Raw genomic sequence first — 122500 nt, forward strand, 5'->3', positions numbered from 1 at the left:
CTGTAACGTGAAGATTAAAATACTAGCCACATCATTTCAACATTTAAAATTGCACAGTTTCTGAAACTGTTGTTGACGGTGGGTAATGATGGCAGTAGCAATGAATTTTGCTCTTATAATTGTTAAAAATGGGAATAAAAACATGAAATAAAAAAGTTTCTCATCACTTGTGGTATTTAGTATTCCATTTAATTAATATGTTCATAAATTTCGTTAACAGCAGATCCTCCTGTACCAGAGAAAGCGCAAAACTCCCTGACTTCAGACGCCAGACATGGAAGGGTCAAGTTTGGTAAATGTATTTTTATTGCAGTAAGGTAAAACTGTGAACATAAATCCTCTTCAGGATTTTTGACCAAAAGATTTTTTTTTTTTGGTGTCCGAGTCAGAAAGGAAAAATCCTGTTCAAGATCAGGTTCCCAGTGCCGTTAAGGACATGTTCTTCAAGCTGACGGAGAGTTATCCACAGTTTTCCAGCTGTGGTGAGACAGTTGCTGCATTCGTTATAAAATATCGTAAGTTCCCATGATTGTGAAGTGTTTTTCTATTTATTTTTTAAGTAATGTAATTATTTTCAATTTGTCATTGGATAGAAACAAGTTAGTAATTATAAGGAAGTTAAACAAGTGAAAAGGTAAAATAATGCATAATGCAAAGGTTTTTAGTAGTAGTTTAGTATGTTTTCAGCTGTTTTGTGTTGAACCTTGCAGTTTGGTCAACAAACTAGCCCAACATGCTTCCTGTTTCAGTTCTATATGATAAGCTTGTATAACAAGCAGCTTTTTGCTCTCAAAGATTATGCTAGTCTAGAAGCAATTAGAATATGCCCATGTGTGTATGTGTGTGTATATATGTATGTATATGTGTGAAATCTCGCTACTAAATATTCAACATTCAACTGTTAGTGGTATTATAACAAAGTGGAAGCGATTAGTAATGAAGCAACTCAGCCACGAAGTGTTAGGCCACGTAAAATCACAGAGCGGGTCAGCGGATGCTGAGGCGCACAGTGTGCAGAGGTCGCCAAACTTTCTGCTGAGTTAATAGCTAAAGACCTCCAAACTTTCTGTGGGCTTCAGATTAGCTCAAGAACAGGGCGTAGAGAGCTTCATGGAATAGGTTTCCATGGTCAAGCAGCTGCATCCAAGCCTGCATACATCACCAAGTGCAATGCAAAGCACCTGATGCCACTGGGCTGTAGAGCAGTGGAGACGTGTTCTCTGGAGTGACCAATCAAGCTTCACTTGTATGACAGAATTGTGGCAAGTGTAAAGTTTGATGGAGGGAGATTATGATGTGGGGTTGTTTTTCAGGAGTTGGGCTCGGCACCTTAGTTCCAGTGAAAGGACCTCTTAATGCCTCAGCATACCAAGACCTTTGAGACAATTTTATGCTCCCAACTTTGTGGGAACAGCAAGGGGACGGCCCGTTCCTGTTCCAGCATGACTGCGCACCAGTGCACAAAGCAAGGCAAGAGTTTGGTTTGGAACAATTGGACTGGCCTGCACTAAGTTCTGACCTTAATTCGATAGGACACCTTTTTGATAAATTAGAACGGAGACTGCAATCCAGGCCTTCTCGTCTCATCCAACATTAGTGCCTGACCTCACAAATGCGCTTCTGGAAGAATAGCCAAAAATTCCCATCAATACACTCCTACATCTTGTGGAAAGCCTTTCCAGAAGAGTTAAAGCTGTTATGCTGCAAAGGGTGGACAACTTCATATTAAACCCTATGGATTAAGAATAGGATGTTACTCAAGTTCATTTGCAAGTGACTGCAGACAATCGTGAATACTTTTGGCAATATTGTGTGTGTGTGACTGTTGATCAATTTGCCCATGTACTGCGGGTAGAGAAGCTTTGGTTTACCACGCTTTCTTTGCCCGTGTCTTTCGAATGGTTGATAGAGAACGTACTTGTTGATCAGCTCGAACTCTACTCTACCTAGCTCTAATTTTTTACTCTTATCCTGGTTAGTGAATTCTTCTGTTTTCTTCACGTTCACCATGAGCCCGACCTGTTCTGCTTGTTTGGCAGTTTCATTGAGTTGGGATTGAGCTCTTTCTAGGTTACCTTAAAGTACTGCGAAATCAAGGTTGAAAATTGCTGTTGCTGGTTCTCGTTGACATTGTCTTGGTTGAGTGACAAAGCCGTTGATGCCATGAGATCTCGCATGATTGAGTAAGTTCTGTATTCTTCAGGATGTAATCAATGACTATGATGAATAGAAAAGGTGCAAGAGTATCTCCTTGTAGGACTCCTTGTGTCAAATTCGTCTGTTAGTTCTCCTTCGACTAGGACTGCGCTTTTGGAGTTGTTGTATATGGTCTTGATTGTGCTGACCAACTTGATTGGGATTCCATAATGACACAGTATTTCGAACATTTTTCTTCTATTTATTGAGTCAAATGCTTCTTCCTCGACGAAAGCCCAACTGATTGGGTCTTAAGATCTTGTCTATAGGCTCTCTTATTCGATTGAGTAGAATTTTGTTGTAGACTTTCATTGCCATCGACATTAGACTGATTCCTCTGTAGTTGGTCATGAGAGTGAGATCACCTTTCTTGGCAAGAGGAACTATGATGTTGGTTGTTAGTTGCCTTGCAGTCTCTTGGTTGTATACGTCGTTGCAGATTTGGTGGAGAAGTTCAATTATCACTGGGCCTCCATATTTGAGTGCTTCAGGTGTAATTGAGAGGTCGCATCCTGGTGCTTTGCCATTTTAAAGCTGTTGTACATTGTCAAGGGTCTCTTGATATGTGATAGGACCAACGTTTATATCCAGTTCACTTGGTGCCGGGAGTATTGAATCGGCATTCGATAAATTGGAATGAACATTGAGAAGATCTCTAAAGTGGTCGCTCCACTCATCTCGTGGATCCTTTTTGTTGTTAATACTACTTCCGTCTGCTCTTTTCATTTTGTGTTGATGTTTTGACATGTTCTTCCTGCCAAGTTCGTTGACGATCTCCCATGTTGTTTTAAGGTGACCAGAGGCTGCTGCTGTTTTGAGTTGTTGTAGCTTGCCCTCAAGATGTTGAACTTGGTCGTTTGCATAGGCCGATTCCAACTCTTGATTGAGGTTTTGCCAGATTTTCTTGTCTCTCTCCAGACGACTACTTTTGAAGGCCTTTTTCGCTCGGTTTCTCTTCTCTAGTATGCTAGTTGTTGCTTTTGAGACCCAATGCTTGACCTTGGGTTTTCTTAGGACTGACAATTGATTTATAATATTTTATATTAGTAGAAAAAAAATCCTCTTTACAGTTTTTTTTTTTTTTTTTTTTTTTTTTAAATGCATATATACTTTTTGTAGACTTACTGAAATTAACATGGTTTTTACTTCTTTTTTTGTTTGAATGTAATTTTGGCATGTGCAGATCGTTCAACCGAAATATTTCCCACAATTTCAGCATGTGCATGTGACCACAGTTCAGCTTGCAGTGGCCTAGATTCTCCCTCATGGTTTGTTAATGGTCTTGACTACATAGAAGACTGCAGTAATTCAATTACTTGTCACAATTCATTACAATGAAAGACTTTATATTAAACAATATCTATTTATAGTGATTAATAAGAGATTCATGTTTAGGCTTTATTTATTTGCCTCAGGTCCCTGTTAATATATGGATTTTAATGGGGTGTTCAACATATACTTCAAGTATTTGCCAATGATTGCAATGTTTAATTTATTTATAAAAGACTCAACACACTTTAACAGTTTAAAGATTTAATGTTAAACATCTGTCTGGCTCGCTCTCTCTCTCTCTCTCTCTCTCTCTCTCTCTCTCTCTCTCTCTCTCTCTCTCTCTCTCTAATTTATGCGTTCTTGCTTTCGTTTAAAAAATACTACCGTACTTGTCATTTAATTGAAAAACATTAGAACTCAAGCAGATGCTCTTAGTTTCAACATACTGGCTATCATTTTGTTCAGAACTGTACTATTTATCGCTGCAGCAAATGGGTGTGAAGTGGTGGCTATTGGTACAGGCAACTATAACACAAAACAAAGTCTGGCACCTAATGGACGCATTCTTCATGATTCCCATGCTGTTGTGACTGCACGAAGATCACTCATGAGGTCAGTCATCTTTTTGTTTGTAGAGCAAAACAAACAATGCAAATGTGATGTTTCTAAAATATTTATTCTGCAATTTATTTTTATAACCTCTATTAATGAAGCAATGTTTATTTCTATCGATTATTTTAGTAGTGGAGTATTCCACCAATTATTACGATTAATCGAGTACTTGGATAAGACGTACATTTAATTTATTAAAGAGCAATAATAAATATAAAAGAGAATATAAGACAAGTCTCTTAAAATGAACAATTAATTTTTCCTTTTTAGAAAAGTTACTTTTTATTGCTGAAATTGCACAAGAATATCTGTGAAAACTAACCCCATTGAGTGCATTTAATTGCCATGTCACATCAAAATATAAATGTATAATTAAATAATCATAATAAAAAAATATAAAAGTAACTTTCAGATTACTGGGGAAAAAAGTAAATGTACAGTGTTTTAGTTTGAAATGATCCCAAACTTTTGGAACTTTGTTGTTTTCTTTAGCCTGAATTTTATGAAAGCCGTTTCTGCCACAAAAACGTTTGCCTATTTATTTTCTTTCTTGCCTGAAGTTTGAACGTGTGGCCTCCTCTGTTTCATGTCTGGTTCTGTTTCCTCCAGAGCTGATTGTTAGACCGAGTTCTCTCCAGGGATCGAAGGCTTGGTTTCATTCCCTGTGATTCTATTGATTGTAGCCCATTTAGTTTTCAATGTGTAAAGCTTTCTGGCACTACTGAGGGGGTGATGCTGCCCGACTGGCTAAAAAAGTCAAGGCAAACTTTTTGTGTTGGGAACGGGCTTTCATTATGCCCCCTCACTGTTTTCTCCTTCTGCAGCATCTTCTGTGCGGATCGGTCTGCGGAGAAACGCAAGTGTGTAGTTAAATGGACTAAAATAATTTAAATAGTAAAATAATTTCCCTCAAAGAATTTTTGTATTAAAATTACTTGTTACTTGAGGAATCGTTTCAGCCCTAGTTTGTGGTGTGTGTGTGTGTGTGTGTGTGTGTGTGTGTGTGTGTGTGTGTGTGTGTGTGTGTGTGTGTGTGTGTGTGTGTGTGTGTGTGTATATATATATATATATATATATATATATATATATATATATATATATTTGAAATTTGTTAATACTCCAATACTTTCATATTCACTGGATTTTAAACAAAAGGTTTTTTTTTTTTCATTTGTTCAGCAGCACACCTAATAATACAAAAACACAGGTTAATTACTATGGCCTTTGTGAAATTGAGGGAATGTTACATTAGATTGTTTATATGCAGATACCAATTTTTACCATATTACCCACTGTTACTGCCAGTACACAAAGTGTATGTTTTAAATAGGTGGCACTCTGGGAATTAGTTTGTTTAGGTCTGATGTGTAGTTTGATCTCAATTAATGTTTTTACATCTTTGTCAATTATGTTAAATGTTGATCATGTGTAAATGAGTTGAAGGTAACTTTGAATTCATGAATATATTTTAGGTATTTGTACAGGCACCTGCTACTATTCTACAGTAGGAATCACTCTCTGGAGGAAAAATCAGTTTTCCAGTTGGATGTGAACACCAAACTCTTAAGTCTGAAGAGCCACATCACCCTGCATTTGTACCTCAATAAGATGCCAAAAGGAGCTGCCCAGATGCCCTCTCACCTGTATGGAGTGACAGTGTTCACACTAGAAAGCTAAACACATGTTTCACATTTCTGTTTATCATTTTATGTGATTAATCTCTGGAATCAGTATGAATTGCAGCAGCTAATTAAACCTTATATCTAGTACTGTTATGTATTCCCCTGCTGGCAGGTGATTGGCTGACAAGATAATTGCATAAATTAGTTAGTATACAGGTGATCGTAATAAAGTGCTCGGTGAGTGTGACAAATGGCATGGCAAATTTGATTCATGTGGCATAGACAAATAAATATTGCCTCTCTTAGGGGTCTGTTTTCCTATAGCACAGACTTGGATCTTTGTTTAGATTTTGTTGTCAAGTTTATTTCTATAGCGCTTTTCACAACAGACATTGTCTCAAAGAAGCTTTACAGAAATCAACAGTCAAGGTGAATGGTGTGCATTTGTCCCTGATGCAAGCCTTGGCTACTGTGGCAAAGAAAAACTCCCTTAGATGTTATGAGGAAGAAACCTTGAGAGGAACCAGACTCAAAAGGGGAACATCCTCATTTGGGTGACATCAAGTGTTTGATCATAAATCTTTCAATAATACAGAACACTAGAGTGAGAACTAACATGAGCACTGGAGTGTGTGATTGTAGAAAGAACATTATCTATAATCTTATACAGTCTTTACTAGGAGCTACTGAGCAACTCATAAAATAGCTCAACATTTGTGATCATCACAGATCCAACACCAGCTTCTCCATGCCAGAGCCTTTAAACACTCCAGGAGGTCCAATGTCAAAACTCCACACATGTAGTGGGGATCCAATTGGCACTGGTACGTCTCTAGATGGTTCGGGATGTTTGCGAGTTTGGCATCTACTTCTTTAAAGGTCCATAATCTTCATGAGGTGGGACGGTACTGGAGCTGGCCAAACCTCAGGATTCCTCGGGATGGGTAGAGAAAGAGAAGCAGTGGAGAGAAATTAGCGTAGCTGCTGTTCATGATATTAACAGCACAAGTTCATAATGTGCATGTGATCAGATGTTCTGGAGCACAAGGTTATGATGTGAGACGTATGTTATGTGTAGGCTTCGCTAAAAAGATGTTGTGATCATTGTTCCCTCTATTGTCACTGGGATCAAATATTGGCACATTTTATCATCATCATTAGGAGCCACCTGCCAGCATTCTGTTGTTCAGCTTACTAGCCTTATGACATGCACATAGGCTATAAGATATTTGGAGTGTTTATGTTCTTAGATAAACTAAATGGCTAAAATGAGCTCTTTTAGCAAATCAACTTATTTAAGTTTTGCCCAAATTATTTATTTAAATAGATATTTATCTTTTTTTAAATATTTGTCTTTGTTTTTCTCTTCTCTCTTGCTAGTCGTCTGAACCCTCTGTCCATCTCAGCATGGGAAGTAAATAATCAGATCGGCCTACATGTGACTGTAGATGGGAAGGTCTTTTCTGTGTTCTCTTCAACACTTGACCAGAGTGGTTCTCACTTCATCAGTATGTCAGCTACTGACAAAATCACACAGTGGCAGGTTTTGGGTTTCCAGGGCGCATTACTGAGTCACTTCATTGAGCCCATCTATGTCAGTAGCATACTCATAGGTAAATGCTGTACCTAAACCAGAATAAACAATTTATATCTCTCTCTTTTCATGATAAATTAAGATGACATACTGGTTTGCTCCTATTGTTCATAACAAAATTAAGACCACATTAAATTAATGTACCCAGTGAATTGTCATACTTGTAATAGTGTACATGCATGTCCTGGTTGTATAATTGTTTATGCAGTTTGTATTGGTGTATGTGTTTTAGTAGCCTGTTATTTGCTGTGCCTCTTGACATGCAGTATGTTTTGGCTTTAGGTGATGAAAGTTACACTGAACCACACGGTATGGAGATTGCAGTAAATTGGAGAGTAGATGGCATTACCCCCAAGCTGCCCATGTATTACTGTGTGTATCGGCCGTATATAAGCCTTGTGCCCTCTGCGATCGCCACAGATGCCCACAGCACCCAGAAGACTCTTAGCCTCAACTGGAGCCAAGGAGATGTTTCCTTTGAGGTTGTAGATTGTGTGGAGGGCAAATCTGTGGCGGAGTAAGTTTTCCTGATCATCTGTCTTCCAATTGTTCTAAGAAAAAAATGCAAAGAACTACCAACTTTCCTAAATAATACTTTACTTATTATTAAACATCGATGACCTCCCTAATGCAACTAGACTTGAATGAAATTAAGAAAATTTGGTCTTACCATCACACACAGGTGTTTTGTATGCATAGTTACCTGCATATATCTGTTCATATACTCTTCATACAAAGCGTGTACATCACCCCGGGCTATTTGCTATATAGCCTCATCTATTCATATTTTGTAACATTTAGTCTTCTTCAGATTCCAGTTGGGGATGTTTGACAGTTTGATCAACTATTGTTTTTGTCTAAATGTGTAATTTCCTAGTTTTCTGATTCCTGTAGTCTTAGACTAAATATTTCAGAATATTATACTTTGGGATATAATTTTTTTTTATTAGATTTATTGTATAGAATTGCTTCTCTTGTGTATGTGTTACTGAAAATTCTTCTCTATGTTTTTCTGCATGACCTTTAGGTCTCCCTTTAAAAGCGGTCCTGCTCTTGCCAGTCGTCTGTGTAAAGCTGCCATGTTGAGCCGTTTCAACCTGGTAGCGAAAGAAGCACAGAGAGAGGAGTTACTAGCTGCAGTTTCCTACAGGGAGGCGAAGGTACTAAACATAATAAAATGTTTTTTACTTTTATTTTTAGAAACAAATGCAATTAAAGTTTTAATCAAATTTTATGACCTAATAATCAGTTTGACACAACTATGGGATATCTATTAATATAAAGAGGGTAAAAACTATTAATATAATAATAAGTGCCTTTGGGCTGAACAAGGTGTTGATCAATTGGATTGAAATTAATCTGAATGTGTAATTGTAGTTGTTTTTTCTTGAAAATGCAGATGATGGCAAAATCATACCAGGAGGCAAAGAACGTTATGAAATCTTACTTGGCCATGAGGGGCTATGGACAGTGGGTCGAAAAACCACCTATCAGTGATCAATTGACAATGTGAGAGCCAGTCCACAGATGACTGTAATAAGTCTGAAGCACCTTTGGAGGAAATGTTTGGAAATTTAGCAACCATTTAGCATTAAAAAGGAAAATTTTTGAAACTTTATACTCTGCATCTTCAGTTAAAAAAACAAACAAAAAAACAAACAAACAAACAAAAAAAAAAACACTTTAAAGGCATTTAAAAGCAGTTGCATAAGGAACACAATTTATATATTTAGACTAAAGATTCTTCCTTTTTTTTTCTTCCTCTGTGTATTTTTACTTGAAGCTTTAAAAGGTGAGAAGTTGGTCTGGGTGATATGAAAATGTAAAATAATTGTTGTAGTTTGATAACAGTAACTTTCCTGAGTAGTTTTGATTTCGAAGTTACATTTACTTGACTTGTGTGCAACTTCTAATGTTGCATTGTTGTTATATTAAAGTAATATGTTGCATGTTGAAAATTAAAAGCAAGCAAATAAACATATCTTCCATCTGAATTAAAATGTTTTTTATAATATGTATCTACATATATGGTAATGTTTCTTGTTAAATCTGTACTCACTGGTCAGACATTTCTTTACGTTTATAATAAACATTTTTGGTTACTGAAGTAATAATGCAGTTTGGAGTGTTGCAACAGGTTTACATTTCCAAGCCATTTCACAAAAGTTTTAACTCTATAAATAGTTTAATAATTGTGAAAAAAAAACAAAAACAAGTTCTTCAGTGAGACATTGCAGATTGATTTTCATAACCTTTTTTTTTAATTTTATTTGATTTCCCAGACTCCAAATATTCCAGTTAAGAATCTATTTTGTTTTTTAATCAGCAAGTTAAATAAGGTAGAGGTGAGGTAGGTGTTCCTTTATGAAGTGATGTTTCTAGTTTCGAAAGGTTACGGTCTGAGGGGAGCTCGCATCCTCTCTTGTTACTAGTAGTACACAGGAAACCTCGGCTTCCTGTCAAAAGTGATAGTGCAACTAGGTGAATTTAATATTTGTATGTGTGAAAGAGACAGGATCATTCTTATTCTTGAAGTCAATTTTTGCTTGCAAGAGGAGAAGAGTTGGGTGAGCACAGGTAGCTTTGAAGATTGTTGTATAATACTTGCATTAATGTTTTCGCTCTGTATAACCAACTTTGGCTTGTATTCCATAGGCCTTATGTGATTTTGTTTTGTGTGTTACATTGTCCTTCAGCTTAGTGTGTGTGTGTGTGTGTGTGTGTGTGTGTGTGTGTGTGTGTGTGTGTGTGCGCGCAGAGATGTGGGAAATAACCAGCTTGGCAGCTCTCGGTGTAATGGTTTACTCCTGATATGTCTTATACAAAGCGCATAAAAACTTTTTTGAAGGCTGTGCTTTGATGGATTTGAAAAATAACCAGATATATGAGAAACATTTAATAAATTTCTTCAAAATCTTTGTGATACAAATGTCTTACTATTATGTTGGCTAAAGGCCGCTTAATAGTGTCTGTTTCTGCTATATTATATCTTAGAAGCGGCATTGCAAACTTTTGTGTAGTTAAGTGGTACGGGAAGAAAAAAATAAAACCTTTTTGAGTGTATTAGTGTGCAGCTGACGTGCACCAAATATAGCATATAATTGTCAGGCCTGATAAATTCTAACAAGAATGCATATAACATCACAAATAATGAGATTAATTACTCATCTCTTCTGATTAATAATCCAGAAGTAATTTTTTTTTTTAATAATGGCCCGCTGCATGAGTCCATTTTAACAAGTGATTAAATCTAAGCATCAGTAGTTTGTGAATATTAATACTAATGTTGGACTCTGTGCTTATAGGGGTTTTTTATTTGCTGCAGAAGGTTGGAGAGGAAAATGAATCATAATGTGATAGGGATATGCACCCACTAAGTGACTTTTCTCCATGCATAAGGAAATCTGTTTTTAGTTTTAGTTTTTTTTTTACTTTGGGTAATATCCACATGACCTTGATAGATCTGATAATGACTACAATGACAAAGGGTAGGGCTTGTATTTTGAAATGAAATAGTGTAAACTATTAAACATTTTTTTACTGTCAAAAAACCTTGATAAGCCTCCAGTACAGAGAAACAATTTGTGGCTATTAATTTTTTTTTTTTTTTCTTAAACTTTCTCTCAAGTTGTATGTGGCTTAGAAAACATCCTGGATCTTATTCTTGAAAACATTTCCTGTATAGGTGGGTGTTGCTTTTGAAAAACCAAGATCAATCATCTGTAAAATTTGCACATCTTTTAATGTCAGTAAATATTAGATTTTGCTTTGCTCTTTTAAGTGGTAGAAATAGAGATACTGTTGGTTTCTTTGTTGGCGTCTCAAAAAAAAAAAAAAAAAAAAATATTATTATAAAGACAGTGGACCTCCTATTTCCCTGTAATGCTGATGCTCAGTCAAGCCCTATTGCTCTATTTTTCATTGATATATTTTTTACATTGATATAGTTATTACTTCCCTTGCATCCTGGCTGACAAATATTCACAATTAAATAATTTTTGTGAAAAGTAAAACTAAAAGGAATAAACAAATGAATAAATGTGTGTTTTGCTCTGTGCTAAGAGTGAAAGTTTGATTTAGTAGCTGTGTTGGACATTGACAGGTGACGTGTGATTTAGAATGATGAAGTATGCGTCCAGATATGGAAATGGTGGGCATGAGTATTATTAGTAAGAGTGGGTAAAGGTATCTTCATTTTCCGTGTTTGTGGTTTATAGCCACGCAACTTTTTAAGAACTAGGGACTTTCCTTATGAAGTCATGTTGATGTCCACCTCGCAGTGGAACAGCTAGCAATCTCTTGGACTATTTAAAACTACTTTTTTCCAAAAAATAAATATAAAAAGGTCAATCTTTAGGACTTCCCCTGTTGATACATGTGTGATGCTGCTTTTTAGATTCCTAAATGACCTGGTGTAAATACACTGATACAAGTAGGTCTTACATTAATTTGAAATAAATCAACAAATCAAATGCAACTTTCAGAAAAAGCATATTTTATTTTACTCTTCAGATTATAAGCATTTTTATATTATATATTAAATAAATTTTATAAATAGATAAATATATAAATATTCCCCAAATATAAAAAAAAAACAAGCTTATGATAAAACTTTAGTGCTTTTAAAAAAACATGAGAACCTTTTTCGCTAAATAGCTTCATAGAAGTTACAATTCGTATCCGTTACTACAAATCAATCTTAGAAATCCAAAATACAATGATTACTTCACAGCTGAGGTATTCTGCAGTAATCTTTTTCGGCACATACATTGATGTTTAGGCTTATTTTGAAAAACTGCTGTACAGCTTTTGGAGCAGTATCCGGAGGTTACCGAGGAATTCTTTATATGGCTTTTGTTCCAGCTTGTTCCCACAGAAGCAGCTTTCAAATTTTTCTGGCAACTAAAAAGTAATGAAGACAAGTAATTAGCAAAGTTTCTATATTATTTTCAGTAAATATTCTTGATTTCTCCTTAAAACCGCTTTAAATTATCTACAGCTATGTAAATAAATAAAGCTTACTTTGATTTTTTTCTCTTTCATCATTAATTCGATCATAGACATTGTCCTGTAGATGGCTATTGTATTATCTTCATTGTCTTCAAAGCACTCCGTTCTAATGACATTCATCTCCTTAATGGAGCAGTCCAGGGATTTGATGATGCACTGAGGAGGAGAGAGAGAGAGAAACAGGGAAGTGTTAGAACACCAACAGGAAGATGAACAACAGCAACTTTTCGAGCTTATTATTATTAATCAGTGGGTTTCAGAGCATCATTTGTTTGCTAACTTTTTCTTTCTATACAGTCATGTTTTATAAAAAAAAAAAAAGGAATGAGTTCTCTCTACTAGCTTAAGATTTGTCATTCTAGTAGTAACCTTCTTCCTGTTTGATTTTTCAGGAAACTTAAGAGAAACCAAGTAATTGCATTGAAATATCAGTTGCTTACCTCAGTGTCAGTTGAAGGAGTGTAGAATAATGAAGTGGTGTCATTCTGCATTAATATGAAAGGCAACAGCATTAAAATGTGCCACAGTAGGCAAGTGTAGAAAATAAATAAAACAAGTGCAGGCTTAATAAAATAAAGCTGTAAAAGACTTACACAGACTTGAGACTCCAGGTCTTTGATAATGAGGTTTATGTGAGCAAAATGAACATCAATTGGATTTTTAGTTGATTTTTCAATTGGTTTTCCTGTCAGGCAGTGCAGCAGAGTCACAATCAGTGCCAGAGTCCAGTATAGAGACATGGTGTCAATTTAATCCTCTTCAGTGTTCTCGTCAGTGCACTTGTCAAAGCTGATAGACAAGTGACACCCGGGCCTCTAAATTTATACCGTCTCTTTGTGGAAAATGAATGGGTGGGCTGAAACACTTACAAATATTAACAAATGCAATCAGCTGCCAATAGTTTTTTCCCCTTTGATGACTGTTGGGATTTTCTCTCTCCCTCACCCCCTCCCCTTCTTCTGCATGTGTGTGTGTGTGTGTGTACGCTCTCACACGTGTGTGTGTGTGTGTGTGTGTGTGACGAAAGGGGGTTCCCCCTTTCATGGGAAACCCAATTCTGGACTACTCTACACAGTTGCATCCCACGAGTAAAAATTAAGTAAAAGTAGATGGAAAAATGGGAGACAAGTAATCCCTACTTTTTTTTTTTTAATGGTCTCTTTTTATTTATTTTTTTTCTTTTCTTTTTTCTTTTTTTTTGCTTTGACTTATCTTTTCTCAAAACCATTTGTTTTGACTACTTCTATAAAAGCTTTGAATAGTAAGCACTTTCTCTTTACAGAGTTTGTTTTTACATAGTTGATTTTTTTTGTTTTGGTTTGTAATGAATGTTAGTAAGGACAGCTAGACATCTGCGTTGTTAATAAATCACCATTGTTGTAAATTTTAAGCTGAGAAGTGTCATTTCCAGTTTTCCTGACTTATTAGTTAGTGATATTTTATAATGGTAGAAATAAATGCGGTTAACGTGTGTATGTATATATATATATATATATATATATATATATATATATATATATATATATATATATATATATATATAAAAATAATATTTATTTATTTATTTATTTCGTTGCTACAAAATGCTTTTTTTTTTTTTTTGCCTGCATTCAGGTACCAGAAGGTAAAATGGAAAATATGGCATTAGGTACACATGGGACATCCCAGTGAGTCAGATTAAAACTTGTGATGTGATACTAAGTAGCATGCTTTATCTGGCTACTTACAACATTAATTCTTTTAAATAAATAAATATTCTTTAACCCCAAAACCCCAGCCCCTCTATTAAACAGAATTTCTGTGTGTAGTAAAAACCACAGGTAATTCACACTGACATGCAATGTTTAAAAGGTTGTACATTTATGGAGAAATAGCTCTAATGCACTCGAACGTCCATAGTGCAAGTATACATCATGGCAAAAACAGGAGTTTGTTGTTCGAGTTTCTGTATAGTGAATATTGAAAAAGAAAATAGGAATGCTATTAGGTAAATGTGGTCCAATGTGATGAGTTTGATGACTTTTTTTTATTACTGCACATTCAAAAAATGCTCAGTGTTGTAGAATATTAACACCTCTAGGTATGAGAATTTCACTGATGCTGTGATGTAATTTTAGATAAATCAGTAAAACCCTATTGTACATTAGATATGAAACAATTTCATTTAAAATTGTTGTGAAGGTCTCCACTAATTTTAGTTTTTTTTGGGGGTTATAAAAGGATATTAAGGATGATATATGTGTGTGGAAAAAAGTGAGATTAAAAGAAGGCACATTTTCTGGGAAAAGCCCTCAAGCTGTTTTAGAAGAGTAGGTGTCCTGGGCTTATCTGTGTCAGTGGACTGCTATAGTCATGGAAAGGTATTCTAACATCTACAGTGGGTTTCTTTCCACACGTTATCTATAATAATCTTACCTTCGTGTCATAAAAATGAAAGTGATAAATGGCATTACTAAATGGCTCATGCTTTAATTTAAATACTATAAATTTTATTTGTTTCAAACTGATTACCCTCAGCCATAGTAATATCACTGGTCAGATCATTTTGAATTCATTTACAAAGAAAATGATATTTAAATGATTATTTGTATTAACTCTTCCTAAAATGTAAAATCCAAATAGAATCTTTGTCTACAGTATTTTTTCATTAAATGTATTAAAATACAAAACATTTTTTCTTCTTCAATATATATTGTCAGATTATTTTCATACAACAGACATGTTTTATTTGTTGACAGTACAGCGTTTACACATCTATATTCATCGCCCATGGTGACCATTGATTTGGCCTTCCATGGTATATGAGAAGTTAGAAGTTTCACCGAACTTGAAAATATAACCGCATCAGTTAAGCAGATTAGAGTCATGTTTTCAATTTAATCATTTGTTGAAGCATTACAACATTAATTTTAATATAATACCTTGGTTTGGACAGTCCTCAATCAAGTTTGGCTTTTGGCCCTTCGTAGGAAAGAGTTTGGGCACCTCTGCTGTAGAACAACTCATACTTTTGATCCCTTTTGTGATACTTTAATGTGTATATAAGCAAATCTTTAATTGATTGCTGTTTACTATAGGAAAAAGTATCCTTTTTTTTTTTTTTTGTCATCAGACTCATTGTCACAGTTATTGGCAGCTCTGCATTTCATTCATTGTGCATTCAACCTATTCCAAGTTGCCTTAGCACTCCCCTCACTACAGATATTTTCCCAAATCCTCCAGGCTCCCAGGCCCCTATCTTTCTGTCTGTCATCTTCAGCTCACCACACAGGTTTTCAGTGTGGTTTAAGTACTTGTGCAAGGTGCCTTTTCTCTCTCAACGCTTCTTGCCAAAGTCTGCTTTTCAAATAAGCACACGTTTAAATCTAACAGGTTTCAGAGGACTTAGAAAATGTCTAGACACAATGACAATATTATTGTGTGTAAATTAGGATTTTTATCATTTTTTGCAAACTAGATTCACATTTTCTCTATTGATTTAGATGTGTATTTACAGATCACCTTATTGGATTTTTTTTTTTTACTACTGATATCTTGATATTTTAAACAATTTCATGTCAAAATGTTTGTGTCTCTGCTTATATTATTTGTTCTATTTGTTCTTATTACTATATTTTACTGCTATTTTTTTATTATCAAATAATTTTTTGTCTTGGATTACCTTGGTTTTTTTGCATAAGTAGTATGTGGAAAGAAAAGAGTGAGAGTGAAAGAGGGCAGGGAAAAGCCCTCCAATATTTTCAGAAAAGATGCATCTGAATCACAAGTGTCATTTTGGGCCAAATGGGACTACTTTTGCCATGGAAAAATATGTTAAACATCTTTGGGGTTTCTGCATGTTATCTTTTGGTAGTGGTTGTAAAGTATTTTCAAGGAACATGATTTTCCTTTTTTTTTGTGGTATAATCAAATTGTGCTAATGGTATGGTTCTTTAATTTATAAGATCCACAATATTTTTTTATTTGGGAGCTTTCTAAAACTATTTTACATGAATAGTTGATCATTCTTGTGAATGCACAACATGTGGTGGACTAAGTAAATAGTCTTAATGGTACTGAATTTAAGTAGGGTTTAAAGAAACATTGCTCACCTAATGCCCCTGGAATGTTTATACTTTGAGCAAATTGAGTGTATCCCCATCTGAGAAGGTCTCAGCAGTTGCTCAGTGACGGAAACTACTATTCATTTATTGAGTATTTGTATATATAATTTGGTGACCAAATGTATCTCAGCAGTGTCGAAAGCACAAATATTGAATGTTAGATAAACCTTCAGAGACCCAACAATTTGACATTTTTAATATGTATTTAATATATACTTAAATGTTAAGTATATGAATGATTTAAACCACTTTCAACCCTGACCGGGATAATGTATTTGAATGGTTACTATTATGGTCACTAATAAGACGAGGGAAAATCTTTTAGAAGTGTAATTTTTTACTGTTTCTAAGTAAGTAAACGACCAAGTAAAAAGAAGTACATGCCTGCCAATTATCAGAATCAGTTATGTTTGGTAATATTACAGTGTACTCCATGGGTGGACTTTATAGTCCTGATATACACCGGCCAGTCTAGACATTGTAAGCGCTAACCATTGACATGAATTTAATCTTGTTTTATTTATATATATTATATATAGGGGTGATATACCTGCAAATTGCTCAGAATGCTTATGCAGACCTTTTTACTTGGCTAAAAGCACCTTCAGAGCAGAGGCCATGTGGACATGAAACCTGAAACAAGCAGCAGTGGAAAAAGGTGATACCTAAACATTGCTACAGACCACGTACATCCCTTTATTGCAATTTTCAATGGCATTTTTCATCCAGGTAACATGAGTGCCAGACTGTGAAAAAAATTATCAATAATGCTTTAAAGAACATAAAGACTTCAAGGTTTAATTTGGTCTCCAGTTTTCCCAAATCTTAATTTGATTAAGCAACTGTGGAATGTGCTGGACAAACAAATCTGATCCACACCAGTTCCAGCTTGTACAGGACTTAAAGGACTGCTTGCTGCCAGATACCACAGCACAACTTCAGAGTTCTTGTAGAGTATATTTTGTATATTTTTTTGCTGTTTTAGCAGCAAAGAAGGATCTACAAAATATTAGACAGGTGGTTTAATCTTGTTAGAAAGCCTAATATTTTGTATTATCTAAAAAATATGCTAAAATAGACCTGATCTTTCAAAGAAAATTCAGTAGTTTACACGTTTGTTTATAGGTAGAGGGGAAATCGTTTAGAAGTGTAATTTTTGACTGTGTCAAAAGTTAATGCCCCAGTGTATGGTAGTACTGAAATAGATTAGGGGGAGTTCAAATTGATTCGAGGTTATGTTCTGAACATAACCCAATTTTTGTAAATGTACATTCCAATACTTTAAAGATGAACAGATCTGTGTCAGGTGAGGTCATAGTAACTTCCAATTTTTGCCCATGCTGACAAATTGCAGCATTCAATTTCATGTCTCAAACGTTTAACATGGACTTATCATGGGAGGGATGTGTAGCTAAAGGTTGAATTTAAGCACTTTTCAGGTCAAGGGCATTCAGAAGCTACACTGACTTTATTTTCAGGTACTCTTAAGAAAATGCACTTTGTTGGTATGCAATTAAATCTTGTCTAGATCATTAAAGCCAATGATAAAGATCAATATAACACCACATGAAACAGGCCGCTATCCGAAATATGCCCAACAGAGTAATGTGGGCAGAAATTGACACTAAGGCAACCTAGATTATTTTATTTTATTTTTTTCATATATACACTTATTTCGTATAGAATGAAAATGAGCTATACAAACTATAAAAGTAATATGTATCTATGTCTCATATATATATATATATATATATATATATATATATATATATATATATATATATATATATATATATATAGTTACTTTAACAACATTATTGCATACTTAAAGTTTTGTACGTCGCTACTACAAGTGCCCCGATCATCTGAGATTGATCACCCAGATGATTGTGGTTTTCCTGCTGTGTTCCCTGGTCATTGGCTATTGATGAATTTATTAGAGATGTGAAAGGCAGCAGATGGGCTCCAGTTAGTATCTACATACACCTCTATAGTACTAGGCATATAATAAAAGGGGCAAGTAATTGTAGCTACAGACTTTCCTTAAACATCTGTGATTCTGTCTGAATCATAAACCGAGAGTTTAGACATGTCGACATGATTGAGCATGTTGATGACATTTTACATCAGCATGGCTATAGAACAGTAATTACATTTAGACTTGTTCATTTGTGTAGTCTGTAATGATTCAGTGTCAATGCATCAACATGTCACTGTAGAGGAGGTTTATATTATTTCAGTTTTGTTATACAATAGATCCTTCGAGATGAGGTTGTGTGTGTTGTGGGGATGAAACAGGATGAGGTTGAAAGTATTGTGTAGATTGTACAGGATGAGGTTGTGAAAGTATTGTGAAGATGATGAAGGATGTGGTTGTGAGTGTTGTGTAGATGATACAGCATGAGGTTGTGAGAGTGTTTGTATAATACAGGATGAGGTTGTGAAAGTGTTGTGAAGATGATGAAGGATGTGGTTGTGAATGTTGTGTAGATGATACAGCATGATGATGTGAGAGTGTTTGTATAATATAGGATGAGGTTGTGAATGTGTTGTGTAGATAATGGAGGATATCGTTGTGTAGATGATACAGGATAAGGTTGTATAGATGATACAGGATGAGGTTGTGTAGATGGTACATGATAAGGTTGTGAGTATGCTGTGTAGATGATACTGGGTGGGGTTGTGTAGATGATAGAGGATGAGGTTGTGACAGTGTTGTGGGTATGATACAGGATGAGGTTGTGGGAATGTTGGGGTTATACAGGTTGAGGTTGAGAGTATTGTGTAGATGGTACAGGATGAGGTTGTGACAGTGTTGTGTAGATGATACAGCATGAGGTTGTGAGTGTATTGTGTAGATGGTAAAGGAAGAGGTTGTAAGTGTATCGTGTAGATGATATAGGGTTGGGTTGTGTAGATAATGAAGGATGAAGTTGTGTAGATCGTACAGGATGAGGTTGTGTGAGTGTTGTGTATATGGTACAGGATGAGGTTGTGTGAGTGTTGCATAGATGGTACAGGATGAGGTTGTGTGAGTGTTGCATAGATGGTTAAGGATGAGGTTGTGGGAAGGGTATAGGATGAGGTTGTGTGAGTGTTATGTAGATGGTAAAGGATGAGGTTGTGTAGATGGTACAGGATGAGGTTGTGTAAGTGTTGTGTAGATGGTTAAGGATGAGGTTGTGGGAAAGGTATAGGATGAGGTTGTGTAAGTGTTGTGTAGATGGTACAGGATGAGGTTATGTGAGTGTTGTGTAGATGGTACAGGATGAGGTTGTGTAAGTGTTGTGTAGATGGTACAGGATGAGGTTGTGTATGTGTTGTGTAGATGGTACAGGATGAGGTTGTGTAGATGGTACAGGATGAGGTTGTGTGAGTGTTGTGTAGATGGTACAGGATGAGGTTGTGTGAGTGTTGTGTAGATGGTACAGGATGAGGTTGTGTGAGTGTTGTGTAGATGGTACAGGATGAGGTTATGTGAGTGTTGTGTAGATGGTACAGGATGAGGTTGTGTAAGTGTTGTGTAGATGGTACAGGATGAGGTTGTGTATGTGTTGTGTAGATGGTACAGGATGAGGTTGTGTAGATGGTACAGGATGAGGTTGTGTGAGTGTTGTATAGATGGTTAAGGGTGAGGTTGTGGGAAAGGCACAGGATGAGGTTGTGTAAGTGTTGTGTAGATCGTACAGGATAAAGTTGTGGGAAAGGTATAGGATGAGGTTCTGTAGGTGTTGTGTAGATGGTACAGGATGAGGTTGTGGGATTGTCTGCTACTGATGTCATGAACATTACTGTAGTACTAGATTCAACGCTTAGACATGATAACTTAATTGGCAAACACAGATGAATTTAGTGATCCACACTGAAACATCCCAGTACCTGTAAAGGAAATATAAACACTTTTGAATGCCCTCTTGACCAATTCAATTAGTGTCCCTTTAGGCTTGTGTGTTACATGTCCCTGCTATTCATAGGCATGCTTTTTTAGTATTACGTCAGCATGTGTTTGAAATGGGGTTTACTGTGACCTCATATGACAGATTTGTTCATCTGTGTAGTCCGAGAATGACTCGGTGAGCACACAGTCAAACTGTTTGCCTAAAGCTGCACATTTAACCAGCAACCGATGCCAGGTGTAAGGGGTTATTACATTTTTGTTTTTAGGACAGTGTAAACATTGCATGTATGTTTTGCAGTCTTTTTCAAGATGGTGTGCAGCTGTTGTGGCAGTCCACTTGAAATCCCCAGTTGGAAATCACACACTTGTTACACTTTGATCACAATGCAGATGTGCACACACCTGTGCACCTGTCAGCATGTTGAGCTTTGCCACTATGGTTAACCACATTTCATGAATCTGCAAAAAAAGATAAAACAATAAAAAAAAAATTTTTTAATTACGTTTTGAAGATGTTTGTGCTTTCCCCTGCTGGTTCTGCAGACTTTGGTAAACACAAAATCCACACATTTTCTAACACAGGAAGAAAGCCTGACATTTAATTCAGCATTTACAGCATACTTTCACTCTTAGTAATGCTTGGGGACAGGCAGAAGACCTCACCATATCCAGCTTTCATTATCCACATATTGTGTGCCAAGCCACAACCATGGTCATTGTTCTTACAGTGCTTAGACCAGTGGAATTCAACAAAACCATGGTAAGGTCTAATTTCATAAAATATTTTGTTTATAATTGTCTGGCATCTAACATCAGTGAATTGAACAGACACAACAATAACCTCGTCAAAAATTAATCATTAATAGTTAAATAAACAATAAAACATTTTAATAAAACAACATTTGAAGTACATGATTCACTGACAGTTTAACCTACTGCTTTTGGATAGAACCATCATCTCTGAACTGTCGAGTAATGTTCATCTTTATACACTCAGATTTTCTTATTGTCTTTAAAAAAATAATATTAATAAGTCTATCAATATGTCCCTCTTACTGTCTCTAGCCCAGTGCACTATATGGGCAAATGTATTGGGACACCTGACTTTCAGCCATATGTGATTCCTTCCCAAACTTACCACAAGGTTTGACACGCAATTGTATAGGATGTCTTCGGATGTCATAGAATTATATTTTTTCTTCACTCAAACTAGGAGACCTGGACCTATTCAACCAATGCCCCTGCGAACAAAACAAGCTTTTTGAAGATATATAGGTTACATGAGTTGGAATGGTGATTCCTGAGTGGCCTGCCATAGAGCTCTGACTTTAACTTTAATTAGCACCTTTGGGATGAACTGGAACCCTGACTGCACCCCAGTCCTCCTCACCTGACTTTACTAATGCCCTTATGGGTGAATGAACACAAATCACCACAACCATACTATAAAGTCTAGTAAAAGATCTTCCCAGAAGATTGGAGTTTCTTATAACAGCATATGGGAACTGCATGTGCAATAGGGCATTCAAGTTAACAAATTTTATGGTCAGGTGTCTACAAACATTAGCTAGTCTCTTGTCAGTTAAATAATTTATGCAAATGCATCATGTGCTACCTATGCTGAATTATGTTTAAAGTGTCCAAACTATGGCTTTATTTACATATGTTGATCTGTACTCGTACACTGAATGGTTCTGCAGTACTGCAGTGTTGTGCTTATTTCATTGAAATGCGTTCTGGGTCTATAACTGAATTTTGATCTGGCAGTTTGATGACCCTTGGTATTTTTTTTTTAACACCAAATAGACATTTCTCTGTTGTCCATTTAAAGCTATTCAAAGGATGCCTTACAGGTTTATTAATAAATACAATACCTGTGTTGGTCATTCATCTTGCTGCATCTGGTTCAAAATTCTGCCTGTGAAACAATGAGAGATCAAATGTGTTCTTCATTGGCTCCCTTATATGTAAAGTGTTGATTTTAAAGTGCTAGTGTTTAGCAACACATTACATTCTAAATCTACACTTTCTTATGCAAGTACCAGTTCATACAGGTCATAATGGTGTATTGTATGCTCACCATACCTTCTTGAGGTTCAAAGGCTGTTATTGCCTTAAGGCTGTGAAATGCTTAACCTCTAATGGGACATCATTGACTAATGAGATGTTTAATTCCCAGATTAAATTTTAATCCTTTTCATGTCTTTGATCCTACATAAGAGATGGAGCACCCATTGAATTTAAAAGCTCAGTTTATTTACTGAGCTTGGAGAAAGGCCTTTAATATTTATTGTTCACACTAGTTATATGTAATGTCTGTACCTGTCACTCTTCCAGCCTTCCCTCGGACCACTGACTTTTTATCTTTGTGTGCGAGTTGAAAGATGAGCATTCACAACACTCTTTTAAGCAAACAAAGCTGTTGAACATTCTGGTGGAGATCTATTGGTTCAACTGCTTTCAAGTAAAGACTGATATGAATATGACTCTCTATTTTTATGATTTAATATATGTAGAAAATACACCATAAAGTCTAGGCGACTATGTAGGAAATTTATCTAGACATTCATTTAACATATTGAACTGTGGAGTGAAGTAAGAAACACCATACAAAATAATGCCCCTACTAATTACTGGCACACTTGTATTGTACAGTTAGTTGTACACTCCTTTACATTTATGGCATTTGGCAGATGCCCTTATCCAGAGTGACTTACAATTATCTCATTTATACCACTGAGCAGTGGATGGTTAAGGTCCTTGCTTAACGGCTCAACAGGGGCAGCTTGGTGGTGCTCTACACCATATGAGCGTTCTAAAAGAATGTAAACAAGAACATTGACATAACAACCTTGAGTTCAAAATGAAAATAAAACAGTTCCAGCTACATAACTGCCTATTTGACCCTGACCTGGGTTTGGTTTTCAGATTAATTTCCTCCAGATTCTGTTTTTCTTTACTATTCCAAAAGCATGTCAGTAAATATATTAGCTACACTAAATGACTCATATTTGTTAGTAAGTGGAGAAATGTGTGTGTGTGCATAGTGTCCTGTGCATGGTGCACTTTCGGGATACAGTTCTGCCTCATGCCCAATTATAGACACCAGATCCATTTATATTCAAGGCATTTTGCAGGCACCCTTATTCCAGAGGAATCTACAAAAGTGCATCATCAGTAAATACATTCTAATGCTGGTTCATTAGGGCACAGACTAAAAATAGTATCAGTCTAAAATTCTGTATGTTTGGACATCAAGTTGAAGTTTGTTCCTCTGCCTATGTGCCAGAACAAAGAAAAATCTTGAAGCATGTCCTTGCTCTACCTGGAGAGATGGTGGGATCAGTCAAGCAGTGGTTAAGGATCAGATGGAGCATGGTACAGTCCAGGTTGAGATAAGTGCGGAGAGGGAGAGGGGGTGCTGGTCCATTTTTGCCTTTGTAGATGAGTGGTTTAAATCTGATGTGGGCAGATGCAAGAAGCCAGTGGAGGGAATGTAGCAGTAGGTGGTGGTGTGGGAGAAGCTAGCATAGTTAAAATGAGACCCTGTGGCTGCATTCAGGATGAGTTCTGACCTGCTAGGAGCAAGTTGCAGTAGTCCAGTCTTGAGTTGATGAGGGACTGAACAAGCACCTGAGTGACGTGTGGACAGAAATCTGCGAAATCTGATGTAAAATAATTAAATAAATAAATAAATCCAGCATGTTGTCTTGAACACAAAAGGGATATACAGCAAAATAAATAGCGAAGAGCTGGATAGTTGATTCAGCATATGATGATGAAAATATGCAGAGTAGTGATTAAACACAGTAGTAATTCAGATTTGTACATTATTGTAGTTGAAATTGTGGCTTGGCAAAGCTAGAAGCCCAGAAAGGCAGGGTAGTTGTGGTTTCTAAACTATGAAAAAAATGACTCACCATGTTTTTACAAGAACATTACAGCAGGTATGTAAAACTAAACCCACCAAAGACTCATATCTACCGGTGTCCTAGTAGTAAGAGCAGTAAATCAAACTAAAACAAGGGTGGGGAATCTCACAAAACAGAGTACACCCCTCACATTTCAGCAACCATTTTAATTATATCTTCTCAAGGGACAAAACTATAGAAATGAAACTTTTAAATATTTTAGATTTGTTAATGTGCAGCTTGTATAGCAGTATAGATTAGAAGTGATAACAGCTGTATGTCATGTAACAATGAATTATTAATCATGTTTGTTTTTGTCTGCTTGACAGGACCATACACATTTGTGTATCTTTTATTAGAGCAGTTAAGATTTGGTGCTTTGCATTAAATTCTCTCATCTCTTATACTCATACCACTGAATGTTAAACATGGCATCTCATGGTAAAGAACTCTCTGAGGGTTTGAGAATAAGAATTGTTGCTCTCCCCAAAAATGTCCCAGGCTATAAGATCAGTAGCACCCTAATACTCAATTACAGTACTGTGGCCAGGGCCATATAGAGGTTTTCCAAGACTGGTTCCGCTCGGAACAGCCCTCGCAGGAGTCGATCAGAGAAACTGAGTCCTCGTGTTGTGCGGCAGGTACAGAAGTTGGCTTCAAAACCAGACATATAAGTGCTTTCATCATTGCTTTAAAAGCTGCAGAAGCGGAAGGTCCGCTTGTCAGTGCTCAGACCATACGCCACACACTGCAATAAGTCAGCTTGCTGGCCATCATCTCAGAAGGAAGGCTCTTCTGAAGCTGACTCACAAGCTGGAGACAACCTGTCCAAGAGCATGAATTACTGCAACCATGTCCTGTGGTCTGATAAGACTAAGACGAACTTGTTTGGCTCAGATGATGTTGAGCATGTGTGGTGACGTCCTGGTGAGGAGTACCAAGAACATGACGCCCTCCCTTCAGAAACTGGACCGAATGCCAGTTTTCCAACATGAAAACACCATCAAGATGACAACTGTCTTGCTGAAAGTGACGGTGATTGAGTGACCAAGTATGTCTCTAGACCTGAACTTTATTCACCACATTTCTTGAAGTTTGTTAGATGTGGTAAAATAGGCAAGAATAAGTGGGTTTGAAAATAGACAGATTGTGACTCCACAAAAAATAAATATTTCAAATAAAGGACATGGTCACCATTATAACCCACTGTTTGAAACATGAGATTGCTAGGACTTTCACACAAAAAAATGTATCAAGCTATTGTGAAGGCATCCACTGCAAACATTGAATAACCTCACTGCAAAGTTTTTGTTCACTTGGAGACACATTTGTTCATATAGGTTTTAGTGTCTTGCTCATGTAAAAGTATGTCAGTAAAAGTAAGTCAGTATGTTTATATTTTTGATCTAGAGTAAATCTAAAATAATTATGCATAATTATTAATACATGAATCTTGATTTTCTTTCCTGGTCCACTAGGCGGCAGTGTTTTTAGTCACTACGAATTTGTTTTAAATACAGTATTAAGTTCCCAATGTTAAGACAAGTCTCGCTGCGAATTTAAGCAGCACAGAATATGATACACATGTAACATGAGTAAAAATCACACCTTATTTAGTTTGGTCTGTATATCTGATAGTAATAATCAAGAAAGTCCCAATATTTATGGCCCCTTTACATCAAGATTAGCTCACACCTCATCCATAAAATGCAGCATTCATTTTTGGAGCAAGAGACTGAATGAGACTGGAGAGCTCTGGGAGGAATGAATGGGAGGCAGAGGACAGATTTGCACAACATCAGCTTCATTTATACACAATTTAGTTTCACTTGTTCAAAGATGCTTAAACTAGGGTGACCTTTGTTTTGGTCCACCATGCCACATCTTCTCCTGGATCACTTACAGAATTACATTGGCATTTAGGGACAGGGATTAAGCTGGTTTAAATCCTACCTGTCTGATCGTTACCATTTTGTAGACTTAAATGGAGAGGTATCCAGGTTAATGCAAGTAAATGGTGGGGTGCCACAAGGTTCAGTTCTTGAAACATGAAGAAACATTTTGTCTATATCTGATGCAGAGAAGCTCATCCATGTGTTCATGACCTCCAGAATAGATTATTGTAATGCATTACTAGGTGGTTGTCCTGCATCATTAATAAACAAGCTACAGTTTGTCCAGAATGCAGCAGCCAGAGTTCTCACAATGTCGAGAAAATATGATCACATAACCCCAATCTTATCATCCCTACACTGGCTCCCTGTTTAGTTTAAAATCAATACCACAAACTACTGCTTCTTACTTACAAAAGCCTAAATAGTTTAGCTCCCATGTATCTATCCAGTCTTCTAACACGCTACAATCCTTCATGCTCCCTGAGATCTCAAAACTCTGGACTTCTAGTAGTTCCTAGAATAGCAAAGTCCACTAAAAGCGGTAGATCATTCTCACATTTAGCTCCTAAACTTTGGAACAGTCTTCCTGACAGTGTTCGGGGCTCAGACACACATGCCCAGTTTAAGAGCAGGTCAAAAACTTATCTTTTTAGCAAAGCCTACACATAACATACTTCTCACATCATAACCTTGTGCTCCAGAACATCTGTTCACATGCACATTATCAACTTGAGCTGTTAATATCATGAACAGCAGCTACACTAATTTCTCTCCACTGCTTCTCTTTCTCTACCCATCCCGAGGCATCCTGAGGTTGGCCAGCTCCAGTCACGTCCCATCGTATGAAGATTGTAGACCTTTAAAGAAGTAGATGCTGACCACACAAACATCCCGAGCCATCTACAGATGTACCAGCGCCAATTGGATCCCACTTCATGTTTGGACACTGGACTTCTTTGAGTGTTTAAAGGCTCTGGCATGGGAAGCTGGTGTTGGATCTATGATGATCGCAAATGTTGAGCTTTTTTATGAGTTGCCCAGTCTCCAGGTTCCATAATCTCAAATGACTGTAAAGGTTGATGAGTAAGTGTAACGAAAAGCCACTAGATGGCACCCTTCTCTCGCTTCTGCATTGAATTGTCTACACATGGGAAACAGAAAGTGCGCCTTCTTTTAATTCTGTTTTTTATTTTTTTTTTATTAACGCCCCAATAACAGTCCTTCTTTTAGAAACAATTAAATACTCTAATGACAGAAAAAAATATATACATTTTTTTGTTTGTTTTTGTTGCAAAGAGTAAATCAACAATCAGAAAACTGGTGGGTGCGAAAAATTTAAACACTTTAAAATCACCCTATTTCCAAAACCATTAAGGTTGCTAAGAAAGATTGGTGATCAAAAAGGTAATTTTATTTTTATTATTTATATATTTTTTCCTCCCTTCTAGGTTTGGAAGCTCCCATGTTTGTGTATCGTTCCTGTTCATCAATCTGAAGAGTAATAAAGGCCATTTCTAACAATTGGGATGTCACTATTTTTAAGAATCAAGGATTTTATAAATGGAGAGCCTATTAGAAGAGTTACCAGTAACCCTGAGGAGTGGGTTTCCCTGCAAATTTAGTCCATGGTCAAATTGTTTTATGCACATTGATATAAAGAAAACTCCAGAGTGATTTAATGAGACCTAAAGTCTCATGTTAAAGGTTTTTATGTATCAGAGCACAGTCAAAACATCTGATCAAGCATTGCTTTCATGGAATGGAGAATAGGACACAGGCCCGACATAGGACATATAAAAAAAAAAGAAAAAAGGTATCATGACCAAAGTTTGCGAAATTGCAAACTTTCAGCTGGGGTGAAATAATGCACATTGTCTCAAATCAGCTTTACATTAATAGGATATAAAATATAAATTTATATGTAGTGTCTAGTTAGAGCCTGTGGTGACAGTGGCATGCAAAAACTCACTGAGACGGTAAGAGGAAGAAACCTTGAGAGGAACATGACAAAAGGGAACGCATCCCCATCTGCATGAAGTTAAGTCTAAATCTCAACTTTAGGAGAGCTGTGCATATGCAAATGCCCTCGACCATCAATGAAGCAACACTGCAAACAAGACTGAACCAGAATTCCTCCTACAGAAAATACTTACCGTGGCTTAAACAACGAAGTGGCTAATTTATTAATTTTTACTGGGTTTTTCCCGGTTTCACAAACTTCAAGCCAAAAAACTGAACCCCATAACATTAGACCAATGAAATTCCTGAACGGAAACGAAAAAACACACCTCACCTGTGTTCTGAGCTGCACGACATCTAGAAAAAAAAAATTTTTTTTAAATGGACGACGATGCCAAAAGATAAACTCTTGAGAGAAATAGTTGTGAAAGGAAGGAGGAAGACAGTGAACAATTACTTTCTTGGTAGGCTACTGTTTAGATACAAGCCGTTGTAGCGCGTTGAGTCTGGGTGAAGGGAGAGCTCACTAACTCCAGTTGCAAATGAAATCATATAAGCACAGACAGGTTTCCAAAACTCGTACTTTTTTATTTTTCTTGGCAATAGCGTTACAGGTTAGTCAAAGAAACTTAGAAATGAGCATCAGAAAATAAAAAGGACATAATCCTCATCTTGCACACACGCAGGAATACCGGAAAAATGAAGTGCCAGGCTATTCCCAAAATACCGCTATGCTCCTAAAGGAAGCGCAACATATTTCACCCGTTACACCGTGTGTAACATGTCTTTTGTTAAAGCCTGTGTAAAGTTCATTAGTTTCAGTGTAGACACGGCTTATTTATGCGGCTTATTTATGTTTAAAATAAAAATATTTGTAAAATTCAGTGGGTGCGGCTTATATATATATATGCGCTTTATAGTCCGGAAATTACGGTACTTATGATTGTTGTTTCTAAAGGTGGCAGTACATGTTACTTAAGTCCTGATAGATAAAAGTGCAGAATTGGAGGACAGTGTGCATCTTATTCACATGACTGTGCACATGCATGTAAACACACTTCATTCGGCTTTCGAATTGCCGTAGTAGTTAGTAGTAGTAGAAGTTTTCAGTAGTAGTTAGTAGTACACTAATATATTTAGTTGATTATTTTTTTATATAGCAGAAACAATTCAGAATCTTATTTCTTAAGCAAGCTCAACATTAACTAAAAATCTATATAACAAGCCATGTTTATATCATTTTCATAGTGCTGTAATAACTATTATCCTGTGTGATATATTACCAAAGATTGCAATTCAAAAAGCATAATTTTATCTAATTGTTACATGTATATATGCCATATCTACATGTGAACTAGACTATGAAAGATTTTGAAACTTGATGTTGAGATGGAAAAAAAACAAGCAACGTTCGTTCCATTCGTTTAGGACCGTGAACTGATTTGGCTTGCCCTTATTTTCCTTTATAAACATGCAGATCAAAAAGGGTTTGTTGTTTGTGAATTTCCCTTCTTTTTTGCCATCTTTATAATCCCAATCACAAAAAGAATCCGAATGCTGGACCTCTTTTATTCAAATTCCTAGTGGTACACTGGAAAATTCTTATTTAACATTGAAAGGAGGCTACAGCGATTTTAATTGTCTTCAAATTTTTTTCAAAGCTGGATAAATTGCTTGAATGTGTGTGTTTATTTATATTATAGGTAACTCTGTTAAACACGTAACATTTGTTCCCCAAAAGTTACTTTTATCTCCTCAGGCTGATTGTTAGATAGCAAATTCATTTCTTCTATATTTGTAGCAAAAACAACTGAACTGCTGTTTAAAGCAGAGATTTCCTGAAATGAGTAGGTGTTGTTTAAGTTCATGTTTTCAAAGATCTTTGAGATTAGTAAAGTCAATGCTATTCTTAAAAGAGCAAGTAAATTTTACCTTAAAGGGAACTTCCAGTGAATGCATAAAAGAAATTAAGCATTTTCATGTTGTCATTGTGTGAATTATGACTGAGCATTTTAGCCACTATAAAGGAATGAATAAAAAAGTGCTATCTCAGTGGGTAAGATGCTGCACTTCCAATTGGAAGGTCATAAGTTAAAATCCCAGCACCATCAAGCTGTCACTGCTCTGCCCCTGTACAAGGCTCTTAACCCTCAACTGCTTTGTTATATTAAATATCATTGTAAGTCTGATGAAATGTCAGTGTTTTTAAAAATATGTTTATAGACTCTTATCCAATGTTGAACCTTTGAAACCCATTGAGAGACAAGAATGAATTGAATGTAAAAGAACAAGCAGGACAGCATATTTGTAAAAATGTGTTGTGTGTAAAATTACACACAGTATAGATAAACAGTTTATGAAATACTAAATCCAGCCTTTCTGGTATCAATATCCATTTCTTCAATGTGATGTTTTATATAAGCATTATTGTGATTAGATAACTTTAAAGAGACTATTAGAATATAATAAATGAAGTGGAATGTGAGTGTGTCACCTCTTGGGTATGATTTATTCTACTGCCATTTTAGTCTTATGGTGCATGTATTATTTTGTGCACCTGTTAGAATGGAATAGAATAACCTAGCCTTTATTTTTCACATATAAATTACAGCACAGTGAAATTCTTTCTTCGCATATCCCAGCTTGCTTAGAAGCTGGGGTCAGAGCACAGGTCAGCCATGATGCAGCTTAAGAGGCCTTGCTCAAGTGGCCTTGCTCAAGAGTTGCAGCTTGGTGATACTGGGGCTTGAACTCCCGACCTTCCAGTCAGTAACTTTAACCACTAAGCTACCGTTCCCGGTTTTTTTTATTGTTTTTTTTTTTTTTATGATTATTATTATTTTTTTTTATAATTAATTTATTATTATTATTATTATAATTTTTTTTTTTAATCACTGTTAGCAGTGAGTGTGGCTGGCACCGATGATATCTATCAGTAGGATGGGTGTTCATGTACTTTTGGCCATACAAAGTTGGCCAGTTATAGCTGTTTATTTATTCTTTAATATGCTTTATTAAAAAATACATTTTGGGGAACTTTTTCAATGCCTCTAACTTATGTAAACTTTCAAAAGAATATCCAGTTATATCCTTTCTAATTGTGTGGCACTCTGGGTTTTGATTGACATTTAATGGTTACAGTTTCTGTCTTTCTGGACAGATCAGGTTTCAGGTATCTTTTACTCTAAATCAGGTAATTATAAAAATGTAATTATCATTTATTATTACTAAGCAGAAATTATTTCAGCACCAAGCAGACAGAGCTCAGCTGAGTGAATAGACAATGATAAGGCTTGTGAATTCTACTTCTGGTGATGACACAGAGATGCAGATAATCAAGCCAATAGCTAATTTCCTGTGGCAAATTTATAATTCTGTAGATTCATCAAAAATCAGAAAATGGTGGTTGTATTTTAGACATTTAACATGTTAGTGTCCCTCAGTGGAACTGATATATAGTTTTCAGAGCTATGTATAATGAGGAGGGTTTTCCCAGACTGCCGCATGAATGTTTAGCAAATGCTTTACAAATTTCAGAAAAACATCACAGAAAGTCTGAATGGTCTGTGTTTCCATCTACGAATGTTTTTTTTTTTTTTAAAGACTGATGAGGAGCAACTGCAATCATACAAGCACCAGTCATGGAAACACTCAGTACATCATAGTTTCCATCAATCTTTATCACATCTTCTCTTCATCAACATGAAAAACTGTCCATTCTAGTCCAGAATAGAAGCATTTTCCTCTTTACCGTTACTTATTCAGGTTTTCTGATGCGTAAGCTAAACAGTTGCATGTAAGTGGTTGGGTGGAAAACCATTGCTGGTCGGAGTGGCTGTATCCATAATGAGTCTTTGCTGTTAAAAATGTGGTGTTTTTAATTAAAAACATACTAATGCATTTTATATTTATTCTGTTAGAAAAAATCATTATCCACAGTGTGTATATATATATATATGAATACTTTTAATAGTAAATAAATACAGTAAAAAATGCATTACATGTTCAAATGGGTAACTATGTCATACATGAAGTCTCATTATGAGACATATAATTTTTTTCATTCATGAAGATACTTCAGTTGACAGTGTGAACCAAACTTTTTTGTTGTTGTTGTTGCTGTTTTGGTAATTTTGCCCAATAACTAGAACGTGCGCTATCAGCAACAGGTCTTATTTTAAGTCTCTTGTGAAAGTTTGCAGCTGTTAATACTATATAATGCAGTATATATGTACATTGTAAAACATTTCTCTGCAATGTGTACACAGTATTTATCCAAATTAGCAGTACGAAAACTGCCGAACACACTGCCAACATATCAATATAAAAAATATTAAGTCATTTCTCAGTCTACTGAAATACAAATACAAATAAATAGGCAATAAATAGGTGGGTTGATCCAGAGTGCTTTACACCAAGGTTTCATGAGGTAGTGTTGTCCACACATTCACATAGTCTTCGTCATCAGCATGCTTGTATTTTAAGGACGGCTACTGAAAGCCTGCAAAACAGATTAAAGATAAAATAAACTTTTTTGCTTCAAAGTATCTGCTTTATAATGCACAGCTTTTACATTTCCTGTTGATTAGGCTGAACAGCTACTTAATAAAAAACAGACAAATTATCTGAGGTAAGAATGGAAATGTATTATTAAGTTTTTTTGTTCAGGGTATTTGTGTGAACTAACCTTCTGCAGACGGGACTGTAAATTAACCAGGAATTGGCTGCTGTTAACCTTCGGGTAGGAGTCACAGGTCATGCACTGGACTTTCTAAAAAGCAACGTCAGTCAGACAGAAATCAGTATTCCGCGTCATGGGACAGAGTCTAAAATCATACAGTCTAATTTCAACCGTTTTTGAAATCTCACCTTTATTTCTGTCTCACTGCAGGTGTTCAGGCTGTTCATCTACAACAAAGCCAGCATAAACAAATACATTAGTGATGATTTTCTCGTTATGAAAGTAAGTTTTAAGAATGACGAATGGTTTATGTAAACGTGTACTCACGATGGATGGCTTCCCGAGATTTCTTGCCAGTTTCATCTTCAGTTTTTTTGAAGTCTTATGGGTGGTGCTGGTAAGCTCTTTCCTGAAGCACTCGAGAGCAGACTGAGAGCAGCACTCCTGAACAAACAAACAAACCAACAATTTCATAACCTGATAATTATGCATTCATTTCTGCACTTGATTGTTAAAAAGATATTCAAAACGTAATTATGATCGAGTGACTAGAAAAGTGCAAATCTGACATTTTGCAAGCTTGAAGCTTTTTGCTTCAGGACACACTGGAAAAAGTCTACTAGCACTAGAAAAACAGTACTGCCAAATTCTTTATTCTGAATTCCCCTTCCTCAGTCTAAAGCTCACTTCACAGAAATGGCAGAAAAAGATCATAATTTCCACACAATACTATGTACTTTTAGAACTTCTAACGAGAATACAGACAGACATTCAGGAATAACAGAAAACACATGATGATTATATATGTCATGTTCTCATTTTTCTCTGAATTAGTCCTCTAAACTCATCTTTAGAAAACCTACACTGACAGACTGAAACTTTCAATGCTATGATGCATGGCCATCAGAGAACTCAGAAGGTCAAAATGCAGAGAGAAGTGAAACCACTTGACCATTCAGGCAGCACAGAGGCGTGCTGCTGTTTCATTACTCATCAAATTTATTTTAAATTAAGCACACTTTCACAAAACTCTCGCCTGAGCTACTTTCTGTTTGACTCTTAGTCATAAGCGAGAGAGAAAGCAAAAGCACCTAAAAACTTTTTAACTTATTTGAAAATAAATACACCTTATTTCTCCCAGTGGGATGTAAAAAGTCTTTTGCACAAAGTAATATCATACTTTGTGTCTGATTCATTGCAGCCAGTTTGTATTAGTAAAGAGAATTTAGAAACGAATTATACACTTGCTGAAAAATAATTCTTTAGAAAAAGTCCAAATATAAACACTATGATGCAAATGCTGTTAAAATATTTATCATTGAAATTTAGAAGAGTCCTGATGAGTTTGTTTACTCTGCACCCAGATATTCCACTTTAAATGTCAACTGATTAACAATCCAAATGCCAGCATTCTTACCTCGATATCATTCGTTGGGGAGTGGAGGAATATGCCATTGTCCTGCAAAATGAAATGAATTCAAATTAAATAGGGCATGTTGTCAAGTGAGCAAACTGAAGAAAAAAAAAGTAATAATTAAATCAGCAACTAACCTTTTCTGTGCTAATAAGTGATTTGAGGTGGGAGATTGCTTGCTGGAGTAGTCTGTCAGTTTTCATATCCTTAGGAGACGACGTTTGAGCCCAGCATGCTGCTGCGAGCAAAACAAACAGAACGCAAGAGAAAGTCCTCATGTTTATCTCTGGTAGTCACTTACACCGATCCAAGCACTAATAGGCTAAAGATGCGTTTAACAGTTGTGTTGATTCTGGCTACAGGTATACACTTACCTTTATATAGGATCCTTCGGGACGCAGGAAAAACACGTCTTGGTCGATACTGGAAAATTCAGGGACAAACAGTGACTAATCAATTTTTCTTTTCCATTAACTCCGTTACGACTGTCATCGAGAGAATCGTTTGCGTGGGGGATGTACGGATGCGAGAGATTTTTTTTTGTATGTTTGTGTATGTGTGTGTGTGAGTGTGTGTGTGAACCTGACCTAGACTTTCTGCATTGTTGGCAGGAAACTACGAAGTGCTCTCGGTTCCTCTTCTCATTCTGAATCAGCAGCAGGTTTGTGTGTGTTTGTGAGCGGGCATATAGGAGATATAGGTGCGACTGAGTGGATGTCAACGTAAAAAGGTGCTTTTTCGTTGCCTTCCCACACACACATTGTGTTGATTTAAGACAACAACAGGAAGTCCGTTTAATGCTCGTTTTTTTTATATTTAAGATAAAAATAGCATATCTGTGATGAAATGTTCCTTTTAAAGAGGTAGATGTATTGTTTAAATACAGTGAAAACCTTATATGCTTATGCAAGAGTCGATTTACATTTTCTTTTTGCTTATAACGTTTATTTATTCGAATTTTATAAGTGTGCAGACACGTGAGTGTGTGTGTACATTGGAATTTAAGCATGTAATTTTCAGTTGTGGTTTTGGCAGGTCAGTTCCTTGTGACATAATCAGTATTGCCTATCAGCATAAAGGAAATGAGGTCACAGTCGAGACTAAAATTGTTGGTCTTGAGTGAACAGGAAATAGTAGGGGAGATAGGATCTTACCATATGCCCATAGTGTCATTACTGCAGGGAAAAGCCCAGGTGACCCCAGGCTGCTGGAGAGAGGCCTGCTGCGTGTGTAGTCTCACCGGGGATTCCTCACCCTATATGTGGAGTCTCTGTCTCAGCTCATGGAAGAGAGTTTGTTGAACTACAATCAAAATGACTCACAACTTCCCTTCTGTCATCACGTATGTGTGCATGAAATAGTAAGGTAGAGATCTAAGAGCAAAGACATATGCAGCTTATAAACTTCTAAATGAAAAACATAGCCTTAAAGTAACAAACATTATACATTATTATGATGCCAATGAATAAAACATTTTATTGCCTCTATCGAATGAGAGACAAGAAGAGAGACTGAGAAAGAGAGACAGACAGAGACATAGTTGTCTGTGGTTAGTCGTGTTAAACGCAAAATTGTATTAAAGGAAATGTGGTCAAGATAAAAAAAAATGTTGTTGAGAAATAATTTTGTAATATAAATATAGGGTAAAAAATAACTTTTATGTATATTTACTATTAAACAATAGGAAACTAAACAATCTCTGAGAATACAAGAGGTAGCAATTTTGTATGTAACTCAAGGAAAATAAAGAAAACTGCTAATTATTTAAATAGTAATAATAAGTAAAAATAAAAAGATATATATATATATATATATATATATATATATATATATATATATATATATATATATATATATGGTTATCAAAATTAAAGAAGCGTTGAACGCAAATTAATTTTAACGGCACTAATTATATAAACGACGATTAATGCAGTGCACATTTCTGTTTGACAGTTGTTTTTAAAAATTTAATTAAATAAATATTAAAGAGCCAAAATTAAAACCTTTAAATCAACACATTTATTCACAATGTCTTTCCTTTACTCAGATATAAGAAAAATAAACAAACTCAGAAAAAAAAAAATTCTAAAAAAAAACATTTTTTTGTAATATTCTAAAGCAAATCATGATGACCTCCTTAAAGAAACTGGGCCGAACGCCAGTTTTACAATATAATAATGACCACAAACACACTGTCAGTATGACAACTGCCTTGCTGAGGAAGCTGAAGGTTATGGAGTGGCCAAGTATGTCTCCAGACCTGAACCCTATTGAGCACCTGTGAGGATCCTCAAGCAAAAGGTGGACACACAAAATATTGACACTTTGAACACAGTTTTGACGTTCAATTAGGGTTTACACACTTTTGTTACCAGCTACTTTTACAATAATGACTGCATGTTGAGTTATTTTTTTAGAGGACAGTTAATCTATACTGCTATGCAAACTGCACATTAACTACACTAAAATATATTTGTTTCATTTCTATAGTATTGTCCTTTGAGAAGATATACTAAAATGGTTGCTGAAATGTGAGGGGTTTGTATGTGAGTGTATATATATATATATATATATATACGAACGAACCTATGGAAACGAACCTATATATATATATATATATATATATATATATATATATATATATATATATATATATATATATATATATATATATATATATATACATACATACATATACAGTGGAACCAATTTACGAGTTTTCCCCATTGGAAATAATGTAAATTCAGATAATGCATTTCAGACACCTAAAATTGTTCATATAAAAATGAAAGTACAGTAGAGTATGCAAAATACATTTATATGTGATGTTATTGTATTACTGTATACTGTAACGATAATAATCCTAAATAAAAACAAATAAACATGATGTTTACTGTAACTTTAAGAAGAGTCAAGGCTGGTATAAGGGAGATGAGGAGGAGAGGAGGAGAAGAATGGATATTGCTTGGAAGGAGAATCTCCTTCCATTATTATGTCAGGAAGACTTTCACCCGAATGACTGGTTTCACTTAATTTATGCTTTTTTGATTCATTTTAATTTTTTGAGTCACTCTCACTTTTAATTACGAATCTCCTCCTTCTTAGCACCTTCCATTTCAGGGTTCTTCTTTATTGGAGACATTGCTTTACTTTTGTAGTAATCACTACACTTATTAACAACTAAACAGTCTGAAAAATACACTGCTTTACACACACATATGATCACAGTAAGAATACAATACCGTATATATATATATATATATATATATATATATATATATATATATATATATATATATATATATATATATATATTTTATATACAGTACAGACCAAAAGTTTGGACACCTTCTCATTCGAAGAGTTTTCTTTATTTTCAAGACTATGAAAATTGTAGAGTCACACTGAAGGCATCAAGGGCTATTTGACCAAGAAGGAGAGTGATGGGGTGCTGCACCAGATGACCTGGCCTCCACAGTCACTGGACCTGAACCCAATCGAGATGGTTCAGGGGTGAGCTGGACCGCAGAGTGAAGGCAAAAGGGCCAACAAGTGCCAAGCATCTCTCTGGGAACTCCTTCAAGACTGTTGGAAGACCATTTCAGGTGACTACCTCTTGAAGCTCATCAAGAGAATGCCAAGAGTGTGCAAAGCAGTAATCAAAGCAAAAGGTGGCTACTTTGAAGAACCTAGAATATGACATTTTTCAGTTGTTTCACACTTTTTTGTTATGTATATAATTCCATATATAATTCCACACGTGTTAATTCATAGTTTTGAAGCCTTCAGTGTGAATCTACAATTTTCATAGTCATGAAAATAAAGAAAACTCTTTGAATGAGAAGGTGTGTCCAAACTTTTGGTCTGTACTGTATATATATATATATATATATATATATATATATATATATATATATATATATATATATATATATATATATATATATATATATATGAACAATTCTGAAATAATGTCATCTTCACTGCTCAACAGTTGAATGAGTTTTTTTTCCTGTCTATATCATGCTACCAAAACACCTTCTCCACAAAATAACTAAGGCATTTAAAAAAAAAACATTATTTTGCAGAAAACACACTGATCAAAATTAGAGAACACTTTCAGATACCTCCCAGTTATTGGTGTTAATCTGGTACCTGGTGCTAATTTCCTTGATTATCTGTCAACCCCTATTTAACTGGCAGCCTAACTTCCAGTGTCACTGACTCTGCAAGATGGTGGGCCGTTCTGAAGTGACTGAAAGCCTCCGGCAGCAGGTTGTCCAGATGAAGGCCAAAGGGATGACCCTATCAGCCATAGCAAGACAAGTTGATCGTTCCAAATCTGTGATTTCAAGAATATTGAATCTTTACAACATCACAAACTCATTCAAGTCCGCCAAGAAGGCTGGTCGTCCACGGAAGACAAATACAAGAGAGGACAGGATACTGCGGAGGATCTCAATGGTCAATCGTTTCCACACTGCAGCTGGAATTGCTCACCAGTTCAGCGCTGAACAGGGTAAGGATCTGTCTCGTCATACAGTGTCTCGACGTTTAAGAGCATTTGGACTGAAAGCCCACTCTGCAGTGACCAAACCTCTCATTAGCAGAAAGAATCAAAAGGCTAGACTAAGCATGTTGTGTGGACAGAGGAGAACTGGTCCAAAGTTCACTTCAGTGATGAAAGCAAGTTTCATTTATTTGGGTCCAATGGAAAACATTATGTTCAGCTACAAACTGGAGAAAGACTGAACCCAAAGTGTGTAAAGAAGTCAGTGAAAAGTGGAGGAGGAAGTGTCATGGTTTGAGGCATGTTTTCTGCAGCAGTAGTTGGGCCTCTTATACAGCTACATGGCAGAGTGAATGCAAATGTTTAACAGAACCTTCTTCAACAACATATGGTTCCTTCCCTGCGTTCATCACCCAATCAGCCCGCAGTGTTCATGCAGGACAACGCTCCATGTCACACAGCAAAACGGGTAAAGCAGTTCCTTGAAACTGAAAACATTGAAATAATGACATGGCCTGCCCAGAGTCCTGATCTCAACCCAATACAGAACCTCTGGAAAATCCTTGGTGACAAAGTTATGGCCAAGAAACCCACTACAGTCACCGAACTGTGGAGGAGACTGGAAAAAGAGTGGACCAAAATCACACCAGAGCAGTGTGAGAGACTAGCGCTGTCCTGTGGCCGCAGATGTGCTGAAGTCATTCAGAGCAGAGGCCTGTACACTTCCTACTAATTGCTGACTGTTGTAACCTTCATAAAATTTTGTTGTAATCTTTTTCAATGCTACAGTCATTGTTGTTCTCTAATTTTGATCAGTGTGTTTTCTGCAAAATAATGTTTTTTTTTTAAAATGCCTTATTTTGTGGTATAGACAGGACAAAAACTCCTTCAACTGTTGAGCAGTGAAGATGACATTATTTCAGAATTGTTCAATTGTTTATAAATTGTTCTCTAATTTTGTATATATATATATATATATATATATATATATATATATATATATATATATATATATATATATATATATATATATATATATATTAAGCTATATAGTTTAGCGGGGTTTTATGTAGAACAACTAAGGAATCCCCAATTACATCCAAAGAAACATTCAGTTGTGAAAATACTAATACATACACTGTTCAAGAGAAAATATATTTTAATAGAATAAAAATTAATTGTACATTTTGTACTCACCTCATACATACATTAAAAAGAAAACAAATTTGCAGTTCATAAATGTGCAATTAAGATTAATTACAGTAACTAATATATATATATATATATATATATATATATATATATATATATATATATATATATATATATAAAATTTATATATAATTAATATATAATTAATCTTAATTGCACATTTAGATCTGTTCTAAATGTACCTTATATAAATACTTTCTTTTAGGTTTTTAATACTGTAACCAACATGGCCATGAACAAATATGGATGCTTTATTCAAATGTTTATTTTTAGTTAAAGCATACTCAACATAGAGCAAGACAAAATATTCTTGTAAATGTTTTAAAGTAATTATGGAGTTTTAATTTATGTAAATCATCAGCACACCAAACAGAACTTTTGCTATGTTTCCAATGGTTCTAATTGGCGAATATATACACTGGCAGATTTTGGTGCTTGATTTGAAACTTGGCACATCAGTAAAACAAATGTTTAGTGATTAAAAAAGGACGTCACAAATAAATGTGTGTTGCTTTGAAGGTTTTAATTTAGCCTTTTTTATATTTATTTATGTATATTTTTAATAAAAATGGTGAAACAGAAATGCTTGCTGCATTAATCGCATATAAATATATATATATATACACAGTACAGACCAAAAGTTTGGACACACCTTCTCATTCAATGAGTTTTCTTTATTTTCATGACTATGAAAATTGTAGATTCACACTGAAGGCATCAAAACTATGAATTAACACATGTGGAATTATATATGGAATTATATACATAACAAAAAAGTGTGAAACAACTGAAAAATGTCATATTCTAGGTTCTTTAAAGTAGCCACCTTTTGCTTTGATTACTGCTTTGCACACTCTTGGCATTCTCTTGATGAGCTTCAAGAGGTAGTCACCTGAAATGGTCTTCCAACAGTCTTGAAGGAGTTCCCCGAGAGATGCTTAGCACTTGTTGGCCCTTTTGCCTTCACTCTGCGGTCCAGCTCACCCCTAAACCATCTCGATTGGGTTCAGGTCCGGTGACTGTGAAGGCCAGGTCATCTGGTGCAGCACCCCATCATTCTCCTTCTTGGTCAAATAGCCCTTGATGCCTTCAGTGTGACTCTACAATTTTCTTAGTCATGAAAATAAAGAAAACTCTTTGAATGAGAAGGTGTGTCCAAACTTTTGGTCTGTACTGTATATATATATATATATATATATATATATATATATATATATATATATATATATATATATATATATATATATATATATATATATATATATATATATATATATATATATATATATATATATATATATACATATATATATATATATATATATATATATATATATATATATATATATATATATATATATATATATATATATAGTCTCTCTCTCAAAAAGTGAGTACACCCTAAGTGATCGTATCAAACCAAAGTGTTAAGTGTTAATATTTTGTGTGAACACCACTGTTATCTAGCACTGCCATGGAATTCACCAGAGCTGCACAGGTTGTTGCTGGGATCCTTTTCCACTCCTCCATAATGACATCACAGAGCTGCTGGATGTAAGACACATAGCGTTTCTCCACCTTCTGCTTAAGGATGCTTCACAGGTACTCACAGGGTTCAGGTCTGGAGACATGCTTGGCCACTCCATTACATTCACCTTCACCTTCTTCAGCAAGGCAGCTGTCATCTTGACAGTATGTTTTGTCATTATTATGTTGGAAAACTGATGTTTCGCCCAGTTTCTGAAGGAAGGGCATCAACAATAGCTCCCCAGTACCAGCATCACTCATGCAGCCCCAGAAGATGATGCTACTGTGACAATAATGGCTGTACATTGATTTAATTTTAGAGGGCAGTAAATATATACTGCGATACAAGCTGCACATTGACTACTCTAAAATATAGCCAAATTTAATTTCCCTTGAGAACATACACTAAAATGGTTGCTGAAATGTGAGGGGGTGCACTCACATTGTGAGATATAGTGGTAAAGACTTATTTTTTCCTGTTAGCTTTTACGTATTAAATAAAAAGTGTGCTATAATTCCTCCCAACAGATTTTTAGGTAGATGGTATGTTAAGTCTGCACCTATTGAACCAGTGTTAATGTTCTCTGGATAAGGACATCTGCTGCATTCCATAAATGCAAATGTTTTGGTATCCATCCACATGCTTCTGGCAAGTTTCTGATTAAATCTTTGACCTCAGAATTAAAACACAGAAATTAAAGTGGGGCACGCTTTCACAGTGCAACGAGGTTGCTTTAAAGTTAACTGTAAACAACTATTTTCCAGTTTATTAAAGTATGTGCGAATGACATTAAAGTCAACATCGTAGAATCAGATTTTTTCCTAATAAAAAGCTGTGTCTATTTCGCCGATAATGTGAATGTGGGTCAACAGAACTAAACAAAAGTGAATGAAATAAAACAGACATTATTTGTGTCTATTTCTTCTTCTACATCTTTCTCTTCTTCTTCTCTTTAATCAATGAATGTTGAATCCACCAATGTTGAAAGACATTTCTATCCACTAAAATATTTGCTTGTAACATAGATGGCCGATACGAACAGTGCACATAAACAACGTATGATCGTGTTTACTTTCACAAGGCATATTCGTGATAGCTTCTGAAGGCTGAATACATAGTTGTCTGTTTTTTTCGAATTGTAATTTTGATTACGTGACCAATCAGGAGATCATGTTTGAGATGCAGTAACGGTGATAAAAGATTTTGACAGGTTGACGTACACTATTTCATCATTTCGCTGTTTCCTACTTTCCATTTTGAGTTTTTCTGATTACTGAAACCGGTAAACAGCACTTTCACCCCACACTCCGCCATCCCTCCAACGCTTCAGCAGTCTCGGAAAATAAGCACCATGACAAAATTCCTGTTTATAACTCAGGTAGACATTATTTTGGCAGGTTGCTGTTTTTTTTTTTTTTTAAGACTAATAATGCTAAAATGCACTATCCTTTGGTAATTTCAGCATCACTGAGCATTCGCCCCAACGTGGGTACGGGCTTCATCCTTTAAAGTTCATATCACTTTTACTGACATATTACTCATCTGTATTGAGTCATTCCTTAATACACAATTCATTTTGTTTAAACACTGAGTTATCTCATTTTCACTGCTGATGGTCTGCCATGTGGTGCACATCATCTGCAAAACTGACTAATCTTTAAAGTCATATCTGCAAGAATTGTATATACACTTCATCAGATGTAAAGGTCTAACCATTTTCAGAAGTATGCTTTAGCTTTGCAAGCAGGCATCAAAGCAAGACAGACTGCATTCTGCATGTTTGCATCTATTGGAAAAAAAAAAAGAAGCAAAATCCAAACAATAATGAATTAAAATTTCACTATTGTAGACTTTCGTCGTCTCAGTCCAACATAATACTAAAAATGTTTCGCGACCCTTAGGCTCTCTTGTTTATTTTAACCTAAAATAAAAGGCACATTACAGTCTACCAAGCATCAGCGTCTTTTTCCCTTTTTTGTATTTCATTTATTTATTTAATCTGATTTGGTCTGAATGTGTTTTTTAACTGGTTAATATCTGTATGCTAGAAGCTTAGCATATTCTAAAACTTAATTATCAAGTTCTGTAAGTGAAGTCATTGTGGATGTCAGTGCTTTGTAACCTTACAGCTTTTTGTCTTTACTTAATTTAACAAAGCCAAAAAAAGAGCAGCCTGTGAGATAAGAAATGTAACTCCACACAACTGAAACTTCTCATTTATTAATAAACACTTTTATTTTTGACACATGGGACATTCAAATATTGTGAAATGGTGAACTTCGAGGTGGTAGCAGTCACTTGTGTTGATTACGTTCCAATTAAAGGAGGACTTGTTTCTCAGGGTTTTTTTTTAAAGACTTTTCTCCAAAGTTTGGATTGTATTTAAACATACAGCTAAACAGGTAGGGGGTTAAGAGTTCAACTGTTGTGTGACTAAAACCCTGTTAAAACCCAAAACTTTCATAATCAATGATTGGGAAGTGGTAGCTTAGTGGTTGAGGCACTGATCAGAAGGCTGTGAGTTCCCATCCCCTATAAGCTGCCACTGCTGGGCCATTGAGCATGTCCTTAACCTACCTTCAGCTGCTTGTTGTATGAATGAGATAAATGTAAGGGGCTCTGGATAATGGCATCTGTCAAATACATGTAAGAATGTAATGTTTGTCTTGGATGCAAATCCCAACACTAATAAAGATGCCACTGATTGGTCCCTGAGCTCAGCTGCATAATATCTCAAATTGTAAATCACTTTGGATAAGGTCATTTGGCAAATGCCATAAATGTAAATGGACTGTGTTGTAATCATACATGAAATGGATTCCCAGCATTTTTAACTCTCTTCAAACCAGCATTACATTTTCACACTAAAATTAAATTCACCAAAAATTCAAGAGTCAGATTTAATAATTCTTGGGGTCATTCTTATAATTATTATTATTGAATATAATGTATACTTCTAGTGGGATTTTAGTGACTTCTAAAACTCAACAGCTCTAAAATGTGTGTGCTATTAACTCATCTAGAGCTTTTAAATTCCTTAAGTTCCTTTACCACATACAATTAGAGAATATTATATTTATGTAATCCATTATGCATGAATAGTAATTTTATTTTACAATAAACATGCAGCACAAAAAGCAAGCAAATTAGTCAAAACAATTTATTCAGTATTGTAAAAAAAAAATGTTCATAGATTAAATTATTTTACAAGTCACAAATTAGTCATATATTTTAACAAATTCTGCAAAAAGGAGAGAAAATTAAAATTGTTTTTTTTTTAGACTACTATTGTGTAATGAATACAAAAATAATCAGAGCAAAATGAAAGTAGTTCAGAAAACAGTTTAATACAGATTAGTCTTCTTCATTATCCGCAAGAACTCCTGTTCATTGATTTCTCCATCTCCGTCTCTGTCTGCCTCGTCGATCATTTCCTGCCAGAGAGATCACCCGGGTTACGTGGCGGAACAAAACCCTCTACAGTCTGACAAAAACATTTCCCTGATGCCATCAGCTGTTTGTTCCTAATGATGAATATCTTTGTGTGGTCAAAATACACCTATCACACTTAATCTAGACAGCACCGAGTCAGCATGTAGTTGTATAGACTTTAAATACACAATGAATACAGAAACATGACCTCTTTGGATTGTTTTTGTGCCCAAGAGTGGTAAACAATGTATAAATGCAATACTCTTATAATAGGTTATGTGATTTGGCCAAACTTACCTGCAGTTCCTCATCTGTCAGATTTTCACCAAGCTCCTTTGCAACTCGCTTGAGATTTTTGAAGGAAATCTTGCCAGTTCCATCATCATCAAACAAACGGAATGCTTTCAGGATTTCTTCCTTTGAATCCTTTTCACTCTGTTTTAAAACAAAAAAAAATCATAAACATGCAATAATAAAACCCTACTTTCTAATACTTTTATAATTACAAAATTTTAAATATTTCTGATATGGACAACAACCAATGTTTAGTGGTTAGAGTTCCAGGTACCACTTTTGTTCTAAAAAGTAAAATTTCCAATGTAATTATTGAAAAAGGCATTTTTTCCCTCATTTTTTCATAGTCTAACCTTCTCATAGTAATGTCAGGGACAACAAAGTATCGCACTTGCATATGCATTGTCTAAAACACATATCAGACTTCATGGAGCAGCTGAACACATTTTGATGAGCCTAACTGTCCTCCATATACTCAAACTGACTTCAGTAACTGGATGCAAAAAGTAATTCACAACGGGCAAAGGAAACCCCTTTTGCAACCAAAAGGTAGGGCCTGTATATTTTCTTGGACCTATGGCATCATCGGGATCTGAAGACTCCAGTGAACATTCAGACAGTTGTTCCACTTATGCAAGGAAAGTTTACAGCCTTCCCCAAACATTTGCCACAATGTTGGAAGCATATATTTGTATATGTACAGTAGATTTCCTTTCACTTGATCTAAGGGGCTCCAGGCTCCAAATCTGTTCCAGCATGACAATGGGCACAATGTAATGACCATAAAGACTTGATTTGTGACCCTGCTGGTAATAGAAGTGTAGATTAGTTTCTCAAGGTCTTGTAGAAACAATAAACCATTTTTTCAGGTAGTGTATTCAATTTGGTAATATGCTCTTCTGGTGAGTTCTCTAGTTTGTACTTCTTCAATTAAAGGAACTTTTGTCCTATCCAAAAATGTATCTCCTCCATAACTTGCTTGTAGATCTGTACGCTTTGACCGAATGCGACTATAAAAACCCTGGCGATTCATGTCCCTCTAATCCTATAATTTTTAAAATAACTCCAGCCTTCTATATATAATCTGAATAAATCTACAACTGCTCCAGAAAACCCTACACAGTTTTTCAGTCGGGGTAAGAGTGTGCTGTGTACTACAGTATCAAAAGCACAATAATGTCCGATAACAGCACAATCAAACATTGCCAGCATCAGTATTTAGTCATATAGTACTTTGGGCTTCTCTTAGAACTTTGGGAATATCATAAACATGACTGCAATTTTCAATTTGTTGGGTACCATATGAGCACTATTTTAAAGTTTGAGCAATTTTACCATTTTTTGTGTCATCATGGACAGAAAGTCATTGAAGTCGATGGTGCCGGAGCCTTCTTTATCAATATCAGCAATCATCTTCTTGATTTCCTCCTTCTTTGGCTCAAAACCAAGAGCACGCATAGCAACCTGAATGAAGCGAATAAATACAAATGAGATATATATATATATATATATATATATATATATATATATATATATATATATATATATATATATATATATATATATATATATATATATATACACACACACACACACACACACACACACACACACACACACACACACACACACATACATACATACAGTACAGACCAAAAGGACACACCTTCTCATTCAAAGAGTTTTCTTTATTTTCATGACTATGAAAATTGTAGATTCACACTGAAGGCATCAAAACTATGAATTAACACGTGTGGAATTATATATGGAATTATATACATAACAAAAAAGTGTGAAACAACTGAAAATATGTCATATTCTAGGTTCTTCAAAGTAGCCACCTTTTGCTTTGATTACTGCTTTGCACACTCTTGGCATTCTCTTGATGAGCTTCAAGAGGTAGTCACCTGAAATGGTCTTCCAACAGTCTTGAAGGAGTTCCCAGAGATGCTTAGCACTTGTTGGCCCTTTTGCCTTCACTCTGCGGTCCAGCTCACCCCAAACCATCTTGATTGGGTTCAGGTCCGGTGACTGTGCAGGCCAGATCATCTGGCGCAGCACCCCATCACTCTCCTTCTTGGTCAAATAGCCCTTACACAGCCTGGAGGTGTGTTTGGGGTCATTGTCCTGTTGAAAAATAAATGATGGTCCAACTAAACGCAAACCGGATGGAATAGCATGCCGCTGCAAGATGCTGTGGTAGCCATGCTGGTTCAGTATGCCTTCAATTTTGAATAAATCCCCAACAGTGTCACCAGCAAAGCACCCCCACACCATCACACCTCCTCCTCCATGCTTCACGGTGGGAACCAGGCATGTAGAGTCCATCCGTTCACCTTTTCTGCGTCGCACAAAGACACGGTGGTTGGAACCAAAGATCTCAAATTTGGACTCATCAGACCAAAGCACAGATTTCCACTGGTCTAATGTCCATTCCTTGTGTTCTTTAGCCCAAACAAGTCTCTTCTGCTTGTTGCCTTTCTTTAGCAGTGGTTTCCTAGCAGATATTCTACCATGAAGGCCTGATTCACACAGTCTCCTCTTAACAGTTGTTGTAGAGATGTGTCTGCTGCTAGAACTCTGTGTGCCATTGACCTGGTCTCTAATCTGAGCTGCTGTTAACCTGCGATTTCTGAGGCTGGTGACTCGGATGAACTTATCCTCCGCAGCAGAGGTGACTCTTGGTCTTCCTTTCCTGGGGCGGTCCGCATGTGAGCCAGTTTCTTTGTAGCGCTTGATGGTTTTTGTGGCTGCACTTGGGGACACTTTCAAAGTTTTCCCAATTTTTCGGACTGACTGACCTTCATTTCTTAAAGTAATGATGGCCACTCGTTTTTCTGTACTTAGCTGCTTTTTTCTTGCCATAATACAAATTCTAACAGTCTATTCAGTAGGACTATCAGCTTTGTATCCACCTGACTTCTGCACAACACAACTGATGGTCCCAACCCCATTTATAAGGCAAGAAATCACACTTATTAAACCTGACAGGGCACACCTGTAAGGTGAAAACCATTTCAGGTGACTACCTCTTGAAGCTCATCAAGAGAATGCCAAGAGTGTGCAAAGCAGTAATCATAGCAAAAGGTGGCTACTTTGAAGAACCTACAATATGACATATTTTCAGTTGTTTCACAATTTTTTATGTATATAATTCCACGTGTTAATTCATAGTTTTGATGCCTTCAGTGTGATTCTACAATTTTCATAGTCATGAAAATAAAGAAAACTCTTTGAATGAGAAGGTGTGTCCAAACTTTTGGTCTGTACTATATAAAATCAAACCTAGGTCTTTAGTGGTGTTTTATCTATCTAGACCTCTTAATAGCATCATAAATAACACCACTGCTATAGAAATCATCAATACTATACAGAATAACAGAGGAAAACCCTGGGAATTTAAAATTTAGGCAAATTGTAAAGGATACGGAAAAGTTTAACAATTGTTTTAAACTGTTTTGGCCGACTTTTTCTTACAACGTCCAGCTTTTTCCTGAAAAGTCTGTCTTGTAAATAGATTGTAAGTGGATCTATGACCAAATTAATTTCTCCTCCGCTGTCAGCCATTGTGGAATGAAAAAACAGCCATTAAGTCTACACCTGCATATTTTAGTGTGTGCAGATTGCTAGAGATGTGGATTGCTAGCTCTGACTAGTGCACTAATCCGATTGGTAAAAGTAGCAGCTTTATTATTATTTTTACTTTACTTTACTTTACTTTACTCACTCACTCACTCACTCACTCGATCATCTACCCTGTATATCAAGGATGTACTAATGACATATAGGCAGAGATGCGTGTGACTGGTGTTTATTTATCAGGAAATATTGCTGCCATTTTTGAGTTACATACATTAACAATCATTTACATCTTAGCCAATTTACCATGTTTTTGAAGGGGCAGGGGAAACTATGGAAACTGGAGGAAAACATGCAAAACATGAGAGAACATGCATCATATAGAACAATAGCTGGTGCAATAAAGGTTGAAGCCCAGCTACAAAAACAGTGTGTTCCAAACTGGGAAAAAAACATGTTTAAGTAAGGAGGCCCTCAAACCTGACTGAGTTACACCAGTTATGTCAGGAGCAATGAATCAAAATTCTGGCAATGTAGTGTGACACAAACACAAATGTATGGTAACACAAAATGTGTGGCTCTTGGAGCTTGAATGTCTTTATCCTTGCGGTATGCAAATGTTTGCTCTCAATTGTGTCAAACACTTTAAGGTATTGTCTTACTTTTAGCTCTTTAACATCAATAGTGCCAGAACCGTCAGTGTCAAACAGATCGAATGCCTCTCGGATCTCCTGCTTCTGTTCCTCTGTCAATTCCTGTTTGGCAGCTGCTTTCTTCCGCTGAATTGCACTTGCACTCGGTTTTCTGTAGCTAGATGCCTGAAAACAAAAAACAAAAATAATAATAATAATAATTTTTACCAACATAAGAGTTTGTCCATGTAACATTTCAAATACAGCATTCTTAAACATATATTTTAGAAGATAGCAGCATATACACTCAATGACCAAATTACAATTAACCCTGTTTCTAAAACTGGGTGTTCAGATGGCTCTCTGTCCACAACTGTTGTCAGGGTTGTATCTGAGCTACATTCTAACAGATTAAACAAGTCTGAACCTTCTGAACATTCATCAGTAAAGCAGAAGATCTGAATTTTCTAAAATGGTCAAGTCATCCTGTCTGGCACAGTGTGCAGTGACTTTAACTATTATGGAACAATAGGGATACTTAATAATCTTTATTTCTCTCATCCAGTCACCCCACTAACCCTCCTTCTTTCTCACTCTCTGCATTTAACATGATCCTGAGGCACCAGTTCTCCTGTCCCTTTCTGTTTAAAATCCACCTGATTCATCCCAACATCCTAACTCTGGATGAAGTTCTCTTCAACAGGAAGCCACACTGTGCAGCTTGGTGTGGCTCCACATGAACATCCTAAAGATCCAGTTACTGAGCAGCTAATGAACTATGGGGATGAATTTTCAATTGTAATTTATATAAACAGTTTGATACAATGGCTTTTGGACTGCGCCCATCACTGAACAGTACACTTCAACAACGGAACTGTAATGAATGAACTTTCGGTGTCACACAGATGAGGATGGTTTCCTTTTTGTGTCTGGTTCCTCTTATAATCTCAGGGAGTTTTTCCTTACATCTGTCACCACTGGCTCATTCATTTGGGATTAATTTATAGGCACTAACATATAAATTCATATTTTATTACCGAATTTTTATCTCTGTAAAGCTGCTTTCGGAGAGTGTCCTTTGTTAAAAGTGCTAAACATATAGAAATGTATTGAACCGAGATCCTCCAGTTTGACACATGTTTACACTGCTACATGGACTGAACTGCTGTCTCCTGATAGGCGAATTAGATGTTTGCATGACTCAACAGATGTACATGAGTATTAGGGATGGGTTCCTAATAAACTGGTCATTGAGTATCCTGAATACAAAATAAAGAGCTGATACTAAATAAAAGTTTACGGACACTTGATGGACAAATGAAGGCAAACGTAAAGCATTTTGCAACATTAAACATGCAAAGAAACTACGTCTGTGATGCTTTCACATCTTTAAAAATGCGGGAAGTGTCAAGTTTTTGTTTTTGTTTTTTCACTGGGTGGCTTTGCTGCACAAAATTAGGAAATGTACCGGTATAACTAACACTATACTTTTACAAAACCATTTAGTTTGCTGCTTTGCTAATGAAATGCCTGCTTTCACTAGCAGTATGTAAGCTAGCTGTTAGATAATGAGAAAACAACGCTGTTTTTGTTACTAAGTTACTTACAACAGCCAGCCGTTAGCTTCACGCTAACTCGCTAACAACGTCAAATGGGTTTGCGTTTAAAATGTTATGGTTAATTAAAAACAGTGCAATAACTTCTTACCATCTCCGAATAGATGTATATGAATTTCGCAGCAGAAACAAATCAAACTGTAACTAACCACCAATCAACCGTTACACAACGTTCGGTAACGCTGTTTAGGTAAGCAAGGGTGTCAAACAACTTTTTAAAGGGTGTGGCCTTCCTAGAGCGACAGCGGAAGTAGCGAATTGAAATTCAGCCTTGCTTTACCCAAAGCTCATCTGACCAATCGTAAGTATGTGGGCGGGACATCACAGCTTGTGATTGGCAGTTGAGCGTTCGTTTCGATTTAGTTTCCTAGCAACAGGCTGTGAAGACACCGCGCATGCGTAAACCCCGACCCGCATGGCGGTGTGGGAGACTCGCGGTTGTTTGCGGAAAAGGTCTGCCTTTTTTATTTAGTGTTTTTTTTTTTTTAGCTCGATCAAAGATGTCCGCGGTGTTGTTTAGAGAGAGTACAAAGATTTGCACCATCATTGCGAGGTAAGGTAATCGATCAAGCAAGATTAAATTCAGATTCATACAAATGCAGTGCTAATCTAAACAGGACTCGCCTGTTCGTAACCCAAGTTTGCACATAATGCTCTAAATGTTTGCAATAAAAATACGTTTAAAAAAAACATCTTGTTGTAATCAATGTGCACAAACCATTTTGTTTACCTTCTGTTTAATTACAATGTTCCCTCCCGTACTCAGTTCTCTCCGCACACTGCACTGTGAAATACACAGGTTTGTGTATTTGTCTTACACTGTCTAGTATTTTCTTGCACTGTCTTCTGTTGTCTTTGCACTGCCTGTCTTGCATTATTTGCACCAGGTTGCACACGATGCACTTTATGTGGCGAGGACACTAGTCCATAGCCCTGTGTTTTGGGGTGTCTGTGCACCCAAATGAGGATGTGTTCCCTTTTGAGTCTGGTTCCTCTCAAGGTTTCTTCCTCATAACATCTAAATGAGTTTTTCCTCTCCACAGTCACCATGGCTGCTCATCAGGGATAAATACCTACATTCACCTTCACTCCTAAATTCTGTAAAGCTGCTTTGAGACAATGTCTGTTGTGAAAAGAAATAAACTTCACTTGACCTGACTTGACCTGTGCTTTGTTATGTAGCTTTATGTTGTCTATGTAGAATGTTGTTTAATTTGTAAAAGCTTCTTGACTTGAGTTGTCTTAAGTAAAACTTGGGTTTAAAAGGTGTAAGAGCTTTAATGTGCAATTTTTACAAATCAGTTTGTTATCATAATGTGTTATCAATAATTTATAAATGTGGTTATAGCAAGTTTCTGGCCTGATACAAAATTATGTATATAAAATGATACAACCTTAAATAAATAACTCCCTAATCTCATCTATCCTTCGTCTTTATAGAGAGAAAAATGTATAAAATTTACAGTATATACTGTATGCTTGTGGCAGAGGGCCCAGGCACGAGTGGAGGGCAGAGCATGTGATCTGTTTTAGTGTTCGATGACGCAGTGTTCCAAGAAGATACACTTATACTCTGTTAGGTTTGCTTTTTGTGTGTAAAAAATTTAAATAAAATAAAATATTTTAAACTTTGTCAAATTGCTATCACCATTGTAACTCAGTGACTACCTGTATTAGATTATTTTCAATTGTAAGTGGATTCATCATTATAATCCCCCTCCCTCTTGTTATTACAGATAGTAAAATTGCATCTCTCCACTCCCAAATGGTGTCACTGATGGGCAGTGCAGCGACAAACCACGGTTGCCATATTGGGCTCCAGCAACTGGAGGCCATAGCAGCTGCAACTCATTCATTTTTGGGGCCCGGTAAGCGGTACAAAATGATCCAGGACGAGGCAAGTGGCGAGTCAGTGCTAGTCAGGTCCTGTTATCGTCTGCTGGAGCAGTTGGAGCTCAGTGGTTCTGTGGCTCAGCTTGTGCACGAAACCACCCGGGCACATTGGAAGACGCTGCGTTCGGGCACGGCCTCACTGCTTTTCTTGTCTGGCGTCTGGAGCAGGGTGGCATTGGAATGTCTTCACCAAGGCATTTCTATTCGGCACATAGTAGCTGGCATGTCAAAGGGGTTGGAAGTTTGTTTAAATGCCTGTAATCTGAGTGCCGTAAATGTGGATTCAGTTGTTTTTAATGCTAATGTACAGAAACAGCGACTGATTAGGACATCACAGAGCGGTGAGGTTTGTGTGAATACAGTGAATAGCTTATTAAGGGACCTTTCATTGAGTATAGGAATGAAGGAATTATCCCAGGACCGATCAAAAACCAAAAATAGTGTTCATACACTTTGCTTACTCAAAGACCAATTTCCATTAAAGCACAATTTAAAACTCAAGCACAGCAGGCACTTTAATTCCAGCCATATCACAGAAGATGGGCAGACACAAACAAATGTTTTTGACATCACTCAGCTGGCTGAAGCCGTCTGTCACGGATGTGAGACGACAGTGAGATTAGTAATTGAAGCTAGTAGGATTCAGTGTGGACACAGTGAAAATCAAAGCCATAAAGCATTAGATGTTGATAAACTAGTTACATGCTTATTGCCAGGATTAACTGAGGAGCACTCAAGTGTACTCCATGGGTACGTTGTGCTGTTGTCTGCAGAACTGGCATTGCTTGTCAAGCATTTAGAAGAACGGACATTAAAGATGAGCCTGGTTCATGGTGACCTGAGTGAGAAACATCGTCACATAGGTTTCAACAGGCCTAGAGGTGTCACGTATATTAGCGATTGCTTTGATTTAACAGGAATCAGTAAAGAGGACAAATGGATGGACGAGGCACTGACAATACTTCTAAATCTCAAGGTAGACATTGTACTTGTAAGTGGAGGTGTTTCTGAGCAGCTGAAAAATCACTGCCTCCATCACCACATCCTCATTATTGAAAATGTACAAGTGTCTGTTTTGAATGATTTTGCTAAAGCTACGGGTGCACTTCCTGTCTCGTACATCACGCAGCTCAGCGAGCAATGCGTTGGCTCTGGAGTTTGTGTGAACACGCAAAGAGAGTATCGGACTGAAGGAACCGAATGGATTGTGGTGAACGTCCTTACAGATGACACAGTTCTGGTCACGGCCCTCATCGCGAGCTGTGTTCATGCTAAGCTCCAGAGTATGGAGGATCAGTTTTGGAGCTGTGCTTATCGAGTGCACCATGCACTTAATGACAGAAAACTGCTGCCTGGAGCCGGAGCTGCAGAACTGATCTGCATCCATCAGCTCCAAAATCATGAAAATGTATCCCAGTCAGAGGAGAAAGGAGACATGCTCGATGCAGCAAGAGGAGCAGCACCGTATGAGCAGGTAATTCTGCAGATGATGGCAGAAGGCTGGATGGATTATGTGTCTACACTGATGCTGAACACTGGACATGTCAAATCCAAAACACAGGCATGGACATATATAACTCAGCATATCAAACAGTGGGGGAACAAAGTGCCTGGAAATAGTGAGATGCGGGAAACTCTTCTAAAAATGCAGAATGATTTAGAAATAATGCCTGTAGGAGGTGAAAGTAGAGAAGAAGAAGGAATGTTGCAGAAAGTAAAAATAGGAGTTTATGATAATATGATGGTGAAGTTTGAAGTTTGGAGGAGAGCTCTGGATCTGGTGTTTTTGATTCTTCAGTCAGACACTGAAATTGTCACAGGAATAAATAACAGTGAAGGACAATACAAAGATTTTGTGATTCTTTAATATACTGTTCTCCAAAAATAAACAAATATTTGTCATTTCTTCAGTTAAGCTTGGTTACTCTCTTTATTTAAGTAACATCATCAATCCTGTCAGGCACCACCAGTGGCCTTGCATTTCATTCCTTCACCTCGTTTGAATGCATGTTTGTTCCTTTTTTGCCCTGTCAGATTGTAGCTGTGTGTATCCTACAGTCACCTTGGACATGAGGCACAAAGTTGTCTGTTTTTGCCCAGATGTGCAGCCTATTCAACACCTGTATGGCACTGCTATTATTTGGATGTCACTTTTTTGTTTGTTTATTTTTTTTCCATTACAGTAGGGCTGCAACTAACAATTATTTTGATAATTGATTAATCAGACTTTTTTTTTAATTGGTTAGCAAAAAAATTTTTTCTTTTCTTTTATTTGATGTTTTGCTTATTATAACTATATAAAACCATAATTCAGGGTTTTTATGTATAAAAGTGTACTTAAAAAAATGCAAAAGCCACTTGTTGAGTTTAACTATCTTTAATTTAGACATTTTAAAGCTTATATTGGCTGTTTGTTGAGACGCGCATGGGGATTTCTCCTTTAAACAAATTTTTCACTCATGCTGGGTTGTTTCTTTCTGTAAAAAAAACCCAAATTTGAATATGTTTCAGCATTTGAGTATGAAAGTTTTATCAACATTTGTATTGGTTTTAATGATAATTGCAGGTGGCATGTTGACGACCATGCTTAAAAAATCTTTATAAAATATAATATATTGTTTTAACAGTTTTTGTTTTAAAAAAAAAATACAGACATTTTGTGCAGTTGTAAAGATATGAGCATCTAAAATATATAATTAAATTTTGTATAACAATAAAAATATATGCATAAATTTAATATACAAACATTAAAAACTAGCATTTGAATGTAGTGAATCAGGCTTGAAAACATAACTGTTGTAGTAGACAAATGCAATAAAAAGAGTATGGAGTGGAGAAACTCAGAAAACTAACAGGCTTGACAAAAAAAAAGGGAAAAAAATATGCATTGGTGTACAAAGGCATAAGCTTTCGCTGATAACCACAACAGTGAATAAAAATGTGATCGTTTCCTGCTGCTGTTATTTTCTGCTTTTAGATTCAGTGTTTGTTCACGCTGTTTTAATTGAATCCATCGCTATGGATATGTTAGGTGATTGTGCAACCTGTTGCTCGCGACTCACACCAGAACAGATCCAGTGCGACTGTTCTGTAGTTAGCAAACAGTTTACACAATAGCACTTTATTAAACCATACCATTTTCACTTTTTCCTGCTGCTGTTTGACCCTGCGGTGTTGTTTTCTTGGCCTCACTCTAACCTGCAACTTAAGCAGTCCGACTAATCGATAAAGGCATTCGTTGACAATGAATTTTATTACCAATTTTATCGCTTAGTTGTTGCAACCCTACTTCACAGAGAACTCCTGTATTACGGTTTCTTCTTGTTTCATTATTCCTGTAAGTACTTTGGTTAGTTTTCCATTAACTACAACTTAAACTAAATGTCTGATTTTTATAAGCTGGCTCTAGACAGATAAAATAAAGAATGAATACTGAAACCCTACATCATAACACAAATCCCCTCATGTTGGTGACCTAACACACACATTTTTTGTTTGTACAGTGGCTGATTACAATTTACATTTTTACACAAACATGAATCATTGCACTTTTGAGTTTTATGACAGTTGCTCAGTATATAAACGGCGTTATTGGATACTATGACAAGTCACGTCAGTTAAACTGTTTCCCCAGAGTAGGAAGCAGACAGTTGTGTAGGATGTCTTTGTAGTCATGGCATGGCAGTTTCCTTTCCCTGGAACTAAGAAGCATTAAAAACCCCTGTTCCAGCATGACATCGTTGCTTGCAGGAGGTTGGTTTAGAAGATCTGGAGTAGCCTGTACAGAGTCCCAACCTCAAGACTTTCCAGAAGAGTGGAGTTTATTAAGAGGAAAGGGGGATTCAATTTATAATGGAATGTTGAACAAGGAAATAAGAGTGTGATTGTCAGGGGTTGACAAACCTTGGCCATTAACTGTACTTTTTATATAGTTAGATACAGTTAATTTATATTACATTTTAATTGAGTGTAATTTGTCCAGCACTTGGTAACCTCAGTATGGTTGAATTTGATTAGTAATCTGTTTTCTAGCATTTACAAAGACCTATATTGAAGGATAGAAAGGACAGAATGGAGTTAAGATCAGAAAGAGTTTTATTGCCAAGTATGTTTGCATTTACAAGGAAATTTGTTTTGGTGACAGAAACTTTCAGTTGCACATGGAAATAAAAAAGAAAATAAGTAAAAAATTAAAAAAAGGGTAAACATTATTGCACATTTTTATAAAGAAAATAGAGTATTATTGCAGAAAGAAGTACAGATTTAGATTATTAAAAGTGGTATTGCATGTATGTTTTATTTCATTGAACAATGGGGAGAGCGGTTAAATGTGTCCATGAAGTAGATTGCCTGGGAAAGAGATATTTCCTGTGCCTGGCTGTCTTGAGATAGATAGAGAGTAGAGTTATTTATCAATGTCACCCCTGTCACTTCTCAAGTGTCATAATCAAGTGAAGTTGTGTGGATGAAATTCAGCACCCCAAGGTGAAGGCCATGGTTCAGTCTCAGAGAACAGTGAAATGGTCTCAAGTATGTGGAGAGATGCTCCCACTGCAGAAGTTTATTTTATTCATGAATGATGAAAAAAGAGTGTGTGATTGACAGACAGATAAGGTCAGAAATGGTGGAGACAGACATACAGTAGCTTTGTTTGCATGTAAATCTATTTTCTCCTCACCCATCGTCACAGGCTGTGACTGAAAAATGAAGTGGACATAAGCTTCTTCTACAAAGTTGTGAAGACTGGCAATCTGAGTGAACTTTTAGACTAAAGGCACTGCTCATTTAAAGTGAAAGGGGTTGAGGATGCTTTTGGTGTATGCTTCTGGTGTCATTTTTTTTACATACTTTCACCATAATCCCTGTTGGGAAAAATGAAAGGACGATGTTGACGATGAAAAGTTTAAATCACAAAAACAAACAGTCATGAACGTAGTCAGCAACCAAATTTAAATAAATAGTATTTAATCATTATGCCTAGTTATAAATATAAAATGTATTTCTCCATGGGACAGCAATGTAATTGTAATGTATGAGGTATTTCAAATAGCTGTTGCTTCATAAACTAAAGTTGTGTAATTTATAATCTGTGATGAAATCTCTGATGAAATCCGACTTGCTGTTTGCATTGTGCAACTCTTTTAATCAAAATAAAAAGATGAAGTGAGTCTAAAACAGTGCTTTAGTATTTTCTTACTTCACTGTATTGAGATTTTAAAAAGCATAGCCTTTTATGAGTTACGCGTGTATAATGTATTTGTGTTTCCATTCAAAATAAAGAGCGAGTTTTAGCAGTGTTTGTAGGAGTAGAGTGTTTTATCATTAACCACCACTGAGAGGCGCAGTTTCTCATCATGCACGAAGCCCAGGTCACAATCAGTAATAATGTGTACGAGGGGCAATGAATCTGTCTCAAATACACATTTGATTTCAATCCTAATTTAATCCTTTAAACTTGCTGTTAAAAAAAATCAAATTATTTTCCTATTTCACTGATTAGGATTATTTACAATAATAAGTATCTCATCAGTGTGCAAACGTGTTCAAGAAAATGGAATGTCAACAGCCAAGTTGCTGCTTAAACAGCAAATTCAGTATCAAAGTTCACATGTAACAGCGTTACAACTTCAGTTAGTGTCAATATTCTCTCACTATATTCCTTACAAGAATCTGTAAGCACATTTCTTTTTCCTTTTCTTCGTGTGTGGGATTGCGCACACACACACACACACACACACACACAATCTATCTACAGGTGCATCTCAATAAATTAGAATATGATTAAAAAGTTTATTTATTTGGGTAATTTGTTAAATGTGAGCCAAAATTAAAAGAAATAAACACTTGAAATATATCAGTCTGTGTGTGATGAATCTAATCTTCTTGTATTGAGTTACTAAAATAAATCAACTTTTTAATGCTAATCTAATTTATTGAGATGCACATCCATCCATCCATCCATCCATCCAGGGTTATTAGAACAACTGGGATGTTGAAGAAGCACATACGAATCTTATAGTCCGGTGTGTTTGTGTATTTATTTTAATATTTAAAGATGCATATACTTGTTAGTTTGCATACTTAAATCGTAATTGTTTGTGGGGTTGAGGTGCCACATCCAAATTTCATATGGGAATGAAATACAGCGGGCAGCCAAAAGAAAAAATATTTTATATAAAAAAAGAAAAAACAAACAAACACGGCACAGCGTGTAATAGTGCCTGTAATTCTGCTTTTCATAATAAAAGCACTTAATATAACAATCTGTCCAAAACACACTTTTAGATTAGCAAACAAAATAACATATTACAAAGTTAACATTTATTCTAGGTTGTGAGAATCATTACCATTTCCGTTGTGAAAGTTTATTATTAAAAAAATAATAATCTGATGAACTGTAATAGATCAGATGTGCTGTCCTTGCAGAATCATGTTTCAAATGAGAAATATAGTAGGCTGCCAACAAATTTGATTAATTGTTATTTACTTAGCTAGGTTAGGTTAATAATGTTGATAATTAGGGTGATAATAGGGTTAGTTGGAAGCTCAAGTTGATTAGTTAACATTAGTGTAAAAACACTTTTTGTTAAATATTTCCTGTAATTGTTAAGTGCCTCTAGTTAATAAATGACTAAACATTACATTGGATGAATGAATGAATTAACTCATCAGTTCATTATAATAAAAACAGATCAAGGGGTGAGTTTAAACGTATTTTTGTTCTACTAGATAATCAAGTCAATTAAGTAGGATTTTATTGTCATTCCAAACATATACAGCACAAAACGAAACAACATTTCCCCAGGACCAAGAAGCTACATGGAAAAAAAAACAAAAACAATTAATAACACAAAAAACTGAAGTACAGAAAACCATCAAGGAAAGTAGGTGTGTTAACACACGCCCCCTTTAAACTCACTGTTTTCTCTCCTGCCATCTGGAAACAGGTACCAAACCACTCAGGCTCTCACCTGCAGTCTGTATAACAATTTCCTTCCACACCAATTAATGAACTAGACTGAGAAACACACATACACATAAATGAACAAACTAATTGACTGCACAAAATTGCGGTTTTGCACAAATTTATGCTTAAACGTTCAATGTTTACATGTAGAGTATTTATTATTATATGGACAAATAATTTGCAATATCCTAAATCTGCAGTACTGGATGGTGTTGAAGTGTCACTGTGTTTACCATCTCACTGTCACAGAAAATATGTGATTCTTAAGTCTTGTGTTCTCTGTGTATACTTAGAACCTCTGCAGTATGATTCCACTTTTCATCCCATTTTTCTTCTTGTTATTGCATGGCTTTTGCACTGAGCTCTCTACTTCATGGATTGGCTTTGCTGAACTGTTCCTAGGTCTGTACATGTACGGTGCCTTGTAATGGACTGGCAACCCATTCAAGGCTTTTGTGTTCCCTGTTACAGTTCCCAAGGTGTCTAATTCAATAATTAATTAATTACAAATACAACTTTTACATTTAAATCAGGCTGAAGTTTATCCCTTATAAGTTTATCTATTATCAGCAAGCCAGTGGTGAAACCTTGGGAGGAACCAGACTCAAAAGAGAACTTGTCCTCATCTGGGTGGCAATGAATGTCCATTCACTAAAGTCCAATCATTGTTGAACTTATTAAATGTTCAGTGATGGATACTTAAATGCAATAAAAATGTATGTCTATGGCAACTGCAGCCCTGAGACATTATAGCAGACTGTTTATATTCATTATAATTAGAATCCAGAGGATGCTTTAATCCTCTCACGGGTGCTCTTGCTTGATGATAAATGACATAAAAATTTATATATCATTATCCAGATCTGGATTCTTCATAGACCTTTTTAATGCATTACTATTAATAATCAGACAAACAGATCTATAAACACACACAGGTGTATGAATGTATGTTTAGTGTATTGAGATCCAAATTCAACTTTGCCATTGTCCACTGGACATTTACAAAGACAATCACATATCGTTGACCAGAAAATCAAATAGAAGAAAATATAAAAATCAAAGTATTTAGAGTTGAGTAGGTGAACACAGTAAGTGTTATGCAAGTAGAAATGCAGGCATTTTGAAATCTATTGCAGTAGGCTGCCATTTTGGCGCATGACGTCATAATCCAGCGCCCGCCCTCTTCTGCCTCTCGCCGTGTAGACACAAACAGGAGAGAGAGGGAGCGAGAGAGAGGTGTGTGCAATTGTTTGTTATGATAATCGCCGCTGATTTACAGCATAACTGATGTAAAAGGGACTCCGAGGACTAAAGGAGGAAATTTATCCGCCATTAGAATGTGGATCAGTCCCGAGGAGGTGCTGCTCGCTAACGCGCTGTGGGTGAGTGAGAGGGCCAATCCCTTCTTCATCCTGCAGCGGAGGAAGGGACACGGCAAAGGAGGAGGCATCACCGGTAAACACTCGGCCTCTTCACCAGTCTCTCTCTCTCTCTCTCTCTCTCTCTCTCTCTCTCTCACACACAGTTTACATTTCATATCGCTCCTACCTTGCGTTCGTGTCTCATGCTCTCTTTGCTGCGTTTCCCCATCGTCCTTATCCAGCTGTTTCACACACCTCCAGCTGTGTAAATAGCCAGCAGGCGTAAAAGTCCACTTACAGTAATTTCACCTTGCACCACGTGACCTGGTACTGCCACACCGCTGTCTGACTTCAGCCTGGACTGAACTAGCTGACTTTGTTTGATGCTGACGTGGTGAACTTCCAAAGCAAGGCGTCTCAAAACGAGTATTTAGTAAAGTTGGCAAATATTTATGACGGGCTGCACAAATGATACGCTGTTGTGTTTGTTTAAATGTGTTTGTTTCCTTGTATTTTTCTTGCGATGTTTGGGAGAAAACCTTGCTCTATTCCTGCTGGATTTTTACCATAGACAACAAGATAAAGACATTATTTTCCTGTTTAGACATTTACAGTTATATCTATAAAGGGTGTGTGTGTGTGTGTGTGTGTGTGTGTGTGTGTGTGTATATTAGTGGTGTGAAAAAGTGTTTGCCTGATTTCTTATTTTTTTTTGCATGTTTGTCACACTTTAATGTTTCAGATCATCAAACTAATTTAAATATTAGTAAAAGATAAAACAATGACAACATGCAGTTTTAAATGAAGGTTTTTATTTTTGAGGGAAAACAAAATCCAAAACTACATGTCTCTGTGTGAAAAAGTATTTGCCCCTAAACTGGTAATAACTGGTTGGGCCACCCAACAATTGCAATCAAGCGTTTGCGATAACATGCAATGAGTCTGTTACAGCGCTGTGGAGGAATGTTGGTCCACTCATCTATGCAGAATTCAGCCACATTGGAGGGTTTTCGAGGTCTTTTTAAGGTCATGATTCAGCATCTCAATAGGATTCAGGTCAGCACTTTGACTCGGCCACTACAAAGTCTTCATTTTGTTTTTCTTCTGCCATTCAGAGGTGGACTTGCTGGTGTGTTTTGGATCATTGTCCTGCTGCAGAACCCAAGTTTGCTTCAGCTTGATGTCACGAATAGATGGCTGGACATTCTCCTTCAGGATTTTTGATCCTGAACAGCTGAATTAATGGTTTCATTTACCACAACAAAGACCTCTCAAGGTTCCTCTGGTTCCTCTCCCTCATAACATCTAAGGGAGTTTTTCCTTGCCACAGTCGCCATGACTGCTCATCAGGGATAAATGCACACCATTCACCTTGACTGTCGATTTCTGTAAAGCTGCTTTGAGACAATGTTTGTTGTGAAAAGTGCTATAGAAATAAACTTGACTTGAAATAAACAAGTCTTCCATGTCCTAAAGCAGCAAAACAGCCCCAGACCATCACAATACCACCACCATATTTTACTGTTGGTATGACGTTCTTTTCTGAAATGCGTTGTTACTTTTATGCCAGATGTAATGGGGGACACACACCTTCCAAAGAGTTCAACTTCTGTCTCGTCAGTCCACAGAATATTTTCCCAAAAGTCTTGGGGATCTTCGAGATGTTTTCTGGCAAAACTGAGACGAGCCTTTATGTTCTTTTTCCTCAGCAGCGGTTTTCATCTTGGAACTCTATCAGTCTCTTTCTTATGGTGAAGTCATGAACACTGACTTTAACTGAGCTTTTCCAGACTGATAGATCTCAATTACTTTCTTTAGATCTCGGCATGCTGTCTAGCTTTTGAGGATTGTTTGGTCTACTTCACTTTGTCAGGCAGGTCCTATTTAAGAGATTTCTTGATTGCTAACAGGTGTGGCAGTAATCAGGCCTGGGTGTGGCAGTTAACAAGGGGCAAACACTTTTTCACACAGGGCCATGTAGTTTTGAAATTTTGTTTTCCTTTAATAATAAAAAGCTTCATTTAAAAACAGTATGTTGTGTTCACTTGTGTTATCTTTTACTAGTATTTGCATGATGATGATCTGAAACATTAATTAATGTGTAACAAATATTGACAAAAATAAGAAATCAGGAAGGGGGCAAACACTTTTTTAACACCACTATGTGTGTGTGTGTGTGTGTGTGTGTGTGTGTGTGTGTGTGTATGTATATATATATATATATATATATATATATATATATATATATATATATATATATATATATATATATATATATATATATTATTTATATATATATATATATATATATATATATATCACATATATGCAGTACAAATTCATCAGTGTGTATGTAAGTGAGAGGATACACACTATTGAGCATTTTGCATATGTTGTTTACTCGGACTTCTTTCGTGAATATGTACATTATACATTAATGTATTACCCTTCATTAAAAAACATTCACCAAAAAAAAACACATTCAACAAATCAGTCCCCTCAGTCAGTGTTTTTTGCGAAATTATAGACTGTTCCTGTTTGAGAGGCTGACAAACAACAGCCTGTGACTTTTTTCTAGTGAGAAGACAAGAAGGATGACCTCAGGAACCAACAAATTTGTCATGAGTCATTACATTTTCTAAAGAAATGCCTATGCATGAAGCACACACAGTGTCTTGGTCATGTAATGATTACATTCAATTAACACTATATAGTACAGGAACATTTTTGTCCAGGTTTACGTGTGAATAAACAGCTAACATGGCTGACGGGTGACGAGAGTAACAGCCGTGGCTTTAAAGAAGTATTGAAACTGAATTGATTCAAAAAGAGAAAATCCCCAATCTAAGTTGATTGATGAAAACTCTTCTGCTACTCTGTGTTCTGCTTTTGGGTAAATAACTTACGTAAAATGCATGTGACAAGATACAACAAATGATCTATTCCAGAATATCTGGATTTGTGTTTAACAAAGTCAACTGGACACAGTTTTTTGCCAGATTTAGCTCACAAGCTGTCATGTAATATTATTGTGGGAACTAACCAAGGTCACTGGGCAAACAAGGAAAAAGTGCATAATTTAGGCATTGATATTTGTACAGAGCTTTAACCGAAGGTGGTCTGCTAAAATGGGGTTTGCCTTTTTGAATTTGAATTTAATTTGAAAATTAGAGGACTGACGAGGACCCACAGACGGTAGAATGACGAAGGGAGATTCCTCTCGTACTGTGTAAGATTCCTGTGACTTACACATAAGTAGCCCATTCATTCAGTCATCTGAGTCAGTAGAACAGAATAAGTAAGAAAATGCCTGAGTATGGACAAGCGAAGGAGGAGAAACAGGGTTTGAAGATAGCACAGGGTTATTGACCCAGGCACTAAACATTCCACACTGCGTAACACTTTCTGCCTTCTTTATATAGCTCCTTTATCTGCAGTAGGAGATAACAGCATGGTGTAACCTTAAAGAAGTCTTTCTATCCCTTTTTTCTTTCTTTCTCACTCTCAGGTCTTCTGGTTGGGACTCTGGACGTTGTGTTAGATTCCAGTGCTCGTGTGGCTCCGTATCGAATCCTTCATCAATCAGGAGACTCGCAGGTCTTTTGGAGCATTGCCTGTGGTCAGTAAACACTCTGTGTGTCCGAAACGCTCAGTCACATTTGCAGCTTGAACAGCTTGGTAGGATGCTGATTGTTTTATGTCAAGAAAATTTTGTAGCATCCATTTTTTCATAACATGACATAATAATAGTACAGTAGGAGGGGGTTTAAATGTTGCATGTTGACCTTAAAGTTTTTTTTTTTAGTTTTTTTCCTTTTTTCCTTTATGTGTGTTCAGAATGATTTTGTCAATCGCCAGAAGATTTCAAAACTCACACCAAACCTGGTTTCTAATTTTCACTTGAAATCATTTCAACTAAATATACTGTGCATTCATAACGTGTGGCACTTTCACACTGCAGAGATGCATTATTCTGTATTTATAAAGCTCTATCAATTTTGATGAGATGAAGACCACTGCAATAGCTTTATTCAACCTCCAAACCAAAAGTCTATATTTCTTAATGTTTATTTAGCTGGACTGTGCTACATTTACACTGTAAATTTAAGTCTTTATTAACTACTGTTAAAACCTGTAGTACTGGTACAGCTCTTGCAAGATCTGTTGTTGCTGCATTTTTCACTCAGTATTGCTGTCATTTCCTTGCCATTTGTAGGCTTAAGAGAACGATGAATAACTCGATGCAATTACTGCTGCTTATACACTTGTTTTTATTACTTCTGGTCTTTTCTAACTGTTTTATTACAAGCAGAAGCCATTACATTTTTATAGAAGGTGGTGGCAGAAACAAGCATAGTGTTCTAAGTGATTGTTACTGATTGATCCTGCACAGCAAACCCAGTTTTTCGAACTATCAGGGTCAAAAAGATAAGTTGCAGCCGTCATATGGCCAAATAGACTGATTTCTGTTATCAGTTTGCAATGCTGAGGATTATTGTATGTCTGCATGTCACTAGGTTCATCTCGCAAGGAGATTACAGAACATTGGGAATGGCTGGAGGCTAATTTATTGCAGACTCTCTCCATTTTTGACAACGATGAAGACATTACTACTTTTGTCAAGGGTAAGATACAGGTAAGATTTCTGTGACTTGTTCTTATTCTTGCACAAGTCCAGCCACAGGCCTATATACCTGGGGGAGACTTGAGCAAGCAATCCTCATACTGTCTGTGTGCAGGGAATCATTGCTGAGGAAAATAAGAGCCGTCAGGCACAAGAAGATGAGGATTGTGGGAAGTTTCGGGAGGCGGCACTGAAGATGCGAAAGTTGTTTGGGATGCCGGAGGAGGAAAAACTGGTGAACTATTACTCATGCAGCTACTGGAAGGGTAGAGTGCCACGTCAGGGCTGGCTCTACCTGTCTGTCAATCACCTGTGCTTCTACTCCTTTCTGCTTGGAAAAGAGGGTAAGAGAGAGAGGAAAGGACTTACACAAGAAGGGGGAAAGCATTTAATGTAATATAAATGCAGTTGTGTGTGACCATTTTCCTTATCTTAATGCCTTTTATTTTATAGATATGCATTTCTTTTGACTATGAGAACAAGTGTAAGACTGTAAAAGTGCATTATTTCTTCTGCCGCTTTAGTGACGTTAATAGTGCAGTGGACAGACGTGACTCAGTTGGATAAGAATGCCACTCTATTATTCCCTGAGAGCGTGCGTGTGAGCACTCGGGACACGGAGCACTTCTTCTCCATGTTTCTCAACATCAATGACACATTCAAACTGATGGAGCAGCTCGCTAACATCGCCATGAGGCAACTGCTGGACAATGAGGGCTTCGCTGCAGACCAGTCGCTCCCCAGACCTGGCAAAACCCTCAAAAATGTTTCTGCACTCAAAAGGTGAGTTTTCTAAAAATGACCAAAGGGGATTTTTGTCGGTGTTTAGCGTTCGTGTTAATCTCACCTCCCTAAGAAAAAAAAGTCACTAAATGGTGTACTGTATACAATACGAGTGATTTATTATTTCCCAGGAAGGAAATTGTGAATGGTTGCATTGGCTTAAGGAGTAAACAATTTTGTTGTCGTTTTGTTTTCAGGGATCTGGACGCACGGGCGAAAAATGAGAGATACCGAGCTCTGTTCCGCCTGACGAAGGATGAACGGCTGGACGGTCACACAGACTGCACTCTGTGGACACCCTTTGCTAAGATGCATGTGGTCGGCCAGATGTTTGTCTCCAACAACTATATCTGTTTCGCCAGCAGAGAGGAAGACCTGTGTCAACTTATCATACCACTTAGAGAAGTAGGTGCATTTACAATCATTAGAACAGTGGTTCAAAGCGGGGCGTGTCATCACGAATCCTATTAGTTGGGTTTGTGTCTTGACCTCCGCCGAACCCCTGAGACTGACTCACCGAACCCCTGGGGTTCGATCGAACCCAGGTTAAGAACCACTGCATTAGAAGATGAATTTATACAATCAGTTTTATTGAATACGACACAGAATAACGGTTACAATATGGTACAGTATGCACTACATGTTATAACCATTAATAGCTAAATAGTAACATGTAGTATAAGTACAAAGCAATGATTTTAAGAGGCGTCTGTTTTTAAGTCAAAGCCAATATTCAGACAATTAAATTGGAATATTTTAATACATAGAAATAAGAAACTAATGGACAGTTATGTTTGAAAATAATTTCATATTTTGTTTAGAATATTCATAATCGCTTGATTATTAAAATACTAAATATATTAAATACAGTATTTTATAGCTGAACATGCATTGTTAGTTTACTAGATTGTAACGAATGCAAGCATTTTTCACACCCACTTTATCAGGATCTGTGAATTACTATGAATACAGCGTTGAATAAGTACAAAGCACCAATACAATATATTATAGCATACTTGTATGTTTTCTCTGTCTCTCTAGGTCTCTATAGTAGAGAAAGCTGACAGCAGCAGTGTTTTGCCTAGTCCTCTTTCCATCAGCACTAAAAACAAGATGACCTTCCTGTTTGCCAACCTCAAAGATCGCGACTTCCTTGTTCAGCGCATCTCAGACTTCCTGCAGCGAACGCCTGACAGGCTTGGCCAATCTGTGAGTCGGTCAAGTAAAAAGTTGTTAGTTTGAGCGCCTCTTAGACACTGTCACAAAATTAAATCTGTACTTTAAAGGGTTCAGGTGGATTTTGGTTAAAGTGTAATCTTTGTTCTTTACATCTTTTAATTTAAACTGTATAACACATTTTACTTTTCACTGAAAGGAGAGTCCAAGTCCCAGCACCTCTCCTTCCCTCCCTGCAATGCTGCCTTTGCTGGGGTCGAGCGAGGTCACTCAGGATCGGCACTACAGCTCCAGCCTTCCCACAGCCAAGCAGGGTCTTCTCAACATCTACCAGAAAGGCCGTCCTGAAGACCTGGGACCCAAAGCGGTTAGCTCTCATTAGTTTATTTGCTAACAAATGCTGTGATTGTTAATTAGGTAAACAACCGTAGGGCTACAAAACACTTATGTTATAAATAGATTTATCATTAAAACTGCATGCAGCCTTGTAACCTGAGTGACTTCATACATACACAACTACAGCGCTTTCAGAATATTGTATAACTCACATTTTGAGTTACATTTGCTGACTTTTTTTTTCTTCTTTTCAATAATCCAAACGAGTGTGTAAACATAAAAGAAAATCCTGATACTTTTTGTTATTTAGACAAAGGAAAAAATGAAGCAGGAATCCTGGAATATCCATTTCTTTGAGTTTGGACGAGGTGTGTGCATGTACCGCACGTCTAAGACCCGAGACCTTGTCCTGAAAGGGATTCCTGAGAGTCTGAGAGGAGAGCTGTGGCTACTCTTTTCAGGTAACTACTTCTGTGTAGGTACCAGCAGGGGGCACCTTCTTCCCCTTATATTTTAAAAAGAATGAAAACATTTTTGTTTTGACAGCAGACACAAGCATAGGACTTGTATAATAACACTATTCAGCCTGCATCGAACGATTACCGTATTTTTCGGACTATAAGCTGCTACTTTTTTCCCACGTTTTGAACCCCGCGGCTTAAACAACGAAGCGGCTAATTTATTAATGTTTCCTGGGTTTTTCCCAGTTTCACAAACTTCAAGCCAAAAAACCGAACCCCATAATATTAGACCAATCAAACGGGGAAAAAAAACGCACCTCACCCGTGTTCTGAGCTGCACGGCATCGGGAGAAAAAAAATTCACTTTTTTTGGTCATTGATTAATCAGATGATTACTTTACGATTAATTGGCTAAAATTTTTTTAATGTTTTGCTTATAACTATATAAAACCCTAATTCAGGGTATTTATGTATAAAAGTGTACTTAAAAAAAGCTAAATCCACCGGTGAAGTTTAATTATTTTTAATTTTGCCATTTTTTTAAGGTTTATATTGGCTGCTTGTTGAGAAGCGCATGTAGCATTTCTCCTTTGAACAAATTCACTCATGCTGGGTTGTTTTATTTTTTGTTAAAAAAAAAAACAAAATAAAATAGCATTTGAGTATGAAAGGTAAAGCAATTTGTGTAACTTAACATTTGTATTGTATTTTTACTGATGACAACCAGGCTTTAAAAAAATTAATATGAAATATAACGTTATTTTGACAATTGTTGTTTAAAAAAATACACAGACATTTAGCTCAGTTGTGAAGATATAAGCATCTAGAATATATAATGAATTTAATTTTGTATAATATTAGAATGATACATGCATGAATTGAATATACAATATTCTTAGCTTGATTCCAAATTTAATTGTGATTAGATTTGAATACTGTTACAGTACATGTTTAACAAGAGCTCATTTAAAATTCTTACAACACCCAAATGTGTACATATACACTAACCAGTATATAAAATTCTTGTTCATTAAATTAGAATAGGTCCAGGTCATGATGCTGTTTCCATGTAGTGAATTCAAAACAATCTAGGTCCTCTATCAGACAGGTTGTCCTGAAGTTGAGCCTATTCCTTTTTGTGGATAAACCTTTTTCCCCCTTGCTGTGAAGTTGCTGTGATGTAACTCATCCATCTCATAGCATCCATCTAATCAGTCCATGTGAGTCCATATGTGGCACTATAATTACTTTCTCCACTAGACAAAATCAACATAAAATTAAACAATAAAAAGAGAATAAAAAAATTATTTTAATTTTTTTAAATTGGTTCCATGTTATAGTCTTAGTTTTTAATGTAAGTTTTAGTACTTTTAAAATTGTTTTAGTTTGTTTTGGTTGTTTAAGTTTTTTGCTAATCATTTATTGTCCACCAAGGCAGCATTAGATTCTATAGTGCCGGTAGTTCATTTCCTCTGGATGCTTGTGTTTAGAATCGGTGTGTGACTTATTCAACAAGCCTGATGAAACATTGAGACATTGTGATTGTCCCTTAAAGGGGGATAAACAGACTATCAATCTAATGGAAAGTGTGTGGATCATAAACATGATAAATTACACAAGGTCAGAGGAAGAAGTGTGCTAAATTTGAAAGGAATTCTTGCTTTAGGTCAGATCACCAAATAGTCACCACTATTTTTTTTGCAATGCTAGATTGGAAAATATGACTATTTTTAGACTGGCTCTCACTCCATAGTCCAGGTTTGTTCATTTTCCAAATAACACTGAGAACATTTCCTGACTCATCAGCATGTTCAGCAAGGTAATTATAATTAGTATAGTTCATACAGCTTCTTCCTGTCTCCCTGCAGGTGCTCAGAATGAGATGGTGACTCACCCAGCTTACTATGCAGAGCTGGTGGAGCAGGCCATGGGCAAGTGTACTTTGGCTACAGAGGAGATTGAGAGAGACTTGCATCGATCAATGCCTGAGCATCATGCCTTCCAGAATGAGATGGGCATTGCTGCACTTCGACGGGTACTCACTGCATATGCATATCGCAACCCGGGCATCGGCTACTGCCAGGTACACACACACACACACACACACACACACACAAACAAAACTGAGCATAAAACGATTCTTTGTGCCCATTAAACCAATGTTTGCTTCTATATATGACTTTAAATTGAGCTATCTGAAATCATTGATTTGATATTTGAAGGCAGCTTTGGTAGTATCATTTGGCCCAGAAACATGCACAAAAATATGACAACATAATTGAAAAGGTAACATGAAAAACTAAGAAGGACAAATGCAAGAACCAAAAATACAGTAATCTCCCGTCTATCGCGGTGGTAACGTTCCAAAAACGCTCGCAAAAAAGCGAAGCCCTAAAAATTTGTCACCTTTTTTTTTGTTGTTGTTTAAGCCATAAATCATCCTCCCACCCACTTTAACCACACACAGAAAACATTTACTGTACAAGAATACAGTAATTTTTATTTTTATTAATAAATCTCATTTATGTAGCAAATGCAATCCTGCAATAAACCGGAGGCTCGGACCGCAGTAAAGCGGGGGATTACTGTATATACACACAGCATGATTAACTAAAACCAAGACATGGGTCATATAGATTATCTATGAACACCCATGATCTAATTAAGCAAAGAAGCAAAAAAAGAAGATAATATTATCATATGACATCATGTAGAGGAATTTCATGAAATTTTCATGATAATTATTTTATATTCATAACTATCAGATTGTTGTGTGTGTGTGATTGTCTGGTTTTTCTTAGGCCATGAATATAGTAACATCAGTGTTGCTACTGTACTGTACTGAAGAGGAGGCATTCTGGTTGCTGGTGGCTTTGTGTGAACGGATGCTACCTGATTATTACAACACCAGGGTTGTAGGTTAGTAACAGACTCACACCCACAAAAGGTTCAATTTGTTGTACTGTTTGGGAGAATAATACCAGAGAGCTGCAACACTATTGTAAAATTGAGCAACACGCCTACACACAGAAGACTCTTCTGGGGTCAGCAAGGGGAAAATATATACTACTACCTGCTTTAGTGTCCTGCTGGTAACTGGACCTCACGTCATTAAAATTAGGGCTGACAATCAATTAAAATATTTAATCGCAATTAATCACATTTTTATTAGTTAACTCGTGATCAATCGCAACTTGGTTTGTTTAGATTTTGAGCTTTTTATTTATATATTTATTATGTCTGTGAGGCAAATATTCACTGAGATTCAGGTTGTTTTGTTTGTGTGTCTGTGAAGGGAGATGACAGAGATAGCAGAGACCGCCCCCTGTCTGTTTTCTTTATTTTACAAAAGCACCACGTTTTGTTGTTTTTATGAGTGTATACAAATAAAAGACCCTTTACGGATTCAAATGATGTATTACTCTTATCTGTACGACAGAGAAATTGAAGTTCTTTTCGGCGTTATGAGACAAAAATGCCACAAAACGCGCCGACGAGTTTGTCGACCCCAGAGGGTTAATTGTGTGAGGGTTAATTGTGCGCATCATGACCGATTTTGGTGCTGATTTAAAACTTGCCGCATCAGTAAAACATGTTTAGTGATTGAAAACATTTTTTTTTTATATATTTGAGTAAAGAAAGGATGTCGTGTGTAAACGTGTGGTTTTAATTTCGCCTTTTTTATATATCTATTTATGTTTTTAATAAAAACTGTTAAACGTAAATGCGGCCTGTGTTAATCACGTATTAATAAAATTTGTACTGTTAAAATTATTTTAATTGATTAATGTTAATAAAAATGTTGTTCCCTAATGAATGTATCCAGGCTGAACATCCACCATATAGAACATAAACAGAGAAAAGATGATGATGATCAGGTCTTCTGTTTACATACAGTCATGTTTACATCGCTGGCTCCCTCTGTCTCATCCATGTTAGCCCCAGACTCTTTGTTGCCTTCTTTCTTGTTGATTGTTATCTTCATAAACTAGCCTACGTCTGTGGTGTGTGAGAGCCAGTAAATGATACACCAGCGGTAGATTGAAAAAGCCGTGCAATGACAAGAAATGGCTTGATGGCCTGAAAATGATGCACAGTGACAAGAAAAATTATTGACATTTCACCAAATAGATTGAAACTAAAGTAACAAGCCTGTTTTGAAAATGTAAAAAGTAGAAAGTACAGATATTTAGGCAAAAATGTGAGTGAAAGTAAAAAGTTGTCAGAAAAATAAATAGTGTAGTAAAGTACTGATACCAGAAAAATCTACTCAAGTACAGTAACAAAGTATTTGTACTTCATTACTTCCCACCTCTTATATTTATATATATTATATATTTATTGTCCCATTCTAAATTGATTACATCTTGGCTGTTATAATAAACACTGTCTTGTCTTATCTGAGCTTAAGCTTGAGCTTGTCTGTGGGTTTTGTATTAATTCAGGAACAAGAGCATTAGTGAGATTAGACCATGAAGGAACCACATATGGGTGTGATGGTCAGGTATCTCACACTTTTGTCATATATAGTATTTGTGAATGTGTCTTGTCAGGAGCACTGGTGGATCAGGGTGTGTTTGAGGAGCTGACACGGGAGTGTTTGCCACTGCTCTATGAGCACATGCAGGACCTGGGCGTGATCTCCACCATCTCTCTGTCCTGGTTCCTCACCCTCTTCTTATCCGTCATGCCGTTCGATAGTGCTGTGTTGCTGGTCGATTGTTTCTTCTATGAGGGAATCAAAGTCATATTTCAGGTGAGAGCCTACTGATCAGACCACGATATGCTAAAAATCTAAACAAAGCGGCAGACCTCCTATCGCATAGATGTGTATTTATTAAATAATATCTGCAATAAAAGACTGATGCCTGCATAGCTGTTTTTAAACTAGTGTTAAAGAGCTCATTTTAGTGTGCTTAAATTTCTTTCATGCTTTTAAAACTTCTTATCCAGCATACTCTTGTGATTCATGTAGAAAAATAGATATTAATAAATTCAAGTACTAAATTAAAAGTTTTTTTCTGTCCCTGAACACGTGTTCTATCATGCCAATTTCTCATATCCTGGGTAGTGAGTGTATATATAGTGAATGGATAGTATTTTTGTGTTATATTTTACTGTATTATAGGAGACACAAAAAAATCCCCAGAATGACTTATTACATTTACATTTATGCCATTTGAAAGACACCCATATCCAGAGCAACTTACATTGATATCCTTTATACAATAGAGCAGTTGAAGGCTTAGTGATACACGGATTTAAACTCGCAATCTTTTGATCCAAAGTCCAGTGTCTTATTCACTGAGCATCCACTTCTTTGTAAATGGTAGAGGAGTGTTTTTTTTTTATGTCAAATAGGAAAACATCAGCAAGAAAAAAGAATGTCAGGGAGATAAAGGAAACAGAATCCGGTAACATTTATCGATTGTCAAATCAAAAGCAGGTTCAGTAGGTTTTGTGTTTCATGGTTTATATGACACAAGTCCATACTGTAGCTCTGTAGGTGTGCATTACTATTATTTACTTCAAAATACCCCTCATGTAAACAAGCTTTCAAATACAAACTGTAAAGCAGTTTAACAGCAGAAGACTGATGTCTTGAGTTTATTTGCACTTAGGTATCCTTGGCTGTGCTACATGCTAACATGGAGAAGTTGTTAAACTGCACTGATGAGGGAGAGGCCATGACCATACTCGGAAGGTATGTTTTGGCTCAGTTGTAACTACTGTAGAAATGTATGCCTCAACTTGAAGATGCTGAATGCAAGTAAAGCTTTAGAACTGTTGTATCATTAGTCTGTATAACTAATTCAAGGCCAGAAAATGCAAATCCCCTTTCCCCTCAGGTATCTGGATAATGTTGTGAACAAGCAAACGGTGTCTCCACCCATCCCCCATCTGCATGCACTATTAACCAGCGGAGATGCACCTCCCCCAGAGATTGATATATTTGATCTCATTAAGATGTCCTACGAGGTGAGAAAATTAAACTCGTCCACAGAAAGTCAGTTATGCATGTTTATCTCTTTCTGCAAAAGTCTTGAGGAATAATATTACATTTTTGTAGAAGTTTGGCAGTCTGCGTGCTGATGTCATTGAGCAGATGAGGTTCAAACAAAGGTTAAAGGTTATTCAGTCTTTAGAGGATACGGCTAAGAGGAGTGTGGTAAGTGGGTTTATTTATTTTTTTTATTTAATTTTTTAGGGATTCAAGCTCAGTTCATGTTTGTATTGTATTACTACTCTTGTTTGTGCATGCAGGTGAGGGCCATTATGACAGACTCAGCCTTCAGCATTGAAGAGCTGGAGGAGTTGTATGTTCTGTTCAAGGTAAGAACACGCTGTCTGCTCAGATCACTATATCCCTCTATTACTAGTGAGGAAGAATGGCATGTATTGTATGCTCTGTCCAAAGTTATTCTAATGCTCAATACATTCTAAAATGACTATGTTAAAACTTAGACAATGTTGCTGTCTATTTGGTGTCCTGCAGCTTCTTGTTGTTTAGGTTCGGTGAAAAAGGTGCAGTTATACCTCAGTTTTAAAAAGTGCATTGTAGCATATATTACTTGAGGAGCTGTATCTAATCACTTTTTGCCATAGTACTTGCGTGATATGGTTGTAAATGTTTGGGACAGCCAGAAGGTAAATAGATCAGCCATAGCAATGTTTACATTGCTGTTACAGTATGTAAGCACAAGGGGGCACTGTAGAGGGCTACTCCGGCAATACTGTATCTGATGTCACCATTTCCCTGTCAATTTTAAACGTTTCTTTGTCTAATTTCTTTTTAATTAAATTCATTTTTATTTGTATAGCGCTTTTAACAATGAACATTGTCTCAAAGCAGCTTTACACAGATAATGTGGTGATTAAATATGAACAAGATGTTCTTATAAGTGTAAGTTTGTCCCTGATGAACAAGCCAGTGGTGACTGTGGCAAGAAAAACTCCTCGAGATGGCATAAGGAAGAAACCTTGACAGGAACCAGACTCAAGAGGGAACCCATCCTCATATAGGTGGCACCAGATGTCCATTTATTACAGATAAACGATGTTGAAGTGTGCCGTGATGGTAATCATATGCACACTGTAGTCCTGAGTCCAAATCCACAGAATTTCTGGAAGGTAATTTCATGGATTCATGGGTCATATTTTCTAGACCTAGTAAGGACTCTTGTTGCTGCATTCTAAACTAGCTAAAGCTTATTCATGCACTTACTTGAACACCCAGACAGTCAAGCATTACAGTATTCTAATCTAGATGTAACAGAAACCTGAACTAGTTTTTCTGCATCCTGTAACGACATCATATTTCTAATTTGAGCAATATTTTTAAGGTGAAAGAAGGCGATCCCGGTAATATTATTTACATGAGCTTCAAAGGACAGACTAGGGTCAATATTCACACTAAGGTCTTTGACTGATGTACACACTGAGACAGAAACATCAAACGGAGATGATACGTAATCGGAAAGTTTACTTTTAGCTGCATGTGGTCTTAGTAAAAGTACTCTCGTCTTATCCGAGTTGAGCAGAAGAAAGTTATTAAGCATCCACTGTCTAATGTGGATCTATGATGATTGCAAATGTTGAGCTATTTTATGAGTTGCTTAGTAGCTCCTAGTTTTATAACCACAAATGACTGCTAAAGACGACTGTAGAAAGGACATTACTTACAATCTTACATTCCAGTGCTCATGTTAGTTCTCACTTTCCAGTGTTCTGTATTGTTTAAAGATTTATGATCACACTCTTGATGTCACCCAAATGAGGATGGGTTCCCCTTTTGAGTCTGGTTCCTCTCAAGGTTTCTTCCTCATAACATCTAAGAGAGTTTTTCCTTGCCATAGTCGCCATGCCTGCTCACCATTCACCTTAACTCTTAAAATTCTGTAAAGCTGTTTTGAGAGAATGTCTGTTGTGAAAAGCGCTATAGAAATAAACTTGACTTGACTTGACTTCATGTCCTCAACATTCTTAAGCTGATCTCTCTCATCTGGTTTTGCCTGTTCCCCCTTATTTCAACATTCTCCTGTCTAGCAAGGAGAATAGTATGATCAATGGTGTCAAAAGCTGCATTAAGGTCGAGGAAGACAAGTAAAGAGACAAAACCCACTTAAACTAGTGCTGTCTCTGTGCTATGATGAGGCCTAAATCCTGACTGATACATTTCAAACATGTTATTCCTAAGTAGTTTTGAGCAGAACTGCTGTGCTACAACCTTTTTTTTAAATCTTGGAGATAAATGGGAGGTTTGATTTTGGCCAATAGTTGGACGGCTGACAAGGGTCAAGGTCAAGTTTTTTAATTAGGGATTGATAACTGCCAGTTTGAAGGATTTAGCTACATAACCAGTGCTGATATAACAGTTTATTATTGTTAAAACAGGTTTGATCACTTCTGGAATTATGTGTTTAAAGAAACATGTTGATGATTTTGATGAGGAAATAAATAAAATTAAGCCATTCTCTTAAACACTTTTGTATTTAAATGTAAGTAAATTACACTGCTATCTACAGGGTTATTTATAAAATAGTTTGTATTTATATTAGTCGTCTGAATTTTTTTCCTGATGTTTTCAACTTTATTATTAAAACGTTTTATGAAATCATAATTTCATTTTGTTTCTTTTCCAGGCTAAACACATCATGAGCTGCTATTGGGGTGCCAGTAGCACTGCTGCAGAGCGTCATGACCCTAGTTTGCCCTATTTGGAGCAGTATCGGATTGACTGTGGCCAGTTAATTCAGCTCTTCTCAGCCTTGGCACCTTGGAGCTGTGGCATGCACACTTCCACACTTGCTGCCCGCTTATTTCGCCTGCTTGACAACAACAAAGACTCCCTTATCAACTTTAAAGAGTTTGTCACAGGCCTGAGTGAGTGCAAGACCCATTGTAATATTTAAGGATTTTAACATTATCATTAGACTGTGTGAATTTTTCGTTGTTGTATGTTAGAACAAGTGGTGTGCAGGATATTTTATTATATATGATATTAGCACCTGCATTATTATATTCCAGTAAAACTGGAGAATACAGTATGTACATAATCTGTGTACAGTTGTACATTGTTATGGGTTGAATTGAACTACAAAATCAAAACCCAACAAAAACCTGAAAAATAAATGATTAACATGTGGTGGCCTGATATTGTCTTAATCCAACAGGAAGACTCAGTTTGACCATATGAACAATCAACATTTACTGCTGCCTCACTGTGTATTTTTTTCAGGTGGGATGTATCATGGCGACATGACTGAGAAATTGAAGCTGCTGTACAAGTTACACCTGCCTCCAGGTATTGACGCACACGCTACAAATATTAAGACTCACTAGCTAACATCTGGAGGCAGTGTCATTATTAAAGCTGTTTATTTATGCACACGCTTAAATGCTGTGAGACCACACAGAAAATTCTCACCCAAGCACTGAGATGATTTCTGGGGGCTGCTGAAGCCGGAAAGTGTGTGTGTGTGTGTGTGTGTGTGTGTGTGTGTGTGTGTGTGTGTGTGTGTGTGTGTGTGTGTGTGTGTGTGTGTGTGTGTGTGTGTGTGTGTGTGTGTGTGTGTGTGTGTGTGTGTGTGTGTATTCGTGTTCACACATTTTCAGCCTTCTGTAGCTATACAGGAAACGGTAGTGCATGGTGAGAGTGCGTTTACTCACAATCTTCTGTTTTTAGCACACGTGTGTGAGTGATGTCTGGTTGTTGGTTTTTTTTTTAAATGGTACAACCATCTGCTTTCCTGAGAGCAGGGTTCCTACTCAAACAACATTCTTTAACCCAGAATCATATGAAGTTTACATTTATGTCATTTGGCAGGTGCCCTTAGCTAGATCAACCTACAATTATCTCATATATACAACTGAGCTTTTAAAGGTTAATGGCATTTCTCAAAGACCCCAGCAGTAGCAGTTGATGATGAGATATACTGTATCTTTACTCGTCCCACAATGGCAGGGATTTAAACTCACAACCTTCTAATCAAAAGTCTAACATCTTTACCACTGAGTTCTGAAACTAAACAAGAAGAAGAACAAAAGTCACAAGCATTATTCATTTTCTGTGCATACAAATGTGACGGGTTAAAATGACTAATGACTGTTACTATTCCTGCAGCTTTGTGCCCAGAAGAGGCAGAGTCTGCACTTGAGGCTACTCATTTCTTTACTAATGATGACACACCGCAAGGTAAATACTTGTGAAAACATGTAAATGATACAAAAATGTGATATACACATTAATTTTAAGCACCTGAAAATTTATTTTCTCGAAGTAAATCACTAATATCTGTAGTTTCTTTAGTGAACCTTCCTACTCACATGGCCTTTTTATGTCTCACACATTTGAAGCATCCACTTGCATTGTGGCTATATTATAATCATAGTCTAGATGTAAATTAAATATGCAGCAGTGTGGTAGCAGGCAGTTAAATGTGAGAATGTTCAGGGTACTGTTTATTTTGAGGTTGCAATGTTGCACTGCTGTTTAAAGCTTTAGCTGTTATTTAAAAACATTGTTTCTTGAATGTAGACGTATAAATACTAAAGTGATCGTTACTTACCATCAATCAAATGACCATGCTGGCTTCTTAATCTTTATACGCATTAAATATACTGTTTAGATTTGTATGCTTGGTATGAAACTGTCCACTCCTACTAATCAGTACTGTGATGAGTGCTAATCTCTGGACTTTCCCTTTTTTTTTTTTTTTTTTTTTTTTAAATGCTTTGTCTGCTCCTTCTTTTTTGTTTGCTTGCATTTCTCGCTCTCTCTCACTCTTTCTCTTAATGTCTGTCTCAATAATTCTCTTTCATCATCTGCTCTCTCATTGCTCCTTTCTTGTATAACCTTTCCAGATCATCCCTCCTTCTCTCATGTAGACTTCCTGGTCCAGGAAGTCACTTCAGGTTTGTGTCCATGATTTCGCAACAAGAACCGCTGAGCATGAGCTTAAATGTGTTTGTCTGTCAGATTCAAATTTTCCAGACTAGTTATCTAAAATACAATTTCCTGCTTTCATTTTCTTCTTTTCACATAGTAATTTTATATGCATTTAATGAGTTTTTAATTAAATGGGATTACAGTCTTATAAATTGCATGTAGTTTAGTTGAAGTTATAACATGTTTTGCTTCGCTGTTATTAAATCTTTACTGTTTTCTGCTGTAGCTGAGGAGGTAAAGGAAGTGGCTGATACAGGAGGAGATTCTGAAGAGAAGAAAGGTAGCACCACTTCCATGATGCTTTTTTGAAACGGTGGATTTCTTCTAAAATCTTTAGCGGGAATTTTAAGCTTCTTAAGGTCCATTTGTTATAATTGCAGCATGAATAAGTGTGTAAAATTCTTGTATTTACTGTGTGAACCTGTTTTTGTTTAAAAAATGTGTGATAGATAGATAGATAGATAGATAGATAGATAGATAGATTTTTATTTGTATTTTATTTTTATTTTTTTGTTGCCAATTGTCTAGTAAAACTGCTGCCATTGATTGGTGGATCTGTTGTGCTGCTTCTTATTTTTTCAGAGGAAAAGGTGAAGGACTATAAGTATTATTTGCGAATGTGGGCAAAAGAAAGGGAACCCAAGAAAGAGACCATCAAAGATCTACCCAGAATGAACCAGGTAAACTTATTTACTAAGTATGTTTACATGTCCACTGATCACTGCACAAAATAACCAAACCACTAAACAGGAAGATGGCGAATAATATTCAATTCAATTCAATTCAATTCATTTTTATTTGTATAGCGCTTTTAACAATGAACATTGTCTCAAAGCAGCTTTACACAGATAATGTGGTGATTAAATGTAAATATGTTCTTTGTAAGTATGTTTGTCCCCGATGAGCAACTGTGGCAAGGAAAAACTCCCCGAGATGGCAAAGGAAGAAACCTTGAGAGGAACCAGACTCAAGAGGGAACCCATCCTCATCTGGGTTGCACCAAATGTCCATTTGAAGCATATATGCAAAGTTGCGGGGTACAGTGATGATGATCAGAAGCAAACTGCACTCCCGAGTCAGTGCAGCAGACCGCTGACACCAACTACAGTCCAATCCGTCCTCAAAAGCACCCGTTCTACTCCGGAATTACATGGAACCACCCAAGGTGTTGATGAGAGACCGTCCCGAGCTGCACAGAAGTGTGAAGATCCACGGAGGGGAGAGGGGCAGGAACAGTGGTCACTGGAGCCTCAGGAGCATGTTTAACTCGACCGAAAGAAAGAAAGAGAGAGAGAGAGAGAGAGAGAGAGAGAGAGAGAGAGAGAGAGAGAGAGAGAGAGTGTGACGGGAAGAGAAGGATATGGATTATTAAGTGTAACTATTGGTGTATGAAAGTTAATGTCACTGTGCAGTTTGGACTCCGGCAAGACTCGCTATGGCAGCATAACTAAAAGAGAGAACCAGAAGGTAACACAGACATGAGGGATCTCTGGGATAAGAGACGACCCACCACACCACCGTTCAACAAACCTGAGTGAACATGTGAATGTGAGGGGACGACAGCATACAAATATACCAGTTCACCAAACACTCTATATAACGCTCTATAATATGCATTTCCTGTCACATTTATTTTGTACTTGAAGACGTCACTGTTTATTTAGTTGTTTAGAGCACTCGACTATAACTGTGTAGTTTCTAGAAGAGAAAAAAAAGACAGTTCATGGCTACTGTAGATTTGGATTTTATATATATATATATATATATATATATATATATATATATATATATATATATATATATATATATATATATATATATATATATATATATATGGCTGCTCTATTCAGTCCAGTTGAATTAAACCTGGGGAACATTTATCCATTTGGGGGCATTAATGAGATCAGCCATAATTGCATGTGGATTAAAATGGTGTGTTTTGAGATAGAGAGAAGTTTACTGTTGAACCCTGTTTGACTGCTGATTCTACCCAGTTATATGAAGTGATGGATGAATGCTAGAATTTTGTTAGTAGTCAGCTATATAATTTCTCACCTTCCCTTTAGCAAATGTTTTTCCTAGGTTCCATTTGTTCACTGCGAAATCCAGTGTATGTTAACTATAGCTGATGACTACACTGTATGCACTGTATACACCATGGGAACTATGGTATATGGTGAAGATGGTCAGGTGTCGCATACCCTTTTGCTGTATAGTATAATTCTAAGAGTGTACATTATAAGATGGTGTGTATTTTACCAACAATATCTCTTTTTTTTTTTTTTCCCCTCTGTTTTGTGTCCAGGAGCAGTTTATCGAGCTGTGCAAAACGCTCTATAATATGTTTAGTGAGGACCCCCTGGAGCAGGAGCTCTATCATGCCATTGCTACGGTTGCCAGCTTATTACTGCGCATTGGAGAAGTGGGCAAAAAGTTCAGCAGCAACGGCAGCAAGAAATGTGATACACAGGCTCAACCAGTGGTAGAGTCTCCAGGAAAAGAGGACAGTTTTGGAGAGGCTAATTCTGGACAGTCCCTGGTCTCAAAGGCCCTGGCAGAGGCCCAGCTGGAGAGTTCCCCTCCTCCAGCCAACGGGTCTGATGAAGATGTGAAAGACGACACGTCTATTTCATCCTACTCTGTGGTCAGCGCCGGATCTCTGCAGTGTGAAGACATCGCAGACGATACCGTTCTAATCGGATGTGGAGTGGATGGAGCTGGAGGTGGAAGTGACAGTAGGCGTGGCAGCGCACCGGATGGCGATTGGTCGATCTCATTCGAGCAGGTGCTTGCATCGCTGCTGACCGAACCGGCTCTGGTAAACTACTTTGAAAAAAAGCATGACATCAGGAGCAAGATGGCTGCCTGTAAGGCTCAAAGGGCAGTTGAAAGGCAGATCAGTTCGTCCAGCGACCATGAGCTAGCTCAGCTCTCCACCTGAGGTTAAAGCTAACGGCTGCCACTAATGAAGGCACATTTACTATTATTTAGAGATCTGACTCTAATTATAACTAGTGCATTAATGATCACACACTCATTCTCACCACTTTTAGATCATACAGCAAAGCCTATACGTCTGCACTTTTGCTCATGTGGCCTTTGTCCTTCCAGGCTGAACAGTTGAACACTCTTTGCCTGCTGTTTGCATGTTACCTGTTGGTTTACTGCTCTTAAATCTAAATCTAGCCCACAGTTGGTGCACTCATGTTTTTTGTAGACCAAGTTTATGTTGAGTTTTTATTTATCTTTGACTAGGCTATGTGGCATACAACCAGTTACTCGAGTTGTAGCCTGGCCTTATCTGAACATGCATATTCTTCAATTTTGAGTCTTATTGAAGGATCAGTATCACCTAAATTAGCGTGGGGAAAAAATGACCAGCACACTATATTATTTAGATCTGTAATATGAATTCAAAGCCTTTTATTTCTTTAGTATATCATACATTTCATATTTAGACTGTGGTTTTAAAATGAGAAGTGTTCTTTTTCAGAACCGCGTTTGCTGAAATCCACGTAGTTCAACCTTTTGGGTTTTTTTTTTTGTTGATGTTTTTTGTTTTTTATTTGTTTTTTTTTGTTTTTTTGTTTTTTTGTGAGAAGGAAGGGTACTGTTACACTTTACATTTTGCTGTATATTTGCATTTATTTCTCAGCTTTCTTATTCAAAGGATACTAAATTGACTTGTCAGTGTGGGGGAAAAGAAAAGGCTGAGGAATAAGAGACAAAATGTTTAGCTAATCTTAACTCTATAATTAGAGTCATCTTATTATTATTATGATAACACTTATTTTAGTTAACTCTTACATTAGGACCCATATCCCAGATTTTAGTTCCGTTAAACTCACTTTGTTTTCTTAAAACATGTTCGCATGCCACGCAAGTACAATCAAAAATGGCTAAACTGATCTATATTCAACTTTTAGTGCCCTTGTTTCTCCACCCATGTCTAAATTAAGTTTTAAGCCAGTAAAATTAAGTAAGCCACTAAATTTGGCATTTGCTTTCCAGATGTGCAGTGATGCTGCTGAGCACTAGCTAAAAAGCTTCTTTTTTCTATATATTTTCTTCTATAAAATATTTTATTGCTTATGTAATAATGGTTTTTACTGTCACCTTTCTCTACTTTTGTTTTTCTTCTTTTGTCCCCACAGCCTATAGCTAGCCCTTTATCATTTTAATTGTTGTTTGTACAAAATTACTAGCTTTAAATAGACACCAGTGCAATTTACAAATGTCTTTTATATGCCAAAATGTAGGAATTAATTGCAATTACTAGTTCTTGGAAACGATAATTTATGTTAGAAGCCCTCTAATCCTTGTAGTTGAGGCTAACATAAACATTCCTGATGTCCATTTCATTCTCACTTTTAGATGAGTTCTGAAAGTGTGAACACCCGTTTTATTTCCAGCATTACTTACAAACCTGTCCGGTTTGTCACATGATAAACACTAATTTCTTCAAATCCCAACCTCTCCTCATTTCTAACTATTCTTGTTGTGAAGAGACATCTCATTTCCAAGCATTTTTTATCTTACCTCTTGTTCAGTTATTAAGTCCTGTTGCATATCCATTCCTCAGGTATGTTGAGCTTTAATCAGTAGGCTGCTGAGAGAAATAAAGTGACAAGAGTACTCACATAATACTGGCTGTATTCTGTCAAAGTAGAATGATTCAGGAGGCAGTGATCGGTCAGATGCCATTTCATTACCCTGGCAAAGGAACCAAGTAAAAAAAAACAGCCTGCTCAAATTTGCAGGGAAAATATTTCATATAATCAATATACTAAAATCATATAATTCTGCAAAGCATGTGTAAATGTACAGTCCCTACTGATCCCTACTGTTCCGTTGCTGTGCGTGTGATCTATAATGTAAATGGCTTTCGACACATTGAGTGAATGCCTCATAATAATTTTCATGCTTCACTGTGAAAGTAACCTGCACCATAGGCTTACAAATGCACATTCACCTGATTGTTTACTTCTTCGTCCTGGATTTCATGCAGACCGTTTTAATTTGCTTCAATATATTGTATAATATATTGCAGTCACAGTAATACATACAGTATTTAATCCATACTACTAGTTCTTGCTCATTTAAACTGTTTTTAAAATGTTGTCATTGATCAGTACTGTATTATACTGTGTAATAAATAAATAAACAAGTTATGTGAAGTTATGTGTTGACGTCCATATTGCGTTTTAAATATGTTTCTAAAAAAAATACAAATACTCAAGACTTTATTGCAAAACAAAAAATATATTAACGATAGGCAAAAAGAACGATCCGGCCAAAACAGCATCCACTGAGAATAAAAAAAAGTTTCCCCAAACCTAAAAGCAGCAAAGTACAAACTGTACTGTAAGCTATTGGTGGGAGTAAAACTAGTAACACGGATAGCTGGAGGTACACACACACAGTCAGCTTATAGGTCTAAACAAATCTGGAACATCATTCAAAATGTAATCGATATCAACAATTTACAGTAAAATGTAGGCCCTGTAACATTTGGCAAACCTCTGGATCACGTTTAAATCTCACACTTGTTAACATAAAACACTGAAACAAACATTTAAAATGTTAACCATGACACATTATTATTATTATTATTACATACAGTATATCAGTGCAGTATGTTTAAGAATTAATGCTGACATTAAAGAACTAGGTAGTATACACATGACTTTGTAACAGGAACACGTTTCTTTAAAAGACTTTGCCGATCGGTCTGAGGACCAGATTTCTGAATGTAAACTGAAAAACTATACTGGGCCCAAATTCTTTTGCAGGATCAAACATAATAACACAGGAGCGCATTGCTTATGCTTTTTGAATTGCTTCCCACTCTCTCAAAAATTAAGTGATGTTTCATCGGAAGGTCACAAGTTCAAATCCCACCACCACCAGGCTGCCAATGCTGGGCCTTTGAGCAAGGCCCTCAACCCTCCCCTGCTCAGTTGTAAGTCGCTCTGGATAAGGGCGTCTGCTAAATGCCATAAAATGTAAAGAAACAATTGTTAACCCTTGTTATAGAACTGCAACAAGATCAGAGTTTTTTTTTTTTTTTTTGCCTATAAGCTCGCTTTGTGTGGAGCTCAGCTATAAGCGCTGCACTGAATTTAGTTCTTGTTGCACTATGCATTTGCATTTCTCAGAGGTTATTGGCCTGGATGATCTGCTGCAGGATGCTGTCCACATCACCAGTGTCATAGCTGATACCCTGCATATCCAAATTAGGCAAAATGGAAGAAAGGAGGGACACAACGTTCCTACGGATCGAGCGTAATCGATCCAGTACAGAACTGTGGAGAGAAAAAGATGTATATTTAATTTAGTTCTTTAATAAATAAAAACACTGCTTTTTAGTAAAACAAAGTCAACAAAAATACCTGTCCTGAATACTGGATGTATTGGCTGTTGTATTGGTGCTTTGTTCTTTCCTTTCTCGTGTCTCCTTCTCTGCTTGTTTCACTTTGCTCTGGAGTTCATCATTTTCCTTCTTCACTTTAGTCAGCTCTGTACATAGCGCTTGGTTTTGGCTTTGCAGTTTTGCCAGTGTCTTACTCCAGTGCAGGTCATCTGCTGGGGTAACTGGTGCTTCCTGCTGGCTTCCAGGACTGACACATTTCTTTAAAAGACTTTGCTGATCTGTCTGAGGACCAGATTTCTGAAGGTAAACAGAAAAACTATACTGGGCCCAAATTCTTATGCAGGATCAAACATAATGATATGATACTTATTGAATTGCTTCCCACTGTGTGGTCAAAAATGAATAGATATTTATCACGTTAGTGACTGTTAAACAGAAAACAGGAATGTATTCATAAATAAAATCTAATTAGTCATGTTATAATGAAATTGCCATTAGAAAAGCAGATGTGATTGGTTATTTTAGCTGTATGCTGCTTTATTCAATGTATTTGTATATTTGTGTAGCAAATGTTACTATTTCTTCTATGCTATCTTAGGTTTTATTAATATATATAATTCTGCTAAAGACATGTGAGCAAATCTCCAAAGAAACTGCTTCTTGCAAGTTTTTGTTTTCCTACCTACAGGTAAATGCAGTTTTTGTGTGATGCACAAGTTACACACATATTAAAGTGTGTACTAAAAACTTGGGGTTGTAAGTAAATTCCCTTCTCACCTTAGATGTCATAGAAGCTGTTGAAACCCCTGAGTCTGTGTTTCCATCATGTACAGACCCTGATACCTCCCCGTCTGATAACTGACTCATCTGAACAACCGCTTCTCGTAGGCCAAGGATCCTCCTGAGGCGTTTGGCTTCGCGCTCCAGTTGGTCCAGTCTGCTAGTGAGCACAGACCGGTCAGGACTCTCGAGCCGGAGCAGAGGGCGCGACTGCCTGCTGGTACGGCTAAGAGGAGTAACCACCACTGTCTGAGCTGGGGGTAAAGGGTGAGACCATGCCATGGAGGGATGAGGTGTGATTGGATGAGGCCAGCTTGGGGGCCCAGAGGCAGGTTTTGGCTTGTCTTTAGTCTGTAAGCCTTGTGCCTCTTGCTGTTCCGAAGGACTCGGGTTAGCAGCGCTCTCTCTGTCAGGGCACACTGCCGTTTTTTTATCCTCTTCCTGAGCATTGTTCGTGGCCTTGTTGCTGTTTGTCTCCAACACTTCAAGAGATTTCTCTATTGCCGGTTCATCCAATTCTGTTGTAGTAGTTGATATCTCTTTTTCAGAGTCAGTGCATTTTGGTGATTTGCTGCTGGTTTCATTGTTCGTCCATGTTGGTTTTCTTTTGTTGCTAGAGACAAAAAACATGAATAATTTTTTTAAAATAATCATGTTAATCTGTAAAGCTATAATACATGGAATGGAATACTCCAGCACTTTTTAACCTAAACTCCATTCGCTGCATATGTAGAGAATGTGCAATTACTATTCACAAGAAGATGGACATGTCGCTGTATTAAAAAAAAAGTTCCTTTACTATAAGTTCACACTTATAACAGAAATCTATGGGCAGGTGTTGATTGTCACAACCCTTCATACTCTAACCACAGAAACTCTTGAAGGTGTTATTCCAACGTTAGGGCAGCAGAGTAAAAAAAACAATGCTGTGGAAAAACTCTCTTTCTTTAACCTTTTACCTAAAAGAAGAGACTCCTGAGTATTTACTTTTACGTATTTAGATTTACATTTAATATACAAATACCTTTAATTGAATAACCATTGAACATGCTATCAGAAATTTATGTTTCCATAAAATGTTAAATAAAACAAATTTAACAGTTAGCTTTGAAAACAGGTTTTCTGTTCCTTTCCCAAGTAAAGCAAAATATTGCAGATAGAGTGAACAGAGTTTAGTTTTGTGTGGAAAAAGGCTGGAACATTCCTTTAGGTATTATTCTATATGTGGGTATGTGTAGATGTAAACTGGTGGTTGATGTTTGAGATGTTGGTGTCAGACCGATGGGATTGCAAGGATGGGGTGGATTTTTCGTCTTTGTTCTCGGTCTCAGCTTCCATGAAAATAACAGTTTCATCCGGTGTTTCTGAAGTGGGCTCAGGTCCCTCTCTGCTCTCAGCAGGGGTTGAGTCTTTATCACGCTTACACATAAACATACATAAATAAAAGTTAAAAAATACGTATTAACTCTGTAAGAGCACACTGAGAACATTCAACATAAAAAGGACATTTAAGCAAACACACATAACACACCCACACACACACACAGTCTTTCTTTTCTTCTATGTATATACCTATAGTGAGTTGTGGTAACTCTTTTCGCATACGCTTGTCTAATTTTAAACTGTACCAGAGAAAATGACTGACCAGCATAAAATAAACCAAAGTCCAAATATAGATCCTAACATGCAAACTGTTTTTCACTTTGTATTTTGCCATATCCAGTATGTGTGAGACTGTTCCTTACTTTTTACAAACAGCTCAAAAAACTTGCACAAACCTTTTTTTTTTTGCTTGCATATAGCAAAATTAAGAATTAATTAAGAAACTATAAAAGTATATTTCACTGAAAATATATGGAAATTTACTTATTTACCTTTTAACCTAGCCTTTGCTGTCTTCCCCTCAAAGATCATGCTGAAAATCAGCTTAGCACAGTGATAAAACCACCTAGTCTAAAGTCTATAGCCCAGCCGAGTGTGATTTCCTCACATAGTGACTTCAAGACTAAGTATCAATTTGTTAAATAGTTACTTGCTACAGCAAAACTAATTTAAGCAGTGTTCATTGTTGGTTGTAGATATTAAAACCTATGACTGAGATACATACAAAAGTATCTTAGTTTAGGAAAATGTGTAGCTTTTAGACCTTCATATGATTGAATAATGTCATGATTAAACCATGTGAAGGGTTTTTCCAGGCTGTCACAAATATGCAAACTATGTCCTAAAAGACACACTTTCATTGTTTGCATTTGTGGAAGCAATCTGTTTCTGTTATAGATGCAATTCTACTACATAGGTTTCAGTTGATGAGTGAAATGCAGTCTGATATATGAAGCACAACAGTAAAAATGTACAGGCTCGTGTTAGATTGACATTAATGTTCGATTCAACAGCGGACCATACATGTACCAAAAGGGGCAAGTGCTCCGAACTGAACCATCAGCAGGGTGTGGAAGGACGGCTCTGAGGCGGCGCAGCCAAGTGCAGCAAACATGAAGGCATGGCTTCTTTACAAGACACGTCTGGAGCACATGTCTGGCCGGGGTGGACAGTGAGGTGAAGAACCTTGGGCTCTCGGTTAATAGCAGCTCTCGCCCCTATTTCTCTCACTACAGGCAAAAGACGGCAGATGCGGGAGTGGAATTCCCGTCGGACCTTCACAACACCTCAAAAGTGAGGGAGGCTCCCATCGGCCCTGCGACAGAAAAGCCCTGACCCCTACGAGTCGGGACCTGGGGCATCAGAGCCCAGCAGGAACTTCTTATCTCACTCCGGTCACTCCTCACCCCCTTTCCCGGACACCAGAACATGTCTGTGTTCAGAGCGACAAGGCGGCAAGTCGCCATATATATATATATATATATATATATATATATATATATATATATATATATATATATATATATATATATACATTCCCAGTTCTCACACTGTACATGCATTTCCCCTTTTCTGGGAGTTCACAAAGTACGCAATTATTTTACAGACAGATTGAAAGCAAAAGTCAGACTGCAGCGTTGTGTACATGTGTAGATGAGTCTAAATATTACTAGTGTAAAGCAAAGATAATTGGCTGAACTTTGGATGCTGTTACATACTGTACTGTAAAATGTGCTTAGACAACAGTAATTCAATTTAGGGATTCAGAGACTTGATGAAATTTACACAGATACTTTTTTTTAACAAAGAATCTGTAATAATCAGCCTGCACAACACCTCCTATAAACGGTCAACATCAATGGTCAATTATCTTTTTTTAATAAATTTGTTTATTAAACTATACAACCTGACATACACTACATAACGATACTCTTTTTAATCCTCAAATACATGTTTATACAGTAGCACACTTGGACGCTTTAATCGGGTTTGTAATGAGGTATGTGTTTTTTTGAACAGTACAGTTCGAACAGTTCTGTCTATAACAGGATTCAACGTTCTACTATTGCTTTTGCTTTTATTGTAGCAACTCATTAGGGGCTTAGATGGTAAATATTTCCCATAATCTAGGATTAATATTAAAGGCATTGTAAAAATGTTTAACAAAGTAAAATGTAATCATTGATGTGATTATCTTTTTGTTAACAGACAATAATGTAACATTTATATAAGAAGTCTTGGTCGTAAGCACTTTATCTTGCAAAGTTTGCTTAGCTTTGTAAATTTTCCCAGAACAGGAAAAGTCTTTGAGTCAGAGCAGTTTATGCAATACATTAAATAATAAATAAAATATTGTAATTGTTGGCAAATATCTGTGGTATAAACAGAACAACACATTCCTCAGTGTATTTTTATACAAAAATGTATGCACTTCAAGTAGTGGGGTGATTAAATACACTTAAATAGTTAAATAATGAATTTGAATTCCAGTCAGTCCATCAAACATCAGATGCAGAGAATAGGGCCTGTATGGTGGGAGTCATTTTATGAATGCCAAATATTTATGTAATCACATTTTAATTTTGGGCTCTCGTCATATTACGTCTGTGTCTCACTTGTGTATTATTTTTCTCTACCTGAAAAATAAGAGTACCTTCTACAGTGGGAAAATGTATCTCTGTTTCTACTTTGTTTTTACTTGAGCTATGTATTGGACTGTTTCTAGATGCCCTCACATGCCTTTTGACTGAGTTATGAGATAGTGTGTGTATGTGGATGTGCAGCAAGGTCACGCAGAAACTGTTTTACTTTGTACATGATAGAGAATGCTTGAAGTTAATCAAAGTTTCTACAAAGCTTGAAGTTTATAAAGCTGCAACCAGAGCTCAGGGCTTCTTCTGTCTGTTTATGTTCTGAGAAGACACGGATGCCCACTTTCTGTAGAGATTTTTCCACCACACTGCCACCTTTGCAACACTTCCAAAAAGCACCAATACCTCAGACATCAAAATGTTTTCCTTACTGGCTATTAGGGTTGTAACGGTACACAAAATTCACAGTTCTGTATGTACCTCGGTTATTAAGTCATGGTTAGGTTCAATTTCAGTACGGTTAGAGGTAATAAATGCAAAACGTAAAATTCCTTGTTTTTTTAACCCCGTTTTTTATTATTATTATTATTAACTATTATTATTATTATTATTTGTCATAATTAACATTTGAACAGGTTACATTTTAAAATAACTTTAAGTAAAATGCCTACTTGGTTAAATAATATAAATCTTTTTATTTTATATTTTTTCTAAAAGTAAAATATCATAAATCAAATTAATTCCATGCACTTATTATGAAAAATAATATATATAAATTAAGTAATTAATTAAATTGAATAAATAACATTCATTTATGGAAAAATGTGATTAAATAGTTTACATTTGTTAGACCCCATCTGCAGAATACAGATGTTTATGTGTGTGTGTGTGTGTGTGTGTGTGTGTGTGTGTGTTTTACATTTAATATAAAATTTTCAAAAGATATGTTCTACTTAACTGTTCCATTTATTTCAGCATACTTTTACAAATGTCTTAATTCCTTCCATTATTCATTCATTTACTCCCTTGATATGTGGAATTGTCAGGATTTTCTCCTTTTAAGAGAAATTCTTGAAGCTGGATATAAAACGTTAAGAATCCATAGTGCTAGCATTAGCCGCTAGCCACTTCCAAATCTTAATTCTGAGTGAGTTGCCACAGCGACACTGTGCTAACTCTAGTTTCTTTTTTATACCCCTGTCATTGCTGCATATGTTTTTAAGCTTAATGATCAAATAAAAATGCACTCAAAGTGCGAAGCTGAGATTAAACAAACGTGTACCATTACTCCCCTACTAACCAAAACATATTTGTACACTCCAGGTGTACAAGTGGAAGCTAGATTAAATGTATGCTTGAAGATATTGACTTTTTGGAAAGTAGAATACAGCAGTCTTGTTCCGCATTTATTTCTCTGTTTTTTGTTTGTGTATGTGTCTGTGTGCGTATGAAAGAGAGAAAAAAAAACAGAGGGTGTGGGTGTAAAAGAAAGAAAGTATGTGTTGTGTATTTGTTTTATCACCTGTTTGTGTGTATATTTGTGTGTATTTGTGTATTCTCACCTCCACAGATTTTCCTCTTCGTTTGGTCCAGCCTTCCCTGTAAAGATAAACCGAACAAACAAAACCTTATTAAAGCTACCTGATCAGCTAACTGATTTACATAGGGATTTCTTTGCATCTGAGTGTGTTCATAATCAGTTTTTAAGAGTACATATCAATTACTTTATGATATTTAAAGCAAATAACAAACCACTGCCATAAAGGGACCAGACAGCTAAAGGTAGTCAAGCTACATAGACTTAACATGCTGTTAAACTCTGTGACAGTTTTATGATCTGCATGCAATTGAAATGTATAAAATGACATGTGGTTTGTTTTCACACTGTTTCACAGTTAAATGCTCAGGATGTGGTCTAACAGTAATCAACCATGCCACAGTCTGACCAAGGCTTACTTTGTCTCTCTTTTCAGACTGGTCTCTCTCACTCACACATACACACACACACACACACACACACACACGCACGCACGCACGCGCACACGCACACACGCTCACTCACACACAAAGAAAATGAAAACACATAAACATTGGCTGTTGTGGAGTCATTACTGTTTTTTGTGTGTTTTCTCATAGCTAGGTGTCAGCTCGTCCTCTGGCTCCTCGGGTTCCTCAGGCACTAAGCAGCTCCTTTGTGAGAACAACACAAAAGTGTTCACTTTTTGTTATCCATGCATGTAAGGGTTTAGAAATGAGATGCAGTTCTTTAGTTATAGTGAATTTAAGAAACTTTTCCACTGTGAAATGATACTAAAACAGATTTTATCAACACCATTACATATCAGTAGTGTCGTTTTCTCTATCAGACAGAAGGAATTATAAAAGTCAGGTTTGTGTTACAAACATGGTACTGTTGAATATATTAGTAAATACCTATATGTCTGGGATGTCTGGGTGTTGTAGAAATACATTCTCCCTTCATTTGAACTAGGAGACGCAAAGCTGTTCCAGCATGACAATGTTTATTTGCACACTCCATGAAGATATGGTTTACATGGTTTGGAGTGGAGGATCTTGACTGGACTGCTACAAAGCTCTGACTTCAACTATATTGAAAATGTTTGTGGATGATTTGGAACACTGACTGCACCCTAAGCCTCCTCATCCTACATTAGTACCTAACTTTACTAACATCGTTGTGCCTAAATGAGCAGGAATCTCTGCAACCACAATCCAAAATCAAGTGGAACATCTTTTCAGAAGAGTGGAGGTTATTATAACAGCAAATGGGGACTAAACATGGATCCCAGAACATTAAATGTGTGTGTGTTAATATGTGGGTATTGGTCTGTCTGACCTTAGACGGCTGATAGGGTGCTTGCTACAAGTGAACTGCTCAGGGACATTGTTTTTGAACAGGTGAGTAGGAATGCCCCTCCACTTCATACAGTCCTCACACTGAATCCACGACACATCCCTGAGAAAAAGAAAGAGAACAAGTCTGCTGCTTTTCAGTCTAAACGGTGTTTGCAGTACTCGGCATTTCAGCAAAACTCAGCTTCAGCACTAGCGGCATGATCAAGATTTATGACTTCTTTAGCAAATATATATTTCCCAAAGGTGCTTCCTTTGACTTAAGTTAAAATAATCCAAATGCTTTCATTAGATATTATTGATCTGACCAATTCATATGCTCTAATTACACGTTTTTGGAAAAAAAGCAAAAGAGTAAATAATTATGATAAACAATCATGATAACTATTTAGTTTGCTGTAAAATCCTGTTTAAACAAAACCACAGACAGACTGATGATAACTGATAAATTATCAGAAGAGCTGAGAAGAAACAAGCTCATTTTATCTATGTAAGGCCAAATAATTTAGATAAATATAATGCTTCAGTGAGTGCTGTTTAAACTGCTGCTGTCTCTATGAGATGATTTACTGATAGCGTTCCTGTTCTTTCTTCCGGTTTCGGGTCTCAACTCAACTGCAAACCTGACTGAACTGTTTCCGTCTCTTTATCACTAAACACCAGCTAAGAAGCTTTCGTTGTGTGTGTGTGTGTGTGTGTGTGTGTGTGTGTGTGTGTGTTTGAGGCAGAGCACACATGAGGACTTTGTTTAAAGGTGTAAGCTATGTGGTTTAACAGAAAGATGTGCTATTATAGACTGTTCTAAGTTAAGCTAGACTGACCATCCCTGTTTACTAACCGACCAAAATCGATGCCCTTCATGTTATAGGTACTTATATTTAATTGCAATTCATTTCTCATTATCATGTCTTGTGTTGCATCTGCCGCTTAACACTGCATGAAATGTGCTTTATTTAACTACTTCCTGTGCAGGGTGCCTAATTAATCAAGGACAAGCTTTCCATCTGCCTGTAATATGGCAGACAGCACAGCTTACGGTATTTCCTTTTCTTTTTGCTCCTTTTCCTCTTCCTCTTCCTCCTCTTCCTCCTCCTCCTCCTCAGTCTCATCATTTTCCTCAGTATTTCCTTCTTTGCTTTTTCTTTCAAGAGCTTGAAATGCTCTTTCTTTTGCTTTCTTTTCCTTTTTCTCTCGCCAGTAGTCATTGAGTTTAATTCCGAGGGCAGCCAGAGTGAGTCTAAGAGAAAAACGACAGCATAGTTCAAATAGCTGAATGGTTTAGTCAGAAGAGTATACATTTAGCAGTGACACCAGGATCTTTGTGTTATAGGTGTATTTTTAGAAGTTAAATTCATGTATAGAAGGATGTGTCAGGTGCGTAAACATAGAGAAAGAAGTACAGTGAGAATAAGTTTACCTGTACTCTTTGGTGTACTCAAAGTCCTGCTTGTTGTGAGCAGGTTTCAAAAAGTTACACTCAATTACTCCAATAACACCCACTCCTGACCTCAGGCCAGACGACTGTCAGAGGGGGGGAAAAATATATAAATATATATATTTTTTTTTTCAGTCAGGTAGACCCTGACTAAAAACAGAATGGGAAAGGATGAAATACAGAATCTGATTTCTGTGCATGATTATACTTTGATTGTATTCAGTACCTTGATCTGACAGCCGACTTTCTCATATGATTTGATGAGCCTGTTGTTGTGATACATCATGATGCCATAATGATCTTTGTTTTTATTGTTAAAGCCAAAGGTGATCTTCACTCGTTCATTCTAATTTAGCCAAGGTTAAGGAAAGTGCAAAGTTCAAACTCATCAACTATATATACACATTGTGCATAATATCTTGGCCAGTTGGATCAAATGTTGCTTAATTTGGCTAAGTGTACAAATTACAAATCCATCCCCCTCTGTGTTGATTCAGAATAATGTAAATCAATCATGTTTGATAAACAGTGCCATGTTTACTACTGTGTTAACATTTACTTTCACCATATACTTATGGGAACTGAGGACACCAGGCACTGAAGTTTTAGGTGAGGAATTTGATCCTATTTCTGTTCTATGCAGAATTCTAGTTGCTCAACCTTCCTGGGAATTCTTTGTCATATTTTTCATTTTATGATGCGCCAAATGTTTGCATGCAGGCCAAAGAAATGCTATTGTAATTGATGCAGTATCCAGTTTGCCATTGTTTTGCTGTATTATGCAAGGCATTTCCTAAAAAAAGATTGAAAGCATGTGTTGCTCTAAAACCTGTACATAACATGCAATGATGGTGCCTTTCCAGATGTGCAAACTACCCATTCCATAGGCATTAATGCAGCCCAAATACCATCAGGATTAAGATGCATGCTTTCAAATTGAGTGCTGATAAGTCAGATGGTTCCTCTCTCCCTTTGGATCGGATGCAGCATGCATGGATACAAAAATAGTTTAAATTCTGATGCATATGTTTACAGAACAGTTTTCCATTTTGCCTCAGTCCATTTAAAATAAGCTTTGAAATAGTAAAGATGTCTGTGTATCTGGATCATGTTTACTTTTATGTTCTGACCTGATGCCAATTAACCAGTTAATTGCATTTAACTAGTTGCAAAATGATCTTCCAGTTGTTTCTTTTTAGAAACACTTACTTTTTTAGCCTTTTGTTGCTCCTGTCCCATATTTTTGAAACTTGTTGTGCCCATCAAATTCTCAATTTTTTCCCCCTTTAAAATGGTTCTTTGCTTCAGTTTAAACAGTTAATGTTTTTATGTTCTATTCTGAATTAAACACGGGTTCAAAAGATTAGCCAATCACTCCATTATGTTCTAATTTACATGTACAATTTTTCATCTTTCTTGTAATTTGGGTTGTATGTATACAGCTCTGTGTGTTCTCAATTCAGAATGTGTATGCAAATGACCAGTGTTTGTGTCCTGCATTTATTTAACATTTTGATTGTGCATGTCCATATCATATCAAAACCTGCTGACATGCTCCAGCTCTAAACTTGTTCTCTACTGGATGTACCGCTTAGATGTACAACGGGTACACAGGCAAGTAAATTAACAATTCTGTTCAAGCTGCTTTTGTGTCCACACATCTACATGTAGACTTCTTCCTTTACTGTTCTTTTGGAACCTGCTTGCAAAACTGATATTTTCTACTTGACTTCATGTTATCAGGTACTTTGCGCTTCCGGTAATGAATGATGAAGTCTGCTGACAATATGGCATTATTAGTAAAGGTATATACATTTGGGGAAAGGAGAAATTTAAATACTATTTATGTAGCTCTAAAATATAGTACTTCTTTTTCTAAATATGCAACGTTTTGCTAGCAGTAGATAAAAAGCCTTTTAAAAGGATACGATGAACTGTGGTTTGTAAACATCGTTTTCAATCATAGACAGACTCTTTGCCACTAGTTTTGTCTGAACTTTTTTCTGTCTGAGGATGATCTGAATCCTGGGTTTCAGATACAGAATGCTGAGATATGCCTGAGAAAGAAAAGAAACAGGGAGAAACAGACAGAAATGTTAGTTTCAATCTATTCCAGTCTGATTTCCTCATTGTGAGTGAGTGTTTTTTAATGGCTCTATCCTTCACTCACTCTAAGAGAGTAATCCATCTCTGGGATGATATGGTCAGTTCTGTGAGGTCCAGAGTAACGCCTCTTCGCTTTCCCCTCCATTTCCTCTGAGCGGATCTCTGGCAGGCGGATGTCCTCTGTATCGGCTTCAAAGTCAAACTCAGGCTTCCCGTCTTTATTCCTATCAGTGACAGCACTAAATTAGCTGCTCATCCCATCGTGTAAATATCCTGACATAAAACTCAGGATTTTATTGAACAGTTGAAAAATCGATTAAAAATTTCAGTCAGTCAGTCTGTCTGTAAAAGTAGTATTTGTGACTGGTGCTGTTTTTTTTTGGTTGTTGCTGTATTTTAGTAAAAACAGAGACCATCCCGAATACCCTTTAAGTGCCAAAACAATTCAATAGAATGCTGACTGAACCAAAATTTCCTAAAAGGAACTGAATGATGCTAGATAACACGAGAACGTGCACTGGTAAGAAGTCTGCAGCTACAAATTGTACACCTATACAGCTAAACACAGCTGCTTGGAAAACAAACCATAGCATTGTTATATAGTTAAATGAATCCAGAGTGCATAGTCCATGGAATATTTTAATAATATGAATAAATTACATTAGATAAACAAATTAAACACTTGTGCTGTATTGATACTATCAATGTCAGAATAGTTTTTAAACAAGTAATTAAACCTGATTTTTTTTTTTTTTTATAAAAATATAACAGTGATTTATTATAGTGATTATAAAACATTTTACAAATTTAAAAGGGAATCTTTAACATTTACCTCCCTGGTAGGTTTGTGTTTTCATTCACATTTCTAAATTATTAAAACCCAACAGATATACACATTTTTATTTTGTACTAAAATAATCCATAAAGCTTTTAATTTTGGTGACATATCTTTATCATGTAACCCATGGATTCAAAATAACAGTGCAATCAGTATTATACAAGCTCTGTACTTAGGATTGCTGTTACTATGGCTACCATGTAAGATGCAAGTGATCCTGAAAATGCATTTCTGCCCTTTTTAAGCAGAAGGAAACAGGCAGAGCATGAGAATGGCCGGTAAAACCATTAACAACTCTGTTTTTGCACCAATATGTTAATGCTTTCTGTAATTAGAATACTATACTAGTGGAGGTAGCAGCTTAGTTGCTGGTTTGTCTTTTTACCTGCGGATGTTCCAGATAAGGATCTTGGTACCCTTTTTGCCTGGGATAGTGTCGAGCTGTTCCTGTAGTTCAGACTCTGACTTGAAGAGAGAGTGTGTGAGGATGGCTCTCAGACTGGCTTCTGAATCCTCCGTTATTACCAAAGACTGTGAGGGAACCAAAGTTAAGGAGAGATGGCAAACAGAAGGGACACACTTCCACTCATACAGTAAGTAACAGGAGTTTCCCTCTTCCCACAAAGTCTCATGTTTTTTAATTCATAATATTGCCTTAGACATGATTATGTTTAAGATTTGGGTTATTTTGTAACTTTTCTTAGTGTGGATACAAGACAGCAAAATGTAAATCACTGAATCTGAATTCTGTAGATCCATCAATACCTGACTTGTAACCAAAATAACAGCAGTGACCCGAGACCAACACAAGTGACCAAGCTACAAGTTACTTTATTATTATATGGCACATTTTCGAGTCAAATCTTCAGGATCTGTGCACTACTCAAATCTTCCAGCATGTTTGCAGTTAATTTGCTAGCAAAGCTGGTAAAGCATTTCTGTTTTCCGTAGGCAATGGATTTATATATTTTTGCTCATGACATCACCAGTTCCTTGTTTTCAAGCTAAATGTATCTGGTGCTTTAAAAAGGTGGCAAAAATTACTTGTCAGTGGAAAAACTTTGTGATCACCTTCAAGCATAAGAATTGATTTTTCCACTGGTACGCCAGAATATATTTATATATGCGCCATGTCTCAAATCAAGCAGCAAAACCTGCCAATATACACATCCAACAATTAAAACCGTCCGTGTGGAAACCGTTTGGTGTCCTGATGATTTATGTAATCTAAAACTACATAATGACATGTCTTCCTGCTGTATGTTCAGTATGGTTTCACTTATAATAAACATATATTTGCATAAAGCATCCATATTTGTCCATGCCTATGTATATTAGAGTATTTAAAATGTGAAAAGTATTCATCTTAGGTACATTTTACAAAACATATATACAGTTGGTATAAAGTATAAAGTGTGTCTCTTGCTTTATTAAGGATATTAGTCTGTTGGTTAAATGGTGCTATGGGTACAATGACAGCCTGAGCTTTGATGGCATGCAGGAAGGTCTGAGAGAGCATGCCAACACTCTGACATCCTCCATTCTTAGTAAAGATCAGAGCATCACGTCCCAGTCGCATCGATCCGGATTTGAAGCCATTACCGTAGATCCCTATAGCCTGGTGACTACCTTTGCCAGATCCTTTTTCTGTGAAACCAAAACTATAAAGCAAGAGAAAGACAAAAAATACCAGAAAAGGTAAACTATAAAAACTTATTAACAAAGTTCAAATACATATGCAACGTCTCACTGACCACACAAAAATACAGACATTTTTAGAGCACTAAAGCATTGAACAAAATCATATTTTAACAGGGAATATAATTTAAAGTCCTGGCACTGGATATAAAAAAAAGTCTAAGGTGCATAAAAACCCTTTACAATTGAGACTAAATTAAACTCTCTAAACACCTTTAAGATCAAATAATTGTGGTCTAATTTAATTATAATCCTTTATATACATTATAAACAACATGCACGTTTGTATTTTATTCACTTATTATTTTTATTTATAATAACATTATATAAATGCTTGTTAAGGTTCCCTGGTGGTCTAGTGGTTAGGATGCGGCGCTCTCACCGCTGCGGCCCGGGTTCGATCCCCGGTCAGGGAACCCACCCCGGCCATTAGGGCACAGTGCATGTGCACTCTTAGTGCTGGTCCCAAGCCCGGAAGCGTTAGGAAGGGCATCCAGCGTAAAAACGTGCCGAATCAAACATGCGGATCATACATACGGATGATCCGCTGTGGCGACCCCTAATGGGAGAAGCCGAAAGAAAGTTTTATTATATAAATGTTTGGTGTGTGATCTGTGATTCACATACTCTAGGCTGTATTACTGCATAGTAATGAAACATTAAGTATTTCTATCAGCACATTTCCTGTGGTCATTGTCAATGTTACTGTCTTTTGTTCTTGCCAGTGGATGCTTTATTATTATTTTAATATTATTTCATTACAAGTTAGTTTTCGTAAGCTCCTCATTCTCCATCTTGATTATTTCTGTCCTTGTACAATGCAGTAAATAAAGAGAAAATCTTCTCGCCTCCTTGGACATATTCTGCTATTCATTATTTTTATGTCAAAACCAAATGTAAAGGATGATAATGGTAGAGAACTGATTTATAAATTATAATGGACACAGAATATAACAAAAAAGGCTATATAAATGATAAATCATAAAACATTTATAATGATTATAAAGGATTTAAGTTTCATATTAGGGAACTAGGAATTTTGCTACTTATACCAGACCAATCTGGACCAATCTACACACACGTCAAGTTATTGGCATATTATATATTTAAAGTCTATTCCAGACCCACCTGAGCATCTTGTGCAGTTTATTTGGTGTCATTCCACTTCCGTTATCAATAAAGCTAAGACACAGCTCCTCTTTTACAGTGACCACATCAATCCAGATCTGTTTGGCTGTGACCCCGGGATCAGATGCGTTATCTACCACGCAGAGAGACAGCAAGTTCACAAACAACTTTTATCACACACATTTATCAATAAATGATGTAACGGATTTTGCTAACGCTATTGCTAGTGTCAGACACAAAGTTTTATGCCATGACGTCAGATTAAATAAACATATTTAAACCAGTGGACCACTCCTATCGCTCTGAAACACACGATCTTCAAAAAGCCATGAGTTCAAGCGAATAACTATGAGTCACAGTAGGATTATTTGCACAGTATATGAGTCATATGACAATGGCTTTATGTATTCCACATGAAAAAACTAAATTCACAATCAGTGCAATGAAACCTTTATTTAGCATTATTAACATTAACATTATTGAGCATTCAGCAGATCTGAGAAATTACAAAAAGAATGTTTAGAGACAGTAAGCAGTGTGCAGGGCCGTGTTTTTCATTACGTTCTCACAAGCTCCTGAAGAAAGCTGTTAGCAAAAATTTACGATAACCAAGTAATGGTGAACAGATTGGGCTGGTGAGTTTCCCTTTATTTTTATTTCGAACTCAACTGCTTTTTCATTTGCTTGAAAATTGCATTTTTCTACCAGAATAGTGGACATTTAAAAATCTGACATTCATTAGCTTTAAAGATTAAGCACCAAATTTAAAGCTAGAGAAAGAAAAGAAGAGGAGACAAAGAAGTGATGGAGAAAAGAGGAGGAAGACAGAGAGACAGACAGAGAAAGAGAGAGGGGACTTGGGCAGAAACTATTTATGCTTTAGATTTTGGGACGACTTGTGTTTTTAATAGCAGACTGACTGTTGTGTTGGTTGTGTTTGTTGGGTTTAAAGCATGTAGGTCATTGACCGACCGGATGTGCAACAGGTGCTCATTCCCCCGCCGCGTAATTGAGCTCTGTCCCATACCGCACATTAAATGATACCACCAGCCTAAGCAGGTCACCATCACTATGCTTCATGTTGTAATATAGTAGTGTTATAATGCTGTTAGTTTTATCAGCTGGAGATCTGTCTTCAAGTCTTCATGTTTGATTTTATGAGAAAGAAAAACAAAAAAACAATATCGATGCCTTACCTATTAACTCTGCGACAGCACTGAAAGGCCACGTGTGACTGGTGGAGTTACTGTCCAGGTACGATGGGCTCATCTGCAAACACACAAAAGCGCGACAACGTGTCACACAAAACATCAGGATGCGTTTGCAAAATACAGAAGTGCAGTAAGTATACACACAGAGCTCAGACGGATCCCGTGCTCGCTCAGCCTCGCCATGTCTTCGAGTCCGGAAAAAACAGAAACAAACAAAAAAAGCAAAACAAGCACTAAAATAAAATAAAAACAACTTTGTATTGCAAAACTCGCTTTCTTCCTCCTTGCTCAGCGCACAAACAGTTCCTTCCTCTTTCACTTCTTTGACACGGCTGACAATGATAAGTGCGCAGTGCCGCGTGCGCGCTGCTCAGCTACAACTCACTGAGGGTTGCCAGATTGAACCCCAGCACTGTATACTACAGTATTATAAACACCTGCTATCTGAAAGTCAGTGTTTTATTTACTGGTAGCCGAGTTGGTTTGCACAGGGTACGTTCAGATGGGACAGTTTCAATGGCAGGTTGTCTAAGCATTCTTTCCATTAAATAAACAAACACAAAAAAACAAAACAAAAAACCCAACATGATTAATTTACTCAATGAGACGAATGTGTATATGTGACTTAAAATGATAAGCATATTCTAAAAAAGCATAACACTTGGATTCATCCTCTCAGTGTACAAGCAAAGCATGTTTCAAGACTTTGGAATGCATTTCACCAAGATATCTAAACAGCACTAGCAATCACTTTACCAAAGTACTCAAATTAGTACTGTATATAGTCTTATTTTACATTTGCAGCATTTGACGCCCTTATCCAGAGCGACTTACAACGGAGGGTTTTTAGGGCTTTGCTCAAGGGCTCAGCAGTGGCTCAGCAGTGGCAGCTTGGTGGTGGTGGGATTTGAACCTGTGATCTTCTGATCCAAAGCCCAATGCATTAACCACTGAGCTACCACCTCCCTCATATTTATTTCTAACTATATTTCCTTCCCAACACAGTTTTGAGACTAATGGACTTCTTAGCCTGTGACACTGTAAACCAGCATCAGGATTGTATTAAAGGATTGAGGTATTGAGAGAGACTCCAAAGCACCACTGAAGTCACACAACAGATATGATAAGTAGCTTATACATATTGTATATAAATTGAGCAGTGACAGGCTGTCAAGGCTAGCAAGGTCTTCTCTGCTGCCTAAACACAGGATCACTTACTTACATTTTTATAAATTTTTCTTCCATGATTATGTCTTAAATTATTCCCCCTTTCTCTCAGTTGCACTGCGTCAAGTAGTGTATGTTTACGATAGAGTTCATTTCATGTGTAGCCAGGGTCAGAGGAATCTGTCTTGAGGCCTGTGCCTCAGCAGTGCAGGCACTTGTGATGTAAAATACATGATGTTTGCCTTAACAAATCAGATCTCAAGTTGGTAATACCGGGGTCATCTAGCAGGCATACAGTATAATCAACATTTTCCATGACCATTGGTTGGTCAGAGAGTGCACTAGCCAGAGTGTGTAAACCGCATCTGTAGCAAACTGCACAAGCTTATATATATTTGTGTGGATTTATTAGCTGTTTTTTTATGCCACAATGGCTGACAGAGGAGAATACATTTATTTGGTCACAGATATATTTACAAGGCCATTTTCAAGCTGGACATAGTGAGGAAAGGTCAGCCAAAACAGTTAAAAACCATTTATGCTTTTGCAATTCCTTTTCCCGTAGAATTTGCACAAAAACACACAATTTGGATTCATTTTAAATCCCCCAGGAAAATAGTAATGAACAGATAAAACACACAAAATGCACAGTAAACATAGGTTCACTTTATTAGGTTAATAGTAATGCTTTTGCTACAGATGATTAGCAGAAATAAAGCCAACCATTTCCATGAAAGCACCCAAAACACATTAAAAGTACAATTCTAATAAAGTTTCTCTGCAACCTGTATACTGTAACTATGATCTCATCCGCCACCAATATCTCAGAATACCTAGGTTCTTTCCAATTTAATAAAAAAACCCATCCATCACTATTATTATTATTATTATTATTATTATTTTTTTATTTTTTATTTTTTATTATTTATTTATTTATTTATTTATTTTTAAAGTATCATGCCAGATAATGCTATTATAAATCATTCCCTTCTATAACTGTGTAATACTTTTTTTTTAATAAGAATTTTTTTTTTCTTTAATTTAACTGTTTTTATCTCAATTATTAGCTGTTTACCAATGATGACTTGCATGCAAACCTGTTTCTGCCATTTGCAGGCCTAAATCTATCAAAGCAGTTTGAGTTTTAAGTCATCATAGCAAAACTGCATTGTGAAGAGATCTTCATGGATTCTAAGTGGTATCATTCACAGTAATCTCGTGTAACTTTACACTATTTTAGGCCATACTCAGAAGGAGCAAGTGATTTTCAGGTGATGAGAACAGAAGTAAGGAACTCCACTGGATCAGATCAAAAGGCAAAGCTGAAGTGCAGACAGTGTGTCTTTGATGTGTAAAACTGTTTCTAATATAAGATATATTTCAAATGCGATAGTAAAGGGGGATTGTGGATTGGATAACGTCTTTACATAAGACATACATGTGATTGTAAATGCCTCCTTTTCCAATGTCAATTTTTTGTTGTTGTATAATTTTATTTATTTGTGTGGTTTTTTTAAATGTTGCTGGGTTAAAAATTTGCAAAAAAAATCTGTAAACTCAGGTTATTAATTTTTCTGCAAACATTTTTGAAAAAAGGTATGTAAAAAAAAAAGAAAACATTTAGAATAAGCACTTCTATTGTAGGGTTATGTAGCCAGTTGTATGTTTTATATATTTAAATTTAATTTGACCTTGTGGTATTTTCTTTCATACTGTTTGTGCTGAAGAGAATATATATTTTTAATTCGTAAAAAAGTTGTCCTACTTACTGTCTCTTTGTGACTTTGTCACAGTATATATTATATAAGATATAATTCATGTAATTAGCGAATTATTTTTTTGTTTACATTGTTATACTACAATGTTATATTTTGTGCCTACATACAATTTATTATTTAAGTAACATTTCAATTCTAGGAAATTCTTAAAAATCATATCATCCAGAATCCTAATATACTTAATTTTATTCAATTATTTTGGCATTTAAAAACAAAATCTTCATCAGATTGTCACAGTTGTTCTTTTTCTTTCTGCACCTATTGCACAGGCAGGATCTTTCTATGTCTCTCAGTCTCTGGTGGCATAGAACAAGCCCCAGCGTTGATCTCCAGCTTCACAGCGCTGCAACTTTTCCTTCCAACCATTTACAACAGCATCATAGTCCTCCTGGGAAAACTCCTGAATGGAAGCATCACATGTTTATAACCTTTTCGTGGTCAGTTTTTATTATATTTTTTATGTTTAATTTATAAACCTGCATACTCTGAAGCATAGGTATCTAGTTTGTCATTACAAAGTTGTACTGATTATTTGTCTATTTGTTATGTGTGTGTGTGTGTGTGTGTGTGTGTGTGTGTGTGTGTGTGTGTTTGTATGTGTGTGTGTACCTGGATAAATTCTTCTTTAATGTTCTCTGCTCTTTTAAGTTCATTCTTTATCACCTGAATGAACTGGGCTGTTCTGTCTTCTGCTCTTACATTAGAGAGCCCTGCTTCTTCCAATAGCTAAAAGACACACACACACACACACACACACACACACACACACAGACACACACACTGTCACTGGGAATGAAGAAAATATTAGAGCAACTGTCCAAATCAACAAGATATTTATGATATAAACCATACTGTAAAATATGGCACACGACAGGATGATTGGAAGTAAATGTTTTACATTTGTGAAAGTTCTTTCTTGTGGCATTTAAACATATAATTTGGTGCTTGGGTTTTTTTTTTTTTTTTTTTTTTCCCCCATAGAAGCATAATGTTCATTAATTAATTTCTTTTTGCCCTGATCTAGTGTTTCAGAGTCTATTTTTTTACCTAAGATCTAAAGTTTAACTACCGTACAACTGTCTAAATATAGACATACATGACAGGAAATATGTTTGATTGAAATCAATGTGTTTCTTTTGACTGTATCTTTGATGCTGCAGATGATGGAAAACAGCTTCATTAGCTTCCTGTACGAACGCTTTTTTTCCACTTCATTCTCTTCCCTCCCTTCTTACATTATATTTAGCTAGAAACATGCCGATATGAAGAATTAATGAGCTACAATAATAACTCAGAACAGCCTTCCTGGCCACAGGATGAAAGTTCAATTTATCTGCACCATTAGTTATATGTGATAATATATTTTAACCATAATCAAATTAATAGACCTACAAGATGCAGACAATATAGAGTTCTGATTTTGATTTGCAATCAAACTACAGTTCTGTTCACATAAAAGGTGTGTCTTTGGCCTTCACATTCCCTTCATATCACTCATAAATAATTTGACTTGGAGAACAAGTTCACCACTATGTTAGCATTCTCGTCTTTAGGTTATCTGGTGGTGACCCTTTCTGTTCTATTTATTGAGTTCTTTCTAGTTTAGTTAAGCTAATCAGCCATGACTTTGCGTGTCTATTGATTGATTTTAGTTTGCCCTTTTGAATTTGTCCCTTTCATTGAAACCCTGCACCTGGAACCAAAGCCTGTCCTTGACAATACTTGTAAAACTATGGAGGCTCACCTTGCCATATCTCTGGGGTGTATAAAGGATGTAACCCCTCTGGGTAACATACTCCTGAAAGGCAGGAGTCCATGGCTTCTCTCCACAGCAATAATCACTGATTAGCACCTTACCACCAGGCTTTAACCACGACTACACACACACACACACACACACACACACACACACACACACACACACACACACACACACACACAGGATGAGACATACGACACACAAAAAAATGTTACATACTGGGTATGTAAAGTGAATTGCCTGAAATAGACTACATGACCAGTAGAGGGCAGTGATATTTAAGTTACTATACCTGAGGTTCGTTTCTTTGCAGTTAACTATATTGTCTGTATAGTCAAGTCTTTAGTGGTCTTGCCTATGAGCTAAATGTATAGTGTTTTTTATTTATGTCTGTACTTTTAAGAGCCACCAACAGCTGGAAACAAATTCCTTGTGTGTGACAACACTTGGCTGATAAACCTGTTTTTGATTCAGAAATATAAGAGAGTTTAGAAAATATGCTACGTTCAGCTCAAAGGTTAGAACTGGGAACAAGAAGTGTGTTCAAACTAAAAAAATTAATAAAACACTAGCACCTTTGTATTTGGTTTTTGTAACAAGTTTTAGTGAAATTTAGCAACAACCAGAATAAACACACAAACACACACTCACATGAAATTTTCTGAAGAGTCTGAGTTTATCGCTGATGTGCAAAATGGTGTCTCTGCTGTACACCACATCAAATGAGCTATCTGGAAACGCTCTCTTAGTGGCGTCTGACACTTCAAACTGCACCTGAACCAGAGACGTTTATTTTTAATTTAAGTATAAAAGAAGTATAATAACATCACAGTAAAAATTCCCTATATAGCCTTTGATTGTTTTGTGTATATTAGGTCAAAAGACTGTGACTCACAGATGGAAGCTTCTCAGTTACAGCCCTCTCCATAGCGATCTCTACCATGTTTGATGACAAGTCCATTCCCAATACATCCACCCCAAATGTCTTTTAACCAAAAAAAAAAAAAAGAAAGTGAGTTTATTGAGAAAAGTATAAAATGATTTTGTTTCTCTTTATTCACTGAGCTAAGTTATAACTGGGCCAATAAAACACAACAACACAAAGAACACAGTTATGCAACAAAAAAAAGGTCAAGTCAGGCAGTTAACAGTAAAATTCTTCCACCTCCCTGACCCTGTTAATTCAAAGTGTCAGTCAGCTACCATGCAGCTCACCTTGGCCATGTAGAAATCCCCTCCCCCAATTCCACAACCCACATCGATGACTTTTTGTCCTGGCCTAAGGTTCAGCAGGTCAACAAACTCCTGATAGGAACAGAATGTCAGTAAATAAGATACTACTCAGTGAAAATTTGTATAATACTCAGAAACTATATAATTCAGTGTAAATATCAGCAGAAAATGTAATATCCAGAATCCATGCTATATTTTAAAATAATAATTTCCTTACAGAAGACATGAGACAACAATGGTATTCCCTAACTTATGAACATGCTTACTAGTCGATTCTTACTTAAATATTTAATTTCAGACTCATTGTATTTATCTGCATGATTTTATTCATTGTGCTGCTGCTTCTTGCTAAATTTAGAAGGAGTTTATAATTAAGTGGCTGGGTAAGTGTATTTTTGTATTTTAGGAAGTTGAGTTTAAGATACCTGCATCACTATCTCTTTATTGTGCATTACATTTTCAAAATATTCTACATCGAGTACATACAATTGCAACCCAATGCATTAGGTAAATAAACTTACAATAAAATGCTGTTTTTAAAATGTAAATGTAAAACAGAATAGTTTGGCAATAAAGAAACTACTGACTCCTGTGCACACATATACACAATGACCGAAAGAAGTGTAATATGATTAGAAATCTGTACATCCACATATTAAATGTGCTTTTATAAACAGCTATACAGTTAAATATACATTGAATGTAATTTATGACAACAGACTTTAATTTTCAATCTTCCCTTTCACCCTGTATGTCTTAACCTATTGGCCCCTTCCCACATCTCTTTATGACTCTCTACCTTGGTGGTGCTGGGTCCACCGGTACTGACGTAACCAGAGCCGAACATCTTCTCATATCGCAGAATTCCCCTGTGTGTATACTGCTGGTTATCCAGGAACTGTTGGAAGGTGGGGAAGCCTCCTTGGTGCTGCTGGACTGAGTCCCGACAAACTTTCTGCATGAGCCAACACACTTGATTTTGATTCTTCTTCACCTGAGAGAGAGAGAGAGAGAGAGAGAGAGAGAGAGAGAGAGAGAGAGAGAGAGATGATCAGTTAATTCATGTGTTCTAATGTAGTATGCAATCCTAAAAAAAACAGTTAATCACTACCTACAGAGATATTGTTTACTCTTTATCACATTATAACTAAAGGCTCAAAACTCCTTATACAATGTAAAAATTCAGCCACAGATAACAGTGATCTGAATTGTGCACCACTTAGACAGATTCAAAGTTATCTTTGAAAAATATACATTACCAGGAGATCTCAGCATATCAGCATCAGCATATGTAATCATCTTACACTGAAGTAATTGTAATTATTTCATATGATAATTCATACTAACAAAAAGGGATGTAATGTTTATACCTTAATGTAGGTCTGTACAGTTCTATTCAGGACTGTATCGAACCCATAGGATTGTTTACCCTTCTCTCCTAACTCTCCCCATATAACTGATGTCATCAGATGGTTATAATGGGCAGGACTACGATAGTGAGTGGGGTTAAAATCTCTCTTACTGTCTCCTGTAAGGGACAAAATGCAGTAATGTGTAAATCATAAGTCTGGTAAAGAGATTAAATTGCACCTGGCACTTATATAATTCTAGAATAACTAGCAGACTAAGCTACACAATACATGTACATGTATGTATGACTAATCAGGATCTATGCAAGGGTATTTTAGGCATTTTTTAGAGCTTGGAAATACTGAAATTCCACAAAGGTTAATGACAATGACAAATTGTACAGTATGACAATATCTTTTGATTAAGAACACGGGTGTAATAATGAATTAAGATTTGGTCTACTGCATTATTTGAGTCAATAATTCCAAACTGAATTAATGTTTATCTATAGTTTGATCAACCATCTACTGGTATGATTCGAGTATCATCTCTATAAAAGACAAGTTTCCCCAATTGGCAGGGAAGGGATTATATATATTGAGGGCGAGGAGGCTAAAATCACTCAACCACTATATTTATTTGTGAAGTATATTTTTAAAGGTTACCTGATTGGTGGAAACAGGATTCTCTGAAAAAAATGTAACCACTGGGACGAAGCCAAGACAGCATCTTCTCTGCCAATGAGCACAGCTCCTCATCACTCAAATACATGAGCAGCCAGTTAGAAAAGATCAGGTCAAAACTGTGGTAAAAACAAACAACTTCAAACCATTTCCATTAATGCATTGAGATCATTTACCTACCTGGTCATTCATCCATGGCTTGCGCTAATGTTGTACTAATATTACACTGATGGCATGCAAACAAATACAGGACTCTACAAACCATCATTCAGTATAATTCTTTTACAAGTAAAAACACAATCTAAAATCTATTAAAGTCAAAAAGTATTTTGGAACACAGCCACAACTGAAGCATTATGGATCAATGCCAAATAAAATTCTTACATTGTTCTTCATTGTGTGGCTTAAATATAGCAATTAATATCTACGAGTTGCCACAATGGATGTGCCAAAGTTCATTCATTTATTTGCTTTTTCATCCACATTAATTAAAAGTTCATTCATTCATTTGCTCATTCATTCATCCACATATTTATTAATTCATTCATGAGAAAACAGCTCTGATCTTTATGCCCATTCCCACCTCTTTTTAGGAAACTCCAGCTGTGTCACATCTGCTTGAATAAACTCTGCATTTCCAAGGTGACTGTTCTCTTCCTTGTTTTTTTCCACAAACTTCTCCATAAAGTCCACGGCTGTTACATGATGTGCCTTGCCAATGAATTGACTTGTGTATCGTCTGAAAAGATTAAAGTTTGAAGATATTTAGTAGTTAAAAAAACATTGTCATGATTTTCTTCTATAACTTTCTTCAGCAATCTACAGTGGCCTACATTTTAATTAATGTTACTCATTGCCTTTAAAGGTCATTTCAATTTTGAGTGGCATCAGTAAGAGTGTATAATTGTAACCACCTTAATTTCGTTCTCAAAAAATTAAAATAAAATTTTAATCCTCACAAAATAAAACTATTGCATTTTACTCCAATGTTTGTATTGTAAAATCCAATTCTGCTTGTACTGACTTCTTACCTATATTTGAAGCATGCCAAATGTGTTAATATACTACCAAAAGGCTAAATGGATTACTTATTTTTCTGTTTACTTAGAGATTATAAAGACCAAGTCCATGTTTCGCTTTGAAATTTGTCATGTATTAATTTGTTACTAAATGCATTCATCTAATGGCTTTATAATCCCTCTAAACAAAATGATTGAAAAATAAAGGCAAACAATAAAAAATAATAAATAGGCCTATAATGTATATATAGCATGGTTTAGCATTAACTTTATTTATTGTGACAAACTAATTACTGACTAATTATTGACTTTTATTTTCACTGGTTAAACGGAATAATATACATTGTTTATAATAGATCATTGATTGGGATGATATAAAATCAGGCTAAAAGCAGCTGCCTAAATTACAAAATTATTAACTATTAACTATAATTAACTCCTTTAGACATGAAAAGAAAAAAACAACAACAACAAAACAGAAAAGGATATACTAAAAATACTACTATAAAGCTGCATGTGCTTTCATTATAAAATATCCACCATTAAAACTGCTACAACTCCTTTTTATATTTGGTTTAAAATGTTATAATTTCATATTTCATCTAAATCCCTAAGCCTGGAAAAAGCTTTGTCACTAACCCAATGCCAGCACCTAGTTCCAATACATCAATGCCATCCAGTCTGGGAAGCATCCCCAAGATCTCAGGCAGTTCATGCTCGGTCAGCTGCTGTGCATTGGAGTCCAGCATCATCTCCTCCACTGTGGCATGCTGAGAATGCTCCTTCCAGAATGCAATCATTGTGGTACGCTCTTTTGCAGTGGAGACAGATTTGAACAATATGTGATTTACATTTACATTTTCAGCATTTAGCAGATGCCCTTGTCCAGAGCGACATACAAAAGTGCTTTGAGTCTCTAATTTGATTCGATATAAGGCGACATAACACTTTAATCTAGCAAAGGTGACATAAAGGTGACATAACACTCCAATCTAGAAAAATCTCAGTGATTATGTTAGAAAAGAAAACACAATATTTCACAATATTATATCTTTGATAGATATAAGCCAGTGTGCTTTGATCACCTGTGCAATTGTAGGGCAGCATGCTCAGTGCCCCATTTAGCACTGTGAAATTATTATTGTTCAACAGTTATTATTGTAAAAACTAGGACTAAACTGAATAATTATTTAGTAAAGCTAACACTCCTTGATGTACAGTACATGTATGCTATGATATGTAGCTGCATGCCCCTGAACTTATGTAATTTTTACAAAGATAAAGTCTTATTTCTTCTAATTTATATATAGACCACCAGAGTTGTGTTTTGATTTTCTACAAGAATTGGATGAAACCTTTTTTTTCTTTCCATAACAATACATAATTATTAATTATGCATAAACATGCTGGATACTCTAATTATTTTGATAATACACCAAGAGCAACCTTTGTGTTTCTTTTCTTTTTTCCCCTATTTGGTCTTGTTTAAATTCCACTTCACTATCCAGCTCTCCCTTGTTATGCCTCTTCAAACCAGGAAGGGAGAAAACTAATGGAGGGGATAGTGTAATCGCATGTTCTATTAAGTGTGTTGCTTTTATTCTGAATTTATTGGTTGTGGTTTAGGCAGATTGGGCTCTCTGGTGTTCAGACAGTGTAACTGTATTAAATGCTTATTAGAATTCTAATATACTCATTAAATATTTCCATTACAATTTTTCTGCTTCACCATGCATCATGTCAAGCAGTATTGTAATACTCCTATCAGGCACAGTCACAGGGCAGCACAGTACATTCAGAGAAAAGTGGGATGTAACCCCGTCTACTCAGTGAGCACAGCTAATTTTGTTTTCTTGATCACATGGTGTATCAGTGGAATCTGCTATAGCACCACCGCCCCAACAGAGGGAGCCATCTCCAGAGTTTTAAGCACTTCCGAACTACAGGGCGCTTCTGCGATATTGTGTTTATAAGGCCTGCTTATGCTAAGCGAAAAGGGAATTATTGTATATCTTTGATAGCATACCAAGCCTTAGTCTCTGTTTTTTTTGCCTTATGTGTACTGACCTGTTTGTCTGGTTCAGTTTGGCTATGATTCTCTTGCTCGCATTTCTTGTTTTGTTTGCCATGTCGACGGATTTACTGTTTTGACTTTCCGCTTTCCACTTCTTCCAACCTTCTCTTTGCCTTTAATATATTTGGAACTGTATTTGTGTTTTTCAATTAATCCACATATGGATCCCAATCAACCCTTGGCATCAGCATTCTTACAGAATACTTTGTTTCCCAGGAATCCAGTGGACAATCCTCAGCTGGAGAAGGTGGTCGTATACCAGGATGAAATGCTAGCCGCCTACCTAGCCCAGCTCAACCTGGCCCTCTCCCAACATCATGGCAACCCAAGTAATCTATTCCCCTTGTGTACTTTTAAAGAAAACTTACCCCTATTGAATGTAACTATGACATGGTTAATTCAGGAACTACTTTCAATAAAGTAGTGGAGTGAAGTGCAGTCACTGGTTGGAAGAAGCCCAACACCCCTTCTAGGTAATCATCCTTATCCACTATACCAGGGGTCACCAACCTTTTTGACACAGAGAGCTACTTTTTGAGTACCGACTAATGTGAAGGGCTAACAGTTTGATACACACTTCTGAAATAACAAATTTGCTCAATTTACCTTTAATTATATGTTATTATTAGTAATTAATGATATTAATCTATATCAGGGGTGTTAAACTCAATTGCACAGAGGGCCAAAACTCAAAGCACACTTTAGGTTATGGGCCAAACAGGATACACTAAACACACTAAACTTTAACTAAATATCTCTCCATAAAAATATATCCTGTCAAAATTATACAAGTTAGAAATATAAACATGCTGCCAAAAAAACCTGTGCAACCTAAAAATTGTGCTTTTAAGTAAACGTTAAAATAACAACAAATCAAAATAATCAGATTTCTTTGCTCTTTTGCCATTTTATAAAAATAATCTTAAACTTTAAATAACTTAAAATATTTTGCTCTCCATAAAAATACCTCCAGTCAAACACCAGACGTCTCACAGCTTCATCATGCAGCTCTTCAGAAACTCTCCCTCAGTAAATAACCAGCTGACGTGACTCTGATTTCTCCTCTGTTTTCACACCAGTTTCACTTTGTGATTATGCTCTGGTGAAAAGCGTCTGCTTAAATGTCAAATTCTTCTTTTACCCTTTTACTTTCTTTATCTTCTGCTCTGCATTCAGGTTTTTCAACTTCTCCTGATGTTTTGTCTCATAGTTCATCTTAGATTAAATTCCTTAATTACAGCCACATTCGCTCCACAAATAAGACACACGTGTTTACCGGCAGTGTCAGTATCCCATCGCTTTTGAAAGGCTCTGTTTTCAGAATCAACTTTTCTCTTCGCCATTGTGAGAGGCTTCACAATAACTTTACAATAGAGTTAAATACATCAACAGAAGCTCGACTTGATGGACGCTGGAATGTTCCCAGGCCACCGAGCATTCGGTAAGGCAGCTGAAGCGCTGCATTATAGGATCTGTAGTCTGTGTTATCAGCGCTTCATATCGCCGGGCCATTAATAACAATAATAATAGATCTTTATAAAATCATCTTGCGGGCCGGATATAATTGTACGTCGGGCCGGATTTGACACTGAGTTTGACACCCCTGATGTATGTTAAGACACTGATCATTTCATCCCTTAGAGATAGAATGTGCACCAGCCTATATAGTATGTTTGCTAATTTAGAGGGGGCAGCTTCATTATTTATTCAACTAGAGGTATGGCCCAGAGTTGGGTAAACACACGTGACATTCTGGAACCATCTCTCATAGAGGAGTTTCATCAGAATCAGCCTGCTCCCAGATCTAGGGGGTGCCCAAGAAGGAGAACACCAGGAGGTGTTTATAGGAGGGGGGATTCTGTAGCAGTAGAATCTGCTATAGCCCTACCACCCCAATAGTGGGAGCCCTCTCCTGAGTTTTGAGCACTTCCAGACTACAGGGTGCTTTTTGTGTATTGTGTTTATAAGGCCTGCTCATGCTAAGCTAAACACAAAGTATTGTGTATCTCTGATGCATTCCAAGCTTTAGTCTTTGTTTGTTTGCCTTGTGTGCACTGACCTGTTTGCCTCGTCCTGTTTGACTATGATTCTTTGCTTCATGTTTCTTGTTTTGTTTGCCCCATAGACGGATTTACTGTGTTTTGACTCTCCGTCTGTCTTCCAACCTTCTGTTTGCCTTTGGAACTATATTTGTGTTTTTTTGGATTTCAATCAACCCTCGGTATCATCCTTACACATGGCCATCTGTCATTGTTGTGATTCAATTTCCAATGAGTATTTTTTTATTTAAAAAAAAAAGTTTTTTAACCGAAATTGTGGAATAAATTACTGTTTAAAAAACGTTTTGATATATAAAGTGATTACCCTTAACTACTCTACAACAGCCCAAACTAATGTTCAGAATTGTGTAATAGAACACTTATCAACAAATTGCCCATAATAACCACTTAGCTGTGCACCTTAATCATTTAAACTAGCAATTATTAAACAAATTTGTGAACACACATTTCAACTTGCACCTGAATAAAAAGTTGTAAAATGGCAGTTAGGCTCATACTTGTAGTGGAATCACATTCACAATACATTTCTTTTAGAAATTAAGTCTCATCACAGTTCTGAAACTGTGGTAAAAATGTACTGGTTAAAGTGATAAATTGTCGAATCTGATCAGGGTTGTGTTTCTGTGATCGTTTTCCTTGACCTTAGTGCAATTTTTGTAGCATAGATTAGCCTAGATTAGTACAATTACAATTATTCATAAATATGCTACTAACCTCACTGCTATATATATAAAATTCCAGATAATATACACCAGCTTTATAATGTTTAGGAAAGGTGTAAATGACAAAATCACATTATATTACTGCTAATGTTTCATCTTTATTTCAGACAAGACAGAATAACTACCACAGACAGTTTTGCCATGTGCTACAGTGAATATTGATAGGATAGCCTATTTATATATATATATATATATATATATATATATATATATATATATATATATATATATATATATATATATATATATATTGCAGAAATATTAAAGAAATTGAAAGCCACAACATGATTCAGAAAAAATTGAAAGTCAGACCATTGTAACCTGGATGTTCCAATAGCTGCCTAAGGCTCCAGTCAGTCTAGAAGACAGCAGCCAGTGTCTTCCCTACACATCCATAAACCTCTTTTTTGACCTTCCACTTTTCCTCCTGCCTGGTGGCACCATCCTCAGTATTCTTCTACCGATATAGACCATTTCCCTCATCTGCACATGACAGCTTATATGTAAACTGTTTTAGTCTTAATTGACTTCGATTTTCTTGAGGCTATATAATTTTTAATGCTGTAGATTGTTAGAGTATCCCATTGGTTATTTTAGTAATAAATACAAAGCCTTTTTTCCAGTATATAATATAAAGAAACACAAAACGTGCACATAAATGCCATTTAACTGCCAGCAATCACCACAGGATCAATAAAACCGAATTACGAAGGAAACAAATAATTATTTTTACTGCTGATCTAGCTGTAATATAGTGTAGTCACTGTTCTTAGACAAATTATTTTATTACACAAGAGAGCAACGGTCAATCTGATTATTTCTATTGTCTACAGGCATCTGGAATTCATTGACTGCAGTAGTATAACTACAACTAATGCAAGTAATGCTTAACAGAGTCTGTAACTGACTTAACTTTTTATTTTTCATAGCAGGTGGTACAAAACCTGAGCTTGCTCTAACTTAACTAAACAACACATTAGTTTGCAATGTAAACAAATTTTACCACCATTGTCCCACTCACGCACACGTACACAGTTCCGGCAAGAGTACTGATGAATCATGGCAAACCATTGAAAAGCACAGCTGTCAATCAAATCGTGTGCTCACCTAATGAGCATGTGCGTACAGAAAATAATAATTTAAAACACAACTTTGTAAGTAAATAAATCCAAATTTCTAGGTAAAGTTTGAAATTTTGTGAAATATTCTTGTGCTCTTACCTTTGTCCATAATTTGTGAAAAAGGTAACAAACAGACAAAAAAAAACTTTTTCTACTCTACAAGATTAGGAATACAAACAGTAGGCCACGTGGTTGGTAAAAGTCTATTAAAAAATGTACGAGGAGTAATAATCCTATAGTCAATCTTTCAGACTGACAGTTATTCATTCGCCCCCTTTTAAATACTGGCTGTCACTTTCTAGCTGTAAGTACATACACACACACACAGATACACACACACACACACACACACACACACACACACACACACACACACACACGAACACGACAGGGAGAGGAGGAGAGAAAGAGAGAGAGAGATTGTGTGTGTGTGTGTGTGTGTGTGTGTGTGTGTGTGTGTGTATGCGTGTGTTTGTGTGTGTGCACGTGGATATTAATGAACCAGGCCTGGACTGGTACAAAAATTCAGGCTGAGAGACTTACATTTACTCATGCCATCTAGTAAACTTACCTGCTGTAATGTACACTCACCAACCAATTTATTACGAATACCATTGCATCTGCTTATACAAATATACAATTCCCCCATCCTGAGAGAGCAGCTCAATGCAGACCCACATGCAGGCATCGGGCAAGAGCTTCAGTTAATGTTAAGCTTCAACATAAGAATATTGAAAAAAAAAAAAAACGACAAGGGGTTATTTTGACAGCAGCATAATTGGTAATGCCAGATTGAGTAATTATGAAAAGGTTCATTTCCTTGGATTTTCATTGATAATCAACAAATGTAAAAAAATAATAATAATGTAATGATAGATCTCTTTCTCTCCTGTAACATCATCAGTATTTAGACGGCTTTATCCTATGAGGGCTGTCATACGCCTATATATGTGCAAGGGCATCATGCACATACATCTTTACACATTGACATAGTTTGTGGGAGTGGGAGGAAACCTGTGTCGAACCAGAGACTTGGGGTGTGATTAGGCAGAACCACAGAATAATTTTTTTACTTACTGTATGTTTTTGTTACTTTTATTTACTTATTTTCAACAGAGAAAGAGAGAAAGGAGCGATGTGGGTGGTTATAACCACTGTCTAAGTGATACCTTTTGACATTCTATAATAATTAAATATTAATTATTAAATATGAATGATAAAAGCCCAATATGTTGTGTATTAACAATAATAAAAACAAAGAAACGTATCTGTCGCAGATCTGTGGTTAAAAGGAATAATAGGATTTAGGTGGTACAGTTCACAATCCACCGGGTGGTAGTGGAACTACAGGTCTGAAGCGACCCCATCGGTCAGTCACGTGTTCTTACGTAAACGTCTGATGTGTCAGTATGACGTGTTAAAAAGGAACATCTTGTTCACCTTTCACCTCATTCATCACCTGATAAATGATAAAAAACACATTAAATAAAAAGAATCCATATCAGGTGTGTAACTGTAGCAAAGTGACCAGGTTTATTGTTAGAGATAATACACAACATGACTTACAGTATAAAGATGTAACATGTGACTTATGAAGATGCACTACTTGACTTATGATGTAACACCTGACATATGATGTAACACCTGACTTATTTGCAACCACTCCGGCAAGTGATATCTATTTATCCTGTAAAAGAGAGTTAAGAGCTGACAGCATACAAAACATTGATCCAGACATACCTTGTTTCAGCTGTATTTGAGGTAATACCATTCACCAGTCCAGTCCAACTACACAGCACAAAGCACACAGAAAAGCTTACACTAGTCAAGAAAACTGAGTACTGCAGTAGAAAAAAAATATTGACCTTCTTTTCCATAGGAATACAAATATATTACACATGTACTGTGCTTCTGATGTAAGAGCATCATATGCTACACAATCCCCCCTTTTCTCCTCTCCCAATATTTGCAATTCATCTTATAATAGAAATGTTATTTACATAATAGATACACTAAGAAGATGTATACTTAAACTTTGTGTAAAAAATTAAATTTTTATTCAGATTATTATCTAGAAAACAAAAGCTTTGTGACAAAGGAATGATTTAAACCAGTCCAACAAGATCAAAACCCAATTTACTTCTTTTATGTATTTTATAAAAATATTTACTTTAAAAACTTTCTCTGATATAAAGGCTATTTAATATTAAACCATTTGTATCCCCAGTGCCTGGGAGACAGTCTTGGATTTATGTGCTTTTTTTTTTTACTTTTTAAATCTATCTGAAGGACTTTGTGTGAATTACTAAATTCATATGAAATTTGAAATCTGTTAGACAATAGAAACAATTAAGCAGATTCCCATAATGGTTCCTTTAATAGCAAAGGTACCACCTGTACATTTAAAAGACATCATGCCAACCTAATCATTATTCGTCTTTTAAATAAGTGCAATTGGTCCCTAAGAGGTCACTCCTATACAGTTCATGCATATTTATTGAATCATATATAGTTGTGTTGATAATTGTACATTTTTATATATTCAGGCACAATCCACTGAGTATTATTAACTACATAGTAAATATAAAGCTAATACTGTAAAATACACTATACTCATTATATGATCATTCAGATCTTTTTCCTTGTACTGTACACATCACAATACTAAAATCTTTTTAGAAATGCATAATGGACACAAAGCTTTTCCCTATGATGACGTATTAGGGTGTGTAATGTCAAATACAGTAAATACAAAATAGTTCATAATTTATAATGTCTTGCATAAGACTAATTACTGATTACTTTTATCTTGCTCTAGTAAAATTGATAACTGAAATTTGCATAGAAATATTATACATTGATTGTTTCCATACTTTTAGATGTACATTTCACGTAATAGCTACATTAATTATGTAGCCTACAAGGCATGTTTAAAATAAACCTGTCCAGTAAACATCTGGTAAAGATAGTAAGTCATATTATGATGTAAGAAGTGGTTTTTCTGTGTAAGCCAACCTCATATTAACACCAGTCTGCTTATCAGCTGCATGCTCTAAAGGTAGTCATTGAGCAGGTGAAGTTCCTAGTGGGACACAGCAACCTTGATAGAAGTGTAAATGTACAACTCAGACCAAGCTGATAGCACAGTTCAATCTCTGACATGATTCCAACAGCACAATTCCAAAGTCCAGTGTCTGGATGACCTACAGGTTTATAACCCCTCCTTTTTTAGCTAAATTATGTCACTATTACATACACACTATTAAGTAGTATAAGGGGAGAGACAAACTTGGGGATAAAGGTTGCAAGACAGAACTGACACACCAGAAGATTAACATGGTTACTTTTAGTAGTTTCCCTTGTTGTCAATAATGATTTGTACTTGTACTTATTTGTACATGTTGACTGAAAGCAATATTTACACTGATGGGAGACTGGAAACATCATGTTTCAGTTTAATGCATAAATTAGCAGCCTTTAATATAATATTGCTCATTCTTCAGGTACATTATCCACTTCCTTAATGCATGAAGTCAATAAACATCTTCAGGGATATAGGTTCAACCCAAAATAGGCTAGGCTATAAAGAAACATTTATTTAAATATAGATGTAAAAAAATAGGACTATAGACCTAAAAATATATATTCTTGTTGTTGTATGCAATGTGAACATGAACATGTGTTTTTGGATGCTGGCAGCAGTTGATTAGATGTTCATAGATAACAGCTTCACAACAAAGATAAAACTGTCTCATAATGTCATAAACGAGTCAGGTTGTAAGCGAATCAAACCAAATTTGTAAACCAGGCAGGAAGTTAATAAGAGAACCCGGATAAATATCACTTAAAGGGGCAAAAGCAATAGAGAAGTAAAAAGCAAAGCAAATTTCATACACAGAAATTAACTGCTAAAAAACACAATGTTTAAGAACCAACTCAATGACAGGGCTGGCAAGACCTTTAATTAAGCTGGTGCATAAACGCTCAATAAACAGTTAAAAACAGAAAAGTGAGAGGAAGGAAAGAAGTCTTCTGTTGGTGTGGAGGTGTTACACAACTTCCAGTATTACAGGTCACGTAATCCACTTTGCTGCATAATAAGTGAATCATTATTTTAGGATTTAGATTGTAGCTTCTTCTCTTTTTCTAAAATGCAACAAATAAGTGGCCATTAGCTTTAGGCTTTTTCTGGGGGAAACAATGCTGACTATTACAATGAAAGGCAGAACCCTAGGTGTAACTTACATAACGTTTATAGTTAAGTCACTAAAAAGTCAATGAGTAACTCTGGAAACGAGGAGGTCGACGATGAATATATATATCATCAAATATATATATATATATATATATATATATATATATATATATATATATATATATATATATATATCATCACTCCTGCATACAGTAATAGGTGGGCCATTATTTTGGGACTTAGAATGTAGCCTCTTTTTCTCTCTTTCTAACATCCACCGATTACTGGCTATTAGTTCTATCTGGGAGTGATTTTTGCTAGTGCAATTATAGACAGAAATCTAGTTTTATCACATAATTTTCATAGTTGAGTCACCATCATTATCTATTGCTAAGACAGTGTAAAAAATTACACAGGGCAGCATGAACTCTGTTAAAAGTACAGCATATTCCACAGAGATGGATCAGGTAATATTTAAGAGTCTATTTTTAATGATTTGCCGGCTCTCTGTTCTACACTGTGGGACATTTCAAATTACATTGAGTAAAAAATGAAGCCCATGTTTACCCACAATATTGCCTTAAAAAATGTGAGTAAACTCTACTTGAAACTTTTCTTTCATCTCAAAAATTAGTACACATTGTGACAATGGATTCTTTTTAGCTTAATTTTTGAAAACATACCATATTTGTGAAACTTTTAATGAGGATTGATTTTAAAGAGAAGAAACATGTTAATAAGTTATGTTAATAAGTTAAGCATAACTTAATGTCACAAAATGTTTTACAGTGTATTTGTTCAATGGCTTTTGGGGTATGTATTCAACCAGAATGTTTCAATATCACAGTTCAAAACCAGCATTGTCAGAAAGAAGCTTTATAGAAATTCAACCGTGCACAGTACACACCGTACACACAGTAGATCTATAATGACCATGCAAAACAGCTTTCTCATCTCTAATAAACTTACACTAATGCTTCAAAATACATTGGTTCAAATATATCTATAAATATTACATAATTACTTGTATTTAACAGCTGTTGGTGTGGGTTTATCAGCATTCTTAAGATACTGAGGTGAATTTGAAATTGTGCTTTTAAATTTTCCTTTTTCAAATTTTTTATCATATGATAATTTAGTATCATACAATACTGTGCACTACTAGCATTCAATGTGTATGTTCTGCCTGTATAGTAGTGGGAGATCCCTGTATTGTATCATGTGGAGGTATGATATACAATGATATGTACAATGTCACCTTGAAGAGATTTGTGAAATCTGAAAAAGTACATTGTTGGCCCAGACTTGGAGCGTCATAGTATACTTACACCCTGATTTACTTGTACAAGGGCACCTGCCAAATGCTATAAATGTAAATGTACTATTGATTCTTGTCTGACAAA

The 122500-nt window shown here is 36.3% G+C and overlaps 7 protein-coding genes and 1 long non-coding RNA gene across 15 annotated transcripts in view; 3 read left to right on the forward strand and 5 right to left on the reverse strand.

Annotated features, from left to right (window-relative positions):
• adad1 (adenosine deaminase domain containing 1 (testis-specific)) overlaps nucleotides 1–9290 on the forward strand; it is a 12143-nt gene extending 2853 nt beyond the window's left edge. The window contains exons 5-12 of one of the 2 annotated variants that reach the window (XM_046860041.1): nucleotides 221–292; nucleotides 390–515; nucleotides 3957–4080; nucleotides 5553–5723; nucleotides 7083–7315; nucleotides 7579–7813; nucleotides 8324–8456; nucleotides 8696–9290. In XM_046860041.1, coding sequence (XP_046715997.1) covers nucleotides 221–292; nucleotides 390–515; nucleotides 3957–4080; nucleotides 5553–5723; nucleotides 7083–7315; nucleotides 7579–7813; nucleotides 8324–8456; nucleotides 8696–8809 — 1208 coding nt within the window. In that variant the 3' untranslated portion in view covers nucleotides 8810–9290. The remainder of the gene's footprint in view (nucleotides 1–220; nucleotides 293–389; nucleotides 516–3956; nucleotides 4081–5552; nucleotides 5724–7082; nucleotides 7316–7578; nucleotides 7814–8323; nucleotides 8457–8695) is intronic. The other variant, XM_046860042.1, reaches the window with a different exon arrangement.
• Nucleotides 9291–32099: 22809 nt separating this feature from the next.
• Nucleotides 32100–35472, reverse strand: il21 (interleukin 21). 2 transcript variants are annotated; one of them, XM_046859909.1, is made up of 8 exons: nucleotides 35322–35472; nucleotides 34542–34590; nucleotides 34305–34405; nucleotides 34171–34212; nucleotides 33081–33197; nucleotides 32942–32980; nucleotides 32760–32843; nucleotides 32100–32573 (listed from the first exon to the last, which is right to left on the reverse strand). In XM_046859909.1, the coding sequence occupies exons 1-8, from the start codon at nucleotides 35322–35324 to the stop codon at nucleotides 32553–32555; spliced, it is 456 nt and encodes a 151-aa protein (XP_046715865.1). In that variant the 5' UTR covers nucleotides 35325–35472; the 3' UTR covers nucleotides 32100–32552. The 2 variants fall into 2 exon arrangements, with proteins under 2 accessions (XP_046715865.1, XP_046715866.1); XM_046859910.1 differs by lacking the exon at nucleotides 35322–35472 and having other exon boundaries at nucleotides 34305–34402; nucleotides 34542–34748.
• Nucleotides 35473–44744: 9272 nt separating this feature from the next.
• cetn4 (centrin 4) lies at nucleotides 44745–51218 on the reverse strand. Its single transcript, XM_046859961.1, has 5 exons — nucleotides 51062–51218; nucleotides 49385–49540; nucleotides 46479–46607; nucleotides 45147–45284; nucleotides 44745–44851 (listed from the first exon to the last, which is right to left on the reverse strand). The coding sequence occupies exons 1-5, from the start codon at nucleotides 51062–51064 to the stop codon at nucleotides 44762–44764; spliced, it is 516 nt and encodes a 171-aa protein (XP_046715917.1). The 5' UTR covers nucleotides 51065–51218; the 3' UTR covers nucleotides 44745–44761.
• A 134-nt stretch (nucleotides 51219–51352) lies between these two features.
• On the forward strand, nucleotides 51353–54778 carry bbs12 (Bardet-Biedl syndrome 12). 2 transcript variants are annotated; one of them, XM_046859960.1, is made up of 3 exons: nucleotides 51353–51523; nucleotides 51737–51769; nucleotides 52707–54778. In XM_046859960.1, the coding sequence occupies exon 3, from the start codon at nucleotides 52736–52738 to the stop codon at nucleotides 54728–54730; it is 1995 nt and encodes a 664-aa protein (XP_046715916.1). In that variant the 5' UTR covers nucleotides 51353–51523; nucleotides 51737–51769; nucleotides 52707–52735; the 3' UTR covers nucleotides 54731–54778. The 2 variants fall into 2 exon arrangements, with proteins under 2 accessions (XP_046715916.1, XP_046715915.1); XM_046859959.1 differs by lacking the exon at nucleotides 51737–51769.
• A 4469-nt stretch (nucleotides 54779–59247) lies between these two features.
• LOC124392085 lies at nucleotides 59248–61545 on the reverse strand. The gene is made up of 3 exons (XR_006927095.1): nucleotides 61379–61545; nucleotides 59783–59881; nucleotides 59248–59678 (listed from the first exon to the last, which is right to left on the reverse strand). It is a non-coding gene; the product is annotated as an uncharacterized LOC124392085 (long non-coding RNA).
• Nucleotides 60992–82711, forward strand: LOC124392083 (TBC1 domain family member 9B). 2 transcript variants are annotated; one of them, XM_046858763.1, is made up of 23 exons: nucleotides 60992–61285; nucleotides 64700–64810; nucleotides 65709–65827; nucleotides 65931–66159; nucleotides 66340–66598; nucleotides 66796–67003; nucleotides 67640–67807; nucleotides 67974–68141; nucleotides 68421–68571; nucleotides 70440–70654; nucleotides 71373–71490; nucleotides 73125–73327; nucleotides 74193–74275; nucleotides 74421–74550; nucleotides 74642–74740; nucleotides 74836–74904; nucleotides 77214–77454; nucleotides 77810–77875; nucleotides 78695–78766; nucleotides 79435–79485; nucleotides 79746–79799; nucleotides 80102–80199; nucleotides 81825–82711. In XM_046858763.1, exons 1-23 carry the CDS (start codon nucleotides 61168–61170, stop codon nucleotides 82458–82460), a joined length of 3666 nt encoding a protein of 1221 aa, XP_046714719.1. In that variant the 5' UTR covers nucleotides 60992–61167; the 3' UTR covers nucleotides 82461–82711. The 2 variants fall into 2 exon arrangements, with proteins under 2 accessions (XP_046714719.1, XP_046714720.1); XM_046858764.1 differs by lacking the exon at nucleotides 79435–79485.
• A 2034-nt stretch (nucleotides 82712–84745) lies between these two features.
• Nucleotides 84746–102333, reverse strand: zgc:152774 (uncharacterized protein LOC553526 homolog). 3 transcript variants are annotated; one of them, XM_046858768.1, is made up of 17 exons: nucleotides 102081–102333; nucleotides 101922–101994; nucleotides 100726–100858; nucleotides 99371–99560; nucleotides 98285–98430; nucleotides 97126–97285; nucleotides 96884–97012; nucleotides 95182–95301; nucleotides 94938–95041; nucleotides 94557–94757; nucleotides 93504–93623; nucleotides 92759–92836; nucleotides 92209–92245; nucleotides 87952–88091; nucleotides 86670–87285; nucleotides 85912–86189; nucleotides 84746–85824 (listed from the first exon to the last, which is right to left on the reverse strand). In XM_046858768.1, exons 1-17 carry the CDS (start codon nucleotides 102117–102119, stop codon nucleotides 85674–85676), a joined length of 2715 nt encoding a protein of 904 aa, XP_046714724.1. In that variant the 5' UTR covers nucleotides 102120–102333; the 3' UTR covers nucleotides 84746–85673. The 3 variants fall into 3 exon arrangements, with proteins under 3 accessions (XP_046714724.1, XP_046714722.1, XP_046714721.1); XM_046858766.1 differs by having other exon boundaries at nucleotides 85912–86174; nucleotides 98285–98432; nucleotides 99340–99560; XM_046858765.1 differs by having other exon boundaries at nucleotides 98285–98432; nucleotides 99340–99560; nucleotides 102081–102332.
• Nucleotides 102334–103749: 1416 nt separating this feature from the next.
• On the reverse strand, nucleotides 103750–117208 carry pmt (phosphoethanolamine methyltransferase). Of its 2 annotated transcripts, none has more exons than XM_046859164.1 (12): nucleotides 117002–117208; nucleotides 111565–111736; nucleotides 110490–110645; nucleotides 109889–110025; nucleotides 109244–109401; nucleotides 108673–108867; nucleotides 107856–107945; nucleotides 107536–107625; nucleotides 107292–107414; nucleotides 106626–106757; nucleotides 105491–105607; nucleotides 103750–105281 (listed from the first exon to the last, which is right to left on the reverse strand). In XM_046859164.1, exons 1-12 carry the CDS (start codon nucleotides 117009–117011, stop codon nucleotides 105171–105173), a joined length of 1491 nt encoding a protein of 496 aa, XP_046715120.1. In that variant the 5' UTR covers nucleotides 117012–117208; the 3' UTR covers nucleotides 103750–105170. The 2 variants fall into 2 exon arrangements, with proteins under 2 accessions (XP_046715120.1, XP_046715121.1); XM_046859165.1 differs by lacking the exon at nucleotides 117002–117208 and adding an exon at nucleotides 113967–114044.
• Between the last annotated feature and the right edge of the window lie 5292 nt (nucleotides 117209–122500).

Source organism: Silurus meridionalis, chromosome 10, assembly GCF_014805685.1.
Source record: "Silurus meridionalis isolate SWU-2019-XX chromosome 10, ASM1480568v1, whole genome shotgun sequence".
Taxonomy (NCBI): Eukaryota; Metazoa; Chordata; class Actinopteri; order Siluriformes; family Siluridae; genus Silurus; species Silurus meridionalis.

Coding starts and splice junctions, on each gene's coding strand:
- bbs12 (XM_046859960.1), top strand. CDS start 52,736: ATGGTGTCACTGATGGGCAGTGCAGCGACAAACCACGGTTGCCATATT.
- il21 (XM_046859909.1), bottom strand. Junction 32,844..32,941: donor GCAGTGAGACAGAAATAAAG/GTGAGATTTCAA, acceptor GTTGCTTTTTAG/AAAGTCCAGTGCATGACCTG. Junction 32,574..32,759: donor TACAGTCCCGTCTGCAGAAG/GTTAGTTCACAC, acceptor TCTGTTTTGCAG/GCTTTCAGTAGCCGTCCTTA.
- zgc:152774 (XM_046858765.1), bottom strand. CDS start 102,119: ATGGCGAGGCTGAGCGAGCACGGGATCCGTCTGAGCTCT. Junction 97,286..98,284: donor CTTATCTGGAACATCCGCAG/GTAAAAAGACAA, acceptor TGTCACTGATAG/GAATAAAGACGGGAAGCCTG. Junction 95,302..96,883: donor TTTACAAACCACAGTTCATC/GTATCCTTTTAA, acceptor TGGCTAAATTAG/AATGAACGAGTGAAGATCAC.
- cetn4 (XM_046859961.1), bottom strand. Junction 46,608..49,384: donor TTGATGTTAAAGAGCTAAAA/GTAAGACAATAC, acceptor CGCTTCATTCAG/GTTGCTATGCGTGCTCTTGG. Junction 45,285..46,478: donor CCATGATGACACAAAAAATG/GTAAAATTGCTC, acceptor GTTTTAAAACAG/AGTGAAAAGGATTCAAAGGA.
- pmt (XM_046859164.1), bottom strand. Junction 110,026..110,489: donor CTGGAGTTTCCTAAAAAGAG/GTGGGAATGGGC, acceptor TTTTTACCACAG/TTTTGACCTGATCTTTTCTA. Junction 105,282..105,490: donor TTAAAGAAGAATTTATCCAG/GTACACACACAC, acceptor GCTTCCATTCAG/GAGTTTTCCCAGGAGGACTA.
- LOC124392083 (XM_046858763.1), top strand. CDS start 61,168: ATGTGGATCAGTCCCGAGGAGGTGCTGCTCGCTAACGCGCTGTGGGTG. Junction 73,328..74,192: donor GAATCAAAGTCATATTTCAG/GTGAGAGCCTAC, acceptor ATTTGCACTTAG/GTATCCTTGGCTGTGCTACA. Junction 79,486..79,745: donor GGTCCAGGAAGTCACTTCAG/GTTTGTGTCCAT, acceptor TTTCTGCTGTAG/CTGAGGAGGTAAAGGAAGTG.